The sequence below is a fragment of the Ranitomeya imitator genome, chromosome 7, assembly GCF_032444005.1.
Source record: "Ranitomeya imitator isolate aRanImi1 chromosome 7, aRanImi1.pri, whole genome shotgun sequence".
Classification (NCBI taxonomy): domain Eukaryota; kingdom Metazoa; phylum Chordata; class Amphibia; order Anura; family Dendrobatidae; genus Ranitomeya; species Ranitomeya imitator.
Window position 1 is genome coordinate 154,532,507 of NC_091288.1, and position 144,179 is coordinate 154,676,685.

Genomic DNA, 144,179 nt, shown 5'->3' on the forward strand with positions numbered 1-144,179 from the left:
TACACAAAACCCTAAAGAAAACCACGCAAAGGGGGCAAAAAGACCCTCCGTACCGAACTAACGGCACGGAGGTACACCCTTTGCGTCCCAGAGCTTCCAGCAACAAATTAGACAAGCTGGACAGAAAAAATAGCAAACAAATAGCAAGAAGAACTTAGCTATGCAGAGCAGCAGGCCACAGGAATGATCCAGGGAAAAACAAGTCCAACACTGGAACATTGACAGGAAGCCAGGATCAAAGCATTAGGTGGAGTTAAGTAGAGAAGCACCTAACGACCTCACCAGATCACCTGAGGGAGGAAACTCAGAAGCCGCAGTACCACTTTCCTCCACAAACGGAAGCTCCCAGAGAGAATCAGCCGAAGTACCACTTGTGACCACAGGAGGGAGCTCTGCCACAGAATTCACAACAGTGTATATGTATATGTTTGTATTTTGGCCACATAGTGTTACTGTGTTCCTGTGTATCCATTTAATACTAAATGCATGCAGGTCCTATTGTTTTTATTTCTTAAATAGTGCCCACTCTAATATATATATAGTTTTTCCTTTATTATGTATAGCATCTTCTTCTATTCATACTGCATAATACTTTATTATGTATAACATTGTCATTTATTATATAATATCCACTCTTGTGCATAGTGTCATCCTATATTAAATATATAGCATCCTCCCTTATTATGTATAGTGTCACCCTTTGTTACATACAGCATCCTCCTTTATTATGTATAGCATCTTTTATTGCATACAATATCATACTTTATTATGTGTAACATTGTCTTTTATTATATAATATCCACTCTTGTACATAGTGTCATCCTATATTACAAATAGAATCCTGTTATTATGTATAGTGCTGTTCTTTGTTATATACAGCATCCTCCTTTATCCTATATTACATATAGCATCCTCCCTTATTATGTATAGTGTCATCCTTTGTTAGATACAGCATCTTCCTTTATTATATATAGCGTTGTCCTTTGTTATATACAGCAGTTTCCCTTATAATAATATATAGTGACTGAGTGTACATACTACTCTACCTGTGAGTGTGTGTTTGTTTGGGTGTCTAGAGTGTGGAAAATTTGTTTTGGGGTGTTAACAACGGGGGTGCTATTGGTGAGGTAAATTTCTTAGAAAAGGCAGTGCATAATGAAACTTTGCACAAGAAAGTAGAAAAATGCAGCACTCACCCAGGCTGCGAAGTGAATATCTTTAATCTGTCTTTAATCCATGTACAGACTTTGCATAAAAGACAAGCGGAGACGACAAGGGTGCGGGGAGAGTGAGCTGGACGACGGCCGTTTCGCACAATTAGTGCTTCCACAAGTCCATGCGAGCTAAAACCTAAGTCACTTCCTTATAAAGGGAACAGACTTAACCTCAATTGCTAACATGATTGTTACATTTGGCAAAAAAAAAACACAAATTACAAGTTAGCAAAAAAACACTTAAGATAACTGCATATTTCGAGAACACTATAAAAATATTGCCATATCTAATTTATCATTTAGACCAGGGGTGGGCAATTAATCTTGCCATGGGGCCGCATGAGAAATTTGGATGGTTTTAGAGGGCCGGACTAATATAATTAACTCATTTTTACCCAATACTGTAGTATACATATGCTATATTTTCATAAACAAACAGTATGTTAAACAATGCAGAGATTTACAATACATAATGTCCAGATCTCATTTGTGCCCCCATAATGTCCGGATTTAATTTGTGCCCCTATAATGTCCAGATTTCATTCATTTGTGCCCCCATAATGTCCAGATTTCATTAGTGCCCCCATAATGTCCAGATTTCATTTATGCCCCCATAATGTCCAGATTTCATTTGTGCCCCCATAATGTCCAGATTTCATTCATTTGTGCCCCCATAATGTCCAGATTTCATTTGTGCCCCCATAATGTCCAGATTTCATTCATTTGTGCCCCCATAATGTCCAGATTTCATTCATTAGTGCCCCCATAATGTCCAGATTTCATTTGTGCCCCCATAATGTCCAGATTTTATTAGTGCCCCGATAATGTCCAGATTTCATTAGTGCCCCCATAATGTCCAGATTTCATTCATTTGTGCCCCCATAATGTCCAGATTTCATTCATTAGTGCCCCCATAATGTCCAGATTTCATTCATTAGTGCCCCCATAATGTCCAGATTTCATTTGTGCCCCCATAATGTCCAGATTTTATTAGTGCCCCGATAATGTCCAGATTTCATTAGTGCCCCCATAATGTCCAGATTTCATTCGTGCCCCCATAATGTCCAGATTTCATTTGTGCCCCCATAATGTCCAGATTTCATTCATTTGTGCCCCCATAATGTCCAGATTTCATTCATTTGTGCCCCCATAATGTCCAGATTTCATTTGTGCCCCCATAATGTCCAGATTTCATTCAATTGTGCTCCCATAATGTTCAGATTTCATTAGTGCCCCCCATAATGTCCAGATTTTATTAGTGCCCCCATAATGTCCAGATTTCATTTATGCCCCCATAATGTCCAGATTTCATTTGTGCCCCCATAATGTCCAGATTTCATTCATTTGTGCCCCCATAATGTCCAGATTTCATTTGTGCCCCCATACTGTCCTGATTTGTCACTTGTGCCCCCATAGTGACAAATCAGGACAGTATGGGGGCACAAGTGACAAATCAGGACAGTATGGGGGCACAAGTGACAAATCAGGACAGTATGGGGGCACAAATGACAAATCAGGACAGTATGGGGGCACAAGTGACAAATCAGGACAGTATGGGGCCCATACTGTCCTGATTTGTCACTTGTGTCCCCATCATACTGTCCTGACTCCTGATAATTGTGCCCCACAGCCCCATAATGTCCTGTTTGTGCTGCCCCCATCCGCATTCCCCCCAGGGCTGGCCACTGCTCCCTCCTCCCCCATCATGCATGCAGGCAGGCGCCAGGCAGCTCCATCACCCGGTCCCCGCGGCATGGAGCACTTACCACCGACCACCGGCACCGTCCGACTCCACAAGTGACCTCAGTACAGCCGCATGCACAGAACACCGGCGCAACGGAGCAGAGCAGCGCAGCAGCCTGTGTCACGCTGAGTGACGTCACCTGCTGCTGGCGCTTCCCTGATGCGGAAGTGCCAGCGTCGGTCAGCGCCTCTCAGCGGACAGGGGTTTGAATGCAGGGCGCACAGGCGCAGCGTGGCTGAAGGGAAGGGGAACCAGCGGCGCGCAGCAGCTGCACTGTCTCTGGCGACTGGCCGAGCGGTGCCGGGGGCAGCGGGCCATTTACAATCGTCAGGCGGGCCGGATGCGGCCCGCGGACCGCATCTTGCCCAGGTCTGATTTAGAACAATCGGTCCTTGGGCACGGGCTTTTATTATCCATTTTGCTTCCTCTCTCAGGAGCAGCTTATCGTGATTACCTCTGTTGTGAATTCTGTGGCTAAATTCACTCCTGTGGTCACAAGTGGTATTGCAGCCTCTGGGCTTCCTCCCTCAGGTGTTTTGGTGAGCTCGTTGGCTGCCTTGCTATTTAACTCCACCTGAGTCTGTCTTCCTTGCTCCTTGTCAATGTTCCAGTGTTGGATCTGAGCTACTGCATCTTTCCTGTGGCCTGCTGCTCTGCTAGATAAGTGTTACTTTGTTTTTGTTTCCGTTTTTTCTGTCCAGCTGTGCTATTCTCTTTTGCTGGAAGCTCTGAGACGCAGAGGGTGCACCGCTGTGCCGTTAGTTCGGCACGGTGGGTCTTTTTGCCCCCCTTTGCGTGGTTCTGCTTTAGGGTTTTTTGTAGACTGCATAGTTCTCTTTGCTATCCTCGCTCTGTCTAGAATATCGGGCCTCACTTTGCTGAATCTATTTCATTCCTACGTTTTGTCTTTTCATCTTGCTAACAGTCATTATATGTGGGGGGCTGCCTATTCCTTTGGGGTATTTCTCTGAGGCAAGTCAGGCTTGTATTTCTATCTTCAGGCTAGTCAGCTCCTCAGGCAGTGCCGAGTTGCATAGGTAGTGTTAGGCGCAATCCACTGCTGCTTTTAGTTGTGTGAGGATAGGTTTAGGTATTGCAGTCTGCAGAGATTCCACGTCTCAGAGCTTGTTCTATTGTTTTTGGGTTATTGCCATATCACTGTATGTGAGCTGATTACTGCACACTGTGTTGCCTGATAGCACAGCATAACAGTACAAGGAGCCAAACCAATGATTCTCAATAGAGGGAAAAAAGAAGTCCTGACATCATTTTTTTTTTTTTTTCCTCAGCTCTGTCTTCAGTTTTTTTTTTTTTTTTCCCCTAGACATTAGAGTGCTTCAGGACACAGCTGTGGACATGGATATTCAGGCTCTGTGCTCCTCAATGGATAATCTTGTTATAAATGTACAAAAGATTCAAGATACAATTGATCAGAAATCTATGCTAGAACCAAGAATTCCTATTCCTGATTTGTTTTTTGGTGACAGAACTAAGTTCCTGAGCTTCAAAAATAATTGTAAGCTATTTTTGGCCTTGAAACCTCATTCTTCTGGTAATCCTATTCAACAGGTTTTGATTATTATTTCTTTTTTGCGCGGCGACCCACAGGACTGGGCGTTTTCTCTTGCGCCAGGAGACCCTGCATTGAGTAATGTTGATGCGTTTTTCCAGGCGCTTGGATTGCTTTACGATGAGCCTAATTCAGTGGATCAGGCTGAGAAAAATTTGCTGGCTTTATGCCAGGGTCAGGATGATGTAGAAGTATATTGTCAGAAATTTAGGAAGTGGTCAGTACTCACTCTGTGGAATGAATCTGCACTGGCGGCTTGGTTCAGAAAGGGTCTCTCTGAAGCTCTTAAGGATGTCATGGTGGGATTTCCTATGCCTGCTGGTTTGAATGAGTCTATGTCCTTGGCCATTCAGATCGGTCGTCGCTTGCGCGAGCGTAAATCTGTGCACCATCTGGCGGTATTGTCTGAGAGTAAACCTGAGCCTATGCAGTGCGACAGGACTATGACTAAAGTTGAACGGCAAGAACACAGACGTCTGAATGGGCTGTGTTTCTACTGTGGTGATTCCACTCATGCTATTTCTAATTGTCCTAAGCGCACTAGGCGGTTCGATAGCTCTGCCGTCATTGGTACTGTACAGTCCAAATTCCTTCTGTCCATTACCTTGATATGCTCTTTGTCATCGTATTCTGTCATGGCGTTTGTGGATTCAGGCGCTGCCCTGAATCTGATGGATTTGGATTATGCTAAACGTTGTGGATTTTTCTTGGAGCCTTTGCGGTGTCCTATTCCGTTGAGAGGAATTGATGCTACACCTTTGGCCAAGAATAAGCCTCAGTACTGGACCCAGCTGACCATGTGCATGGCTCCTGCACATCAGGAAGTTATTCGCTTTCTGGTGTTGCATAATCTGCATGATGTGGTCGTGTTGGGGTTGCCATGGCTACAAACCCATAATCCAGTATTGGATTGGAATTCCATGTCGGTAACCAGCTGGGGTTGTCAGGGAGTACATGGTGATGTTCCATTTTTGTCTATTTCGTCATCCATTCCTTCTGACATCCCAGAGTTCTTGTCTGACTTTCAGGATGTATTTGAAGAGCCCAAGTCTGATGCCCTACCTCCGCATAGGAATTGTGATTGTGCTATCAATTTGATTCCTGGTAGTAAATTCCCTAAAGGTCGTTTATTTAATTTGTCCGTGCCTGAACACACCGCTATGCGCAGTTATGTGAAAGAATCCCTGGAGAAGGGACATATTCGCCCATCGTCATCACCATTGGGAGCAGGGTTCTTTTTTGTAGCCAAAAAGGATGGTTCGCTAAGACCGTGTATTGATTACCGCCTTCTTAATAAGATCACTGTTAACTTTCAGTATCCCTTGCCATTGATATCTGACTTGTTTGCTCGGATTAAGGGGGCTAGTTGGTTTACTAAGATTGATCTTCGTGGTGCGTATAATCTGGTGAGAATCAGGCAGGGAGATGAATGGAAAACGGCATTTAATACGCCCGAGGGTCATTTTGAGTATCTGGTGATGCCGTTCGGACTTGCCAATGCTCCATCTGTTTTTCAGTCTTTTATGCATGACATTTTCCGTGAGTATCTGGATAAATTCCTGATTGTTTACTTGGATGACATTTTGATCTTCTCTGATGATTGGGAGTCTCATGTGAAGCAAGTCAGAATGGTTTTCCAGGTACTGCGTGCTAATTCCTTGTTCGTGAAGGGATCAAAGTGTCTCTTCGGTGTGCAGAAAGTTTCATTTTTGGGGTTCATCTTTTCCCCTTCTACTATCGAGATGGATCCGGTTAAGGTCCAGGCCATCCAGGATTGGACTCAGCCGACATCTCTGAAAAGTCTGCAGAAATTCCTGGGCTTTGCTAATTTTTATCGTCGCTTCATCTGTAATTTTTCTAGCATTGCCAGACCATTGACCGATTTGACCAAGAAGGGTGCTGATTTGGTTAATTGGTCTTCTGCTGCCGTGGAAGCTTTTCAGGAGTTGAAGCGTCGTTTTTGCTGTGCCCCTGTGTTGTGTCAACCAGATGTTTCTCTTCTGTTCCAGGTCGAGGTTGATGCTTCTGAGATTGGAGCAGGGGCGGTTTTGTCACAGAGAGGTTCTGGTTGCTCAGTGTTGAAACCATGTGCTTTCTTTTCCAGGAAATTTTCTGCTGCTGAGCGTAATTATGATGTGGGCAACCGAGAGTTGCTGGCCATGAAGTGGGCATTCGAGGAGTGGCGTCATTGGCTTGAGGGAGCTAAGCATCGCGTGGTGGTATTGACTGATCATAAGAATCTTACTTATCTCGAGTCTGCCAAGCGCTTGAATCCTAGACAGGCCCGTTGGTCGTTATTTTTTGCTCGTTTTGATTTTGTGATTTCGTACCTTCCGGGCTCTAAAAATGTGAAGGCGGATGCTCTGTCTAGGAGTTTTGTGCCCGACTCTCCGGGGTTATCTGAGCCGGCGAGTATCCTCAAGGAAGGAGTCATTGTGTCTGCCATCTCTCCTGATTTGCGGAGAGTGTTGCAGAAATTTCAGGCTAATAAACCTGATCGTTGTCCGGCCGAGAAACTGTTCGTCCCTGATAGGTGGACTAGTAAAGTTATCTCTGAACTTCATTGTTCGGTGCTGGCTGGTCATCCAGGAATCTTTGGTACCAGAGAGTTAGTGGCTAGATCCTTCTGGTGGCCATCTCTGTCACGGGATGTGCGTGCTTTTGTGCAGTCCTGTGGGATTTGTGCTAGGGCTAAGCCCTGCTGTTCACGTGCCAGTGGGTTGCTTTTGCCCTTGCCGGTCCCGAAGAGGCCTTGGACACATATTTCGATGGATTTCATTTCTGACCTTCCCGTTTCTCAAAAGATGTCGGTCATTTGGGTGGTCTGTGATCGCTTTTCTAAAATGGTCCATCTGGTGCCCTTGGTTAAATTGCCTTCCTCCTCTGATTTGGTGCCTTTGTTCTTCCAGCATGTGGTTCGTTTGCATGGCATTCCTGAGAATATTGTTTCTGACAGAGGTTCCCAGTTTGTCTCGAGGTTCTGGCGAGCCTTTTGTGGTAGGATGGGCATTGACCTATCTTTTTCCTCGGCCTTCCATCCTCAGACTAATGGCCAGACCGAACGAACCAATCAGACCTTGGAAACATATCTGAGATGTTTTGTTTCTGCTGACCAGGATGATTGGGTGTCATTTTTGCCGTTGGCTGAGTTCGCCCTTAATAATCGGGCCAGCTCGGCTACCTTGGTCTCTCCATTTTTCTGCAATTCTGGGTTCCATCCTCGTTTCTCTTCAGGACAGGTTGAGTCTTCGGACTGTCCTGGTGTGGATTCTGTGGTGGACAGGTTGCAGCAGATCTGGACTCAGGTAGTGGACAATTTGACCTTGTCCCAGGAGAAGGCTCAGCTTTTCGCTAATCGTAGACGCCGTGTGGGTCCCCGACTTCGTGTTGGGGATCTGGTTTGGTTATCTTCTCGTCATATTCCTATGAAGGTTTCCTCTCCTAAGTTTAAACCTCGTTTTATTGGTCCGTATAGGATTTCTGAGATTCTCAATCCGGTGTCTTTTCGTCTGACCCTCCCAGACTCCTTTTCCATACATAATGTATTCCATAGGTCGTTGTTGAGAAGATACGTGGCACCTATGGTTCCATCTGTGGAGCCTCCTGCCCCTGTTTTGGTGGAGGGGGAATTGGAGTATATTGTGGAGAAAATTTTGGATTCTCGTGTCTCTAGACGGAAACTCCAGTATCTGGTCAAATGGAAGGGTTATGCTCAGGAGGATAATTCCTGGGTTTTTGCCTCTGATGTCCATGCCCCAGATCTTGTTCGTGCCTTTCATGTGGCTCATCCTGGTCGGCCTGGGGGTTCTGGTGAGGGTTCAGTGACCCCTCCTCAAGGGGGGGGGTACTGTTGTGAATTCTGTGGCTAAATTCACTCCTGTGGTCACAAGTGGTATTGGAGCCTCTGGGCTTCCTCCCTCAGGTGTTTTGGTGAGCTCGTTGGCTGCCTTGCTATTTAACTCCACCTGAGTCTGTCTTCCTTGCTCCTTGTCAATGTTCCAGTGTTGGATCTGAGCTACTGCATCTTTCCTGTGGCCTGCTGCTCTGCTAGATAAGTGTTACTTTGTTTTTGTTTCCGTTTTTTCTGTCCAGCTGTGCTATTCTCTTTTGCTGGATGCTCTGAGACGCAGAGGGTGCACCGCCGTGCCGTTAGTTCGGCACGGTGGGTCTTTTTGCCCCCCTTTGCGTGGTTCTGCTTTAGGGTTTTTTGTAGACTGCATAGTTCTCTTTGCTATCCTCGCTCTGTCTAGAATATCGGGCCTCACTTTGCTGAATCTATTTCATTCCTACGTTTTGTCTTTTCATCTTGCTAACAGTCATTATATGTGGGGGGCTGCCTATTCCTTTGGGGTATTTCTCTGAGGCAAGTCAGGCTTGTATTTCTATCTTCAGGCTAGTCAGCTCCTCAGGCAGTGCCGAGTTGCATAGGTAGTGTTAGGCGCAATCCACTGCTGCTTTTAGTTGTGTGAGGATAGGTTTAGGTATTGCAGTCTGCAGAGATTCCACGTCTCAGAGCTTGTTCTATTGTTTTTGGGTTATTGCCATATCACTGTATGTGAGCTGATTACTGCACACTGTGTTGCCTGATAGCACAGCATAACATACCTCCCTGGGGAGGGAATTTAACGGTTTCAAGGCCAGCAAAACGCATCAGTTCAGGGTTTCTCTTATGCTTTTCTTGCATATGCTTTATCAAACGTACGGACCCTTTACCTGACGCTATCGAATTATAGTGTTCACGAAAGAGTCAGCAGGTTTAGTGCTGACTCTTTTTCCACCACTACATTGGTCTCTATGTTTTAGTTGACTTCACAGCTGCAACCAATCACTGAACTCAGAAGCTGTGCGGATATAGACAGATCAAGAAACCAAACTTAGTGATTGACTGCAGGGGAAATACTTGCTAAAGTGCCAGTGCCCAAATGCCATAGTTGCCTGATCTCTGTTCAGTGTCTCTTGAGCAGTATGTCTTTCTAAACCTCAAGGATCCCCAACTGATCATATCTTCAAGATATCCAAACACAGAAAACCATTAAGGTACCTTCACACTGAGCATCTTTACAACGAGAACGACAACGATCCGTGACGTTGCAGCGTCCTGGATAGCGATCTCGATGTGTTTGACACGCAGCAGCGATCAGGATCCCGCTGTGACATCGCTGGTCGTCGCTGAAAGTCCAGAACTTTATTTGGTCGTCAGGTCGGCGTGATTCGTCATGTTTGACATCAAAAGCAATGACGCCAGCAATGTTTTACATGGAGCTAACAACCGGCGAGAACGATAAGTACGTCACTGGATCGCTCATGCATCGTTCTGGAGTTGCTGTGTTTGACATCTCTACAGCGACCTAACAGCGACGCTCCAGCGATCTAGTTTAGGTCAGATCGTTGTCTATATCGCTGGAGCGTCGCTAAATGTGACGGTACCTTTAGTAATGTCTGATGCACTGACAAATTCCCGAAAACACACCAGAACTACTGTCACGATTAATGTGGAGATATCTTGTTCAGGATAGAGCTGTCACTTGGAAACTGGCAAGAGAGCACTGTTATGTTTCTGGGGATTTTTTATTATTGTATTTTTACATAAAATATTCTCAGATTGTGTAGCATAGATGAAGAGAACTATAAATACTGCAAAAATCTGACCTAGACATAGTGGCTGATGGGGAAGGATTTACTGGCAGACGGAAGGATATGATAGGCATAGTCGAGGTCTTTGATATCTGACACTTCGAAAACAGCAATTGACCTTGGTTCTACTGAAAATGTACATTGGGGAAAATAACTGATACAATGCCGTGTTTGCAAGTTTTCCACCTACAAAGAATGGAGGGTCTGTAATTTTTATCGTAGGTACACTTCAACTGTGAGACACAGAATTCCCCTAAAAAAAAATCCAAAAAAATCACATTGTATGATTTTTACATAATTAGCATTTTATTGCATGAAATAAGTATTTGATACAATACAAAAACAGAACTTAATATTTGGTACAGAAACCTTTGTTTGTAATTACAGAGGTCAAGCATTTCCTGTAGTTCTTGACCAAGTTTGTGCACACTGCAGCAGGAAATTTGGCCCACTCCTCCATACAGATCATCTCCAAATTTTTCAGGTTTCGGGTCTGTCGCTGGGCAAAATTGAGTTTCACCTTCCTCCAAAGACTTTCCATTGGGTTCAGGACTGCAGACTAGCTAGGCCACTGTCTTAGTTTCCCTGACAGTGTGTTTCGGGTCATTGTCATGCTGGAAGACCCAGTCACGACCCATCTTCAATGCTCTTACTGAAGGAAGTAGGTTGATGGCCAAAATCTCACGATACATGGCCCGATCCAACCTCCCTTCAATATGGTGCATACGTCCTGTCCTCTTTGTAGAAAGGCGCCCCCAAAGTATGATGTTTCCTCCACCATTCTTCATTGTTGAGACAGTGTTCTTTGTGTTGTACTTATCCTTCCTCCTCCAAACATGGCAAGTGGTGTTGATACCAAAAAGTTCTATTTTGGTCTCATATGACCACATGACCTTCTCCAATGCCTCCTTTGGATTATCCAAAGGGTCACTGGCGAATTTCAAACATGTGCTGGGGTGAGCAGGTGGACCTTGCGTGCCTTGCAGGATTTTAATCCATGATGGTGTAGTGTGTTACTAATAGTAATATTTGAGTCTGTGGCCCTCCTGTATAGTTCTGGGCCAATTCCTGACCTTTCTCAGAATAATTTTTTCTCACGAGGTGAGATCTTACATGGAGCACCAGACCAAGGAAGATTGACAGACATCTTGTGTTTCTTCCATCTACTAATAATTGTGCCAACAGTTGTTGATTTCTCACCAAGCTGCTTGCCTATTGTCCTGTAGCCCATTCCAGCCTTGTGCAGGTCTACATTATTGTCCCTGGTGTTCTTAGACAGCTCTTTGTTATTGGCCATTTGTTATTGGCCATGACCTGTAGCATTATCCGTTTGTGGTGCTGAGGCAGGTGGGGAGGTTGTTGGGGCGGCCATTTTGGGAATGTTACCGCTGGTGAGCAGTTCAGTAATTGTGAGGCTTACTGACTGTGCTTCGCCTCCCTTCTTCGGCATTGCCAGCGGTGGGGCTCCTGGGTGTGTGGGAGTCCCACGGAATCAAAACCGCCATGATTCGTGTGCTGGTTGGGGTTATTTATGGCTGTTCAGACAGCGGAGCTCAGCAAAGCATGTCTGCCGCCGTCGAGGTCCACCTTGTTTTTATTTTTAGATTCTGCCTCTCACACTTGGAAGTGTACCTACGATAAGAATTCTTCATAGGTGGAAAACTTGCAAAATCATCATTGTATCAACTACTTATTTCCTTCACTGTTTCTTATCTGAGTATGGAACAGCCTACTTCTTTTTAGTGCAACAGTGCCCCTCCCACAGCTTTTCTGTGTGCTCCTGACTCACTGACTAGTAAAAGTTTTGGCAAATTTACTATTATTGTGAACGGTTGAGCAAGTAGAAGATGAAATGATCTTTAAAAGGCCTAAAACTATAGATCACACATTTTTTGGTGTTTTAGGCAAATAATTTTTTTATATTATATTTTCATATTTTACATTAAAAAAAGTTTGAGCACCCTACATGGTTAGTAACTAGTATCATCTCCTTTTGAAAGTATCACAGCTTTTAAATGTGTTTTTATCCAGCCAAAAGTCTTTTAATTCTTGTTTGAGGGATTTTATCCATTCTTCCTTTGATAATTCTTCCAGTTCTGTGAGATTCCTGGGTCGGCTTGCATGCACTGCTATTTTGAGATATAGCCTCAAATTTTTCAATGATGTTCAGATGAGGGGACTGCTGTGAAGGCCATTGTAAAACCTTCAACTTGCGCCATTTGAGGTAGTCTATTGTGGATTTTTCTGTGTGTTTAGGATAATATCCATCTGTAGAAGCCATCCTCTTTTCAACTTCAGATTTTTTACAGATGGTGTTATGTTTGCATAATAATTTATTGAAATTGCAATGAATCCATTCTTCCATCTACCAGTGAAACGATCCCCCTTCCATTGGCTGCAACACAACCCCAAAGCATAATTGATCTACCCCCATGCTTAATGTTTGGCGAGATGTTCTTTTCCTGTAATTCTCTACACATAGCTTTTATCATTGTGGCGAAAGAGATCTATTTTAACCCCTTCATGACATGCGCTGTACATGCACAGCGCATGTCGTGTCCCTCCCTTTGATGTGGGCTCTGGCGGTGAGCCCACAACGTTCCCGGCACATGTCAGCTGTTTTGATTGAACAACTGACATGTACCCTTAACAGCCGCGGGTGGAATCACGATCCACCCGTGGTTATTAACCCATTAAATGTCACTGTCAATCACACAAGGAAGAATGGCAGAAAATCCCCAAATCCAGGTGTGAAAAACTTGTTGCATCATTCCCAAGAAGACTCATGGCTGTACTAGCTCAAAAGGGTGCTTCTACTCAATACTGAGAAAAGGGTCTGAATACTTAGGACCGTGTGATATTTCAGTTTTTCTTTTCTATTAAATTTGCTAAAATGTCTATATTTCAGTTTTTTTCAGTCAAGATAAGGTGCAGTGTACATTAATGAGAAAATAAATGCACTTTTTTGAATTTACCAAACGGCTGCAATGAATCAAAGAGTGAAAAATGTATAGGGATCTGAATACTTTCCGTACCCACTGTATATTTGTAGAGTGGAGGGGATTAGTTTGCGACATCACCGAATCCTGGGACAGACACTCGTAAAACACAGTTCACACAAGTTTGCTACTACTTGGCCGCAAACAGTTTTATTTGCACCATATGCAGTTCAGTAGGAATAAAATTAAAAACATAAAATCGTAGGCTGCCTGGCCGCTAATAAATGTGAATGCTAACTCAAGACATCTGAGTCTAATGCACAGCTTTCCAAACAAACAATAATTGATTTACTCACTGCGTTTTCCCAGGCGCACAGTGAGCCATCAGCTTTGCTATCTCTCTGCTCTTTTAACTCCTTAGTGACAGAGCTAATTTAACCAGTATCACTTTACACTGTGTTCCAAATTATTACGCAAATTGGATTTAAGTGTCATGAAGATTTAATTGTTTTGTTTGTCAAACTCGTGGATGATATTGTGTCTCAGGGCTCAATGGATGAATGAAATCAATCTTAAACACGTGATAATTAGTTTTCCAGGTGATTCTAATTAAAGGAAAACTACTTAAAAATGATGTTCCACATTATTAAGCAGGCCACAAGTTTCAAGCAATATGGGAACTAAAAAGGATCTCTCTGCTGCTGAAAAGCGTTAAATAGTGCAATGCCTTGGACAAGGTATGAAAACATTAGATATTTCACAAAAACTTAATAGTGATCATCATACTGTGAAGAGATTTGTGACTGAAACAGAGCACAGAGTTAATGCAGATAAAGGCATAATGAGGAAGGTTTCTGCCAGACAAATTCATTGGACTAAAGGTACCGTCACACTAAGCGACGCTGCAGCGATACCGACAACGATCCGGATCGCTGCAGCGTCGCTGTTTGGTCGCTGGAGAGCTGTCACACAGACAGCTCTCCAGCGACCAACGATCCCGAGGTCCCCGGTAACCAGGGTAAACATCGGGTAACTAAGCGCAGGGCCGCGCTTAGTAACCCGATGTTTACCCTGGTTACCATCGTTAAAGTAAAAAAAACAAACGCTACATACTTACCTACCGCTGTCTGTCCCCGGCGCTGTGCTTCTCTGTACTGGCTGTGAGCACAGCGGCCGGAAAGCAGAGCGGTGACGTCACCACTCTGCTTTCCGGCTGCTGTGCTCACAGCCAGAGCAGAGAAGCACAGCGCCGGGGACAGACAGCAGTAGGTAAGTATGTAGCGTTTGTTTTTTTTACTTTAACGATGGTAACCAGGGTAAACATCGGGTTACTAAGCGCGGCCCTGCGCTTAGTTACCCGATGTTTACCCTGGTTACCAGCGAAGACATCGCTGAATCGGTGTCACACACACCGATTTAGCTATGTCTGCGGGGAGTCCAGCGACGAAACAAAGTTCTGGACTTTCTTCCCCGACCAGCGACAGCACAGCAGGGGCCTGATCGCTGCTGCCTGTCACACTGGACGATATCGCTAGGAAGGACGCTGCAACGTCACGGATCGCTAGCGATATCGTCTAGTGTGACGGTACCTTAAGAGAGCAGCTGCCAAAATACCATTACAAAGCAGCAAAAAGTTATGTGAAGCTGCTGGTGCCTCTGGAGTCCCTCGAACCTCAAGGTACAGGATCCTTCAAAGGCTTGCTGTGGTGCATAAACCCACTATTCGGCCACCCCTAAGCAGTGTTCACAAACAGAAACAGTTGCAGTGGGCCCAGACATACATGAAGACTAATTTTCAAACAGTCTTGTTTACTGATGAGTGTTCAAGCAACCCTGGATGGTGAAGATGGATGGAGTAGTGGATGCTTGGTGGATGGCCACTATGTCCCAACAAGGCTGTGACGTCAGCAAGGAGGTGAAGGAGTCATGTTTTGGGCCGGAATCATGGGGAAACAGCTGGTAGGGCCCTTTAAGGTTCCTGAAGGTGTGAAAATAACCTCTGCAAGGTATATAGAGTTTCTGACAACTTTCTTCCATGGTCTAAAAGCAGAAATGTGCCTTCAGGAGCAAAATCATCTTCATGCATGACAATGCCCCATCTCATGCTGCAAAGAATACCTCTGAGTCATTGGCTGCTATGGGCATAAAAGGAGATAAACTCATGGTGTGGCCACCATCTTCTCCTGACCTCAACCGTACAGAGAACCTTTGTGGTATCATCAAACAAAAGATCTATGAGGGTGAGAGGCAGTTCACATCAAAACAGCAGCTCTGGGAGGCTATTCTGACTTCATGCAAAGAAATACAAGCAGAAACTCTCCAAAAACTCACAAGTTTAATGGATGCAAGAATTGTGAAGGTGATGTCAAAGAAAGGTTCCTATGTTAACATGTAACTTGGCTTGTTAGGATGTTTGGGAGTTAAATAGCTTTTTTGTTCAGTGAATGTGACCTCCTAATGCGGCAAATTCCACAAATGAGCATTTTCAGTTATTTAAAACATATCAAATGTTTAGAAATTTTACTGTGCCTAATAAACCACATTCAAGAAGTTTATTAACCCTTCAGGTGCTTCATAGGAATTAACGGAATGTGAAAGGAAAAAATTAACATTTAACTTTTTAACACCCCCCGTAGCAGAAACCCAGGGGGTTTTCCAACTCTGAGGGGCTCTATACCCTTATTCCCAACTGCCGTTTCAAAACGGCAATGAGGGAATAAGGCCCCTTAACGGCTGCCATTTTAATGCTCATCGGCAGTCGTTAAGGGGTTAATAAAGCGCTATGTAAGCACTAAGATGTATGAAAACGTAGTACTTAGTGCACAAATTGGCTAATTCATGTGTGCCAACCAGCCACGACAATACGACCCTTCTCTTTGAATTTGATAGGTGTGCTTAGCCATGCCCGTCTCCTTCCCCAACTTCACCCATTTTGGCAGAGTGGCCATAAAGGACTTTGTGTTGCGCAAAAAAATGCACCTTTTTATGCCAGAAAGATGGTGTAAACACTTTGCTGAATCGGCTCTTATATGCCTACCTTTAACTGCATTGATATATCAGAATGTCCTCATTCAGAGTACTGATGCTGGTGGTGAAGGATCAGCACTTGTCTCCTCCTCTGAGTGATCTTACCAGAACAGTCTCCCGCAGCAGGCAAATGGACTAGGGAAAAGCAAGAGTTTTGAAGCCCCTTACATACAATTTTATTTTAAGAATAAAGACAAACCCCGTAATAGAGTGATTTGCAGTTTCAAAACTTTCCATGACCAACAAAATTAAAAACAATTTTAGTAATTCTTTAAAATCCATTTTTCTGTTGCTACCTTGCTTTTGTTCATAAACTACATAAGTTAAAAACACAAAGCAAAAATTTAATATTGACAATCTTTTATTATACACAGAAGACATACAATATTCTTTAAAATCATCAGCATTACACAGAATGCAAAATACATTTTATTCTTGATACTTCAATCAGCTCTGATCTTTAAAGGGGTTATTCCCTTTCAAATATAAATGGTCTCTTGCTGCATTTTGTTTAAAGAAAAAAAAAAACACACTGTACTCATCTTTCCTGGGTCCACTGGCGACACTGCTACCGGTATTTGGCTTTGGTTTCAGCGCTGATGTCACATCAGCGAATCATCAAGATAAGCGGCTCAGAGCTACACCGGAATGCCCGCTGAGAACTACACCAGAATGCCCCGCTGGGAACTACACCGGAATGCCCCGCTGAGAACCACACCGGAATGCCCCGCTGGGAACTACACCGGAATGCCCCGCTGAGAACCACACCGGAATGCCCCGCTGAGAACCACACCGGAATGCCCCGCTGAGAACCACACCGGAATGCCCCGCTGAGAACCACACCGGAATGCCCCGCTGAGAACCACACCGGAATGCCCCGCTGAGAACCACACCGGAATGCCCCGCTGAGAACCACACCGGCATGCCCCGCTGAGAACTACACCAGAATGCCACGCTGAGAACTACACCAGAATGCACCGCTGAGAACTATACCAGAATGCCACGCTGAGAACTACACCAGAATGCACCGCTGAGAACTACACCAGAATGCACCACTGAGAACTACACCGGAATGGCCCGCTGAGAACTACACCGGAATGGCCCGCTGAGAACCACACCGGAATGGCCCGCTGAGAACCACACCGGAATGGCCCGCTCAGAGCTACACCGAAATGCCCCGCTCAGAGCTACACCCGGAATTTCCTGCTCAGAGCTACATCGGAATACCCCGCTCAGAACAGCTGAGCTCAGGAATCGACAGCTGCGCTACCAAGGTGATGTCATTGCCGTAGTCCATGCCACATACTGGGAACAGTTGCCCAGTCGCCGGTGTACCTGGGGAAGATGAGTACAGGACATATTGTTTTTTAAAACAAAATGCAGCAAAGAACAAATCATATTTTAAACACAACTCCTTTAAATAACCTCTCTCTGCTCAGTCATAGTTGCAGGTTACAAGTAATTATGAACTGTACCCTATAAAACAAAGTTACTAAAGGCTGTTTTGATCAGAGTGGAAAATGTGACATACAGTATTAAATCAAAGCAACATTAAACATTATCATCTTCAGATTATTTTCAGACCACAGTTTTATAGATTTCAAGTAAAGTGCAGCACCTTAAATTAATGTCTATTTAAATAAAATAATTTAGATTCAAAAGCTTTAATACAGAATAAAAGTGGATTGTATATTTCAATTTATTAGGTTATTAATAAGAAATCTTCTTAGATTTGCTTGTTCTATTGATTTATGCAGTGTCTTGACAGAATAGTGACTACTTAAATAAAAAGGTAATTAAACTAGAAACCTGTACCTGCCAAACTGCTCATTAACCTGGGAATAAATATCTTTAATGACACCTGAACCTAAACTATCAGGAATCATATGGTATTGAAGGCACTGCCAAGCATACATTGGATTTCTTTGTTGTGACTCAGCATAGCAGATAGTTATATCTCCAAGTCTAGATTGGATGCTAGGATTGTTATGGTGTCATGTAAATTTAATTTATTGCTTTTCCTTATTTTCTTGATATCTTAGACTGGTAATAGATTCTGGGTGAAGATACAAGGGATGATTAAGGGAGCTTAGTCTCCAGAAACGCGTTAAGATTCTTACCCATATGGTTTTTGCTTAAGTTTGTATCCTCCATGTTTAAGTTTGTGAATAAAGAAAACTTTTTTTCACGGATTCGGTGAAGCTGGACATTTTCTGCTCTTGGATTCTGCACGCTTGGACACAGCGGGTCCGTGCTCCCGAAACTCAGCTTATGCATCACGGCTGAGCTGGTTTATATTCCTTCTTTCAAAGTGATCATACAAACCCAAGAAAGTTGACCATTAGCGGTTCTCCTGCAGAATCTGGTGCTTGCTGAATTGAATATTAAACCGATTACACACAACAGAATAATTTGGGGCTTATTTATCTAGCTCGTTTTTTGTATTTTGTGTATATGCTTTGTACGTTTTTTTTCTATATATAATGGCCAACAATGTGCTTTATTCTAGAGCATTGTTTTTACACTGCCCTATAATAACAGCTACATAGGACTGAATAGTTGTGGATACCAAAGCAGAAGTTGGGCACCCACATAAGAAGGCAGAAACTAATAAGACCCAGTACAGACTTGACAGTTATCACATGTTAGGTCTGTGTTTTAGCCTGTAACTGGGAGTAGTATGGCAGTTTCAAGTATAGGGGAAAGTAGTAATAAGAAAAGTAAAAATAATAGTATTTGAAAAGAATAAATCAATGATTAAAAAATAAAATAATCATTTCACCAATCATAGATGAAGCTCTGCCTCTGACACATTCAGCATAACTAGGGCACGTCCTATACTAAAGTAACATTGCACAACGGCAGAAAAAATATATCTAAAAATGAAACGGCTATATCCCTAAAATAATAATGCCCTTTTGTCATGAAAAAAAGATGCAAATTTTGACCAGTGTAAGCAAAATCCCCTTCCCAAAATAACAATAAAAAAGTACTGTTATTAAGGGGTGCAAAGATACTATTCAGCGGGTGTTCTGAGCGAATTTTAATCCTCCCTGGAGATGCCGGCTTTCCGTCACCGAGGCGTGCCTGGAGCGATTACACTAGCAGCGGCAGTAACCACGTCCCGGCACTGTGATTGACAGCTCGTGGTGCAGAGCAAGCTGTCAATCACAGTGCCGGGGCGTGCTTACAGCCACAACTCACAATGCAGCGGCCGCGCCTGGGAAGAATAAGAACAGTTTTCAAAGGTGAATACTCACTTTAACAGTAAATTAAACTGTACAATAAATGAAATTGTACTTACATCAAAATTGTGCTACATTTGCACTTCACTTTTTAAACTTAATTTCATAATAATTTCATATTAGGAAAATAAAAATTTGTAAGCTCTTATTTTGCTTATAGTAAAATCATTAATATTTTCCCTTTCTCACGGGGAATTAGGATTCATGATTAGATGCACAATCTAGTTTTACAGTCAGTCAGCGTTAAAGGGTTTGTTGCATCCTCTTGTCTTCAGGAGCACACCGCTCTCCAGCCTCCAGACACCTTGTTTGCTAGGGAAGGGGGGACGGGGAGTTCCTTTAGATTGACAGACCTCGGCGCTCTCCCATTCTGTAAGCAAAGGCATTTTTGCCTTGGCAGCATCAGAGAAGCAGAACGATACTGCAGCTGGCCAGATCCAACCAGCTTCAGATCAGTGCTTTCAAGTCCATAGCAAAGAACTTGAAAGTGCGGGGTTCTTTGCCTCCACCTCATATAGACTGCAGTGGTCGGTAACTTGGGTAACTGTAAACTCTAGAATAAAAAATAAGAGATAAATTGCAAAGTTGCTTGTTTTTACAGGCACTTTACAATTTTACTCATTTAAGAAGATGAGACAACCCCATTAACACTGACTATCCAGCTGCTCATACATAGACGGACTATGAATCACTGGATACAACAACGTTGTGACATATTTTTGCAGGAAGTCATTAATCAGTAACAGAACTATCAGTATATGATTAGATTGTACTACCTGCAGAAAAACTTTGCAGAAAAACAGATGCAAGAACAACGTGTTGAAGTAAATGAGCGCAGCAAGCAGATGCATTGATATGACATACTTCATCTTAGTGTAGAGTCTCAGGCTGTAAATGCCTCATTAGAATCTGTCATTGAAATGTATAGCAGTTTGCAAGCTTTAGGGATTCCTTGCAAGGCTAAGGGATTTGTATCAAAAAATGACCCAATAGTTCTTAGTTTCTTTTTAGTTCTGGAAATTTTCCTTGCCTCTGATATTATAAAGGCATTATATTATCCTAATGACTTGGGGACTGGAGTCATACAGCAAAGTATATTATCCAGAGAACTGATCATGCTGGCTTCTCCATGCTAATGACTAGAGTATCTCATTCTAAAAAATTCCTCTCGTATGCTCTCAGTGTCGACCTCTTCAGTGCCAAACCAAATGACTTTCCCATTATTGATGTCTTCCTTTAATTTTCGCTTAGAAACCGTCAAAGTGCCGGGGTCCTCTGTAATGTTGGGGCCGGTCATCAATACGTAGCAAGCATGACGGCTGCGTTCAAACAGGGCAGCTAAGAAATAAAAATGAAAGATTGTTGGACATTGGAATAATATGTTTTCAATGCGCCAAGTGTACAAAGCTATGACCTGACATAGATAAACCAAGGGCGCCATCTATACAAAACCACAAAGGAGTAGAAAAATGCACGTGACACATCATTCTGGATAGCTCTCCCAGAAAGTCCAGGAGACTCCTAGAAGAAGGGGGATATTCCAGAATCCACAATGATCTAGACAACATCCTGAAACGGGGCATCATCAGAACATGGCCGGCTGTGATTCCTATGTGAGAAAGGTAGGACCCAAGAGGCTCAAGCCCGGTCCTAAGTCTGTAAATAGCGGTAGGGTCTGATAGGGCTAATAGATTAAGGTCTCACAGAATCAATAACCCCCTTCATGAGCATATAATGTAAACATGTGTCATATGGGCGCAGGGGAAATATGGACAGGCATCTGCCTGAAACATCAATGACAAGAACTAGCTGTGGTTGCTGTTGTTTAACCATGTAGATGCCGTAATCAATCACTGAAAGTGACATTTCAATGGCTTGGCTTCTGGGCCACTCATGCAACAGCTCTCATGATGCACCCCACCTTACACCCACCACCCGAGACCACAGCCGGTGGATTACCATACCATCACTGCTGGTGTATGAAGGACAACCATAAAATCAAAGGAAAAGACTATTTTTATAAGGAAATGTGGGTTTTTCCATGTGAAGAATATTGTGGCTGTCAAAATTTACATCCTAAAAAGAAAGACAAAGTAGTGATGACACTAATATAAAAGGCATGATATAAAAGACAGGATAATGCGCCAAACTAAAGGGTTATGTTATGTAATTAAATTCTCTTGTAATAATTGTATGTGAGCCATACAAACGCCCCCTATTCAATGGAGTTGGGAGCATTTCTATACTATAGGGCAAAAATGCACGATCCACCCATTGTCCCAGCCATTAGGTTGAAATACCTAATGGGAGAAGTGAATGCAGTGAATATATGAAATTGAAATATCTTGGATGAATTGGAAGCATTTTAGTGGAAATATATATCGCAATTTTTCAGACTATAAGACGCATTATTTTCCTTCCAAAATTTGGAGGAAAACGGAGGGGGTGCGTCTTATGTCCGGATGTACTTGCTGTGGATGGGGAGGAGGGGAAGCAGCAGCAGCGATGGAGCTGTGGGTCACAGGAGACAGGAGTCGGCTGTTGCGGCTAACCCCTGTGCCTGCTACTAAAGAGAAATGAATATTCACTGCTCCCCATATCATATAGATCTCACTTGCATATACACTCCTATATAATTATATACACTCATGTATACTCATATATCCACAGCTAATATATACACTATAATCAATTGCTTAAAATGGCTGACATAAACTGATATAAGCCAGACAGACTGTTCGGGGGATTTCCAGCCAAAAGCGGAACAGCACCAGATGTATTAAGTGATGATCACATGTCTCAACTTTCTCCTAGATGCAGACAGCTACACTTTAGTTGCTTAATCAGCATTCATTTGTGCATTAATCACAATATTTCATATATATTTAGATAACCAATAACAGAGGAGATTGACAATATGGTAATTAACTAACCACCCCTTTCTATATGCAATTATAAATCCATGTATGTACAATAAATCATCAGTATTGATGGAATGCTTTTCTGTCACCATAATGTACAGTCCATTCTTGATCAGTGCTCAAAATGCTCAGTCTAATTGGGAACAGCCGCATCACACACAGGGATAGATTTATCCAAACCAAATTTCCATAACACCCATAGTCCCTCCTACCTCCGTACACTGATGCCGGCGCCAAGAAGTGGGAGGTACTATGGACATGGAGAGCAGTGAATATTCATTATCTTTAATAGCGGGCAGTGTTAGCCATAGCTGTCGATTCCTGCGGCTGCTGGGCGATCATGTGTGCCTGCTATTAAAGAGAATGAATATTCACTGCTCCCTACGCCCATGGGAGTGGAGAGCAGTGAATATTAATTCCCTTTAGTAGCAGAAACACATAATCGCCCAGCCACTGCAGAAAGCTGGGGGCTCCGGCTACTGTGACTGCTTTTAAAGTAACATGAATACTCGCTGCTCTCCACTCCTATAGTCCCGGCATGGGGAGCAATGTGTATTCCGGCAGCTGTCCTCGGCTTGTAAGCAGCGCATGACAGTAGTGTCATGCGCTGCTTACAAGCTGAAATCAGCTGCTGGCATCAGAACAGGACGCTGCGAGGGAAGGTTTGTAAAATATTTTTCTGATGAGAGTCATGCATACCAGGATGGGGATGGGGTCCATGCATACCAGGATAGGGATGAGGGCGCCATGCATACCAGGATGGAGAGGAGGGGGCCATGCATACCAGGATAGGGATGAGAAGTCATGCATACCAGGATAGGGATGAAGGGTCCATGCATACCAGGATTGGGATGAAGGGTCCATGCATACCAGGATAGGGATGAGGAGCCATGCATACCAGGATGGAGAGGAGGGGGCCATGCATACCAGGATAGGGATGAGAAGTCATGCATACTAGGATAGGGATGAAGGGTCCATGCATACCAGGATTGGGATGAAGGGTCCATGCATACCAGGATAGGCATGAGGGCGCCATGCATACCAGGATGGAGATGAGGGGGCCATGCATACCAGGAGGGGGATGAGGGGTCCATGCATACTAGGATGGAGAGGAGGGGGCCATGCATACCAGGAGAGGGATGAGGGTGCCATGCATACAAGGATAGGGATGAGAAGTCATGCATACCAGGATAGGGATGAAGGGTCCATGCATACCAGGATAGGGATGAGGAGCCATGCATACCAGGATAGGGATGAGAAGTCATGCATACCAGGATAGGGATGAAGGGTCCATGCATACCAGGATTGGGATGAAGGGTCCATGCATACCAGGATAGGCATGAGGGCGCCATGCATACCAGGATGGAGATGAGGGGGCCATGCATACCAGGATAGGGATGAGGGCACCATGCATACCAGGATGGAGATGAGGGGGCCATGCATACCAGGAGGGGGATGAGGGGTCCATGCATATTAGGATGAAGAGGAGGGGGCCATGCATGCCAGGATAGGGATGAGAAGTCATGCATACCAGGATAGGGATGAAGGGTCCATGCATACCAGGATAGGGATGAGGAGCCATGCATAGCAGGATGGAGAGGAGGGGGCCATGCATACCAGGATGGAGGTGAGGGGGCCATGCATACCAGTATAGGGATGAGAGGACAATGTATACCAGGATGGGAATAGGGGCCATGCATACCAGGATGGTGAGGAGAGGGCTACATTTTTTACTTCAATTTTTTTCTATTTTCCTCCTCTAAAAACTAGGTGAGAAAAATACGGTATATTATACATGAACCAGTTACGTTTAATATAAGAACTAGGAGTAGACATTTTAATATGTAATATAAAGATATATATTATTACACATATGGGGACCCTATAATGAGAGTAATAACAGCAAATGAAAACAGTTGGAGCTTTGTGATCGTATGCGGTGATGGGATGTCGATCTTGGAAACACAACTGGATGGCTGTATGAAAAGGCAGGTGATGTCTCTGCACAGTGCTGGTTATGGCTTATTTGAACAATGGGGAGGTGCTACCGACAAGGGCGTTCTCTGTGGACATTCGGCTTTTGGCACAAACATATCTTAAGAGTATAAACTATAGTCTATAGAAGACTCAAATTGAGCCAGAAACTCCACGCAGAACACAGCAAAACACAACTTAATGCCAACTACAGATAGTTTCAGAATATGCTTCAGGGTGTTCTATCGATAGAGTAGATCAGAAGGAGTTGGCTGTAGTGTTTGCACACCAGCACAGGGGTGTAGTAATACACATGCAAGGTTGATTTTTATATTTTATAAAAACAATATAAGTTTGGTTTCATTGTAATTGATCTGAACTGGTTACCATCGTTAAAGTAAAAAAAAAAAAACGCTACATACTTACCTATCGCTGTCTGTCCTCGGCGCTCTGCTTCTCTGGTCTGGCTGTGAGCACCGGTCAGCCGGAAAGCAAAGCGGTGACGTCACCGCTCTGCTTTCCGGCCGCTGTGCTCACAGCCAGACCAGAGAAGCAGAGCACCGAGGACAGACAGCGATAGGCAAGTATGTAGCGTTTTTTTTTTTTTACTTTAACGATGGTAACCAGGGTAAACATCGGGTTACTAAGCGCGGCCCTGCGCTTAGTTACCCGATGTTTACCCTGGTTACCGGGGACCTCGGGATCGTTGGTCGCTGGAGAGCTGTCTGTGTGACAGCTCTCCAGCGACCAAACAGCGACGCTGCAGCGATCCGGATCGTTGTCGGTATCGCTGCAGCGTCGCTATGTGTGACGGGGCCTTTAGGCTTTCTGATCCTCAAATCTTAACACTATACCAAGTGAGATAGTGCTAACAATTAGCTGATACTTTCTAGAAATCATTTGGAGTAAACTTACCGCTAAACAGGATTATATTTTCAGTATGGTTGTTCAGCTGGAGAAGGGCATTCGGGTGTGATGGGTGAAACATGAAAAGGTTTTCTTCTGACTCCTACAGTGACACAATTAAGATTTTACTATATTTCTGCCTCTTTAAAACTTTTAAAGGGATATTACTGAAATAAATGTCACATGACCCAAAGGATATAGTATTATAAATAACAAATTGTGAAAAACGTAACAGTATTGCAATGCGTAATTTTTCCCAGAAATGTTCATAGAATGATCACCATTCTTTCCGATTGCTGTTTTGTGCAGATTATGAAAAAAAAAATGTCTTAATGCCATTTGGAAGCTGTCAGCAAGTGGGTTCTGATAATCCCAAATAGGAGTCTATTTAATGTATGTCTGTATAGTAATGTAACCCCACAGCCATGTTCACCAACAAAGGGGTAGCTAAGGCTACGTTCACATTTGCGTTGTGCGATGTTGCGTCGGAGACGCAACGCACAACGCAAACAAAAACGCAACAAAACGCACGCTTAAACGCAGCGTTTTGCAACGCATGCATCCTTTTTTGCCGAAATTTGGACACAAAACAAAATGCAACTTGGTGCGTTTTCTGCGCCCCACACTTGCGGCAAAAAAAACCGCATGCATCGCAAAACGCAGCACAACGCATGTCCATGCGCCCCCCATGTTAAATATAGGGGCGCATGACGCATGCGTCGCCGCAGCTGCGCCCGAAGCAACCGCGCAAAACGCTAATGTGAACGTAGCCTAATGAAGGAGTTCATCCGTTAATAAGGGTACAAAGATTTGTATGTGTTGTGCAGCTAAGCTGTTCTGGATATTAAAAAAAACCAAAACAAAAAAAAAAACAATATTAGAATATGGGGGTTTCCAATCTCTGCACACATACTAATCAGCTGTGTAAAGGGGCTCTACTGCTACAGTGTCCCCTGTTTCTCTGTCATTCTTTACCAGGCACAGCGCTACACATTTAGTAGTGGCCATGCATGGTACTGCAGGTTAGTCATATTCACTTTTGTATGAGAAAACTGTAAACATGGAATGAAAAATAATGGTTATTGCAGAGTTACAGTCCCTTCAAAAATCTGATCGGCAACACTAAAAGGGCATTTACACGGCAAGATATTCGTGAACAAGTGTTGTTAAAAACACTGGTTTTACAATTATCTTGCAGTGTAAACAGGTTGCCGATCACCCAAGCTAATATACAAAATAATTGCTCGTACAAAGACACGTACACTGATGTTGGATTCCAGGTAATTGACTCCCCAGAACAGAAATGTTGAGCGGTGGTCTCCTGTATTCAACACAGCAGGGTTCTGTCTCGCAAGTCCCAAATTCAGCTCAAACGCCCACTGCAAAGCTCCACTGTTACTGTCCACTATAACAACCTGGACACAAAGATTATTGGGGGACATAAGAGATCAATAACATCAAAGCAGAAAATATATGACTACATTTCACACATCCAACATAAAACATGATTAAGTCAAGGGTTTTTTCAAAATTATACAGTCACGGGGAGCTACCTGTTAGTAATGAATGTATAATAATAGGTCAGGACTTCAAGCTAATATCAATAGTTTTATGGCTGGGAGGAGGATGAAAAAAAGACGTTAAAACTGCAAATAACGAATGCCGATTGCATTGCATTGTGTGCACAATGATTAGGCGAGCACTTTGACCGTATCATTATTTTTATGCATATTTTCCACCTCTAAGCTGTAAGAACCTGAATGCTTATTGGATGAAGCAGATCAGGTGATGTGTATTTGTGTAATGAAAGATGGTATGACTTAAGGATATCAACATCCTTCATCACGGTGTGCAGAATTATTAGCCAGTTTGTTATTCTCAGGAAAAATGGGTGAAAAGATAAGATTTAATTGACTGAAAAAGTCAAAAATTGTTAACACACCCTATAGAAGGATGCGGCACTCTTGCAATTACTAAGATTCTCGGACATTATTACAGGATCATCAAAAGTTTTGTTGCAAATGGTCAACAGGGTCGCAGAAAATATGTAAAAAAAAAAAAAAGACGCACATTAATGGCCAAAGATTTGAGAAGAATGAAACGTGAAGCGACCGGGGATCAATTATTCTCCAATGTAGTTATATTGCAAAAATGCAACCAGTATACACTTAGTATGCAGGAAAATACATAGCAATAGAATACATATAAGTAAGAGACCCCTAGTCTAATCGTATTGGATACGCCCCCCTGACAAAGCTGCGGGGGAAACGCGTGTAGCGACCATTGGATCAGGCCACACACATCTTCCCTTCTTGGACACATCACCAGATGTAAGTACTGTCCGCCTCCATAGGCAGATCTAGGTCCTCTTTGAACAGTCTTGGCATATAGCCTTCAGACTAGGGGATCCTGAGCACTTTCTTGTTTATATCTATTACCCTAAATCACTATGTATTTCCCAGCATACTAAGTGTGTGCTGGTCCATATTTTAATACTACTTTGTTTTTTTGCACTTCATTAATTTGATCTTTGTGCCAATAACGATGTTTACTTTATGAGACTTTACTGCATTAATTTCCCCTGTGTTGGTAATGTGTACCTCTATGAACAGTGTCTGGTAGGCTGTCTTTGGTGCTGCCAACAAAGTTGATAGTCAGCAGATTAAGAAACTAAGACTCCATGGATGGAAGGCTTATTACAGTTATGGAAAAAGAAGGGCGGCTACATGGATCACTGATACTTTTTTGACATGTCAGAAACGTATTTCAGTACATTTTGAATTGTTTGGTTCTTATTCTCACTTTAGCAGATGATAATAAACAATTGAGATGAGAAAATATACATTTTTCATTTAATTGTATAATATTTCTGCCCACCAATAGTTGCTCAATAGTTATGCACACATAGATATTCTCCCAAGAAAGAAAAAAAAACCTCACTTCTTTTTTAGAAATTTAGGTTTCAAGTTTATTAACTTTTTGGATTGACCGATAACACTGTGGTTGTTCAATAATAAAATTTATCATGACAAATACAAATTGCCTAATAATTGTGCACAGTGTATTTATAAAACCTATGAATTCTTAACCATTTACAGTCTGTAAAATAACCAACCTTCTTTTTGTTCATTCCAATTTCCAGCTCCATCATTATAGATAAGACATCTCTCTTGAAAAAGCCCAGAGCTGGTTTACTAGAAAAATAAAAGACAAAATAGTTTCCAATAGTTCAGTATGTGTCAGCAGTGTGTGCACAGATGTATGATAATCAGAAAGAAAAAAAAAAGGCACCATGGAAAAAACGGATCGCCAGGCTGCAGTAACCGTGGGCTCAACCAAGGAAAAAAGAAGAAAATGGTGGCACTCACCAGTTCTGTATAAAAGCCCAAAGTTTTATTCACATTATTGATGGTACAGGAAAGAGTGGCACATGTACCTCTCTCCAATGCCAAAAGTTTAATAATTTGTATAATATATAGGTCTGTCTTGTACTCTTCTATAAATTACTATACCTTCAATGCACTATTAAAGGCTCTTGAAAATATAACAGTGTCACATGCTGACAAGACTGTTGGTAATGTAATCACTTCAAGAAAAAAGAAAACGCAGCACTCACCATTCCTTACAAAAACAAAGTCCTTTATTCCAATTTACTGGGACATACGTGCGGTAAGCAGGGGGAGGCAGGGAGAGCCGTGAGCTGTCCACAATTAAGGAATGGCGAGTGCCGCTTTTTCTTTTTTCTTGAAGTGATTGCGTGAACCACACACTTGAGCTAAGCACCACCGACATTCCTAGTAGTTACCGCAAATGCTCACAGAAGGGAAAGAAATGACCATGTGTAATGGCTGAATGGTGCCGCAGTTTCTTGCCTGTTGATACTGTGATTCTGTCGTAAAGGTACCGTCACACATAACGATTTCTTTAATGATATTGTTGCTTTTTGTGACGTAGCAACGATATCGTTAACGAAATCGTTATGTGTGACAGCGACCAACAATCAGGCCCCTGCTGGGAGATAGTTGGTCGCTGGGAATGATCAGGACCTTTTTTTTGGTCGCTGATCACCCGCTGTCATCGCTGAATCGGCGTGTGTGACACCGACCCAGCAATGTGTTCACTGGTAACCTGGGTAAATATCGGGTTACTAAGTGCAGGGCCGCGCTTAGTAACCCGATATTTACCCTGGTTACCATTGTAAAAAAAAAAAAAAACAAAAAAAAAAAAACACAGTACATACTCACATTCCGTTGTCTGTCACGTACCCCGGCGTCAGCTTCCAGCACTGACTGTGTCAGCGCCGGCCGGCCGTAAAGAAGAGCACAGCGGTGACGTCACCGCTCTGCTTTACGGCCGGCGCTTACACAGTGCAGGGAAGCTGACGCTGGGGGATGTGACAGGAATGTGAGTATGTACTGTTTTTTTTTTAACTTTTACAATGGTAACCAGGGTAATTATCGGGTTACTAAGCGCGGCCCTGCGCTTAGTAACCCGATATTTACCCTGGTTACCCAGGGACTTCGGCATCGTTGGTCGCTGGAGAGAGCTGTCTGTGTGACAGCTCCCCAGCGACCACACAACGACTTACCAACAATCACGGCCAGGTCGCATCGCTGGTCGTGATCGTTGGTAAGTCGTTTAGTGTAACGGTACCTTTAGGTTTTTGCCACATATTTTGATTCTAGCCATGCGTCATTTACTGGGTTGCTTGCTGTAGTTGTGATAAGATCACTGTTTTATCAGCACTAAATTATCACTAGAGAACCAGTAAACCTGCTGCCAACACAGTCCTCCATATTCATAATCTCTGTATAAGCCACCAATCAATGATTGCTATCTTTCTGCCTATGCACAGTGTACACAGAAAGCCGTCAATCAGTGATGTGAGCAGGGTACTACAGAGCTCAGCATTCAGAGAACTAGTAGATTTTCAGCAGAGAAAAGTGATTCTATCAACACTCCAGCAGGCAGCCCAGTAAGGCCACGTTCACTCATTCAGTATTCGGTCAGTATTTTACATCAGTATTTGTAAGCAAAACCAGGAGTGGGTGATATACAGAAGTGGTGCACATGTTTCTATTATACTTTTCCTCTGATTGTTCCTCTCCTGGTTTTGGCTTACAAATACTGATGTAAAATACTGACCAAATTCTTAATGTGTGAACGTGACCTAAGTGACACACTACTGGAATCAGTATCTCTGGCCCTACATCATGCTGCTCTCAGATGAGGTAGTAAAAACCTAGTGACCGATTCTTTTTAAGTATTACATTGATAGTATGGTTAAAAAAGCCATACTGTCCATCACATTTTTAATAAAAGAGTGTGTGAAAATGAAAGGTTATCTTGAACAAGAAACTCTACCCTCGATGTTTGATCGTTAGGACAAGCTTCACCCTTTGTGTCATTGAAAGTGATGAGCTACAGTTCCAGACTCAGCTGCCCATATTGGCAGGCTGCTCCTTCACTCATTGTGCTGACAGCTAGGAATATTACAGGGTGAATCCAAAAAATACAGCTGGCCTACTGTGCAGATAGGCCATAATTGTTTCAAGTATCACAGAAGCGCTATAGTTACTCATCTTCTTAAAGCCTCACTCACACGTCTGTATTTCAACATGTAGGTGGAAATATGGGGCAACTGCATGGAGTGTAGCTTGTGGCATAAAATATATTGGTTGCACAAGTCATAAAATAAAAAACATAAAATAATAACAGAACATTAATAAAAAAAAAACGGCATATTCAGGTGCTGTGAAGCACTTTGTGGGCAGCCATAATGGAGATATAAAAAATAATTTTACATTTTTTGGCATTTAAAAAGTGGCATTGCCAGATGGAGGTGGAAACTGATAAAAAAAAACTTTTTATGAGGTGACGTCCCAACCTTCAGTATTAGGTTAGTATTTGACATCAGTATTTGTAAGCCAAAACCAGGAGTGGGTGATAAATGCAGAAGTGGTGACCTGTTTCTTCTATACTTTCCTGGTTTTGGCTTATAAATACTGATGTAAAACACTGACCAAATACTGAACGTGTGAACATGGCCTAAGGAAAGCTTTCTGGATTACAAAGCTAGATACCAAACAACCAAAACGCATGAATTACAGGAATGACACAACGTTACTTTATTTAGTTATTTATTGTATAATAGGTCTAATAAGGATTTACTGTATATACTCAAGTATAAGCCGGACCGAGTACAAGCCGGGGCACATAATTTTGCCACAGAAAACTGGGTAAGCTTATTGACTTGAGTATAAGCCGGGTATGTATTGTCCCCTCATCCCTTTCCCGGTATACGTGGTTCCCCCCGTCCTGTCCTGCGTGGCTGCCCCTGTTGTATGCATGGCTCCCCTCGTTGTATGCATGGCTCCCCCGTCCCATCCTTGTTTGCTCGGCTCCATCCTTATATGCATGGCTCCCCCGGTCCCATCCTTGCATGCATGGCTCCCCCGGTCCCATCCTTGCATGCATGGCTCCCCCGGTCCCATCCTTGTAAGCATGGCTCCCCCGGTCCCATCCTTGTAAGCATGGCTCCCCCGATCCCATCCTTGTAAGCATGGCTCCCCCGGTCCCATCCTAGTAAGCATGGCTCCCCCGGTCCCATCCTTGTAAGCATGGCTCCCCCGGTCCCATCCTTGTAAGCATGGCTCCCCCGGTCCCATCCTTGTAAGCATGGCTCCCCCGGTCCCATCCTTGTAAGCATGGCTCCCCCGGTCCCATCCTTGTAAGCATGGCTCCCCCGGTCCCATCCTTGTAAGCATGGCTCCCCCGGTCCCATCCTTGTATGCATGGCTCCCCCGGTCCCATCCTTGTTTGCTCGGCTCCATCCTTATATGCATGGCTCCCCTGGTCCCATCCTTGCATGCATGGCTCCCCCGGTCCCATCCTTGTATGCATGGCTCCCCCGGTCCCATCCTTGTAAGCATGGCTCCCCCGGTCCCATCCTTGTAAGCATGGCTCCCCCGGTCCCATCCTTGTAAGCATGGCTCCCCCGGTCCCATCCTTGTAAGCATGGCTCCCCCGGTCCCATCCTTGTAAGCATGGCTCCCCCGGTCCCATCCTTGTAAGCATGGCTCCCCCGGTCCCATCCTTGTAAGCATGGCTCCCCCGGTCCCATCCTTATATGCATGGCTCCCCCGGTCCCATCCTTGCATGCATGGCTCCCCCGGTCCCATCCTTGTAAGCATGGCTCCCCCGGTCCCATCCTTGTAAGCATGGCTCCCCCGGTCCCATCCTTGTAAGCATGGCTCCCCCGGTCCCATCCTTGTAAGCATGGCTCCCCCGGTCCCATCCTTGTAAGCATGGCTCCCCCGGTCCCATCCTTGTAAGCATGGCTCCCCCGGTCCCATCCTTGTATGCATGGCTCCCCCGTTCTCCTCACCCTCCTCGCGCCATCGCTGAACATCCCTGCATCTCCATTGTCCCTGTGCGGCAGCTTCTTCCTGTGATGAGCGGTCACGTGGTACTGCTCATTAAGGTAATGAATATGCGCTCCACACCTATTGGAGTGGAGTTGTGTACATATTCATTACCTTAATGAGCGGCAGCACCTGACCGCTGAACACCGGAACAGGAAAGAGCTGCCGGCGCCAGGTCAGAGATGCAGGGATGGAGATGCAGCGACAGAGGGTGAGTATTCATATCTTCTGGAAGCCGGTGGCTGTAGCTGTCACTGTGCTACAGCCGCTGGCTCCCCACTCCCCCGCCGGCTTTCTGGACCATGATTTGTGTATAAGCCGAGGCGAGCGTTTTCAGCACACAAAAAATGTGCTGAAAATCTCGGCTTATACACAAGTATATACGGCAAATTATCTTTTGGACGGCAGCAGATCACGTTTGCTGCATACACATTTGCCTAATTGTAATTATCGTCTCCAGATGATTGAGGGAGGTTTGTTTTTAGGTACCATATGTTTCCACAATGTTTTTGAATTCTCTATGACGAAGAAAAAACACTCCTACGCTCTGTGTGCCCTATCATGTGGATTTTAACTGTTTGACATATATGGAATAAAATTTTAAGATATCTATTTTTTTGGGATGTGCCAATCATCTTTATTTTTCTTGTGAAAAAATAGTACTTGTGTCATCAGTGTTTTGGATCAGTGTGTGGTCCGTGTGTCCGTTTTACCATCAGTGTGTCATTAGTGTTTTTGACAGACTCACACTGACCCTCTTCATCCGAGGTGCCAGAAAAAAAATCGACATATGAACAACACTATAGCTTATACTAGGTACATGGTCTATCTGTGAAAAAAAAAAACGCATACAGCATGTATGTACAACAAAAATTACAATGTACGTGTGTGTGTGTGTGTGTGTGTGTGTGTGTGTGTGTGTGTGTGTGTGTGTGTGTGTGTGTGTGTGTATATATATATATATATATATCTCAAGAGAATGCCAAGAGTGTGCAAAGCAGTCAAAGCAAAAGGTGGCTACTTTGAAGAACCTAGAATATAAGACATATTTTCAGTTGCTTCACACTTTTTTGTTAAGTATATAATTCCACATGTGTTAATTCACAGTTTTGATGCCTTCAGTGTGAATTTACAATTTTCATAGTCATGAAAATACAGAAAAATCTTTAAATGAGAAGGTGTGTCCAAACTTTTGGTCTGTACTGTATATATATATATATATATATATATATATATATATATATATATATATATATATATATATATATATATATATATATATATATATAACACACACACACACAGTATATACCGTATAAATAAAAAAAAAAAATCAGGCAATTTACAGTGGCTTGCAAAAGTATTCACACACCAGCATCACCACTTGGTATTTTTAGTCTTTTACTACATCACAACCTTAAATTTTACTGATTTTTTTTAGGGTTTGCATCAGTTCATGTAAAGAAAATGAAATGCCTACAACTGTGAAGATTTGTTTTTCTTTTTTATTGTGAAGCAAACAACAAATAGGACAAAATACCTGAAAACCTCAGTGTGCACAACTATTCAACCCCCTAACGTCAGTACTGTAGAGCCTCCTTTGGTGTCAATTACAGCTGCAAGTTGCTTTGGATAAGTCTATGAGCTTTCCACATCTGGCCACTGGGATTTTTGCTCATCCCTCAAGGCAAAACTGCTCCAGCTCCTTCAAGTTAGATGGTTTCCTCTGGAGAACAGCAATCTCCAAGTCTGACCACAGATTATCAATTGGATTAAAGTATGGGCTTTGACTAGACCACTCCAGAACATTTAAACGTTTCCCCTTAAAGCACTCTAGTGTTGCATTAGCAGTGTGCTTTGGGTTATTGTCTTGTTGGAAGGTGAACCTCCGCCCCTGTTCCAAACCACTGACAGATAAACAGGTTTTGCTCAAGAATATCCCTGTATTTTGCTCCATCCTTCTTCTCCTCAACTCAAAACATTTTCCCTGTCCCTACTGCCGAAAAACATCCGCACAGCATGATGATGCCACAGCCATGTTTAATTGTGGGGATGGTGTTTTTGGTGTGATGAGCTGTGTTGGTTTGGTGCCAGACACAGCGTACCTCTTGCTGGACAAAATGTTCAATTTTGGTCTCACCTGACCCACAGCACCTTCCTCCATACATTTGGGGAGTCTAACACACGTCTTTTGGCAAACTGAAAACGAGCCTTACAATTTTTGTGTGTAAGTAAAGGCTTTATTTCTGCCCATTATTCCATAAAGGCCACCTCTATGGAGTGTACGGCTTATTGCGGTCATATGGACAGATACTCCATTCTCTGCTTGGGAACTCTGCAGCTCCTTCAGGGTTACCTTTGGTCTCTGTGCTGCCTTTCTGATTAATGCCCTCCTTATCTGGGCTGGGAGTGTTGGTGGGCGGCTGTCTCTTGGCAGGTTTGTTGTATTACCATGTTATTTCCATTTGATGATAATGGATTTGATGGTGCTTCGGGGGATCATCAGAAATTGCGATATTTTTTATAATCCAACCCTGACTTGTATTTCTGAACAACTCTGACCCTGACTGGTTTGGAGATCTCCTTGGTCTTCATGGTGTTGGTTAGTTACTGCTGTCACTTGTTAATGGTGTTGCAGCCTCTGTGGACTAGCAGAAAAGGTGTGTGTATATACTGATAGGCCATGTGACACTTTGAATGCACACAGGTGGACTTCCTTTCACTAGGCATGTGACTTATGAAGGTAATTGCTTGCATCAGAATATTTTAGCTGCTTCATAGCAAAAGGGATGAATAGATATGCACATGCCAATTTTTAGTAATTTGATCCCATAAATTTAATTTATGTCTGTATTCTATACCATGAGTAAGTTCTGCACTACGCTGTAGATCTGCATTTATCTTTCACTGACACATGCTGACTTATAACTGTTGTCTCTGATACTGCTCTGTTTTTTTCTTTTGATTTGTTTATTGCATCTGTGCACATCTATGATACTGAGACAACATATACTTACCTATTAAGGCTTCTTTTACACTTACCAGGTTTTTTGCAGCCCATTATTGTGGGCCATATCGCCGCAATTTTCAAGGTCTGACGTAATATCAGACAGCAAAAAACTTGCGGATCGCCGTTTTCCAGGTTCCCAATACTATAGCAAAAGTATTGGGAAAAAAAATGGCGGTCTGCAAAACTGGAAGTGACGACGCACCGCAAAAACAACACTTCTGTTGTTTTTGCGGCCCCACTGATTTTCAATGGGGGCCGTGCCCGTATGTCCGTAAGCCGTGAAATATATCGAGCAAGCTCTATATTTTTTCACGGCCGTAAATACGGCCCTCACGGCGTTCTTACGAATTTTTGCTGCCCCATAGTAATGCATTGGGGCCGCAAAAACGGGCTGAAAAAACACAGCAAGTGTAAAACCAGCCTAACGTTGTCACTCTTGTTTGTGCAATTGTTCATATGTTGCCTGCCATATGATGTTTGTACTCCCATGGATGACACTTTATATGGATGGGCCCCCCTTTCTTGTTCCCTCTATTAATTGTTACGTAACTGTTTTTCATGTTCTAATAAAATCATGGCTTTTATTCCATTTGGTGATTAATGGCTACTCCATCCCTTGTTTTGTGTTTGCATGTATTCCTCCCTTCCAAACATTGTTTGTATTTTTTTGTGGTGGAAATGCTCTATTCCTATAGTACCTAATCACATTTATCTATGATGTGCTATTTGAATAATAAAATAGGTAAAAAGCCAATTGGGGGTGCTGAATACTTTTGCAAGCCACTGTTGCTATATAGAAAACACAAAACAAAACCTCTCCCTTGTTAACCCCCTTAGTGACCACCGATAGGCATTAAAATGGCGGCAGCAAAGGGTACTTATTTCCTTATTACGGTCCGGATTTTCCGGTGTCTTATCACGTACGTGATCGCCATTATTCTGTTAACAACAGCGATCACAAAAAAAAGTGCGTCGGCTGTTTCAGTGATTTCTCTCTCTTCTGACATGATATACATGTCAGAGCAGGGGTGTCAAACTGCATTCCTCTAGGGCTGCAAACAGGTAATGTTTTCAGGATTTCCTTGTACTGCACAGGTGATAATTTAATCACCTACACAAATAATGAGTTGGTGATTAAATTATCACCTGTGCAGTACAAGGAAATCCTGAAAACATGACCTGTTTGCAGCCCTCGAAGAATGCAGTTTGACACCCCTGTGTCAGAGGAAAGAGAAATGATAACAGACCCCCCTGGTACCTCCACATCCCCCTGGAAAGCAAATGGCATGCGCAGTGTGCCTGCCAACATTTGCAGATCTGCAGAACAGTACCTGGCAACAATAGGAAATTTTTCCTATTGGTTCTTTTTGATCACTGTGATAGGGTCTATCACAGTGATCAAAATTAAAAAAAATAGTAAATCAAACCCCCCTTTGTCATCCACTTAAATAAAAATGATAAAATTATTTACTTTTTTTTCCATTTTTTGCAGTTGCGCTTAGGGTTAGGGTTGGGGTTAGGTGGTGGGTTAGGGTTAGGGCTAGAATTGTTTTTTTTTTTTTCAAAATTAAAAAAAAAAAAATTATGACAGCCAGTGTTGAGCACTAGTGCTCGCTACTTGAGTTTGCACTGGGTGGTCGGGTATGCACAGAGAATTGTGGATCCCCTGCATTTTTTTTAGTGTCTAGCAGCCATGAAACATGCAGGGCAGGGACTTGAGCATGTCACTTGAGCACCCGCGATATTTGGTGCATACCCGAGCACCTGATGCAAACTGGAGTAGCGAGCATTTGCGCTCAACACTAATGACAACATATTCAATATGACGACCTAATGTTATCAAATTCTGTGTCGTACCTGTGGGTTTAAAATGCTCACTATACCCCTGGATAAAATCCTTGAGAGGTGTGGTTTCAAAAATGGGGTCACGTATGGGGGGGGGGGGGGGTTCCACTGTTTAGGCACATCGGGGATCTCCAAACAGAATATAGGGTCCCGCTAATTATTCCAGCATTTTGTTTTTTCAAAAACTCAAATCCATCCCCTCCTGACCCCTTCCGTGCGCCCAAACAGTGGTTTTCCCCCACATATGGGGTATCGGCATGCTCAAGAGAAATTGCACAACAAATTTGGGGGTTGATTTTATGCCCGTTACCCTTGTGAAAATAAAAAATTAGTCTAAAGATATTTTTTGTGACAAAAAAAGTTAAAATGTTCATTTTTTTCCCACATTCCAAAAATTCCTGTGAAGCAACTGAAGGGTTAATAAACTTCTTGAATGTGCTTTGGAGCACCTTGAGGGGTGCAATTATGGTGTCACTTTGGGGTATTTTCTGTCATATAGCCCCCTCAAACTCACTTCAAACGTGAGGTGGTCCCTACAAAATGGTTTTGCAAATTTTGTTGGAAAAAATGAGAAATCGCTGGTCAACAAACAAAACACAAATGATGTTTCCAAAATTGTGCTGATGTAAAGTAGACATGTGGGAAATGTTATTTATTAACTATTTTTGTGTGACTTATCTCTCTGATTTAAGGGCACAAGAATTCAAAGCTTGAAAATTGCAAAAAAAAAAATATTCAAATTTTCACCAAATTTCCGTGTTTTTTTTTTTCACAAATAAACGCAAGTTATATTGAAGACATTTTACACTATCATGGAGTACAATATGTCACGAAAAAGAAAAATCATATCAGTGGGATACGTTAAAAGCGTTCCAGAGTTATAACCTCATAAAATGACAGTGGTCAGAATTGTAAAATTTGGCTTGCACATTAAGGTCAAAATTGGCTCAATCATTGAGGGGTTAAAAAGGGAGGGATTCTTAATTTTTTTACTGCTAATTAGCAGTAGTGGGCGACCATGTGCAGTGATTACAAGCTCTTCACAATAGATTTTTTTTAAGCACTGCTCTGAAGTCGGCCGGGATCTGTGGAGTGTACCGTTCGCTGCCAATCTTGAACAGTATCCATGCTATCATTTTCCTCTGAAGCTGCAGAGGAAAACATGAATAACATAGCAACGTCAGAGAGTGCACAATTTGGGTCAGAGGTGCATTAATGCTGCTGGTCCGATCTGTCAAACAAGCAAGAGTGCACCAACTCCCAGCAAGCAGAAAACAGAGAACCTGGGCAGCGGTGTGCTCCTGAGCAGTAATCATGAGAACAACCCTTTGTTTTATGCAGCATTAGCGCTGAAAAATTGCACACGTCTGTCATGTATAAATAAAAGGAACACCTGTCACACAAATCCGATGTGACATCAGATTTTCAAGTGAAGCTCTGGTGCAATCAGACATTGCGGGTGCATTGAATAATGCATTTTGGGCAGCATGGTGGCCTAGTGATGTGATCTAATGATCTGCAGTGCTGGGGTCCTCCGTTCAAATTCAACCAAGGGCAAGATCTGCATCGAGTTTGGATGTTCTCTTTATATTTGGGTAGGTTTCTTCCAGGTACCCTCGTTTTCTATCAACCCCCAAAATACAAACTAATAGGGATCAGTGGTGGAATATGTTGGTACTATATAAGCACAATAAATTGTATGACTCAATGCATTCCAGTGGATAGTGGGACTTGTGTGAATGATTAGAAGCTTCAACCTTTTTTTATGAAAGAAAAAACATTTAACATAAATAAATAATTCATATAATGTTATGCATAACTGTTCAGACCAAAGCCAACATCATAACTATATAAATTATATTGCAAATATACAGTGAGACGTATACTGACTTCATTGATTGTGAATGTTTTTGTACATTTTCAAAATAAACTTTGAAAAAAAAAAACATGAAAAAAGCTAAACCAAAAACTAATCGTTTTACCTTAAAATGTTGGTTGTGTTCACAGACCACAATGTTTGAAACTTTTGACCATCCAGCAATTCTGAAACTTCAGATTTTACAACCAAAATGTTGTTGTAGTATCTCCCAGGCACATTTAATAGATAGAGAATTGTACCAGAGCTAAAATAAAAACACACACAAAAAAAACAAGGGAAAAATAAAATCTAATGAGAAAATTTACATAAGTTACGCAGTGCAAAAACAAATGTAGTACATTTGGTAAACTGGGAGCAATATACAGTCATGGACAAAAATTTTGAGAATGAGACAAATATTAATTTTTCCAAAGTCTACTGCTTCATTTTTTCTAATGGCAATTTGCATATACTCCTGAATGTCAGAGTGATCAGCTTAACAGCAATTACTGTACTTGCAAAGTCAATATTTTCCCAGCAAATGAACGTTAACCCCCGAAACACATTTCAACATCATTGCAGTCCTGCCTTAAAAGGAGCAGCTAACATCGTTTTAGTGATTGATCCATTAACACAGGTGTGGGTGTTGATGAGGACAGGGCTGGCGATCAATCAGTCATGATTAAGTAAGAATGACATCACTGGACACTTTAAAAGGAGGCTGGTGCTTGGTATCATTGTTTCTCTTCAGTTAACCATGGTTATCTCTAAAGAAACACGTGCAGCCATCATTGCACTGCACAAAAATGGCCTAACAGGGAAGAGTATCGCAGCTACAAAGATTGCACCTCAGTCAACAATCTATCGCATCATCAAGAACTTCAAGGAGAGAGCTTCCATTGTTGTCAAAAAGGCTCCAGGGCGCCCAAGAAAGACCAGCAAGCGCCAGGACCGTATCTTAAAACTGTTTCAGCTGCGGGATCGGACTACCAGCAGTGCCGAGCTTGCTCAGGAATGGCAGCAGGCTGGTGTGAGGGCTTCTGCACGCACTGTGAGGTGGAGACTCTTTGAGCAAGGCCTGGTTTCAAGGAGGGCAGCAAAGAAGCCACTTCTCTCCAGAAAAAAACATCAGGGACCGACTGATATTCTGAAAAAGGTACAGGGAGTGGACTGCTGAGGACTGGGGCAAAGTCATTTTCTCTGATGAATCCCCTTTTCGATTGTTTGGGACATCTGGAAAACAGCCTATTTGGAGAAGAAGAGGTGAGCGCTACCACCAGTCTTGTCTCATGCCAGCTGTAAAGCATCCCGAAACCATTCAAGTGTGGGGTTGCTTCTCAGCCAAGGGAATCGGCTCACTCACAGTCTTGCCTAAAAACACAGCCATGAATAAAGAATGGTACCAGAATGTCCTCCAAGAGCAACTTCTCCCAACCGTCCAAGAGCAGTTTGGCGCCCAACAATGCCTTTTCCAGCATGATGGAGCACCTTGCCATAAAGCAAAGGTGATAACTAAATGGCTCATGGAGCAAAACAGAGATTTTGGGTCCATGGCCTGGAAACTCCCCAGATCTTAATCCCATTGAGAACTTGTGGTCAATCATCAAGAGACGGGTGGACAAACAAAAACCAACAAATTCTGGCAAAATGCAAGCATTGATTATGCAAGAATGGTCTGCTATCAGTCAGGATTTGGTCCAGAAGTTGATTGAGAGCATGCCAGGGAGAATTGCAGAGCTCTTGAAGAAGAAGGGTCAACACTGCAAATATTGACTTGCTGCATTAACTCATTTTAACTGTCAATATAACCTATTGGTACTCATAATATGATTGCAATTATATTTCTGTATGTGATATAAACATCAGACAAACACTAATAAAAACCAGAGGGCAGTAGATCATGTGAAAATATAATTTTGGTGTTATTCTCAAAACTTTTGGCCATGACTGTATACCAGCCATAGTTATGCATGCTAACTATAACTGTAAGATCCCTTATAGTAGAGGTAATGTAAACTTTTGTTTTATTACCCTTCAGGTTTTGAGCCATTCTAGTTTCTACTTTGAGATTGGGGAGGTGAAGGAAACAAGTGTTGTATATAATGAGACTGGTGAGGTGGAAGGAAACAAGTGCTGTATATAATGAGACTGGGGAGGTGGAAGGAAACAAGTGCTGTATATAACGAGACTGGTGAGGTGGAAGGAAACAAGTGCTGTATATAATGAGACTGGTGAGGGGGGAAAAAACAAGTGCTGTATATAATGAGACTGGTGAGGTGGAAGGAAACAAGTGCTGTATATAATGAGACTGGTGAGGGGGGAAAAAACAAGTGCTGTATATAATGAGACTGGGGAGGCGGAAGGAAACAAGTGCTATATATAATAAGACTGGGGAGGTGAAAGGAAACAAGTGCTGTATATAATGAGACTGGGGAGGTGGAAGGAAACAAGTGCTATACATAATGAGACTGGGGAGGTGGAAGGAAACAAGTGCTGTATATAATGAGACTGGTGAGGTGGAAGGAAACAAGTGCTTTATATAATGAGACTGGGGAGGTGGAAGGAAACAAGTGCTGTATATAATGAGACTGGTGAGGTGGAAGGAAACAAGTGCTGTATATAATGAGACTGGGGAGGTGGAAGGAAACAAGTGCTGTATATAATGAGACTGAGGAGGTGGAGGTAAACAAATGCTTTATAGTGAGATTGGAGAGGTTGTTAAGTAATACTTAGAGCTCATTGAGCCTTCAGGGTTTTTTTTTCGTATGAGTCCTATCTGTTTATTTTGACAGATTGCATTTGTAGCTAGTAGCGAGTAGTACGCACATCATCATAGAGATTTGTCCGATTTTGATGCTAGTCTCGGATTAAACTAGCCAATGCAAGTCCATGGCCCCTTGAAAAAAAAAAAAATCAGCCAGTACTTGGACGTCATCTGTGTGCTGTACATTGTTCATCGTCTGATAGGAGAAGCTGGAGAAACCTCTATCATTTTCTCTTTTTCATCTGAGAAAATATTATGAAACCTTGATAAACTCTGAAGGTAAACTCACCAAATCTTGATAAAACAATAATCAAAAACACTGATGAAAATTGAACTGTTTTTTTTTTTTGGAATATGAAAAAAAAAAATCACTGATGTCTGAATTCGGTATTACTATTATGCATCTTTTCTCACACCTACATAACACAGGTTTTAAAAGTGTATGCTTCTACATATAGTGCATTCACAGCTGATTCTCCTCCTCTTCTCCGTCTTACCTTCCAAAAAATTGCACTGACAAAATCGTGATGGGGTCAATTTGCCCCAAGGAGGCCACATCTTTGTGGCGATATGCGTTTGGCTTCCCACCTATCCTGTATCACACAGATTTTTCCATAAGGCCTTCTTGACTCATTGTCTTTAGCTCTATTGTGGGCTTGTCTAGTAAGATGCATACAGCCTATTGGCTATTTTAATTGTTTTGATATATTTGTGGTTTGGTTTTCAATAAATATGAATTATTCATATTCGTTGGTTTCCAAAAGAGAAGTCATCAATATGTAGAAATACTAGTTTCACTATGCATTACAAACATGTATTTTGTTATTCCATTAGCATTAGCACAAAGACAGAATGCAGACTGCCATAAAAAAAGCCATGCTATTGGATGCGCCAGAGCTGTATCTAATACTCTGACCACTCTTTAAGTCCTGCAGGTAAAAGACATTTCCACTAATATTCTAATAATGTAATCTAGAAAAAAATAATGCAACTCAATCCCTCACCCCCCTAGAAAAATAGGGATTTCTGTGTGTACTCACTGTAAAATCCTTTTCTCCGAGCCACTCATTGGGGGACACAGGACCATGGGTGTTATGCTGCTGTCACTAGGAGGCTAACACTAAGCTGAGACAAAAAAAGGTTAGCTCCTTCCCTGCAGTATACACCCTCATGCTGGCTTCCAGAGACCCAGTTCAGTGCAAAAGCAGTAGGAGAATAACAACAAAATATCATGTAACATTAGAGTATAACATGTCAAAAACAGTCAAAAACCGAAAAAGGTAACGAGCCGAACAGGCTAACAGGGTGGGTGCTGTGTCCCCCAATGAGTGGCTCGGAGAAAAGGATTTTACGGTGAGTACACACAAAAATCCCTATTTCTCCTTCGTCACATTGGGGGACACAGGACCATGGGACGTCCCAAAGCAGTCCCTGGGAGGGAAACAATACAACCAAATAACTCCGTGTACCATCTGACTACAAATGCGCAACGGCCGCTTGCAGAATACGTCTGCCAAGGGCCGCGTCCACAGAGGAGTGAATGTGGACATTGTAGTGCTTTGTGAAAGTATGCAGGCTGGACCACGTTGCGGCCTTGCAAACCTGCTCCGCTGTTGCCTGGTGCCGGATGGCCCAGGAAGCACCCATCAACCGAGTGGAGTGTGCTCTAATCCCCGCCGGGATAGGACTGCCCCTGAGCCGATTGGATTCCTGGATAGCAGATCGAATCCATCTGGCTATCGTGGATTTAGACGCAGCCAAACCCTTTCTGTGACCCTCTTTGAGCACGAAAAGGGCGTCCGATTTTCTGAAATGAGCCGTTCTGGAAATGTACCTCCAAAGAGCCCGTACCACGTCCAGGGTATGAAGGGCTTTTTCAACCCGGTGTTTGGCTGCGGGCAAAAATAGGTAAGAATGATGTCCTCGTTAAGGTGAAAAGATGAGACCACCTTAGGGAGAAAGGCCGGAGAAGGGCGTAGGACTACCTTGTCCTGATGGAAGGCAAGAAAAAAAGCCCGGCAGGATAAAGCGGCCAATTCTGAGACCCGTCTGATAGACGTCACGGCTACAAGGAAGGCAACCTTCCAGGAGAGGACAGAAAGCGGAACGTCCTGAAGGGGTTCAAACGGAGGTTCCTGAAGAACCCCCAGGACCAAGTTGAGATCCCAGGTCTCCAACGGCATTCTGTAGGGGGGTACCACATGGGAGACCCCCTGAATGAAAGTCTTGACTTGAAGGTTGGCAGCGATCCTGCGTTGGAACACCACGGATAACGCTGAGATCTGACCTTTGAGGGAACTCAGTGCCAAGCCGGAATCCAAACCGGACTTAACGAAATCCAAGATGCAAGGGATAGAGAAAACGAGCGGAGGGCGACCTCGGAGCCTGCACCACGAGCAGAAGGTTTTCCAGGTGCGGTGGTAGATGGAAGCGGAAGACGCCTTGCGAGCGCTTATCATGGTGGGAATGACCTGCTGAGAGAAACCAGGTCGAGTCAGAATCCAGGTTTCAACAGCCACGCCGTTAAACGTAGGGCCCCTGAGCTCTGGTGGCAGATCGGCCCTTGGCGAAGCTGGTCTGGGCGGTCTGGTAACCGCCAGGGGACGTCGGCTACGAGATGAACGAGCTCCGCGTACCAAGCGCGACGTGGCCAATCTGGAGCGACCAGAATGACCGGAACCCCCTCCATCTTGATCTTCCGGATCACCTTCGGCAGTAAGGGAAGTGGAGGAAACACGTATGGGAGTTGGAACTAATGCCACGGGGATATCAGCGCGTCCACTCCGATAGCCTGGGGATCCCGAGAACGTGCAATGAAGTTGTGAACCTTGGCGTTCAATCTGGATGCCATCAGATCCACGTCCGGGGTCCCCCAGCGAAGGCAGATCTGCCGAAAAACCTCTGGATGGAGTTCCCACTCCCCCGAGGCAAGGCCCTGACGGCTCAGAAAGTCTGCCGCCCAGTTTTCGACGCCCGGAATGTGCACAGCGGAAATGGTGGAGTGGTTGGCTTCGGCCCAATGAAGAATGTGGGAGACTTCCTGCATCGCCGCCCTGCTGCGGGTACCCCCTTGGTGGTTTATGTATGCCACCGCTGTGACGTTGACGGATTGGGTGACCCGCGAGCAGGGGTTGAAAGCGTCTCAGGGCAAGTCTGATCGCACGAATCTCCAGGATGTTTATAGGGAGCCTCGACTCCCGAACTGTCCAACGACCCTGGGCAGAGTGGTGAAGAAACACCGCACCCCAGCCGAGGAGACTGGCGTTGGTAGTTACCACTAACCAGCGGATCGGGAGAAAGGACTTCCCCTGGAGGAGAGATGGACCCAGGGTCCACCATACAAGAAATTGTCTGATCCGCGGAGACAAAGGGCAAGGATGATCGAGGGATAAGGGACTCCTGTCCCAGTTGTCCAGCCGAGCCTGTTGCAAGGGGCGGAGATGGAGTTGAGCGAAAGGAACCGCTTCGATTGCTGCTACCATTTTGCCCAGGATCTTCATGGCGAACCGAATGGGTCGCGGGCGAGGATGGCAGAGCGTCCGGGCTCCTTGCTGAAGCTCTTGGGCCTTGGACCGAGGAAGCAAGACCAGTCCCCTTGAAGTGTCCAGGATCATTCCCAGAAAGGAGATCCGTCGGGCAGGAACGGGGGAGGACTTGTCCAAGTTGATCAACCAGCCCAGGCGCGAAAGAGAATCCAAGGTAATGTGGACGCTTGCCTCGCAGGCCTGATAAGACAGACCCTTTTTGAGGAGATCGTCTAAGTAAGGCAACACGACCACTGCTCGCAAATGAAGAATGGCCATGACGGCCGCCATGACCTTCGTGAATACCCTGGGTGCCGTGGCAAGACCGAAGGGTAAGGCCGTGAATTGGAAATGGTCCTCTAGGATGGCAAAGCGGAGGAACCTTTGATGTGGCGGGAATATTGGAATGTGAAGATAGGCATCCTTGATGTCTATCGATGCCAGGTATTCCCCTCTCTCCATCGAGGAGATGACCGACCGGAGCGATTCAATCCTGAAGTGCTGTACCTTTACGCACTTGTTCAGGAGCTTCAGATCCAAAATGGGGCGCACTTTCCCGTCCTTTTTTGGCACGACAAAGAGGTTTGAGTAAACCTCTGAACCTCTCGTGTTCCGGAACCGGAACAATAACCCCGCTCTGGCGGAGGGAGTGAATGGCACAAAGAAGGGCGCGAAACTGAGCTCCCGAACTGGGGAGACGAGAGGGGAAAAAAACGAGTTGGAGGGGAGGCAGAGAACTCTATTTTGTAGCCAGACGACACCAGATCCCTGACCCATTCATCGTGGATGACGGAGAGCCAGGCTTGCTGAAAAAGTAGACGTCCGCCTACTTTGGTGGTATCGACTCGAGCCATTCCCGAGTCATTGTGAAGGGAATCTGGCAGGCCTGGAGCCTCTGGTTCTGGGTTGCCTAGGCTTTCCTCGCCAGGACTGATTCGGCCTGAAAGAGGGACGAACGTCTCTGTCTGAGCGAGCGGATCGGTCCGATCTGGAAGAGGCAGCAGGATTGGACCAGACTGGACTGCTACGAAAGGGCCGAAAACGAAAATATGGCTGGCGCTGGAAGGCCGCCTTGGGCCTCTGTTGGGGAAGGAACTTGCTCTTTCCCCCTGTAGCGTCGGAAATAAGCTGGTCTAGCTTTTCTCCAAAAAGACGCCCGCTCTGAAAAGGGAGAGAAATCAGAGATTTTTTAGAGGAGGAATCTGCGCGCCACTCTCTGAGCCAAATAGCTCTTCTGATAGTGATGGCGTTTGAAGCCGCCGTTGCTGCGCAATTCGCTGCATCGAGAGATGCGTACATCACGTAATCACCCGCCATGGCAATCTGTTTAGCAAAGTCCGCCACTTCAGACGGGAGATCCTGTTCTTGAACGGATTTCGCTAGAGCATCTGCCCAGGAAACCATTGCCTTGGCCAAGCAAGCCGCGGCGAAGGAGGGAAATAGGGAAGAACCTGAGGCTTCGTACACTGAGCGAGCTAGGGAATCTAGCTGGCGTTCAGTGGGATTCCTAATCGAAGCGCCATCCGGAACGGATAAGAGCGTTTTGGAAGCAAGGCGCGAAACCGGAGGATCTACTAGTGGGGATTCCGTCCAGTCTTTCACGAGATCTGCTGAAAAAGGGTACTTCGATTCCAGGGCCTTTTTGCCCGTGAAACGCTTATCTGGACGCTCCCTGTGTCGCCTGACTATATCCAGGAAATACCGGATTACGTACCGGTAATGCTCTTTTATAGAGCCCACGACAGCACCCACTAGAGAGAGGGGATCCGCCCCTAGGAACAGGAAACCTACAGAGAGATAAAAGGGGCGGCCCCCCCTCGCTCCTCAGTTGTTTTACAGAGAATAGGAGGAACCGCCGCCAAGTTTTAGTTAACAGGTCCAAGTATATACATATATATACACATATTTACAACTTCATGCTACATCTTTCTAATATTTACATCTCACCAAACAAGCACCATGTGCAACTATATACAGAAAAGGGAGGGATGTGAACGGGTGCTGTCGTGGGCTCTATAAAAGAGCATTACCGGTACGTAATCCGGTATTTTCTATTCGCCACGACAGCACCCACTAGAGAGAATTGCAGAGACTATAGACTGGGTGGGTTTACTGAGTCAAGGACCGATACACCAAAAGTTAGATCAGAAGCAGAGGATAGATCTAATCTATAATGCTTATAGAAGGTATTTGGTGAAGACCAAGTTGCAGCCTTACATATAAGGTCTATTGGCACATTCGCCCTTTCTGCCCAGGAAGTCGACAAGGCTCTTGTAGAGTGCGCTCCCACATGCATTGGAGGATCTTTCCCTCCAGCTTTATACGCCAAGATTATGGCCTCTCTGATCCAGCGAGATAATGTGTTCTTTGTGACTCCGGCACCCTTGGTTTTACCCTGGAAAGACACAAAGAGAGCCCTACTCTTCCTCCAGTCCCTAGTTCTCTCTAAATAGGCTAGGACAGACCTTTTTACATCTAGGGTGTGAAGTCTTTCTTCTTCTGGAGTTGAGTGGTTCTCATAAAAGATAGGTAACAAGATCTCCTGGGATCTATGAAAGGTAGAAGCCACCTTAGGGAGATAACAAGGATCTGTTTTTAAAAGTATCCTATCTGATGTTACCGTTAAAAAGGGAGGATCTATAGATAATGCATGGAGATCGCTCACTCTTCTGGCAGAGACTAACGCCACTAGCAAAACCGTCTTCAAAGAAATATTCTTTAGTGAGGCTGTATGGAGAGGCTCAAAAGGTGGTTGTGTTAATGCATTTAAAACTATCGAAAGATCCCACTGAGGAACCCGAGGAATGTTAATTGGTTTTGATCTTTCACAAGCGGATATAAACCGGGATATCCATTTATTTCCTGCAATGTTATTATTAAAAAGAGCTCCTAATGTTGAAACCTGCACCTTCAGAGTGCTCACGGAGAGCCCTAATTCCAGCCCTTTTTGTAGAAATTCTAACATTGCAAATATAGGAATCTCAGAGGAAAATTGTGTAGTATGAAATTGAAGGAATTTCCTCCAAATTCTAACATAAATCCTGGTAGTTGAAGGTTTTCTGCTCTTCATAAGAGTATCGATTAACCCATTAGAAAACCCCCTGAGATTTAGTAACCGCCTCTCAAACTCCAGGCAGTTAAGTTCATGCCCTTTGCCTGAGGATGGAGGAATGGACCCTGAGAGAGCAGGTCCTTGGACTGAGGCAGAATCCATGGATCTGACACTGACATCGCCCTCAGCCATGAGAACCATGGCCTCTTGGGCCAGAATGGGGCTATCAACAGAACTTTTGCGCCCTCCTCCCTTATTTTTCTTATTACTATAGGTAATAGATTCCATGGAGGGAAAGCATAGGCCAGATCGAATGTCCATGGCGTCTGGAGGGCATCGAGTATGTCTGGCTTGTCCTCCCTGTTTAGAGAGGCAAACATCTTGACCTGACGGTTGGCTCTTGTGGCAAACAAGTCTATTTGAGGAACACCCCATCGAGCTGTTATTAATTTGAAAATCTTCCTGCTCAGCATCCATTCCCCTTGATGAAGAGTATGACGGCTCAGGAAATCGGCACGAAAGTTGTCTGTGCCTCTGATGTGTACTGCCGATAGTGATAGTAGATGACCTTCGGCTAACTCCATGATGTCTGATGCCACCTCCCTGAGTTTGTCCGACCTTGTACCTCCCTGATGGTTCAGATAAGCCACCGCAGTGGTGTTGTCGGAGAATACTCTTGTATGAGAGCCGCTGAGCTGGGGAAGAAAGTGGAGAAGGGAATAATATACCGCCCTCAACTCCTTGACATTCGAGGAATTATTAAGATCTGAGCTGGACCAAAGATCCTGAACCCATTGATCCTGAAAATGTGCCCCCCAGCCTTCAGGACTAGCATCTGTGGTCACAACACTAGAAGGAGTGATTACCCATAGAACCCCCTTTGAAAGGTTTTTCTGATCCAACCACCACCTAAGGGAGTGTAATACTTTCGATGTTAGGAAAACTGTTCTATCCAGACATCCTCTATTCTTAATGTCCTCCTCCAATACAAATTTTTGTAGCTGCCTAGTATGGAACTGTGCCCACTGTACCGCAGGAATGCACGATGTTAGAGAGCCTAGCAACGACATGACCTGTCTTAGGGTACCGTCACACTATAACATTTCGATCGCTACGACGGTACGATTCGTGACGTTCCAGCGATATCGTTACGATATCGCTGTGTCTGACACGCAGCAGCGATCAGGGATCCTGCTGAGAATCGTACGTCGTAGCAGATCGTTTAGAACTTTCTTTCATCGCTGGATCTCCCGCTGTCATCGCTAGATCGGTGTGTGTGACACCGATCTAGCGATCTAGCGATGCGTTCGCTTGTAACCAGGGTAAACATCGGGTAACTAAGCGCAGGACCGCGCTTAGTTACCCGATGTTTACCCTGGTTACAAGCGTTAAACTAAAAAAAAACAAACAGCACATACTTACATTCTGGTGTCCGTCAGGTCCCTTGCCGTCTCTGCTTCCCGCACTGTGACTGCCGGCCGTAAAGTGAAAGCAGAGCACAGCGGCTGTGCTTTCACTTTCACTTTACGGCCGGCAGTCAGTGAATGCGGGAAGGGACCTGACGGACACCAGAATGTAAGTATGTGCTGTTTGTTTTTTTTTAGTTTAACGCTTGTAACCAGGGTAAACATCGGGTAACTAAGCGCGGTCCTGCGCTTAGTTACCCGATGTTTACCCTGGTTACCCAGGGACCTCGGCATAGTTGGTCGCTGGAGAGCTGTCTGTGTGACAGCTCCCCAGCGACCACACTACGATTTACCTACGATCACGGCCAGGTCATATCGCTGGTCGTGATCGTAGGTAAATCGTATAGTGTGACGGTACCCTTAGTGACATACTACGTCTTTTTATTGCTGAGGACACCTTATCAACTATGGAAATTTTCTTATCCTCAGGCAGTTTACAAATCTGGTCAACCGAATCCAGAAAGAGCCCAAGGAATTTCTGACACGTTACAGGCTGAAGTCTAGATTTTTCCCAATTAACTAGCCAACCCAGGGATTGTAAGGATAACACTACTTCCCGTAATCTCTGCTCACACTGTAGGGGGCTCTTTCCTACAATCAATAGGTCATCTAGATATGGGATGACCAAAGTATCCTTTACCCGTAAAAAAGACATTACTTCTGATAGTAACTTAGTAAAAATCCTTGGGGCCATAGATAACCCGAAGGGCATTGCTCTATATTGTAGATGACGAATTTGCCCCTCTATACACACTGCTACCCGAAGAAATTGTGCATCCTCCACTGGTAAGGAGAAATGGCGAGATGTAGACGCAACTGCTGCATCGACTTTTGGTATCTTGGCCCAGGTATTCAAATCTTCATCATCAAAGGGGTAGCGTCTCTTACAGGATATTGGGACCAACCCCTTTTGACCTCTACTCCATTCTTTTTTAATGAGATCTTTTATGGCCTGATTTATTGGAAATACGTGGCCTTTCTTCTGAGAAAGACCAGCGAACATAACTTCTTGTGGTGTCTGGGGTTCTTTTGATTCAGATACCCCCATCGTATTTCTCACTGATTTAACTAGGTTGTTTATGCCCTCAGTTGGAAAACAGACGAAGTCCTCTTCCTCTGAGGAATTAGATTGCTGAGAAATATCAGAGTCGACCTCCCCACTCTCCGCTGATGTGTCAGCTCTAGGAGAGTATATTTTTCTCCTTCGTTTCTCCATATTTACTGAAGAAGTAGAACCACCTCCCAACGACTGAAGTTCTTCCCGAATTATGAGCCGTATCTCATTCATTTTAACCGATTCCTCCTGCCGTAAGGTGTTGTCTATACATGCCTGACACAGATTTTTAAGATAGGAGTCAGGCAGGGGTTCGGTACATATGGCACATTGTTTGTGCTTACTCTTCCCCGTCCTCTTTGCCTAGAAATAATATAAGCAAAGGAATCAATATAAGCTTCAGTGAAGCTATATACGCACTCACCCAGCGTAATATTTATACCGGCTGCGGAGATGCCTTAGCTTGGGGTGTGGAACGGGAGGATTTTCTTCCTGATTTATCAGTGGAGTCACTTATATTAGAGTGTCCCATATTCCTTTTCCTGGCTTCACCACTAGGGACTAATGGCTCTTCCATAGGGTGCACCCTGACCTCCTCTTGGGACGACATAATGGCACACTGACTGCACTTACTGACTACACTTTATAGTGCAGTAATGTACACACCCCTTGTTTTGTCTTTTTTTTTTTTTTTACTTACAAATCCGGCGTTTAGGGTAATGGCACCGCATGGGGGAATCCAATATGGCGGTTCCCCCGGAAATGATCTCCAACCCCATGCCCCGGAAGTTCATCTCCATTTCCGGGACGCCGACGCTACTGCGCATGCGCCCGCGTCCTGTATACCGGGAGATGCCGCTGCCTGCTGCATCCCACCATGTCACCTCTTACCTTGGAGGGACAGGAGGGCCTCGGATCGCGGAACCGTCACACCGCTGCTCAGATCGCACACCGGAGGACGTCCTCTATCTCCGGCCGAACCAGGTACCCGCACTGTCGGCGTCTCACACAACGGTGTCCCAGCAGGGAGACCGTTGGATATCTTCAGGCTGCCTGTCAGCCGCACCAGATGAGGGGGGAGCCCGCAGGATCCTTCCCCCGACTCTGTCTACCTGCTCTGGAACCCCTGTCGCTCAGCAGAGTCGTACAGGCGGTAGTCCAGGCAGGTCTTCCTCTTCCTAAATCCATAGAGTCTTCCCTGTGGGTCTCCATCTAGGAACAGGAAACCAACTGAGGAGCGAGGGGGGACCGCCCCTTTTGTCTCTCTGTAGGTTTCCTGTTCCTAGGGGCGGATCCCCTCTCTCTAGTGGGTGCTGTCGTGGCGAATAGAAAATCTGGGTGAGAGGCGAAAGTCATATGAGGACGCTTGGTTCTAGTAAAGGAGATTGAGTGGTCCGGAGCAGAATTAGGGTCGTCGTCCACTTTAAGTGCGTGATTGACTGCCTCAATGAGCGAGTCGACAGTGGATCTAAACTCCGGAGCATCCGGGTCTAAGGATACATCAGACCCATATTAAGAGTCGTGAACGCTACGAGCCCCCAAAGAGGGTGAGCGAGAGGTGGAGCTGCCAGAAGCTGACTGGCATGGTGAGCACTCAGGAGAGGTAGTGCGGATCCGTTTTCTGGATGACCGTGCCTCTTTCCGGAGAGAGCGACCCCTGCTGGCCGACGATTCCCCTGTTACGGAGGGATCTCTTAACACGTGCAAAGGATTACCCCGCTCCCCAGGGGGGTTCTGAATGGATTTGATGGCATTGGCTAAAAAATCCACGGACTGCGAAAGTGAAGCGACCCACGCGGGGGGACTAGGTACGCCGGGGTCGGTGGCGGGCTCCTGGGCACATGGGGCATCGCAGGCTGAGCAGAGGGGGGAACTTTGAGGCCGAGGAAGTGGAGCCTGGCAGGTGGTACACGCAGAAAAAAAGGTCGTATGCACCTTAGAGGATTTTTTAGTCTTTGACTGGGACATGGTGTACACTAATGCAAGATAGACCTCAGGGTCTATAAACTAAGGAAGCGAGGGCGACGCTGCCGGGGAGAAGCTGACGTGGTCTCCTTACCCGTGGTCCTGTGTCCCGCAGAGGAAGAGGGAGACGGGTAGGCGACGGCCGGCGTGCACAGCGCTGCACATGGGGGAAGCTGCAGCTGGGAGAGCTGGAGTTGCGGTGTGCAGTGAAGAATCCAAGATGGCCGCCGAGATCAGGGGGAGAGATCTCGCAGACAGCGAGAAGCGCCAGGACCGGGGGCGGCACCGCAGGATGACGCGAAAAAGGGGGCGGAGCCTATCGGGATGCAGCCTGCAGCTAGGCCGAAGCCGGGGACCAAATTTGCGGCTTCGGCCCGGCACGCAGCCACTGAGTACCGGAAGCTATGGGGCCCAGAGAAAAAAAGTGCCGCTGCTAAGAGGGAGCCCTCCGGACCGCCAAACGGTTAATTTCCAAAATTGCATAATTTTTCACAAAGCACAGTAAATGCTTATGTATTGTTGCGATACAGACTGAGCTTGACATAGCATTTCCTTCTTGTACCTGTGTCCCTTTTCATCTACTTCAAAGAGCTGAATGGGCATCCTATTCTTATCTGCTAAAGGTACTTTTCTCAGCAGTACCCTGCTACATCTATTCCACTCTATCTGCTATACTCTCGCAACAGGAGTATCTTGGGGCCAACCTGCTTGTAACTGTTCTCTGAAATAATAATAAATACATTTTAACACCAGAAAGATGAACAGGATGAAGGCGCATGCTTGACCATTCCCACAGGATCTACTGGAGGACAGTTCCAATGGACACGAAAGGTAAATAGAATAAAAGGGGACACCTTTGGTGAGGTAATATGTAAAAAAAACTAGATAGATTTGAAAATTATTATTAAGAGGATTATTATGAGCTAACAGCACATTTTAAAAGGTGATGCCCACTGTTCGTGAAACTTTCCTCACAAGACCATCATTTATTTTTCAACAGGACAGTGACCCCAAACACACCTCCAGGCTGTGTAAGGGCTATTTGACCAAGAAGGAGAGTGATGGGGTGCTACGCCAGATGACCTGGCCTCCACAGTCACCAGACCTGAACCCAATCGAGATGGTTTGGGGTGAGCTGGACCGCAGAGTGAAGGCAAAAGGGCCAACAAGTGCTAGGCATCTCCTTCAAGATTGTTGGAAGACCATTTCCGATGACTACCTCTTGAAGCTCATCAAGAGAATGCCAAGAGTGTGCAAAGCAGTCATCAAAGCAAAAAGGTGGCTACTTTGAAGAACCTAGAATATAAGACATAATTTCAGTTGTTTCACACTTTTCTGTTAACTATATAATTCCACATGTGTTAATTCAGAGTTTTGATGCCTTAAGTGTGAATGTACAATTTTCATAGTCATAAAAATACAGAAAAATCTTTAAATGAGAAGGTGTGTCCAAACTTTTGGTCTGTACTGTATATATTATATACACACACACACACACACACACACATATACATATATATCTACTATATAATTGTCTAAAGGTCACTTCCGCCTGTCCTCCTTTCTGTCACGGATATTCATTGGTCGCGGCCTCTGTCTGTCATGGAAATTCAAGTCGCTGATACGTCGTGGCAAAACAGCCACAACCAATCAGCGACGGGCACAGTCCGTCGGAAAATGGCCGCTCCTTCCTCCCCGCAAACATCACGGAAAAAGGTAAGGCCGCACCCTATAATTACATCGTCTCTAAGGACATCAGGGCGCACGTCCTCACCAGGGGGTCCATCCCAGATAAAAGGTCCAGATCCAAATTGAAGAAAGGGACAGCGCCACACCAGGAAGTGAACTTCCTGGTGTGGCGCTGTCCCTTTCTTCAATTTGGATCTGGATCTTCCTCCCCGCAGTTAGTGCCCGCTCCATAATCCCCTCCAGTCAGCCCTCACACAGGGTTAATGCCAGCGTTAATGGACCGCGGTGTAACGCACTTTATTAATGCAGCTATTAACCCTGTGTGACCAACTTTTTACTATTGATGCTGCATATGCAGCATCAATAGTAAAAAGATCTAACGTTACAAATAATAATAAAAAAAAACCACGTTATTTTCACCCTCCGACATGGCGCTTTCCTCGGCAGTGCAAGCGGCAGGTTCCGGTGCTAAGGATGCTATGTGAGAAGGACCTGCTATGAAGTCGAGGTCACATGACCGCGATGTCATCACAGGTCCTGCGCTCATACCAACCCTGGGACCGGAAGCTGCCGCGTGCAATGCACACAGGCGCCAGGACTACAAGAGGCCTTCAGAAGGAGAGTATATGTTTATTTTTTATTTTAAGTCTTTTTTAACCTGTTACATACGTGGCTGGGCAATATACTACGTGGCTGGGCAATATACTACGTGGCTGGGCAACATACTACGTGTCTGTGCTGTATACTATACAATATACTACATGGCTGGGCAATATACTACGTCGCTGGGCAATATAGTCCTTGACTGGGCAATATACTACGTGGTTGGGCAACATATTACGTGGACATGCATATTCTACAGCCACGTAGTGTATAGCACAGCCATGTAGTATATAGCACAGCCATGTAGTATATAGCACAGCCCACGGAGTATACAGCACAGCCCACAAAGTATATAGCACAGCCAACGCAGTATAGCACAGCCCACGGAGTATATTGCACAGCCCGCGTAGTACATTGCAGAGCCCGCGCAGCAAGACTGTGGAGTCGGAGTCGTGGAGTCGGAGTTAGTTTTGGTTGGAGTCGGAAGAAATGTACCGACTCCGACTCCAGCTTTAAAAAAAAAAAATGTATTAATATTTCATAATTGAACTTTCATATGAATTTTATAAATGTTACTCAAATATATATGTTCTATCAAACTATGAACAACAGTGATAAGCAGTTCTGCTAGAGATAGAGACATTTCTTAAGGTACCTTCACACTGAGCGACTTTAGAACGATAACGATCCGTGACGTTGCAGCGTCCTGGATAGCGATATCGTTGTGTTTGACATGCAGCAGCGATCAGGATCCTGCTGTGAGATCGCTGGTCGGAGCTAGAAGGCCAGCACTTTATTTCGTCGCTGGATCACCCGCTGACATTGCTGAAACGGCGTGTGACGCCGATCCAGCGATGTCTTCACTTGTGACCAGGGTAAACATCGGGTTACTAAGCACAGGGCCGCGCTTAGTAACCCGATATTTACCCTGGTTACCATTGTAAATGTAAAAAAAAACAAACAAAAAAAACCACTACATACTTACATTCTGGTGTCTGTCGCGTCCCCCGGCCTCCGCTTCCCTGCACTCCTCCTGCATCAAGCAGAGGACTTAACTCCAGGTATTTTCTTAAAGGAGTGGAAGAACCTGATGTTTCGCCTGTCCCAAAGAGGAGGGTTAATTGCAAGTGGCATTGCTACATCAATGAAACGGAGAGAGGAGCTACTATTACAAAATAACATTCTTGTGGCAGCTGTTTATGTAGACCCGATGCATCGGATTCTTCTAGATGATCAACAGCTAACAAAAGTAAAAGAAGCTCTGTTTGAAATAGCAGTAAGGATGAAAGGGTTGCAGAACAGTCAGGAGGAACAAGAAGAATTTGGTCGTCCTGCCACATCTTCACCCATCAACTGATGAAGAATTTAATTTCGAAAAATATTTGGATCACAAGGACCGTGCAAAGCGTTCCCGCATAGCAGAGTCATCCCCATCAAAGAACACAGCCAGTACATTTCAGCAGAATTTTTCATGTGCACTAAAAGAAATTGAGAAATTTGACCGTTCATCAAAAATAACAGTGCAACAAGTGATTCCTCTGTATCCTGACATTGTCAGAGATGTTGCCCGAGTGGTTACTGCTTTGCCACCAACCCAAGTTAGTGTAGAGAGGTTGTTCTCTGCTCTCAAAACAATTAGATCAGATTTGAGGGCATCCATGAAGGAGGATCTGACAGAGGCAATACTTTTTCTGAGGACAAATTTATAGATTTCTTCTTATTAACTGCATAAGTGTTTATTGTATATTTACTTACAAGAGTTTATACAAGTTTATAAAAGTTATTTGCTATATTCTAATTGTATTCTAATAAATATAGTTTTTGCTCTAAGTGGTCTGATTACTTATATGATGGTGAGAAACTGAATAAGCACGATGTTAATATTTGACAACAGTAAAGTTATTGTTACGAATTGGCCATTTTTGAAGGAGTCGGAACCTGGTAAAATCCAGGAGTCGGAGTCGCAACTGTGGCTTACCGACTCCACAGCCCTGCCGCGCAGTACATTGCACAGCCCGCGCAGTACATTGCACAGCCCGCGCAGTACATTGCACAGCCCGCGCAGTACATTGCACAGCCCGCGCAGTACATTGCACAGCCCGTGCAGTACATTGCACAGCCCACGTAGTATATAGCAGTGTGGGCACCATATCCCTGTTAAAAAAAAAAGAATTAAATTAAAAAATAGTTATATACTCACCCTCCGCTGGCCACCGGATCGAAGCGGTTACCGAGGCTCCTCGCGCGCTCCGGTCTGAAGAGTGCATTGCGGTCTCGCAAGACCGCTACGTCATCATCTCGCGAGACCGCAATGCATGGAGCGGTCACCGGGGCGTCGCGAGGAGCGAGAAAAGCCTGTTCCTGATCCGGAGGGCCGACGGACGGTGAATATATAACTATTTTTTTCATTATTTTTAACATTAGATCTTTTTACTATTGATGCTGCATAGGCAGCATGAATAGTAAATGTCACGAAGCGACTGTCCTGGTGTAACACGACCTGACGGGTCGGTCACAAAACGACGGAACACACACGGGTACACCGGGAACACTTTAACAACGGTGGGCCCTGACGGTAGGGAACGGGGAATGGGCACCTCCTGTACTCACCTGAGGTTATGCCCTGATCTTACTACCGTACCTATACGGGTTCTTTCAACCCGTCGCCGACCAGGATACCTTGTCCCTCACTTGCCCTGCTCTAATCTCTAAGTAGGGAACTGGCAGGTGAGAGCACTGGTCCCACCGCTGCACTAATACAACACAAGGAGAGTTACACAACAAAGGGAAAAAGAAACAATAACAGCACACTTAGCTTTCTCTGCTGCAATGCACCGCACAGCAGAGTAAGGCACCAGGAATGAGGATTCAGCTGCAGAACCAAAGTACTTAGCAAGCAGCAATTCCAGAAAGGTTGGTATCCAAAGGACCTGTATAACCAACAGTCAGCTGATGCACCAGGTGACCTTTTAAAGGAAGGTGGGAGTGGTAACATATATCAGCTGACCGAGCAGCAATGCAATGCAATATCACCAGCGGCCACCGGGGGGAAAAAACTGCATTAACCCCCAATGACCAGAAAGGAAAAAAACATTTTAATCTGAAGGAAACCAGATCTGCCACAGATCCAAACAAAGATTGTGACAGTAAAAAGGTGGTCACACAGGGTTAATAGCAGCGTTAACCGAGTGCGTTACACCGCGGTCAACGCTGCCATTAACCCTGTGTGAGCGCTGACTGGAGGGGATTATGGAGCGGGCACTGACTGCGGGGAGGAAGGAGCGGCCATTTTGCCACCGGACTGTGCCAGTCGCTGATTGGTCGTGGCTGTTTTGCCATGACCAATCAGCGACTTGGATTTCCATGACAGACAGAGGCCGCGACCAATGATTATCCGTGACAGACAGACAGAAAGACAGCCAGCCAGACGGAAGTGACCCGTAGACAATTATATAGTAGAGATAGATAGAGAGATATATATATATATATGTATATATATATATATATATATATATATATATATATATATATATATATATATATATATATATATATATATATATATATATATATATATATATGAAAAAAAAGGAAAACAGCACACAAAAAAAAAAAAAAAAAGTGGGCTTTAATGCCTGGACGGCGTGGCAACGTTTCGGATTTCCAATCCTTTTTCAAGGCTTGAAAAAGGATTGGAAATCCGAAACGTTGCCACGCCGTCCAGGCATTAAAGCCCACTTTTTTTCTATTTTTTTGTGTGCTGTTTTCCTTTTTTCTCTTATATTTTGGAACCATTTGAATATTGGTTTGGAAAGCTTTGCACCGCAAGTTTGGTAATATGATGCTGTTCTAATTTTTTCTATATATATATATATATATAAAGGGAACACTAAAATCCCACATCCTAGATATTACTGAATGAAATATTCCAGTTGTAAATCTTTATTCATTACATAGTGGAATGTGTTGAGAGCAGTAAAGCCTAAAAATTATCAACGTAAATCACAACTAATATCCCACGGAGGTCTGGAGTTGGAATGACACTCAAAATCAAAGTGGAAAATTAAGTTACAGGTGATTCAACTTCAGTGGAAATGCCTCAAGACAAGGTAATGATGCTCAGTAGTGTATGTGGCCTTCACGTGCCTGTATGACCTCCCTAGAACGCCTGGGCATGCTCCTGATGAGGCAACGGATGGTCTCCTGAGGGATCTCCTCCCAGACCTGGACTAAAGCATCCGCCAACTCCTGTACATTCTGTGGTGCAACGTGACGTTGGTGGATGGTGCGAGACATGATGTCCTAGATGTGTTCAATTGGATTCAGGTCTGGGGAACGGGCGAGCCAGTCCATAGCTTCAATGCCTTCATCTTGCAGGAACTGCTGACACACTCCAGCCACATGAGGTCTGGCATTGTCCTGCATTAGGAGGAACCCATGGCCAACCGCACCAGCATATGGTCTCACAAGGGGTCTGATGATCTCATCTCGGTACCTAATGGCAGTCAGGCTACCTCTTGCAAGCACATGAAGGGCTGTGTGGCCCTCCAAAGAAATGCCACCCCACACCATTAATGACCCACTGCCAAATCGGTCATGCTGAAGGATGTTGCAGGCACTAGATCGCTCTCCAAGGCGTCTCCAGACTCTGTCTCGTCTGTCACATGTGCTCAGTCTGAACCTGCTTTCAACTGTGAAGAGCACAGGGCGCCAGTGGCGAATTTGCCAATCCTGGTGTTCTGTGTCAAATGCCAAGCATCCTGCACAGTGTTGGGCTGTGAGCACAATCCCTATCTGTGGACGTCGGGAACTCAGATCATCCCCATGGAGTCGATTTCTAACCGTTTGTGCAGACACATGAACATTTGTGGCCTGCTTTAGGTCATTTTGCAGGGCTCTGGCAGTGCTCCTCCTGTTCCTCCTTGCACAAAAGGTTGAGGTAGCGATCCTGCTGCTGGCTTGTTGCCCTCCTACGTTCCCCTCCATATCTCCTGGCCTGTCTCCTGGTAGCGCCTCCAGCCTCTAGACACTACGCTGACAGACACAGCAAACCTTCTTGCCACAGCTTGCATTGCTGTGCCAGCCTGGATGAGCTGCACTACTTGAGTCACTTGTGTGGGTTGTAGAGTCCGTCTCATGCTGCCACGAGTGTGAAAGCACAACCAACATTCAAAAGTGACCAAAACATCAGCCAGAAAGCATTGGTACGGAGATGAGGGAGTGGGCCCCACCGCATAACCACTCCTTTATTGAGTGTGTCTTGATAATTGCCAATAGTTTCCATCCGTTGTCTGTTCCATTTGCACAACAGCATGTGAAATTGATTGTCAAACAGTGTTGCTTCCTAAGTGGACAGTTTGATTTCACAGTAGCTTGATTTACTTGGACTTATATTCTGTTGTTTAAGTGTTCCTTTTATTTTTTGAGCAGTGTATATATATACACACACACACACACACACCATATGGGTCGTATTTCTCGGACTATGAGATGCATCATGTTATAAGACACATTTCCTACTAACTGTTTGGAGGACGAAGAAGGATGAGTACGACCCCAAGAATACCGTCCCAACCGAGAAGAATGGTGGGTGAAACATCATCCATTGAAGGTGCTTTTCTGCAAAGGGTTCAGGACGACTGCATCATATTGAAGGGAGGATGGATGAGGTCATGTATCATGAGATTTTGGCAACAACCTCCTTCCCTCAGTAACAGCATTGAAGATGGATCATGGCTGGGTCTTCTAACATGACAATGGCCCAAACCACACAGAAAGGGGAACTAAGGAGTGGCTCAGTAAGAATTATTTCAAGGTCATGAAGTGGCCTAATAGAAAATCTTTGGAAGAAGCTGAAACTCAATGTTGCACAGCGACAGCCCCGATACCTGAAAGTTTTTTTTTACATTCCGTCTAACAGTTGAAGTGTACCGATGATAAAAAACAGACTTCTCCATTCTTTGTATGTGGAAAAACTTGCAAAATCGGCAGTCTATTAAATACTATTTTCCCCACTGTAGCTCACCTACAACAAATCAGCTCAGCTAGATCAATACATTCACTATACCTGGAAGAAGTTATTATGGGAATGAACCCTGCAGAAATATTCCTTTGTGCCTCCCAGTCAGAATCCTGTACAGTGGCTAACTGTTTTGCTTCTGGTCCTGCAGTGTGAGAACACAGGGTACTGACAGAATATGCAGCAATGGAGCTACCTGTTGGAGGATAGCAAAGTTTGTTATCTTTTCAGTCCCACAACTCAGAGCCATCACAGAAAATATATACACTAATATACATATAGACACATGCATAGACAGGCGTTAAAAAAAGCTGCAAAGTAATAATGGTTTAAAAAAAATGGGAGTGCTAATAGTAGATTTTATCAACACAATGCAAACGAATGAACAAGAGAGAAGTGTAAATCAGATCAATATTTTTGTGACCACTGTATTTCTCAGCTGTGCACATGTGTAGAAGAATTGATGCTGTTTTGAATGCAGATACCTATCAATCATGAAACACAATCAGATCTTCTGATTGTCTTCAAATTTATTCTGCAGCAGGTCAACAAGTCCAAACATACAGTAAACATGATATAGAACTATCTTCAAAGTAAAGAATAAGGCTACTTTCTTGCCCATCGCAGTGCGTCGGGCCGAGGTTCCGACGCTAGCAGTGAATGCGCCGCACAACGGAGGCAGCGGATGCATTTTTCCTGCGCATCCGCTGCCCCATTGTAAGGTGCGGGGAGGTGGGGGCGGAGTTCCGGCTGCGCATGCGCGGTTGGAAAAAGCGATCCGTCGGCAGCAAAAAACGTTACATTTTTTGCTCCCGGCGGTCCGCCACAACTCGGTGCAACCGTCGCACGACGGTTGTGACGTGTGTCAATGCGTCGCTAATGTTAATCTATGGGGCAAAAACGCATCCTGCAAACAACTTTGCAGGATGCGTTTTTTCCCATAAACGACCCATTGCAAAAAACGCTAGTGTGAAAGTAGCCTAACAAGGGGTCCTGGAAGTGATGATATGGCCCCCACAGTACCCTGATCTCTACATCACTCAGTCTATCTGGGATTACAAGAGACAGAAGGGTTTGCGCAAGCATACATGCACAGAAGATCAGTGGTTAGTCCTACAAGATGTTTGGAAAAACCTCAGTGCCGAAATACTTAAAAACCTGTGTTCAAGTTTAAGTAGAGGAATTAATCATTTGTTGAAGGCAAAGGAGTTACCGAATATTAATATGATTTGGATTGCTCTATTGTTCAGTCACTTTGCTAATTGATAAGAAAAATTTATACACACACACACTCTACTCCACAAAGGTGAATACACCCCTCACATTTTTGTAAATCTTTTATTATATCTTTTCATGGGACAACACTGAAGCTATGACATATTGGTACAATGTAAAGTAGTCAGTGTACAGCTTAAATAACAGTGTACATTTGTGCCCTCTAAATAACTCAACCCACAGCCATTAAGTGTCTAAACTGCTGACAACAAAAATGAGTACACACCTAGTGACAAATGGCGAAATTGTGCCCAAAGTGACAATATTTTGTGTGGCCACCATTATTTTCAAGCACTGCCACAGCTCGCTTGGGCATTGAGTTCACTTGAGCGTTAGATTGCCACTGGAATCCTATTCCACTCCTCCATGACAACATCAAGGGGCTGGTGGATGTTAACTTTGCACTCTTCCACCTTCTTTTTGAGGATGCCCCACAGATGCTCAATAGGCATGGAGACGTGACGTCAGGAGACGTGCTTGGCTAGTCTAGCATATTTACCCTCAGTTTCTTTAGCAAGGCAGTGGTCATTTTGGAAGTGTGTTTTGGGGTCACTATCATGTTGGAATACTGCTTAGCAGCCCAGTTTCCAAAAAGAGGAAATCATGCTCTGCTTCATTGTCACAGTATAAGTAGGTATTCATGGTTCCCTCAGTAAACTGTAACTCCCCACAGCACTCATGCAGCCCCAAACCATGACACTCCCACCACCATGCTTGACTTTAGGCAAGACACACTTGTCTTTGTACTCCTCACCTGGGTGCTGCCACACACACTTGAAACCATCTGAACCAAATACATTTATTTTGGTCTCATCAGACCACAGGGCATGGTACCAGTAATCCATGTCCTTAGTCTGCTCGTCTCCAACAAACTGTGCATCATTTTTTAGAAGAGGCTTCCTTCTGGGACAACAGCCATGCAGGGCAATTTGATGCAGTGTGCGGCCTATGGTCTGAGCACTGACAGGCTGACCCCCTACTTTAACCTCTGCAGCAATGCTGGCAACACTCATATGTCTATTTTCAAAACCCAAACTCTGGATAGGACACGGAGCATGTGCGCTCAACTTCAGTCTTGTTAAACTGCTGTATGGTCTTGGCCAGATCAGTTTCAGGATGTTGGCAATCTTCTTATAGCCTAGAGTCCCAGTGTGTCCAGCAATCTGCCCCATGGTCTCATGTATTGCCCCAGTGTGTCCAGCAATCTGCCCCATGGTCTCCAGTATTGCCCCAGTGTGTCCAGCATTGCCCACAGACAGTCAGACATAAAGAAAAAAAAAAAAAAAGTAAAATCCTCACCTCTCCCGTTCCTAGCGTAGGTCCGGTGCAGTCAGCGTCTCTCCGGCTCTGCGACGCTCAGGACAGAGAGGCTGAGCGGCGCACACAGGAGTCACGTCATCGCGCCCTCTGCTCTGAGACGTCGCAGAGTCAGAGGACGCTGCAGCTGCCGGCGCCGCAGGAACCAATAGAGGTGAGTATTAGAGCGGGGGCGGGGCCCGGGGGTGGGGGGAGCTGGTCATGGCGGCGGACGGCGCCGCCCGAAGATTTAAAGGGGCGTCTTTTTTTTTTTTTTCTCCCCGCTTCCTACTTGCCGGCCCCCTGTCTGCGAGCCAGATACGGCCATCAAAAGAGCCATATCTGGCTCGCGAGCCATAGGTTCCCGACCCCTGGCCTAGACCATCTTCATGTACAGCAACAATTCTTTTTTTCAGATCCCCAGGGCAGTCTTTACCATGAGGAGCCATGTTGAACTTTCAGTGACCAGTATGAGAGCGATATCACCAAATTTACCACACCTACTCCTCATTCACACCGAAGACCTTGTAACACTAATGAGTCACATGACATCGGGAAGAAAAATGGCTAATTGGGCACAATTTGGTCTTTTTCAGTTTAGACACTAATGGCTGTGGGTCGAGTTATTTAGAGGGCACAACAAATTTACACTGTTATATAAGCTGCACACTGACTACTTTACATTGCATCAAAGTGTTAAATCATCAGTGTTGTCCCATGAAAAGATAGAATATTTACAAAAATGTGAGGGGTTTATTCACTTTTGTGAGATACTGTATAAAGTGTATATTTCTCCTATCTATATACATATAGACACGTGCTTATTTATGATAATATGATACACGTGTCACCTATGTTGAATGTTATTTCAAATACTTTAACCCCTTCCCGACCTTTGACGCCACGTAGGCGTCATGAAAGTCGGTGCCAATCCGACCCATGACGCCTATGTGGCGTCATGGAAAGATCGCGTCCCTGCAGGCCGGGTGAAAGGGTTAACTCCCATTTCACCCGATCTGCAGGGACAGGGGGAGTGGTAGTTTAGCCCAGGGGGGGCTTCACCCCCCCGTGGCTACGATCGCTCTGATTGGCTGTTGAAAGTGAAACTGCCAATCAGAGCGATTTGTAATATTTCACCTATTATAACGGGTGAAATATTACAATCCAGCCATGGCCGATGCTGCAATATCATCGGCCATGGCTGGAAATACTAATGTGCCCCCACCCCATCGATCGCCCCCCCAGCCCCCAGATCTGGCCGGTACACTGCTCCGGCTCCCATCCGTCCAGTGCTCCGCTCCCCCCCGTGCTCTTGTCCGCTCCCCCCGTGCTCCAATCACCCCCCCGTGCTCCAATCACACCCCCTGCACTCCGATGCACCCCCCCCCCGGTGCTCCGTTCCACCCCCCCGTGCTCAGTTCCACGCCCCCCGTTCTCCGTTCCACCCCTCCCGCGCTCCGATTCCCCCCCCCCCCCGCGCTCCGATTCCCCCCCCCCCCCGTGCTCCGATTCCCCCCCCCACCCCATCATACTTACCGATCCAGCCGGGGTCCCGTCCGTCTTCTCCCTGGGCGCCGCCATCTTCCAAAATGGCAGGCGCATGCGCAGTGCGCCCGCCGAATCTGCCGGCCGGCAGATTCGTTCCAAAGTGCATTTTGATCACTGAGATAGATTATATCTCAGTGATCAAAATAAAAAAAATAATAAATGACCCCCCCCCCTTTGTCACCCCCATAGGTAGGGACAATAAAAAAATAAAGAAATTTTTTTTTTCCACTAATGTTAGAATAGGGTTAGGGTTAGGGGTAGGGGTAGGGTTAGGGGTAGGGTTAGGGGTAGGGTTGGGGCTAGGGTTAGGGCTAGGGGTAGGGTTAGGGGTAGGGTTAGGGCTAGGGTTAGGGGTAGGGTTAGGGGTAGGGCTAGGGTTAGGGTTTCGGTATGTGCACACGTATTCTGGTCCTCTGCGGATTTTTCCACTGCGGATTTGATAAATCCGCAGTGCTAAACCGCTGCGGATTTATGGCGGATTTACCGCGTTTTTTTCTGCGCATTTCACTGCGGTTTTACAACTGCGATTTTCTATTGGAGCAGTTGTAAAACCGCTGCGGAATCCACACAAAGAAGTGACATGCTGCGGAATGTAAACCGCTGCGTTTCCGTGCAGTTTTTCCGCAGCATGTGTACAGCGATTTTTGTTTCCCGTAGGTTTACATTGAACTGTAAACTCATGGGAAACTGCTGCGGATCCGCAGCGTTTTCCGCAGCGTGTGCACATACCTTTAGAATTAGGCTATGTGCACACTGTGCGGATTTGGCTGCGGATTGGCCGCTGCGGATTCGCAGCAGTGTTCCATCAGGTTTACAGTACCATGTAAACATATGAAAAACCAAATCCGCTGTGCCCATGGTGCGGAAAATACCGCGCGGAAACGCTGCGTTGTATTTTCCGCAGCATGTCAATTCCTTGTGCGGATTCCGCAGCGTTTTACACCTGTTCCTCAATAGGAATCCGCAGGTGAAATCCGCACAAAAAACACTGGAAATCCGCAGAAAATCCGCAGGTAAAACGCAGTGCCTTTTACCCGCGGATTTTTCAAAAATGGTGCGGAAATATCTCACACGAATCCGCAACGTGGGCACATAGCCTTAGGGTTAGGGTTGGAATTAGGGTTGTGGTTAGGGTTGTGATTAGGGTTATGGCTACAGTTGGGATTAGGGTTAGGGGTGTGGGGGGGTTAGTGTTGGAGGTAGAATTGAGGGGTTACCACTGTTTAGGCACATCAGGGGTCTCCAAACGCAACATGTCGCCACCATTGATTCCAGCCAATCTCGTATTCAAAAAGTCAAATGGTGCTCCCTCACTTCCGAGCCCTGACGTGTGGCCAAACATTGGTTTACCCCCACATATGGGGTATCAGCATACTCAGGACAAACTGCGCAACAATTACTGGGGTCCAATTTCTCCTGTTACCCTTGTGAATCTAAAAAAATGCTTGCTAAAACATAATTTTTGAGGAAAGAAAAATGATTTTTTATTTTCACGGCTCTGCGTTGTAAACGTCTGTGAAGCACTTGGGGGTTCAAAGTGCTCACCACATATCTAGATAAGTTCCTTGGGGGGGTCTAGTTTCTACAATGGGGTCACTTGTGGGGGTTTCTACTGTTTAGGCACACCAGGGGCTCTGCAAACGCAACGTGACACCCGCAGACCATTCCATCAAAGTCTGCATTTCAAAAGTCACTACTTCCCTTCTGAGCCCCGACGTGTGCCCAAACAGTGGTTTACACTCATGGGGTATCAGCGTACTCAGGAGAAACTGGACAACAACTTTTGGGGTCCAATTTCTCCTGTAACCCTTGGGAAAATAAAAAATTCTGGGCTAAATAATTATTTTTGAGGAAAGAAAACGTATTTTTTATTTTCACGGCTCTGCGTTGTAAACGTCTGTGAAGCACTTGGGGGTTCAAAGTGCTCACCACACATCTAGATAAGTTCCTTTCGGGGTCTAGTTTCCAAAATGGGGTCACTTGTGGGGGTTTCTACTGTTTAGGCACATCAGGGGCTCTGCAAATGCAACGTGATGCCCGCAGAGCATTCCATCAAAGTCTGCATTTCAAAACGTCACTACTTCAATTCCAAGCCCCGGCATGTGCCCAAACAGTAGTTTACCCCCACATATGGGGTATCACCGTACTCAGGAGAAACTGGACAACAAATATTGGGGTCCAATTTCTTCTGTAACCCTTGGGAAAATAAAAAATTGCAGGCTAAAAGATCATTTTTGAGAAAATAATTTTTTTTTTTTATTTTCATGGCTCTGCGTTATAAACTTCTGTGAAGCACTTGGGGCTTCAAAGTCCTCACCACACATCTAGATTAGTTTCTTTGGGGGTCTAGTTTCCAAAATGGTGTCATTTCTGGGGGATCTCCAATGTTTAGGCACACAGGGGCTCTCCAAACGTGACATGGTGTCCGCTAATGATTGGAGCTAATTTTCCATTTAAAAAGCCAAATGGCGTGCCATCCCTTCCGAGCCCTGCCGTGCGCCCAAACAGTGGTTTACCCCCACATATGGGGTATCAGCGTACTCAGGACAAACTGGACAACAATATTTGGGGTCCAATTTCTCCTATTATCCTTGGCAAAATAGGAAATTCCAGGCTAAAAAATCATTTTTGAGGAAAGAAAAATTATTTTTTATTTTCATGGCTCTGCGTTATAAACTTCTGTGAAGCACCTGGGGGTTTAAAGTGCTCAATATGCATTTAGATAAGTTCCTTGGGGGGTCTAGTTTCCAAAATGGGGTCACTTGTGGGGGAGCTCCAATGTTTAGGCACACAGGGGCTCTCCAAACGCGACATGGTGTCCGCTAACAATTGGAGCTAATTTTCCATTCAAAAAGTCAAATGGCGCGCCTTCCCTTCCGAGCCCTGCCGAGTGCCCAAACAGTGGTTTACCCCCACATATGAGGTATTGGTGTACTCAGGAGAAATTGCCCAACATATTTTAGGATCCATTTTATCCATTTTATCCTGTTGCCCATGTGAAAATGAAAAAATTGAGGCGAAAAGAATTTTTTTGTGAAAAAAAAAAGTACTTTTTCATTTTTACGGATCAATTTGTTAAGCACCTGGGGGTTCAAAGTGCTCACTATGCATCTAGATAAGTTCCTTGGGGCGTCTAGTTTCCAAAATGGGGTCACTTGTGGGGGAGCTCCAATTTTTAGGCACACGGGGGCTCTCCAAACGTGACATGGTGTCCGCAATTTTTGATTCAAAAAGTCAAATGGCGCTCCTTCCCTTCCAAGCCCTGCCGTGCGCCCAAACAGTGGTTTACCCCCACATATGAGGTATCAGCGTACTCAGGACAAATTGGACAACAACTTTCGTGGTTCAGTTTCTCCTTTTACCATTGGGAAAATAAAAAAATTGTTGCTAAAAGATAATTTTTGTGACTAAAAAGTTAAATGTTCATTTTTTCCTTCCATGTTGCTTCTGCTGCTGTGAAGCACCTGAAGGGTTAATAAACTTCTTGAATGTGGTTTTGAGTACCTTGAGGGGTGCAGTTTTTAGAATGGTGTCACTTTTGGGTATTTTCAGCCATATAGACCCCTCAAACTGACTTCAAATGTGAGGTGGTCCCTAAAAAAAATGGTTTTGTAAATTTCGTTGTAAAAATGACAAATCGCTGGTCAAATTTTAACCCTTATAACTTCCTAACAAAAAAAAATTTTGTTTCCAAAATTGTGCTGATGTAAAGTAAACATGTGGGAAATGTTATTTATTAACTATTTTGTGTCACATATCTCTCTGGTTTAACAGAATAAAAATTCAAAATGTGAAAATTGCGAAATTTTCAAAATTTTCGCCAAATTTCCGTTTTTATCACAAATAAACGCAGAATTTATTGACCTAAATTTACCACTAACATGAAGCCCAATATGTCACGAAAAAACAATCTCAGAACCGCTAGGATCCGTTGAAGCGTTCCTGAGTTATTACCTCATAAAGGGACACTGGTCAGAATTGCAAAAAACGGCAAGGTCTTTAAGGTCAAAATAGGCTGGGTCATGAAGGGGTTAAAAGTATTGGTCAGAATGATCAACATCCTTTAAAGTGTATCATTCTCTTCTATGTACAGGGCTAAATATAAAATATGTTTATGGTTATTTCTTTGAAGTATTTCACCTTTATAGAACAGGACATATTGTGCCTTTGAGTTTGTTACGTGTGTGTAATAACCACTTGGTTGGTCAGTACCAATTCTCCACTTTTGTCCAATGCCGTTTCCACTTTTTCCTGAAAATGTAGCACTCTGCAGCTATAAAAAAAAAGAAAAGACTACTAATATAGCAAATGAAGAGAAATCATAATAATAAACACGTTCTGTCACAATTCAGTTGGCTGATTTTAGGTTACATGACATTTTGTAAGAGATAGTCATCTGCGCTCCCACCAAGAATTGCTCTTTAGTAATAATAATTTTAACAGAATTCGGGATTTTGTTCAAACATGAAAGAAAAAATCTTATGAGTTGTGGTAGTTCAGCTCACTCAGCGGTACATGGAGGTAGAAAAACGGAACACTGTCTCTTTAAATCTTCTGTTGGTTTATTAGACAGACGGCATAGACCAACATGAAGGGAAAAATAAATGCAGCCCTTTGAGGCAAAACAGGAAAACAAACAAAAAAAAATGCTGCCACACAGTCCCATTCAATTGCGGGGAGCTGCCCGCTCTGGAGCAACACAGGTTCAGTCTTTCCTCCTCAATACACAAACCACTAGAGATCCTCTCTTCAGCCCTGCTGAACAGAGACTGCATCTGGAGTCCAACTATTTAAACCCTAGACCACACCCTGGGGTGGAGATAAGGTGGACATCCTCCCACCCACTCTATGGGTGTCCACATAAAAGCCAGCCCTTTATACAAATTAGTTAACCCCTCACCATACATAGTGTGCTGGAGGAAAAAACTATGGGTTTCACATCACTGAAGCCATTAAGTGTAGTGAAATATATCTCCCTTATAGTACTTTACCAGTGACTTTGTCACAGAGAATATGATCAGTTATAGTCAAATAAATCAAAGTAACTTATTATTTTAAAAATTAAAATGTAAATGTCATAGTTACATAATTGATAAGGTTGAAAACAGACAAAGGTCCAGCAGTTTAACCTAAAACCATACCATGAATACCCAAATGAAGGCAATGTATATGTGAGGCAGATTCTATCAGGGGAAAAAATCATTCCAAACTCAATGTACCGTATGTAAACCAGAACACATCCCAGTAACAAAGTCCTATCTCCAGAGATTATGAACCATTTAAATTGTAATATTATAGTTTTTAAGAAGGCATCTAGGTTTTTCTTGAATTTCAATGAATCAACTAAATTCGCATATGTGCAAAAAGACAATTAGAACTATCTCTGTACTGTCCATTAATATGTATTTATACATCGTGATTACATTTTTCCAGATGTGACTGGAACATAAATCATTAATATCATGGGTTGCTTCGGCCATCACCGACGCCTACTCTTAAAAGCCACATTCACACGATCAGTATTTGGTCAGTATTTGACATCAGAATGTGTAAGCTAAAACCAGGAGTGGGTGATAAATCCAGAAGTGGTGCATATGTTTCTATTATACTTTTCCTCCATTTGTTCCTCTCCTGGTTTTGGCTTTCAAATACTGAGGTAAATTACTGAACGTTTGAACGTGGCCTAACAGTTTTTCTCTGTGATTAACAGAGTATAAAGGTCCTTTTACACACATTGATAATTGATAAACAATTGTTCGCTGGCTGATTGCATCTTTTATGAAGTTTAAAATGAATAATTGTAAGTAGCACATTGATAACAATATGCAGTTTTCTATCAAAGATTGTTTATCACTATACATAATTAAATGGGATGTCCAGTTTTATTCAAGAAATAAAATGGCCCATAAGATGTAACTGATAAGAAAACAGGCTGGACTTACCTACCTCCTGCCAGACTGATGTCAGGTCTGCCAACACATCAACCACACGTAATGCCAATCATCTAGCCTCAGTGGTATTGTGCCGGCCCATCAGCATGACCACTGAGCCCAGTGGGTGGTTTTAAGATGAACCAGTATAATGGCAGCCTTTGGTAAATGTCATCTATTTGCTTTACGTTACCACTATAGTACAGTAATACTTTATTATATCAAACTTATTTTTTACCTCATTTTCCACAAAGATAAAAACCATAAGATCTTCTACACCATCGTTATCTACATCTGGAATTTTCAGCAATGGTTTTATAACAGTGGACTCAGGTGCAAATCTAGTTGGCTTTTCCCACAAGGGATGTCCTGCAAAACAAGAGCTCGTGTATAACAGTCAAATATCAGGATTCTACGGTGAATGAGAGGGAAAGGGTTAAGAGACTTCTCCAAGTCTATCTGAAGAAGACGTAGAGTGGAGCACAAGATATACTAAAATACTATATGTGCAAGTTTGGTCTCCAAGCTCCAGTTACAGGGATTGTGGGACCTGGTGCGGCCATTTTCATATTCATTACTAAAGGCAGACATCATTTTCCCTAATACCGTATATACTCGAGTATAAGCCGATATTTTCAGCCCACTTTTTTGGGCTGAAAGTCCCCCTATCGGCTTATACTTGAGTCATACCCAGGGGTTGGTAGGGGAGGGGGAGCGGGGGCTGTCTAATTATACTTACCTACTCCTGGAACGGTCCCTGGCTTCCCCGGCGCCGGCAGCTTCTTCCTGTACTGAGCGGTCACATGGTACCGCTCATTACAGTAATGAATATGCGGCTCCACCTCCCTTGGAGGTGGAGCCGCATATTCATTACTGTAATGAGCGGTAACGGTAACCGCTCAGTACAGGATGAAGCTGCGGCGTTGGGGAAGCAGGGACTGCACAGCGCCAGGAGCAGGTGAGTATAACGGGGAGGGGAGTGGAGCACTGCGTGATACTCACCTGCTCCTCGTTCCGGGCGCCGCTCTGTCTTCTGCAGTGACGCTCAGGTCAGAGGGCGCGGTGACGTGGTTAGCGCGCACCCCCTGCCTGAACGTCAGTACTGAAGATGGAGTGGCAGCCAGAACAAGGAGCAGGTGACTACTGAAAGTGCCGGGGGCCTGAGCGACAGAGAGGTGAGTATGTGATTTGTTTTTTTTTATCGCAGCAACAGCAAATGGGGCAAGTGTCAGTATGGAGCATCTGTGGGGCCATAACGTTTGTGCAGCACTATATGGGGCCATAACGTTTGTGCAGCACTATATGGGGCCATAAAGTATATATATAATTTTTGGTGCGGATACTGCATCTCTTGGCAGAAAACGCACGTGCTGATTTGACATGCTTTTTGTGCAGATTTACTGCGTTTTTTTACCCTTGCGGATTTCTATAATGGAATGGGTACAAAAACGCTGCAGCATTTTTTTTCCCTATTGATTTACATTGTTCTGTAAGGCTGTGTGCACACGTTGCGGTTTTTTCGCGTTTTTTCCCAATAAAAACGCTATAAAACCGCAAAAAAAAAAACCGCATACAATAAGCATCCCATGAATTCCGCATGTTTTGTGCACATGATGCTGGTCTCTCCGCGAAAAAAACCGCATCGCGGTAAAAACCGCAGCATGTTCATTAATTTTGCATTTTTTTTGCGGATTTTCCACTACAAAATGCATTGGGAAGTGTCTGGAAAAAAAACGCGTCAAAACCGCGGCGAAATCGCGGCAAAAACGCATACGGGTTTTCTTGCGGATTTCTTGCAGAAAATGTCCGTTTTTTCTCAGGAATTTTCTGCGAGAAATCCTGAACGTGTGCACATAGCCTAAATCACTTGCGGATCTGCAGCGTTTCTGCAAGGCAAAAAATGCTGCGGATCCGCAGAGAATCCGCAACGTGTGCACATACCCTAAATTGTGTTTGGGGTAACAGACTCCCTTTAAAGAAACTCTAAACTTAGAATTAAGTGATATATAGGTGATAAACTCTGTTGGTCTTTCTGCATCTTGGACAACCTTCTGAATGTTCCTGATGTAGACTTGTAGAAATCATGCAGAAAACATGGGTTATTCTTTTGAGGCTGTGGAGATTAGCCAGGAGGTCAGAGATTAACAAGCTAGTTGTCCTACTGATGACAAGGTGGAGGGGGGAGGTTCCTGCTGCAGCTAAAGGTACCTTCACACTCAGCAACGCTGCAGCAATACCGACAACGATGTCGATCGCTGCAGCGTCGCTGTTTGGTCGCTGGAGAGCTGTCACACAGGCAGCTCTCCAGCGACCAACGATCCCGAAGTCCCCTGGTAACCAGGGTAAACATCGGGTTACTAAGCGCAGGGCCGCGCTTAGTAACCCGATGTTTACCCTGGTTACCAGCGTAAACGTAAAAAAAAAAAATTACATACTTACCTTCTGCTGTCTGTCCCCGGCGCTGTGCTTTCCTGCACTGACTGTGAGCACAGCGTCCGGAAAGCAGAGCGGTGACGTCACCGCTGTGCTTTCCGGCTGGCCGGCGCTCACAGCCAGAGCAGAGAAGCACAGCGCCGGGGACAGACAGCAGAAGGTAAGTATGTAGTGTTTGTTTTTTTTACGTTTTTGCTGGTAACCAGGGTAAACATCGGGTTACTAAGCGCGGCCCTGCGCTTAGTAACCCGATGTTTACCCTGGTTACCAGTGAAGACCTCGCTGAATCGGCGTCACACACGCCGATTCAGCGATGTCAGCAGGAAGTCCAGCGACGAAATAAAGTTCTGGACTTTCTGCAGCGACCAACGACATCACAGCAGGATCCTGATCGCTGCTGCGTGTCAAACTGAACGATATCGCTAGCCAGGACGCTGCAACGTCACGGATCGCTAGCGATATCGTTCAGTGTGAAGGTACCTTAACTTACATACCACCAGAGGTTGGACAGTAAATAGGAACTGCAGATTAACCACTTACTTAGATGCTACAGTCCAGTTAATAGCAACCCCGCCATCTAAACTGTTAGGGAAGAGTCTAGATAAGTACCTAGGGAAGAGTCAGATAGCAGTATCACTTGGACGAGGATCGTAACACAATGCTCGGACTGGCTGGCAACTCTCTCAACCTGAGAAGCAGGGCTGTGAAGTCAGAGTCGAGGAGTTGGAGCCCATTTTGGTGGAGTCAAAGTTGATGTCATGGAAATTTTGGAGTTGGAGTCAGAGGTTTGGCTTACCGACTCCACAGCCCTGCTGAGCAGGACAGAATGTATTTCTGTGCAGCTGTCAAGCTCGGGTCGGGAAAGCTGATTGCCAGTCCGGACATTGCACTGTGATCCTCAGAGTTATACAGTCGTCTGACTCTTCCCTTAGACAGACCGAGTCTTCCAAATTCTGAAATAAAAAATTATCATGAAGTTTGTTATTCCCCAAAACTGTACCAACTAAAAAAAAGGCTTTTACAGAGCTCAGTTAACAGAAAAATAAAAATGTCTCAAAATGTGATGAAACAAAAGTAAACTATTCACTTATTTTTGTCATGGTTAGGACATGGTTAATGTCCTGTTATCTCAGGGTTAATTTTGCTGGCCTCTCTTTCGATCTGGGAGGGGTATTTATACTCACTCCAGACTAGGATTCGCTGTCAGCTATACTTTCTGCTTTAGTCTGTGTGCCTGACCCCTGGAGTGTGTGCCCGGTTTGCATTGTTTTCCTTGCTCTCCGTGCATTACTTTGCTTGTTTGTTCTTCTGGATTTCTAACCTCTGGCTTCACTTTTGACAATCCTGTCTCACCCCTTTGGTACCTCATGATTTCCTGGCTCCGATCTTAGCTTGTTAGGTAACTCTCTTGTGTTTATCCCTTCTCTGCACCCCGGCGTCTGGCTCCGCCCCGACCACCTCCTACTCTGTCACATGATTCAGGTCCTGGTTTTTACCTGGTTAGTAACCCGGCGCTTTGCCCAGCTCCCTTGCTGCTGTGTGCAGCGTTTCCCACAGCAGTAATACTCGGGAGTCGTGACATTTTTTTTATTATTGCACACAATCAATAAATCAAAAATAGCTATAAATATGGTACTGTCACATTTTTAAAATGTATTCAGTGTATTACATGTACCGTATTTTACGGACTATAAGACGCACCGGACCATAAGACGCACCCCAAATTTGGGGTGAAAATTGCAGAAAAAAAGATTTTTTTATAAGATGGGGGTCCGTCTTATTGTCCGAATTTACAGTATCTTACCTGAGGGCTGGCGGTGGCAGAGCAGTGTCACAGGAGCCATGGTGTCGGCAGAGGTGCAGTGTTGCGGTGGGCGATATGGCGTGCACCTGAGCAGGGTCCCTTCCTGTTTAGGTGGGCGATGCCACGGCCTGAGGCGCAATGAGCGGTATGGCGTGAGCAGGGTCACTTCCAAAGGGACGCCGAGTTCGCAGATTTAGATCTCGGCTTCAGGAAAATGGCCGCTGCGATCTCCATCTGCGCACGCGCGGCCTCCCGAGGCCATTTTCCTGAAGTCCTGGGAAGCAGAGCACTCCATCTGCGCATGCGCGGCCTCAGGAAGATGGCCGCCACCACCAATAAAGCCATGATTCACCTGGCTCTGCTGCTTACTGGGCCGCTGTGTCACCTCACCTGTGGAAGGGACCCCGCTCACGCCATACCGCTCACTGCGCCTCATCATCCCCGCACCTCTGCTGCCGCCACACCGCTGCCGGAAAGCCTGCATCCGAACTATAAGACGCACCCCCCCCATTTTCCACCCTTTTTTTGGGGGGGAAAAAGTGCGTCTTGTAGTCCAAAAAATACGGTACATTAAAATTATGCCATTAAAGACTCAACTCATTATGCGAAAAAAAAAACCTTAATATGTCTATATTGATAAAAACATGACAAAAGAAAAATAAAAAACAAATCAAAGTGAAGAAAGCGAAAAAAAGATAAGAAAAAAGCAACAATACTCTTTGTTCACTTTATTTCAGTGGTTTGATGCTTTGTTTATAATTTCCAAAACTGATGCAGATCTTTTCCTACTACATAGCTTTACGATATGTGAACTAAGACACTAGACATAAATTATTCCTGTGCTGCACTTTAAATAAATTCTAGGTCTTGGAGACCAAAATTTTTTTCCCCCAAGAATGAGAATGAGTTGCTTTGCAGTGGATTCACCCTTACTCCCGATTCTGCTGCGTTCTCAAGGTTTAAGTTTATGCCGAGGTCATCAGCATTAGTTTAGGTATCTTTTAGTTAAAAGCCGAAAGGACAGCAATTGAAACCGCATTGAAGTGACCCCTCTACCACTTGGAAGAGATCCCGTATAAACCTCCACAATGCACATTCGTTACAAAGTATATTATAACTAGATAATTGCCTAAAAGTTTTGTAATAATATTTTCAGTTTTTAGGGGATCAGAATTATGGGCTAATCATATACAAAGTGATGTTTATGGTGATTTTTCTATTGGTCTCTGTGAAGAATATGGGGGATATCATTTCATGCCAATCGATTGTATCATATCCGTGTGAAGCAGAGACAGGACACCTGGTTTAGCAGGTGGTCCAGCTTCAACAGCTCCAAGTGAAAAAGCTCATGCTCCCAGCAGCTTAGCTTGCACCAAGGCCTTCGTGGCAGGATAAACTCCTGCCAGGAGTCCAAACTGCTTAACTGCTTCAAACAAATCACCTAGACAAAGGGGAGCCATAATTTCATAAGAAGTTATGGAGTTATTGTATGTCCTAGCAATATACCGGAAACATTTTCGAGATCTCAGGAACAGGCTGAATGCCAGCCAGGGTATCCACCCGTTCTAGGACCCCGGGACAGGTATAGACGTAGAAAGGCTAGTAGGAGCCAGGTAGCGAAGCAGTGTTTGGTCTTCAAGTGTTACAGTGGCTTGGCCGGATCCGGTGGCAACAACACCGCCTTCCTATGACCTTCTGTTGAGAAGCTATAATCCATCATAGGTTTTGAAGTTTCAGCTAACAAAGTCAAGGGGAGAGAGTCTCAGGCCATCCTAGGAGTGGAAAAGGGAGTGACCGACCGAGGGGTTAATTGCTCATGCGAGGCTTGGCCCTGGGTTCTCTTCTGAGGGACGTCATGCCATGAATCATGTTAGAATAAACTGGAAACAACTGGCACCCTCACACCTCCCATGTGGCTGCCAGCATTAAGGCTCCCAGCAAGCCAGTAACTGACTTGTGTATCAGCTGCTTATACTTATTTACTACCACCTGTATTTGCCTATCTGACCATTGTATATGTATATCCATTGTGTATATAGTGTTTTGTCTAGTATGCCCTAAAGGCAATTAAATATCCAATTTAACCTTGGGATGCTCTTTTTTTCTTGATCCACGACATCACACATCTGTGTTCTCTGTTTAATTTTACATGCTCCCAGGGCTGGTTTCTGGCCTTATATCCCATTATGGCCCTTTATCAAAGGAGGAACTAGTGGCAGTCGTACCAGGCTGGCAAGGCTCTGTTTCACTGGTGCTAGTGAAAGTGGTCTCTCAGCCAGTCAGTGGTGTAAGAGAGTGTTGTGCCAGGCCAGCGGTCATGGGCCACCCTCTCTCACTCCTTGTGCCTGTGTGGACAAGGGGTGTCTGCATAAAACTGTCAAGCTGACATGAAGTATCTTCAGAGAGTGACAGCGTGACATTGGTGAAAGTGGGGAGACGGTACCTCATTACACCCTCACATATTAGTGGCTTCAAGGATGACTGAGAGATGCAGTTCTTCAGTGTCACTTCTAATAAAAATTTGTCTTATACAATTGTAGTAAAGCTTAGTATCCCTGGAATCGAAATTTGATTTTTATACTTGTAAATATTATTTACATGACTGCTAAATTGTACAGAATGAAAACGTACCTGTTGTAGAATCAATTGCTAATATAAACCCAGATTTTCTGATAACTAGACAAGCAACATCGTCCACACCACCAAGATAATGGATTCCACACTCCACTAACAGCACATCATCATCAGAAACAGGTCTGACCCATAGTGTACTTCCATTTGTCCCAGACAGGGCAGATAAGAAGAAGCATGGTTGCTGAAAGCCTGCAAAAATAGTTTATAAAAGATTACTGTTTATACTGATGTATCACTTATCTGGTGCTGCTGGGGAAAGCTGGTGGTTGGTCCTCATTTCTCTTTCAGGAGAGTGGATAAGAGAGGAGAATGAGGAGAGTGGATAAGAGAGGAGAATGAGGAGAGTGGATAAGAGAGGAGAATGAGGAGAGTGGATAAGAGAGGAGAATGAGGAGAGTGGATAAGAGAGGAGAATGAGGAGAGTGGATAAGAGAGGAGAATGAGGAGAGTGGATAAGAGAGGAGAATGAGGAGAGTGGATAAGAGAGGAGAATGAGGAGAGAGGAGAATGGAGGAGAATGAGGAGAGTGGATAAGAGAGGAGAATGAGGAGAGTGGATAAGAGAGGAGAATGAGGAGAATGGAGGAGAGAGGAGGAGAGAGGAGAGTGGATAAGAGAGGAGAATGAGGAGAATGGAGGAGAGAGGAGAATGGAGGAGAATGAGGAGAGTGGATAAGAGAGGAGAATGAGGAGAGTGGATAAGAGAGGAGAATGAGGAGAGTGGATAAGAGAGGAGAATGAGGAGAGTGGATAAGAGAGGAGAATGAGGAGAGTGGATAAGAGAGGAGAATGAGGAGAGTGGATAAGAGAGGAGAATGAGGAGAGAGGAGAATGGAGGAGAATGAGGAGAGTGGATAAGAGAGGAGAATGAGGAGAGTGGATAAGAGAGGAGAATGAGGAGAGTGGATAAGAGAGGAGAATGAGGAGAGTGGATAAGAGAGGAGAATGAGGAGAGTGGATAAGAGAGGAGAATGAGGAGAGTGGATAAGAGAGGAGAATGAGGAGAATGGAGGAGAGAGGAGGAGAGAGGAGAGTGGATAAGAGAGGAGAATGAGGAGAATGGAGGAGAGAGGAGAGTGGATAAGAGAGGAGAACGAGGAGGGAGGAGAATGGAGGAGAGAGGAGAATGGAGGAGGAGGAGGAGGGAGGAGGAGCAAGGAGGGAGAAGGAGGGAGGAGGAGGGAGGAGGCCCACGCAGTATATAGCAGCCACGTAGTATATAGCAGCCACATAGTATATAACACTGCCCACGCAGTATATAGCACAGCCCACAGAGTATATCACACAGCCCACATAGGATATAACACTGCCTATGTAGTATATAGCAGCCACGCGGTATCTAACACAGCCCACGTAGTATACAGCAGTGTGGGCACCATATCCCTGTTAAAAAAATAATTAAAATAAAAAATAGTTATATACTCACACTCTGGGATCCAGTGTAGCTCCGGCGATACGCGCACGGCTGCCGCCATCTTCCGTTCCCAGGATGCATTGTGAAAATACCCAGATGACTTAGCGGTCTCGCGAGACTGCTAAGTCTTCTGGGTAATTTCGCAATACATCGCCGGGAACGGAAGATGGTGGCAGGCGCGAGCGGCTCGGCGGACAACGGAGGGTGAGTATAGCAGGTTTTTTTTAATTATTTTTAACATTACATTTTTTTTACTATTGATGCCGCATAGGCAGCATCAATAGTAAAAAGTTGGGGACACACAGGGTTAATAGCAGCGGTAACGTTACCCGCGGCATAACGCAGTCCATTACCGCCGGCATTAACCCTGTGTGAGCGGTGACTGGAGGGGAGTATGTGGGTGCCGGGCACTGACTGCGGGGAGTAAGGAGCGGCCATTTTCTTCTGTACTGTGCCCGTCGCGGATTGGTCGTGGCTGTTTTGCCACGACCGATCAGCGACTTGGATTTCCATGACAGACAGAGGCTGCGACCAATGAATATCCGTGACAGAAAGAAGGACAGACAGATGGAAGTGACCCTTAACAATTATATAGTAGATATACATATATGTGCTCACAGAAATAATCACTGCAGAAATATTAAAATTCTGATTTTTTTCATACAGCTTTCCATATCCGCTGCATACAGAGACTTAAAAATACCATGCTGAACATCTGCAATCACCTTAAAGAAGAGCGGGCACTTACTGCATTCAGTGCTATCAATGCTCCCTACTGCGGCGGCATATATAAGAAAGCTATTCTTACAAGGCTTTGCTAGCGCCGCCAGTTTTTGGTTACAGGATGTGGCTGCTATCTAGCTGCTTCCTCATCATTCTTCACACTTTGCACTACTGAGGTGTAAGCATTCTCAAAACTAGCAGCTTTTCATCACAAGTCGGATACTTTACCTTCATCCACACAGGAGACATTTGACTTGCTGGCATTGTCGGTTTTAAAAATGAAAATAACATCTTGCACTTTATCTTGGTTCACATCTTGAGTAGCCAGAAAAGGGTAACCAACTGTTCCCCAAAGAAAAAAAGCCTATTACTACATGATTATCAACACACAGTACAAATATTGGTGCATTACATCAGTGTTAATGTTTGTAGAATAAACATGAGCAAAAGCAAATTGGGTTTTCGGGATTTTAAAATTAAGGTATAACAAATAAAATAATTTAGATAAATGTACATTCCATACCTGTTTTGTACCCAATACTGGTCTTTTCAAGCTCCTGGGTACACAGAGATGCCACTTTTTGTGGCCATGTTGGCATATCAGATTTCTCAAAACAACCGGCCAATACAAGCAGTAGGGAATATTGACTTCATGGGTTTTCCTGAATTTGCAATTTATTTCCTATCCTATGGAAAGGAGATGGCTTGCTGATCGTGCGACTGCTAGGACCCCCAGTGATCCAAAAAACAGAGCCTTGTTTTGTCTTGAATGGAAAGGAGGTGCACATGCCTAGCTTCGCTACATTCATTGTCTATGAAACTGCCGGAGAAAGCGGAGTACAAAGCTTAGCTCTTTCTGGCAATCCCACGGAGGCTGAGCATGTGAACCACCTATCCAATAAAGCCTTACAGAGCCTTGTTCTGGGGATCGCCGGAGGTCTTAGTTCTCAGACCCCCAGTGGTTAACAAGTTTTCCTTTATCCTGTTAATAGGGGATAGCTTTTGATTTGGGGTACACCCCTTTAATACAGACAGGAATAGGTCCCATTCAAATCCTCATCCATTAACAAAAACTGAGATTATGCTACAAAAAATGTGGACCACGAAAACTTAATTGATGTTAATGTGTAACCTCAATTTATTCAGAAGTGTAGGGAAAACAGACCCCATCTGCAGGGTCACAGACTTCAGCAAGATATCCTGTACTCAGCTGGGAATCATTCTGACAACTCTTTATATTCTTCGGCAGTCACATTAAATTTGGGGAACACATCAAACAGGTCTTTTTATGCTACAAATAATTCATAATAATTTCTTCATATTAGCAAACTTACCAGCCTTGTCGTACTGTATGCTCCAAGTTCTCTGAGATATAGGTCTCACTGGGCAAGGAATTATAAATGAAAAGGCAAACACTACTGCAAGACAAAGAAACAGTGCACCAAAAAAGGAGGCAGTGCGAATCTTCGACAAGCGCGAAAGCCCACTCTGCTTTTTTATGCACGCATCCTTTTCTCCACTTGCGTCATTGTTCTCTATAGTCTTTCCTTCATTATTTTTTAAAGGATGGTCTTCACCCTCAGTTTCCCTGTTGTCCATGGTAGAGGCAGACAATACAACTGCCTTCTGCAAAGGAAACGGAGACTTATGAAATCTGGAGTACGGGTGGGACGGCTGCACTCTCTGGGGCACATGTAGGATGGCTATGGGGTCTCTGGGGCACGCTGCATATCAATTCCTCTTTTCTCCACTCCATTCTAGCCGACTCCTAACTGACCAGGCTATGGCGGAGTTGTTAGGAGTGCTCTCTCTGCAGTCAGTAATTGGTATCACAGTTTCCCTGTTTAGGATTTATTAAAATCTATATTGACCAGTCCATAGGACTGACTCCAGAGGGAGGACTCCTTATAACTGGAGATAAGAAAATCGGTGTGGAATTCCGAACATGACCTTCTGGAAGTCTGTTTTACAGTTTGGGGAGAGGAAGAGAAAGAGGGAGAGATTTTCCATCTCCAAAGTTTGGGTCCCAATTGATTTCAGTGGGGGCTAGGTTCAAATTTGGGTACAGTTCTGGTACCCGAACTTCTACGGGTCCACTCATTCATACTTATAATCAGGGCCGGCATCACCACCCAGCCCACCCAGGCAAGTGCCGGGGCCCTGGGCAAGCAGGGGGTACTACTCGCAGTCAGGGACCCTGGCACACTATGGGGCCTGTGAGTTGTGGAGGCACTCTCCCCCCATGCTTTAAACCAGGGGTCCCCAACTCCAGTCCTCAAGGCACACCAACAGGTCATGTTTTCAGGATTTCCTTTGCATTGCACAGGTGATGCAATTATTACCTGGGCAAGACTAAGGAAATCCTGAAAACATGACATGTTGGTGGGCCTTGAGGACTGGAGTTGGGGACCCCTGCTTTAAACTGTTTGAAATACTGGCCGCAGGTCTGGTCTCTTTTGTGTCTTCTGACTCTCTGACGTCTCAGGGCATAGAGTGCGATGACGTCACTACAGTACACCTTCTATGCTGAGCAGTGCACAGTCAGAAGATGCTGAGATCGGAGCTGCAGCAAGTGAGGAACGAGGAGAGGGGAGTACTTCATTATTTATGTTTAATCTATGGAGCGCTATATGGGGCCCATTTTTCTGTATGAAGCAATATATGAGGACCAATATTCTGTATGGAGCTATATATGGAGCAATATATGGGGCTCATTATTCTGTATGGAGCATTATATGGGGCCCATTATTCTGTATGGAGCAATATATGGGGCTCATTATTCTACAAGGAGCTATATATGGGGCTCATTATTCTGCATGGGGCAGTATATGGGGTCCAATATTCTGTATGGAGCTATATATGGGGCTAATTATTCTGTATGGAGCAATATATGAGTACCAATATTCTGTATGGAGCATTATAAGAGGACCAATATTCTGTATGGCGCAATATATGGGGCTCATTATTTTGTATGGAGCATTATATGAGGTCCACTATTCTGTATGGAGCAATATATGGGATCCATTATCCTATATGAAGCAATATATAGGGCCCATTATACTGTATGGAGCAATATATGGGGCCCATTATTCTGAATGGAGCAATATGTGGGATCCATTATTCTGTATGGAGCAATATGTGGGATCCATTATTCTGTATGGAGCATTATATGGGGTCCATTATTTTGTATGGAGAAATATATGAGATCCACTATTCTGTATGGAGCAATATATGGGATCCATTATCCTATATGAAGCAATATATAGGGCCCATTATACTGTATGGAGCAATATATGGGGTCCATTATTCTGTATGGAGCAATATGTGGGATCCATTATTCTGTATGGAGCATTATGAGGTCAATTATTTTGTATGGAGCAATATATGGGGCCCATTATTCTGTATGGAGCGCTACATGGGGCCCATTATTCTGTATGGAGGACTATGTGGTGTCCACAATACTGAATGGAGGAATATATTGTCTGTTCTGAAATGAAAACTTTTGAATCCCCACCTGGCATGCACGGTGCGCTGCGAGGATATCCGGTTTCTGATCTATTGTAGCATTTACAATAGATATCATGTAATGTAAAAAGTAAGTGAAATCTTTGACATTGTACCATACTTCTATTTATCTGTGCATCATGAATGTTAAAGGGGCCCACTGGGACTGCTTTGCCTGGGGTCCACGAAAACCTGGAGCCAGCCCAGCTTATAACAACTCCAATGTAGGGTGTTCAGTGCAGAGTCGGCGTCTTCCCAGACTGCAGCATGTCTATGTATCTTGTGGAGATGCTCATACTCTGGAAGAGAAATGCCGCCCGTACAATGTATTGGACGCGGTGACTCTGCACGGTTCAGTGAACAAATGTGGAATCACCTGCGTTCAATAGACGGCAGCGCTTAAAACGGAGCGGACGTACACTGCATCCAAAGTGATGCCAGTTACTGCCAGGTCAACTTTTAGGGTATGTGCACACGTTGCGGATTCTCTGCGGATCCGCAGCGTTTTTTGCAGTGCAGAAACGCTGCAGATTCACAATTGATTTACAGTACAATGTAAATCAATGAGGAAAAAAAAAATGCTGTGCATACTTTGCGGAAAATCTGCTGCGGTTTAAAAGAAGGCTGTGTGCACACGTTGCAAATTTTTCACGATAAAAACGCTATAAAACCGCAAAAAACAGCATACAGTATGCATCCCATCATTTTGAATGAATTCTGCATGTTTTGTGCACATTATGCGCTTTTTTCCACGAAAAAAACGCATCACAGTAAAAAATGCAGCATGTTCATTAATTTTGCGTTTTTATCGCAGATTTCCCACTATAAAATGCATTGGGAAATGTCTGGGAAATGGAAAAAAACGCATCAAAAACGTGGCATAAGGCTATGTGCACACGTTGCAGATTCTCTGCAGATTCGCAGCGTTTTTTGCAGTGCAGAAATGCTGCAGATCTGCAATTGATTAAGGCTGTGTGCACACATAGCAGATTTTTCGCGTTTTTTTCGCTATAAAACCGTGAAAAAAACGCTCACATTAAGCATCCCATTTAATACAATGCAATCCGCATTTTTTGTGCACATGCTGCATTTTTTCCTGAGCGGAGTCGCATTCCAGAAAAAACGCAGCATGTTCATTAAATTTGCGGAATCGCGGGGATTCCGCACACCTAGGAATGCATTGATCTGCTTACTTCCTGCATGAGGCTATGCCCACCATGCGGGAATTAAGCAGATCATGTGCGGTTGGTACCCAGGGTGGAGGAGAGGAGACTCTCCTCCACGGACTGGGCACCATATAATTGTTAAAAAAAAAGAATTAAAATAAAAAAAATCGTGATATACTCACCCTCTGATGGCCCCGGAGTCTTCCTGCCCCTCAGCATTAATTTCGCCGTGCAACGCTGTCCGTTTAACGCGGTCCCATAACGCAATGGGAACCCAGCCTAAAAAGTTGGTCACACTTGTCAAACATTATGTTTGACAAGTGTGACCAACCTGTCAGTCAGTTTTCCAAGCGATGCTACAGATCGCTTGGAAAACGCTAGCATTCTGCAAGCTAATTATGCTTGCAAAACACCAGTTTTCTGCGGGAATATGCATGTCAATTCCGCATGCGATATACCCGCGGAAGGAGGCGCAGAATTTCTGCGGCAATTCTGCAACATGTGCACTTAGCCTTACAGTACAATGTAAATCCATGAGAAAAAAAAATGCTGTGCACACTTTGCGGAAACGCTGCGATTTAAAAGAAGTAGCCTGTCACTTCTTTTTTGTTTATCTGCAGCGTTTTTGTACCCATTCCATTATAGAAAACCGCAGGGGTAAAAAAATGCAGCAAAACGCACAAAAAACGCGACAAATCTGCAGGTGCGTTTTCTGCCAGGAGAGGCAGAATCTGCACCAGAAACTCCTAAGCCTAATCCGCATCGTGTGCACATAGCCTATTTTACAGATGTTGATAAAACCTGAGGGGTGACTTCTCTACATCGTGGATTCAATAACCACAGCGGGCGCATTGTAGGCGGCTCCGCCCTGAGCAGACTGGAGCTGCCCCTACAATGTTACTTGTGGCCGCCATCCTAATCCCAGGTGACACTGTCTCTATAATCATAGTGTGTGCGAGGCAGGAGAAGCTCGGCCGCCCTGAGGTGCCCCCCGGCCTCGCACACTTCCCGCCACTCTCTATCCGGCGGCGTCACTTCCAGGCCTGCCCTCAGTGCCCTGAACCACGAATTCATAAAAGTGTCGCTTTCAAGCTGTGTAAGACTATAACTCCCAGCATGCCCTGCCCGCCCAAGCCTCTAAGTATCGGGGGTGTCGCTCGCGAGACTGAGGCTCAGGTGCACTACATGACCCAGCATGCCCTGAGGCCGTAAAGCAGCTTGTGTGCAGGCGCAGCTCCCCTACAGCTCATCCCCGCCGGGTTTTCCTCGCTCTGTTCCGCCGTGTTCACTGCACTCACTCACCCTCCTTGTAGAAACTTCACCAGGCTCCCCTCACACGGACAGCTGCAGGGCGGAACTAAACTTCTGGCAAGTGTTTGCTGCACGGAGCCAGATGAGAGTGGAATTCCTACTTCCGGTCTCTCCATTTTCCCACAATCCTCTGCTGAGGGTCGTCTGACTGGGTTGTAGGAGGATAGTCGTCAGCGGGAGGCTAGAGAAGTGTGCCCGGGCAGGCAGACGCCGCTCTGAAGCAATCATGTCGGCTCAGGCCCAAATGAGAGCCCTGCTGGACCAGCTAATGGGCACGGCACGGGATGGTGAGTGCGTCCGGGCGGCACACCGGTGGGGGTGGGGATTTTAGGATTCGTGGTGGTGAGGCCTACACACGGCCCTCGGCTCTGCGGGCGGGATAATAGTCACATAAGGAGCCTGTGTCCGGGGGATGAAGGCTCGTACGGTGCGGGCTGGTTTGTACAGCGCCACCTGGCGGCCTGTGATTTACTACACGTGGAGCTGCCAGCTGTTCCATTGTATGTGTGGATTGTCACGCAGCACCGGGTACCTGTTATTTTAAGGGATTTTCCATTTTCTTTATTATAAAGGTCATTAACTCTCAGTGATAGTGATATTAGTGAGCCATTATTGTCTGCTGCTCCTGTGATCTCGTGTCCGTGGTCACGTCCAGAGGTTGTGCATCCAGCGGTAATGGACGACATGTCGTAACTTAATCTACCGTCTGTTTCACCTCTTACACAATCCGCTTACTGGGCATGTGCCAGGTTGCTTGCTGGTGACTTGGTGGAACATTGTTGGATAGTATTTCTAAAAAGAGCTGTTACTGGTACACCAATGGTCCTTACTGGGACACTGCTGATGTTGGGGGTTGTAGTGTGTCCAATGATATATGCATGCAGAAGGATCTGTGGGCATCATTATATTGCAGATTGCAGCTGCTGTCTCCTTTTTGAGGTTGTTCTCTTCCATATGGCAGTTCCTATCCTCTGTGCTTAAGACTAGATCCTGGCACTATATACAGGACAGGCCAAATACTGAGGTCTGTAGGTCCCTGGTACAATCCAGCTGCACTAACCATCATAAATAAAACCGCACGGTCCTATGTGCACTGGTGCAGCCCTCTACTGACACACTAGAGCCTGGCACTGCATACAGGAGAGGCCCAATACTGAGGTCTGTAGGTCCCTGGTACAATCCAGCTGCACTAACCATCATAAAACCGCACGGTCCTATGTGCAGTGGTGCAGCCCTCTACTGACAGACTAGACCCTGGCAATGCATACAGGACAGGCCCAATACTGAGGTCTGTAGGTGTCAGGTACAATCCAGCTGCACTAACCATCATAAATAATACCGCACGGTCCTATGTGCAGTGGTGCAGCCCCCTACTGACAGACTAGATCCTGGCACTATATACAGGACAGGCCCAATACTGAGGTCTGTAGGTCCCTGGTACAATCCAGCTGCACTAACCATCATAAATAAAACTGTACGGTCCTATGTGCACTGGTGCAGCCCTCTACTGACACACTAGAGCCTGGCACTGCATACAGGAGAGGCCCAATACTGAGGTCTGTAGGTGCCAGGTTCAATCCAGCTGCACTAACCGTCATAAAACCGCACGGTCCTATGTGCAGTGGTGCAGTCCTCTACTGACAGACTAGATCCTGGCACTATATACAGGACAGGCCAAATACTGAGGTCTGTAGGTCCCTGGTACAATCCAGCTGCACTAACCATCATAAATAAAACTGTACGGTCCTATGTGCACTGGTGCAGCCCTCTACTGACAGACTAGACCCTGGCACTACATACAGGACAGGCCCAATACTGAGGTCTGTAGGTGTCAGGTACAATCCAGCTGCACTAACCATCATAAAACCGCACGGTCCTATGTGCAGTGGTGCAGCCCTCTACTGACAGACTAGACCCTGGCACTGCATACAGGACAAGCCCAATACTGAGGTCTGTAGGTGCCAGGTACAATCCAGCTGCACTAACCATCATAAATATAACCGCACGGTCCTATGTGCACTGGTGCAGCCCTCTACTGACACACTAGAGCCTGGCACTGCATACAGGAGAGGCCCAATACTGAGGTCTGTAGGTGCCAGGTACAATCCAGCTGCACTAACCGTCATAAAACCGCACGGTCCTATGTGCACTGGTGCAGCCCTCTACTGACAGACTAGACCCTGGTGCAGCCCTCTACTGACAGACTAGACCCTGGCACTACATACAGGACAGGCCCAGTACTGAGGTCTGTAGGTACCTGGTTCAATCCAGCTGCACTAACCGTCATAAATAAAACCGCACGGTCCTATGTGCAGTGGTGCAGCCCTCTACTGACAGACTAGACCCTGGCAATGCATACAGGACAGGCCCAATACTGAGCTCTGTAGGTGCCAGGTACAATCCAGCTGCACTAGCCATCATAAATAAAACTGTACGGTCCTATGTGCACTGGTGCAGCCCCCTACTGACAGACTAGATCCTGGCACTATATACAGGACAGGCCCAATACTGAGGTCTGTAGGTCCCTGGTACAATCCAGCTGCACTAACCATCATAAATAAAACTGTACGGTCCTATGTGCACTGGTGCAGCCCTCTACTGACACACTAGAGCCTGGCACTGCATACAGGAGAGGCCCAATACTGAGGTCTGTAGGTGCCAGGTTCAATCCAGCTGCACTAACCGTCATAAAACCGCACGGTCCTATGTGCAGTGGTGCAGTCCTCTACTGACAGACTAGATCCTGGCACTATATACAGGACAGGCCAAATACTGAGGTCTGTAGGTCCCTGGTACAATCCAGCTGCACTAACCATCATAAATAAAACTGTACGGTCCTATGTGCACTGGTGCAGCCCTCTACTGACAGACTAGACCCTGGCACTACATACAGGACAGGCCCAATACTGAGGTCTGTAGGTGTCAGGTACAATCCAGCTGCACTAACCATCATAAAACCGCATGGTCCTATGTGCAGTGGTGCAGCCCTCTACTGACAGACTAGACCCTGGCACTACATACAGGACAGGCCCAATACTGAGGTCTGTAGGTGTCAGGTACAATCCAGCTGCACTAACCATCATAAATATAACCGCACGGTCCTATGTGCACTGGTGCAGCCCTCTACTGACACACTAGAGCCTGGCACTGCATACAGGAGAGGCCCAATACTGAGGTCTGTAGGTGCCAGGTACAATCCAGCTGCACTAACCGTCATAAAACCGCACGGTCCTATGTGCACTGGTGCAGCCCTCTACTGACAGACTAGACCCTGGTGCAGCCCTCTACTGACAGACTAGACCCTGGCACTACATACAGGACAGGCCCAGTACTGAGGTCTGTAGGTACCTGGTTCAATCCAGCTGCACTAACCGTCATAAATAAAACCGCACGGTCCTATGTGCAGTGGTGCAGCCCTCTACTGACAGACTAGACCCTGGCAATGCATACAGGACAGGCCCAATACTGAGGTCTGTAGGTGCCAGGTACAATCCAGCTGCACTAGCCATCATAAATAATACCGCACGGTCCTATGTGCACTGGTGCAGCCCTCTACTGACAGACTAGATTCTGGCACTACATGCAGGACAGGCCCAATACTGAGGTCTGTAGGTACCAGGTACAATCCAGCTGCACTAACATCATAAATATAACCGCACGGTCCTATGTGCACTGGTGCAGCCCCCTACTGACAGACTAGATCCTGGCACTACATACAGGACAGGCCCAGTACTGAGGTCTGTAGGTACCAGGTACAATCCAGCTGCACTAACCGTCATAAATATAACCGCACGGTCCTATGTGCACTGGTGCAGTCCTCTACTGACAGACTAGATCCTGGCACTACATACAGGACAGGCCCAATACTGAGGTCTGTAGGTGCCTGGTACAATCCAGCTGCACTAACATCATAAATAAAACCGCACGGTCCTATGTGCACTGGTGCAGCCGTCAATTGACAGCTCTATTCAGATTACATTACTCAGTAGGTCAAACTTTAGTTTTTTTCACTAGAAAATATCATAAAGAATGGAAACTAGCTGCAACTCTAAAGGCCGGCCTGCTTTTCACACTGGGCTTCATAAATCCAGTGTTAACACCGTGCATTTCAGTATATTTCTGTCAGTCAGCTTATGTGTATACATTGCTAGATCTGTCCATTGTCTTACTATGGAAGCCGCCTCACACTCTTATTAATGGGAATTCGGCATTGCTGTTCATATGGATGTAGATTTCTTGGCCTCGTTTTGACAAGTAATTTCTTCGGTTCTGTCATAACTTGTGGATTGATAGAAAGTTAAGTGTTAAGTTGCTGATCACTGGGACCCCAGTCTGTCCCGATAATGGGGATATGTCGATATGTCAACTGCCTCTTTACGTATATAGCAGAGTTCTGCAGCAGGTAAACGGCAGCACTAATCTGGGCAGAGGGTCTGCTTTTCGCTTTGCACTAGTTTCTCTCACATTTATCTTCCCTTCTTTATAAAAGGTACAGGTGAAGACATTTGCGTAAATTTGTCTTGCAGGTGATGAGACCCGGCAGCGAGTAAAGTTTACGGATGAACGAGTCTGCAAAAGTCATCTCCTGGACTGCTGTCCTCATGACATTCTTGCTGGAACGGTGATTATCTTTGCTTTTAGTAGTGCTAGAATCCATTACTGTGGTGTTCTGTGCTCCACATTCTCATCAGGTTGTCCCAGGATTAAAAATTAATTGCGGTACTGTTTAAATCAGGCAAAACAGAACCATCTTTTAGTTTTAATCACTTGCTAAACTGCTGGTGTGTCTAGATCGTGGTGTTATATACCGTAATTGTTACGGGTCTGATTTCTTATCAGAAATCTTGCCGATTGTGTTCCGCACTGCTGAGTAGAAGTCTTTTTTTAGTGCCCTGATTCCTTGGACTTGTTCACAGTGTCATGTTACTGTGTCAGCAAAATAAATGAGACTTCTAAAATCTCACTCACACTGTCCTTTTTCCGCCTTTGTCTTGCTTAAAAAAAAAAGTCATTTCAGTTTTTTTTGCTTTTCTTTATCCATTTAATAGAATGCATAAAAACATGAAAAATGCAGTAAAACACATGTAATGTAAGGAGCATTTTTCCTGACAAAAATATGCAATATAGGTGATCATACCTATATTGCCAGGTTTTGCCTTAATGCCTATTCTCACGAGGATCTGGACGGTATGAGTGACCACCAGCATTGAAGCATTTTTTAACATATTCTAAAGTTACTTTACTTAATGTAGCAGTAATTAGTACGGTCAGGTAATATATAATCATGGAACAAGTTTAAGTTTTGTGAATAGATTCCCAGGACCTGTCAATCAGCCACATCAGTCATTTGTGGCCACTATTTGGGAGCCCTCAGAACCGCCTCTTGCCGAACGACATCTCCAGCTCCTCTTTTGATTAGCTGGCCTGGCATCATGTCACACTGCAACGACGATGTTGCACCAGGCCGACTAATCAAGAGGAGATAAGCATGTCATTTGGTCAGAGAGCTCTCAGAGCTTCCATACAGTGTTACTGACAAGGACCGAATCCATGGCATAAATCCAGATATTCATATTCCGTGAGACTGCCTGAACAATGTTGTCACGCCATGTTTAAAGTCTGTCCCTATTTTAAAAAAGTGAATGTTTGAAAAAGTTCAGTGTGGCTGTTTATGTTCAATTTACATTCAATAATCATCCAATATGGTAAAATCTGCCTCCTCTTTCTGCTGAAATTTTTATTTTGTGTATATTGCCAGCTTTGGCGTTGTCAGTTTATAGAACTTTAAAGGAGATCTGTCACCAGATATTTGCTACGCTATCTGAGAGCAGCATGATGTTGGGGCAGAGACAGACTCCAGCGATGTCACTTACTGGGCTACGTGGTGTGTGTGTATGTATATATATATATATATATATATATATATCTATCCCGATTCTAACGCATCAGGTATTCTATAATATGTATGTAGTTTATTTATGAAGATTTTAGAATAATACATTGAATACACAGGATTCGGCCGGCCGCGACCAATTAGCGAAGCGTGGCTCAAATCCCGCACCAATTCGCGGCCAGACTACGCCTCTCGCTGATTGTTTGCGGCCGGCCACGTAGTATATAGCACAGCCCACGTAGTAAATAGCACAGCCCACGTAGTAAATAGCACAGCCCACGTAGTAAATAGCACAGCCCACGTAGTAAATAGCACAGCCCACGTAGTAAATAGCACAGCCCACGTAGTAAATGGCACAGCCCGCGTAGTAAATAGCACAGCCCGCGTAGTAAATAGCACAGCCCACGGAGTATAGAGCACAGCCCGCGGAGTATATAGCAATGTGGGCACCATATCCCTGTTAAGAAAAAGAATTAAAATAAAAAATAGTTATATACTCACCCTCCGTTGGCTATGTCATCATCTCGCGAGACCGCAATGCATGGAGCGGTCAGCGGGGCGTCGCGAGGAGCGGGAAAGGCCGGTTCCTGATCCAGGGGGGCCGACGGACGGTGAGTATATAACTATTTTTTTTATTATTTTTAACATTAAATCTTTTCACTATTGATGCTGCATAGGCAGCACGAATAGTAAAAAGTTGGTCACACAGGGTTAATAGCAGCATTAACCGAGTGCGTTACACCGCGGTCACGCTGCCATTAACCCTGTGTGAGCACTGACTGGAGGGGATTATGGAGCGGGCGCCGGGCACTACACTGAACGGAAGTAGGGAGGGACCAATTCTCGGCCGGACTGTGCCCATCGCTGATTGGTCGTGGCCTAGACGATTATATATATATATATTTGTTTTATTTGGTGCAGAGCTACCATTTCTCTGAATTCTGAGCGGTGTCTAACCCAATCCACTCTATTTGGAATCGTGGTCTCTGCACATACATCATGCTGCTCTCAGATTGCATAGTGGAAACCTTGTGACAGTCTCCCTTTTAAGAAGCACAGAAATGCACATAAAGCTCCCTGCCCAATGGGAGTAGTAGTGTAAATGTGTGACCACCACTCATCTGTGGCGTTCTGACAGGCCCGCAGAAGTTGACTTAGAGACCCACTTCATATGATTGGTGGCATTCTAGTGGTAATCCATTTATCACCTATCCTGCAGAGAGGTGGTGCAGATGGGTGATTCTGTGATGTATTTTGTAAGGCCTCTTTCACATTTCCGTTGGGCTGCCGTACCGACGGACATTGTGAATTCTCTGCACGACATGGGCAGTGGATTGACGCATCCGCTGCCCATTCTGCAGTCCGGGGAGGAGGGGGCGGAGTTTCGGCCGCGCATGCGCGGTTGAAGATGGCAGACCCATCGCACAAAAAAAGTTGCATTGAACATTTTTTGTGACGACGGTCCGCCAATTACCGACGCATCCAGTGCACGACGTATGGAACGTGTGTCCATACGTCCCGTTTGTGTCTGTAATACAAGTCTATGTGCAAAAAACGCATCCTGCGGGCAACTTTCCAGGATGCGTTTTTTGCACAGAACGACGCATTGCAACGTCTTCAAAAAGACGGAAGTGTGAAAGAGGCCTAAGAAGACTCCTTTCCGTAGAATGTCAGAGAAATTGCAATGCTTTTTGGTTGCTCAGCTTTTCTGTCTTTAACCCAAAGCCTGAAACCTTTGTCCCATTGTTTTCTTCCTTTCTCTTCACCAGCGGATGGATTTGGGTGAGTGCACCAAGATTCATGACTTGGCACTGAGGGCCGATTATGAAATTGCAAGTAAAGAAAAAGATCTGTTCTTTGAGCTTGATGTAAGTTGTTTTTGTTTCTTTCTATGTGTTAAACTGAACTGTGTGGATGCCTGTAAAATCACTGATATAAAGAAGTGACTAAATGCCTGTCTTCATGTTGATTTCATTTTCACGTAAGTTCCTCTGGGTGAACGGGGGGTTGTAAACTGGAAGGAGACTTGTACATAACTGCAGAAATTCTACCATTACTTTTTTATTCATGTGTGTGACTTGGTGAATATTATGGTACTGCTTATTATGTTGCTAACAGCTATGTAGCCTTCACAAAACTAGGCAAAAGATATCCACTTTCAGGACATGTAATCCTCCTCTGGGAGGGGGTGTCCAGAGCAGAAAATAAACAGTCTGAATTTTTAAAGAGAATGTCAGCAGGGTTTTGCTTATGTAATCTGATAACAGCATAACATAACGCACAAACCCCTGATTCCAGGGATGTGTCACTCACTGGGCTGCATGGTGTAGTTTTCATGGAAAACCTGTTTTGTCTGATGTAGCAGAGCTAAGTCTTCTGCTTTGTGTATAACTCCGCCCACACCCCTCATTGGCAGATTCCTGTGTACACTGCATTGTGACCATGCTGCCAATCAGTGGTGGGGGCGGGGTTACACGGATTAGCTGGACTGCTCTGCACTTGTGATGTAGTCCTGGCAGTGTTAATGTCCTGATGGCAACACACTGTTTGCATTGAAACTAGTTCACACAGCCTAGTAAGTGACACATCCCTGAAATCGAGGTATACTACTTTCAGATTAGATAGAGGGAATCTGCCATCAGTTTTTTTTTTTTTTTTTTTTTTTACTAAGGCCTTTTTCACACTTCTGTCTTTTTCCTCCCGTTGAAATCCGTAGAGTTTTTAAAAAAAAATAGGATCCTGCAAATTTTTCTGCAGGATCCTGTTTTTTCCCATAGACTTGTATTAGCGACGGATTGTGATGGATGTCCATCCGTTTCATTTGTCGTGCACTGGATCCGTCAGAAAATAGCGGTCCGTCGTGCATAGAAAACGTTCAGAGGAATGTTTTTTCTGCACGTTGGAAAATCGCTCAGCGACGCATCCTGCTTTGCCTGTCGTTGGCTATAATGGAAGCCTATGGACACAGGAATCCAGCGACATATCCCGTTCTTTCATTCTGAGCATGCCCGGACGGATTTTCAAGTCAGGGAAAAATCTTTCTCGTTTTCCACTATTTTCACAACATCCGTCGATACGTCGCTTCACTGCATTATAACGCACCACGACCGAGGGAAGTGTGAAAGAGGCCTAAGTTTCACTGCTACAGTTTCAATTCAGTTCTGTATTCATTCTGATTGGATTCATGGCTTCCAGTCATTATCTGACTAGTAAGGCCTCTTTCACACTTCCGTCGGTCAGAGAGAGAGAGAATATTTTCCCTGACTAGAAAATCCTTCTGGGCATGCTCAGAATAGAAAAACGCAATACGTCACTGGATTCCTGCTTTTCACAGGCCACGCAGCATCATGCGCCACCGACGTATGACGCAGGATGCGTCGTTGCACGTTTTTCCGACGCTGACAAAAAAAGTTTCATTTAACGCTTTTTTCAGACGACGTGCCGTCAAATTGCGCAGGATCTAGTGCACGACGGACGAAATGTGTGGCCATGCGTCTTGATATGTCGCTAATACAAGTCTATGCAATAAAAAGCATCCTCTAGGCAAATTTGCCGGATGCGTTTTTTTTTCACAAAACGACGCATTGTGACGGGGAATGCAAGACAGAAGTGTGAAAGAGGCCCAAGCTGTAAGTGATGGGATAGAGCTACCTATTAAGCAGGTTAGCCCAGATTTTTATTGCTTGGATTATGATAATGTTTCATTTTCCCATTCCAGCAAATATTTGTAAATGCAGGGATCATATGTTGTCAAACTTGGACTCACTGAGGATATCACCAATGTAATGTAAAAAGGATAGAAAGGTGTAGAGAAAAATAAGCTTCATTTTCCAAATCAGGTTTTTAAAATAACCTAATACTTTGCCGTTTTCACACTGGCCACTAATATTACACAGATGCTTTCTGTGCTGTTCAGATTAGTATTCATCGGACATCTTGTGATCAGCACATTCAGAATTACCTTTAACAATATCGCCTATATCCCAGAGAATTGCACTATTCACAATCCGTGATGATCACAGCTCCCCTCCCATCACAATGACCTCTAAAAAGATGAAAAGCGTCCCTAGTAACCCCCCATTGAATTCTGTGAACATCTCCTGACTATTGCAGTGTTCTGGTCCTTGACGCTGCTGTAAAGTCTATCTCTGAATGCTGCAATCAGCAGCTCAGGCAAGATGGGTGTTATAATAAAAATCTAATAGAAATATTGAAACCGCTACAGTCAGGTCATAAAAATACATGAGCAAAAATAATGTAGGCTATAGATTGCCTTAAAATAATAAGTTTTACTGCAATTTCTAGAGCTGATGTAAATGCTGCTGTTGGCCCCATTCTGAGCTGATGGTCATCAGCAAATAGCCCTTATAAAGGTAGTGCTCAGAAAGGCCTGCATGGAGAACTGCTTTCAATTTATTTTTTTTTGCTGCAAATTAATTTTAACCTGCTAGTGATTTAGTGTTTCTTAGACATCATTTCAGCATTTTTGTTATTTCTGTTCATTTTACCGTAACTAGTAGGTCTGTTCAGGCAGGTTCCTTCCTGTTGTGCCATGCTTGTGAAAATGTATATTCATGTTATTGTTATAACCCCTTTTTGTATCATTTTGTACAGTGCTGCAGAAGATGTAATCTGAGCCGTGTGCAGTGTATCCAGCAGCAGGCTGGTTAAGTGTATTTGTCGGGGATAAAGTGTTGGGGCGGCTTAGATGATAGGAAGACAGGCTATATCGTTTACTACATACCTCTTATTTAAAGCAGTTATTTTTTTACGCTACCATACTTTATGTCCTGAGTTCTAGTTCTGTGCACCTTTATATATTTCTTTTGATTGCATGGACTTTTCCTATGACGCTGCACATAAGCAGCGGTACTCCTCTTAGCCCACCATGTGGAGTACATGTAGAAAGATGATAGACCATACAAACAGGATGTCAGTAATGTGAATTCCTGGCAGTCACAGTTCTGCTGTTTGTCTTTTATCTCACTTGTTAAACACACATTTATTTGTTAACTTACTGGTGTACAATTTGCTATTTTAGGCTATGGATCATCTGGAGACCTTCATTGCGGAGTGCGATAGAAGAACTGAGCTTGCAAAGAAACGTCTCGCTGAAACTCAGGAGGAAATTAGTGCTGAAGTCGCTGTTAAGGTATTTCCGTGTAAATTATTGAAGACTTATGTATACCTAGATGGCAATCTTTACTGGATGTGACTGTCTGGTGAATATCATCAGTTTAATTTAAAGCAATTTTCTTGCATAAAACACAAAATATTCCACTTCTAGGAAAGCCTCCCACCAACACACCTCACATACAAATGTCTCCCAAGTCTCACATGTCCTAAAAATACAATTTGTCCACAATAGGAGGATGCACTGGCTAAGAAATAAAGCCATTGTACGAGGTATGGAGAGCCTGAGGATCTTTAGTAAAAAGAGTGTTTTATCATACAGTCACTGTGTCTTTGTGGAAAATATTGCAGCATACATCATCGGACTCGCTTTCCCGGTCAAAAATTGAATTACATTCTGCTGAATTACATTTGCAAACAGTGTTTCTGAGGTTTGTGATCTAACATGAATGTCAGGGTTAGTGTATTCTGGTATTTGGCCTGGTGACTTGGTGGCCCTTGTGTTCCCACATTAATCGGATTTCTATTCATAGGTGTAATATTAACCCCTTAAGGATAGTATTGTAATATTAACCACCTGTAGTAGAGAACTACTAAAACCTGCAATCAGCAAGTACAGTTACTTCAAAGAAAACTGTAAATAATGCCCGGTAATATCCTCCATGGCCTGCATACATGCACACCACGTAAGACTCCATTGCTAAACAAAAAGCATGTTCAAGCACACTTACAGTTTGCTCAACAACCTTTAGACAAGTATATGGGAGATATAGTCTGGTCAGATGAGTCCAAAATTGAACCTTTTGGATGTCATAAAACACACAAAGTTTGAAGGCCTAAAGGCACTGCAAACTCAGTCTAAACAGCCAAGACACATTTCATCAGTGAAGTTTGGGTGTGGGAACATCATAGTGTAGAGCTATTTTTCAGCAGGTGGCACTGAAAACTTCATGTCATTGAAGGAAGGATGAATGGACTAATGTACCGAGACATTCTTGATAAAAAATATGCTGCCATCTACCAGGATGATGAAGATGAAACGAAGGTGGACATTTTGGCAAGACAATGATCTCAAACACACAGCCAAGGAAACTGTCAATTGGTCTCACAGAAAATAAAGCTGCTAGAATGGCTGAGCCAATCACCGGCCTCAAATCCAATGGAAAATTTATGGAAGGAACTAAGCTCAGAGTTCACAGGACCTTTTAGGATTTGAAGTGTGTTTGAGTGGAAGAATGGGCCCAAATCACACCTGAGCAATGCATGAAAATAGTGTCAGGGTCCAGACCGGGTTTTGGGTCTTGTCTGTCCTTTCCCTGTCCGGTCATGTCAGGAGTTAACTTTCTCTTCCTCGTTCCGGTGTCTGGTCTGCTATTTCTCTGCGCTGCATCCTGCAGGCAGTGCTAGTTATATTTCCTGCCTACGGCGTGTGTAGCTGGCTCTGGTGAGACCCTGATTTGTCCTGCTGGCTTTAGCTTTCCTTGCCCGTGTCTGTTCATTCCTCTTTTCCCACCCCGACTCTGTGTGTCCCTGTGTTTGGATTCCCCAGTACTTGACTCTTTGTCTCTTCCCTCTGGTACTTCTGCTACGGACCGTTACTGACCTTTCGACGCCCCTCTGACTCTGTGTTTGGAATTCCCCTTGGTACTACGCTACTCTCTGGTATTGACCCGGCTTGTCTGACTATTCTGCTGCCACCTGGTGGTAGCTTCGCTGCAGTTCTGCTGGTCTGCCCTGAGCAGATTTTCAGCCCTCTCTCCACTCTGCTGCCATCTAGTGGAGTTTGCATTTACCTGCAGTGCTGCAGCGTGACAACTAGTTTCTCCATACAGGAGGCGTCTTGAAGCGGTCATCACCAGCAAAGGCTTTTGTACGAAGTAATAAATGCATTTCAGTAAGCGTGTGCCACACTTTTTCCCTTTGTCATTTCTCATTATTAACGGAAGGGAGAAACTGGGAAAGAAAACAAGCACAATAGGTTCTTATCCAGTTACAATGGGGTGGCAGAAAAATAAAAGAATTTTATTGTACCGACAATTCGCCGTCAGCATCGCATGAGTGATACCTCCGTTTTCATCTCTGTTTTTCTTGACTGGTATCTGCAGCAGCTGTTATATGCCCATTACGTGTTGCCATTCAGCAAGCTAACAAGGTGAGTATCTCCCCTTTAAAACAGGTTTAAGTCAACACGTTGCGAGGTCACTCAGGACCTTTTCATCAGGACGAAACCTGTTTATTTTACTGACTATTGGCCATCAGTAGAGCATGAGGGATACCTCCATTTTCATCTCTAGTTCTCATTATTACAGATAATTTATGGACATCTGTGATTTTATTTCTTTGCCTGTGTGGATTAGATAGGGTGATACCAACATCTGGTGAATTTCATGTCAATAGCACCTTTAAAAATGTTTACTTAGAAAATTGGTGACACAAATTTACATTATTTTTCGATGTAGCTGTGCAAGAGGTTGTTAATGAATCTATTTAACTAAGGCATATTTAATAAATTTGCAGCGCTAATTAATTTGGTACATTGACGATAACCTAGGACAAGTGATTAGTTAATTGCTCTGGGTTCCAACTACTGGGACCGCACTGATCCTGAGATCAGAGCTCTGAAATACCATGTTAGAATGGAGCCGTGGCTACCCAAGTGTGCCACTGCGGTACTCATAATCTATGGGACTGATGAAGACACCAGTATGACTTTATTAAATTGTTTTTATAGCAAATTGATATGTATTAGACCATCTTGCAGTGTGTTCTTTCAGGATCATTATTAATAAGATTGTGAATACAGTGTATTTATAATAATCTTTACACACCAGTCTTAATGAATTAATGGTGGAAAAGGATGTGCCAAATTTATTAAGAAGCATACTACACTTAAAGGGGTTCTCCATGAATAGAAAAAAACCTAAAGCAAATGTTATAAATTCCTAAATGTTTTTAACATCAAATCAGAATAGTTTTATCTAGTGAGCTATTTACTGTAGAATTAAAATGGATGCTGCATTGTTATCCTTATAGAAGCCTGAACTAGAATGTGACGGCAGGAGCCTCTGAGCATGTGCAGTACTGTCCTTTAGGTGGACAGCCGGTGTGAGCAGCCTCTTCTTACCTCAGCACCCCTGCTATCCCCAGTATTGAATCAAATACAGGTGCTTCTCATAAAATTAGAATATCATCAAAAAGTTAATTTACTTCAGTTCTTCAATACAAAAAGTGAAACTCGTATATTATATAGTCATTACAGAGTGATCTATTTCAAGTAATTATTTATATAGCACAATTGATTCCATGGTGCTGTACATGAGAAAGGGTTACATACAGAGTTACAGATATCACTTACAGTAAGCAATCTAGACTGATACAGAGGGGTGAGGACCCTGCCTTTGCGGGTTTACATTCTACAGGATGGTGGGGAAGGAGACTGTAGGTTGGGGGGTTGCAGCAGCTCCCGGTGTTGGCGAGTGGTGAGGAGGCAGCGGGGTCATTGCCGGCTGTAAAATATCCTGAAGAGGTGGGTTTTCAGGTTCCTTCTGAAGGATCCGAACGTAGTTGATAGTCGAACGTGTTGGGGCACAGAATTCCAGAGAATGGGGGATATTCGGGAGAAGTCTTGGAGGAGATTAGGTGAGGGTTGAAAAAGTGTGGAGGAGAGAAGGAGGTCTTGGGAGGACCAGAGATTACGTGAGGGAAGATATTGGGACATTAGTTCAGAGATACCGTATTTTTCGGATTTTAAGACGGCACCCCAAATTTTGAGGAGAAAAATAAGAAAATATTTTTTATTGGTGGTGCTTTTTATAATCCTTGTATCTTATTGCTTACCGGGGGTGGTGGCTGCAGTGAAGCAGGGTCCCAAGGTCGCTGCTGGAGGAGGCAGGAGTGGGGTGATGCTCCAGGCAGCAGGCAAGGATGAGTGGGGGCTCCGATGTGTGGCGCGCTGCTGCGGGGTTCTTGTGCTGCTGCCACGGGTGTCTCCAGATGCCCGGCGGTTGCTGCGGGTGTGTCCGGTGCCCAGCGGTGCTGTGTGGGTGTCCGGCGCTGCCCGGGGCTCTGCCGACATTTTGCGACAGGCCAGAGCCCCAGCACTTCCAGGGTTCCACTTACGCTGGTCTCCGGGAATATGGCCGCCGCCGGGGGCGGCGCATGTGCTGATGGTGATCTCAGGATGGTTTCACCGCCCATCAGAAGTGGTGCCTGTCGCACTGGCGTGCACATGACAGCATGGCAAACACTGTATTATCGGGCCCCCCATTCGGTTTGAGTCCGCTGCTCAGTGTCTCTGCTGGATGGCAGGCTGTATGGACGCATCATGCAGCCTTCCTTGTAGAGGTAGCAGAGCTGACTGTGAGGTCACATCCGGCTGTCCTTGACTTTTCTGCAGCAAATGGGCTGTAAATGTCAACCTGCGTATATGCAAAATAAAAATTTTCACCATCCGTTCAAGAAAGAAGTGACATGCTCTGTCAAAAAATGCTGCAAAGCAAAAATCCTGATGACCAAAAAAAAACAAACATGTGCGCATGAGATTTCTTAAATCTCGTGGGCTTTGCTGGTACTTTAAAACACAGCTGAAAAATGTCATAAAAAAGCAGCAAAAAATGCCCAGTGTGAACATACCCTAAATGCTAAAACTGACCTGCCGTTAAGATTCTCCAGGCCATTACGAGTTCGCAGATACCAAACATGTCTATGTTCTTTTTTTTTTTTTTTTTTTTTAACCCTCCGTCACATACAATATTCGGACTAACGAGTTCACATACTATGTGCCTGTCAGGCGCCTGCTGGAAAAATACCTATAATATCTAATGTTTGCAATTTCAGTGCTCTAAAAGTGATCAGTGACCTTCATAGGGATGTAATAAAAGAGACTACACATAATCAGTTGCAAAAAAAACCATTTACTTAACATAAAACTAATAACTATGAAATACAAACTTTTCAAAACTCCCGCCAAATAGTCCCCAGTTCGACTCTCTCAAAAAAATGTACAAAGAAAATTTTTGAACACGAACTTAATTTTAAGGTACCTTAAGTACTATTAAAAACATATTCAATCAGAAGTAGATGCTGAGGTTTCCCCAGAAAAGTCACACTTGCAGAGCAAATAGCAAGAATTACACACCATTTTTGCATGTGTCAGGCAAATTGCTTTATGACATTTGAGACATTCATAATTTGAAAGCCTTCTGGTTCCGCTTTCCGTTTGGCAGGTGGTGCATCTCCTTCTTTTGTGAGGTGGTGCAGATGGTGACTTTTCACCATCATCTTCTGGGAGGAACCTTTTGAGCTGAACTTGAAGGCGAGAGGGGATACCGATTGTTTTCACGCTTCTCCTGCGTAGCTCTCCAAGTACTAGTTCATGGGCCAATTTTTTCAGATACAATCGTCTACGGAGTGGTTCAAGCTTGTTTTCAAGATAAATTACTTGTGAATTTATACCACCCAAATTCAACATAGCAAAAAATATGACCATTGTTCCATTTAGTATTTTTATCTTTTCCAATATAATATGATCCAACTTCTTCATCCTCACCACTGTCACCATCTTGCTCTGTTTCAGAATCCAGGACACATTCTTCCACCTCATCATGAGAATCAATCTCACTTTCCTCTCCTAAATCCTCATTCAGTGTGAGGTCTCTATCATCTAACAGCATGTTTGTTACTTCCTCAACATCAAGTTGTTTGGATAAATTGTACATTTTCCTCTCCATTTCAGCAGATAATCTGAAGCAAGAGAAGGAATATGTTAGGGAACTACTGTATATGCCTGATCAGCACACTTTCTTTTATAAAATCTCCCTTATTTCTATGAAATATCCTCACATTTTGTGCTATACATTCATAAAACAAGCTAAATAAACTATTGTGATGAATAAAAACATAAAATACCAACCTTACTGAATGTGACGTATTCACATACAATGAGCCTGAGAGATCTGTGCAGCTATATCCTCTCCCCTGAAGCTCTGAAATCCAACTGTGATATCAGGTTTCACAGACCTTCAAGAGACAGGAGACTACCTGGAGGGAGGGGGTTTCCTCACAATCTGGTGAGGAAGGAGAAATGAAAGTAAAAGAGAAGCGCCTGTCAGATCAGTTGTATGTGACGGAGGGTTAAGCTGTGAAAAAAATCCAAAGTTTGTTACACAAAAAAAATGGCCCCATTTTCCAAGACCCGTAGCGTCTCCGTTTTTCGGTATCTGGAGCTTTGTGAAGGCTTATTGTTTTGCATGCCGAGCTGACGTTTTTATTGCTATCATTTTGGGGTAGAGAAGATGTTTTGATCGCCTATTATTGCATTTTATTTCAATGTTGAGGCAATCCAAAAAACTTTAATTCTGGCGTTTTTGATTTCTTTTTGCACTGTTTACCGATCAGATTAAAGGGAAGGTGCCATCAAAAAATTTCAGAAATTGTAAAAATGTAAAGAATTAATGATTACATTTTCTTAAAAAATATTATCATTTGTTTATAATTTAGTAAAATATGAAAAATAATTTGAAAAGTTTTGGAATTTCCACTTTTAAACACTAGGGGGAGCAGCTGCTGAAATTTCATAAAAACCTAGTGTACAAATAGCTCACATTACTGCACTGCTGTAATTATGGGCGGAGTGTGCTGACCTGTGTGATGTCTCCTCTCCTCCCCTTATGGGTGTTTGCTAAGGGATTAGAGAGGATGATATTCAGGAACCCAGTGAGCAGCCATTTTGTTGGTGACTGCAGAGTATGGCTGCCGTCACACTATCAGTATTTGGTCAGTATTTTACCTCAGTATTTGTAAGCAAAAACCAGGAGTGGAACAAATAGAGGAAAAGTATCATAGAAACATATGCACCACTTCTGCATTTATCACCCACTCCTGGTTTTGGCTTACAAATACTGAGGTAAAATACTGACCAAATACTGCTAGTGTGACGGCAGCCTTATACTGACAAGTAGACAGTCACCAAGGATGGCAAGCAGCAAGGATTCTGGGAGATATGTGGTGGAGGGAGCAGGGTGACAGCAGCACAGAGTATTTCAGGAGAGCAGTGTGCTGGTCTATAGGGGCCCCCTGTTCAGTGCGCGGAGCAGCCAGGGATTGTACATAGGGCGCTGTCTTTTATACACATGGATGGACCGTCTGCTCCACAGAAATCCAGGAAACATTTCTGCGGATTGATGGCCTGGTCTGATCCAGACTTTGCATGCAGACCCCATTCCCCTCCTCAGATCCTGTCTTCTCCATCCTGTCCTGGCAATATGTAAAAGCGAGGCGACAGGCGCAGTCTGGGGTGACGCTGGGAAGGAAATGTAGCCATATAGTAACGATAAAAATGAGACCCCTCTCTTCAGCTGCCTCACCAGCCTTCCCCTGACTACACCTAACTGGAGGTCACGCTGTCCCCTCTATTACCCCAGACCCGCGTGCAGGTGCTCAGCCAGAACCACCATAGAATGGGTCCGCTTTCTGAAGATAATACTGCCATAGTGTTCTCACATAATACCGCCATATAGATCACACACAATACTATCAAATAGATCACACAATACTGTCATACAGTTCTCACATAATACCACCATATAGATCACACATAATACCGCCAGTGTTCTCACATAATACCGCCATATAGATCACACATAATACCGCCAGTGTTCTCACATAATACCGCCATATAGATCACACACAATACTATCAAATAGATCACACAATACTGTCATACAGTTCTCACATAATACCACCATATAGATCACACATAATACCGCCAGTGTTCTCACATAATACCGCCATATAGATCACACATAATACCGCCAGTGTTCTCACATACCACCATATAGATCACACATAATACCGCCAGTGTTCTCACATACCACCATATGCTTCTCACATAATACCGCCATATAGATCACCCATAATGCCGCCACATAGATCTCACATGTATTGTAAATAAAGACTCGGCCAGAATAAAGTCCTTTATTAATCTTTTTTTATACCATACCGAACGCATAATCCTCGACTCCCTCATTTCCCACAACAAAAATAATAAACCACAATGGGGAAAGACACGCAGGGGGGAGAGGAGTGCATAGGAGAGGATTAGATACTGACTGCTGAGCCGTGTATCTAATCCTGTCCTGTGTGATACTGTGCTGCGCCGTGTATCTAATCCTATCTTGTGTGATACTGTACACAGGACAGGATTAGCTACACAGGACTAGATTAGCTACACAGGACAGAGGTAGCAGTGGTAGATGGTATATAGAGGCAGGCAGCAGTGGTAGATGGTATATAGGGGCAGGTAGCAGTGGTATATAGGAGCAGGTAGCAGTGGTATATAGAAGCAGGTAGCAGTGGTATATAGGGGCAGGTAGCAGTGGTATATAGGGGCAGGTAGCAGTGGTATATAGGAGCAGGTAGCAGTGGTATATAGGAGCAGGTAGCAGTGGTATATAGGGGCAGGTAGCAGTGGTATATAGGAGCAGGTAGCAGTGGTATATAGGGGCAGGTAGCAGTGGTATATAAGGGCTGGTAGCAGTGGTATATAGGGACAGGTAGCAGTGGTATATAGGAGCAGGTAGCAGTGGTATATAGGGGCAGGTAGCAGTGGTATATAAGGGCTGGTAGCAGTGGTACAGTGGTATATAGGGACAGGTAGCAGTGGTATATAGGAGCAGGTAGCAGTGGTATATAGGGGCAAGTAGCAGTGGTATATAGGAGCAGGTAGCAGTGGTATATAGGGACAGGTAGCAGTGGTAGATGCATAAGAAAATAAAAACTCTGTACTTACCTTCAGTCCTCTCCCAGGAAGTGCTGAATCATGTTCAGGGCAGAGCAGTGTGACATCTCCCTGCTCTGAACGGCAGTGAGCAGTGATTGCAGCCTGTGCTGTAATAATAAGTACAGGCTGCAATCACAGCTCCTGGCTGCAGATACTCACCCTGAACCTCGCTCCCAGCAGCAGCTTCTCCCTGGCAGCTCCTGCTATGATCGCAGACACTGAGCTGTGTGTGCGATGACAGAGGAAAAAAACAAAATGGCCGCGATCTCCTCTCACAGCTGGGACGTAGCAGCCCAGGGGGCGTGCCCAAGTCACAGCTGAGAGGCAGGAGAAGCGGTCGGAGCCCGACTGTTGGCTCCTATGCCCATGGCTGCCGTAAGTGAGGTGTGCAAGTGTCGTGCCCAGACACTACACCCACACTAATGAAAATGGCGGCCTCCAGTGGCAAAAGTAAAAATGAATAAATAAAAAAGTATTAAAGTAGTACATTTACTTTTGTATTAAAAATAATTGATTATATAATCAATAATTATTAATACAAAAACTAAAATCACGGCACCCTCCCTTTAAGTGTTTTTATATTTTGGTAGGGCGTTTCTGAACGCAGCGATACCAAATATGTGTATGTATTTTTTGTATTTTGAATGAGGGAAAAAGGGTCAATTTGAACGTCATATCTTAAGTTTTTTTAAAATATTTTTTAAAAACTTTTTTCCGACTTTTTGCTTGCTTCAATAGTCCACTTACGGGACTTGAAGCTGTGATTATCTGATCACTTGTGCTGCACATAACAGTGCTTCAGCCCTGCTATGTGTAGCAGAAATTATCATGCGGCAAGAGTTCATAGGAGATGTACGGTAACAAGCACGAGGGTCTTCTGCAGACTATGGGCCGGACACTGATCTGCCCACAGAGATTATTTAAAAAGAAAAGTGTGAGTCATGTAACTAAAATAGAAAGGTAGAACTGAACATCTTACAAACAAGTTGGGCTGGGTGCCCACAATCCGGAACTATCATCTCTTTGGACGCAGCGTATGTTTGCTGCCTCCAAAATGCTGCCTTCTATTGAACGCAGGTAAATCTGCATGTTGACTGAACTATACGAATTTGTCACATTCAAAACATTCTATTGATGTAATTTCCCTTGCTGAGACTAGCTTCTACGCAAGAGAAATTGACATGCTGCTGTCTTGATAGACGCGCTGCATGTCAGTGTCCGCGGGTGATCTGCAGGCGACTGCACGCATAGTGGATATGGGATTTCAAGAAATTCCATCCACTCTGCTGTCGCTGCAGGTTTGATGCTGCATAAATACGCAGTATCAAAACCATAGCAGTTTTTGATCATGGGCACATACCGTTGTCGGCTGTAGCAATAGAGATGCAACAATATTGCAGCCCTGTCTGCTTGTGAGATGGAGGCTGGAGCTGAGAAGAACATGCAGATGTGTCAGGTATAATCACACACAGCTCTGCAGTGAGGTCGGGAGAGCAGAGGGGGTGCACATAATACATCACACTAGTAATGCCTCCATGTAAAATAATCTCGGGAGGCAGATTCTCATGCAGATCAGTGTTCGGACCATAATCCTGAGCAGCTCATTTACATATAATAAAAACTTGGATTTCTCTGGAATTGGACATCTGATCACAGATCTCAAGGTATTATTTTATTCAGAAAGAGGAAAAATAAGCCAGCTCACCCGTGATGCATAAACCAATCTTCGGGAGCACGGACCCGCTGTGTCCAGGCGTATAAAGTAAAAAAAAGAAGGAATGTCCAGCTTCACCGAATCCGTAAAAAAGAATTTTCTTTATTCACAAACTTTAAACATGGAGGATACAGACTTCAGCACGAACCATATGGGTAAGAATCTCAACGCGTTTCTGGAGACTAAGCTCCCCTAATCATGACAAGTCAGAAAAAGAAAATTCTTTTTTACGGATTCGGTAAAGCTGGACATTCCTTATTATGTTATTCAGCTTCCTGTGACCTACATGCCCATATAGACGGCTTAGGAGGGTTCATCTTACTGACAAATTTTCTTTAACGTCACTGATCAGTTACTTTTATTTAATTTTTTTTTATTGCATTTTTGAAATTCAACTTAAGAGAGGTTGTAGGTTTACCCAAATGTCTGCTTATAAAAATCATTTGCTTAGAGTTTTTCTTTCTTAGTTGTTGACGTTCATGTAATTTTTTTTTTTAGGCTGAAAAAGTTCATGAATTGAATGAGGAGATTGGAAAATTGTTGGCCAAAGCTGAACAACTGGGAGCCGAAGGGAATGTTGATGAATCACAAAGAATCCTGATGGAGATGGAGAGGGTGAAGGCCAGGAAACGAGAGGCTGAGGTGGGTAATTTATTACATATGACTCTTTGTGCATATTGGCTGTTTCAATTACACTTACTGTAAGTTTTGTATTGAATGGTAAAATAATGCCATAAGTATTGTGGCTGTATATGGTGCTGATATATGAAGGAAATGTTGTGTAAGGCTATGTACCCACGATCCAGAACTGGCAGCGCTTTGAACGCAACGCATGTTCGCTGCGTCCAAAGCGCTGCCGTCTACTGAACGCAGGTAAATCCGCATGTGTTCACTGAATCTTGTGGATTCACAGCGTCCAATACATCGTATGGGCGAAATTCCTCTTGTGGAGACGTGTTGTAGTCTGGGAAGACGCGCCACATGTCTGTCCCCACGGGTGCGCCGCGGGCCTCTCTGGACGCATAGTGGACATGGGATTTCTTGAAATCCCATCCACTATGCTGTAACATCTGGATTCTGCGGGTTGGACACTGCACAAGTACACCACATCCAACCCGCAGCGTTTACTGATCGTCTGCACATACCCTAACACTTTTGTTGAATACGTTGTTACCATTGCCTCTTGCATTGCTCATTATTTGATACTTGTGCCATTTTCATCCATGTAAACTTCCAGCAGAGCTTTTTTTGTGATGATCCTCTGTAAAATATTTTCAGGTATATTTTGGAGGTTTTCTTGTGAAATACTAGAAAGGCCTAACTTTATATGTAAGTTGCACTGGTAAGTGTGTGCGAATGAAAATTTAGTGTAATATATTGTACAAAGTTCATGCTCCTTGTGAAAGTTTACAGTATGAACGCAAATTAACCCCCTCACGGCATGTGCCGTACTAATACGACGCATGTCGTGTCCCTCCCTTTGATGTGGGCTCCGGCGCTGAGCCCTCCTCTTTTCTGGCACATGTCGGCTGTTTTAATCAGCTGACACGTGCCCCTAACAGCCGTGGGTGGAATCGTGATCCACCCGCAGCAGTGAACCTGTTAAATGCCGCTGTCAATTGCTGACAGTGGCATTTAATATGATCGCGCTGGAAGCGCGTCAGTAATCCTGCCCATTGGTGACCTTGTCACATGATAGCAGGTCCCTGATGGGTCGGCATGACAACCAGAGGTCTCCAGTATACCTCTATGGTTGTCATTTCCGGATTGTTATGAGTGCCGCCTGGTGGTTGGCGCTCAATTCAAGTTAGCATTTCTGCTACATACAGGCGATCTGATCAATGCCTGTGTGTAGTAGAGGTGACCGGGTTATTACAGCTTCTAGTCTCCCATGGAGACTATTGAAGCATGCAAAAAGTTAAAAAAAAAAAAAAAAAAAGTGTATATATAATTTCAAATCACCCCCTCCATTCGCTCCATTCAAAATTAAACAATAAAAAAAGAAATCAAACCTACACATATTTGGTGTCGCCGCTCTCAGAACCGCCCAATCTATTAAGCTATAAAAAGAATTAATCTGATCAGTAAATGGTGTAGTGTAAAAAAAGTCAAAACTTATGTTTTTTGGTCGCTGGAACCTTGCATTAAAATGCAATAATGAGTGATCAAAAGATCGTATCCACAACAAAATGGTATAATTAAAAACGTCAGGTCAGCACACAAAAAAATAAGCCCCCACCCATCTACAAATCACGAAAAATAGACACACTATGGGTCTCGGAAAATTCCGCAATTTTGTTTTGTTTTCGTTTTTCTAGCAAATTTTGGATTTTATTTTTTCACTATTTAAATACTAACTTGTAATGACCTGTAGAATCATAATGGTAGGTCCGTTTTAGCATTCGGTGAACATAGTAAAAAAAAAAAAAAATCCCCAAAACAGTTAACAGCACTTAAAAAAATGTTTTCCCGTTTTCGAGTACACGACATGATAAAACCAATGGTGTCGTTCAAATGTACAGCTCGTCCCCCCAAAAACAAGCCTTCACATGGCCATTTTGATTGAAAAATAAAAAGTTATGGCACTGTGAAGAAGGGGAGCGAAAAACAGAAATGCAAAAGCAAAAACGGGCTGCAGCGTGAAGGGGTTAAAGAATCTTCTGTGGCAAGATTTCTTTAAAACTTATAGAAAGAAAGTTATAATATTTTTACATGGAGAGAACACAATGAAAGCTTGCCCCCGTAGTCCAGGCCATGAACACTTTTTTATATCTTGGGGTTGCTGCGGATCCTTCCATGTGTTAGGCAAAACACGGACCCTTGATACATTTTCTAAAACACGTTGTCCCTATGGCTAGCTGTTGATTTTCTGTCTTAGCACCAGCTTCGTTTTCTCCATCTGACTGCTGGGGCTTTCAGAAGCCACATCCATGTTCTGATTGATTTTTCTGCTGCTGACAGAGCTAATCAGTAATTTTATAATTGAGAAACTTCTGTATTCTAGTTTCCATGCATTATCTTGTAAATTGTCCTCTGCTTCCACATTATTCTCAGGATGAATATCGTAATTCGATGCCTGCGTCCAGTTTTCAGCAGCAGAAGCTGCGTGTTTGTGAGGTGTGTTCTGCATACCTTGGATTACATGACAATGATCGGCGACTTGCTGATCACTTTGGAGGGAAGTTGCATCTAGGCTTTATTCTCATCCGAGAGAAGCTTGAGCAAATGAGAGTAAGTATTAATGTCATAAATGCATCTATTTGTATTACCTTACACTTGTGGTATGTATGTACAGTAGGAAACCTCATAACGTGGTTTGACATTTTACAAATATATTAAATTCAAGTTTTTGTTTAAGGAAATGTGTACAGCACCTTGGGCTATAGGTATTAAAATACTATTTATAGACCCATGTGTTCACAAGATTAGATTTCTTGATACAGAGTTACAATGGATGTAAATGTCTTGGCGCCACTGGTTAAAATTACTACTAACTGCGAACAGTTAAGCAAGTTGAAGATTAAATGGTCTCTAAAACGCCTAAAGTTAAAGATGACATGTCTTCTTTGTATTTTAGGCGGAAAAAAAATAAAAATAAATATATATAGATAGATATATATACACACACATATATAGATATAGATATATCTATCTAGGTGGAGATGTACAGTTACATACATGCATATGCATATATATATATATATATGCATATATATATATATATATATATATATATATATATATATATATATATATATATATATATATATATATATATATATATATATATATATTTTGGACAGAGACAACATTTTTTCTAATTTTTGTTATAGACATTACCACAATGAATTTTAAACAAAACAATTCAGGGTGGCACATGTTAAGGAGCTGAAACTCCTAAACCCTTCATCCAATTTTAATGTGGATACCCTCAAATGAAAGCTGAAAGTCTGAACTTCAACTGCATCTGAATTGTTTTGTTTAAAGGGCCTCTGTCACCCCCTCCAGCCGTTAGAAACTAAAAGAGCCACCTTGTGCAGCAGTAATGCTGCATTCTGACAAGGTGGCTCTTTTAGTTATTGGTGCAGTCAAAGCAGAAATAAAGCGTTTTATAATTTCGCAAAAATACCTTTCTTTAGTCGTGGAGGCAGATCTTAACCCCCCTGCTGCACACGCCACACTTACGTCACTCAAAGCTTCTTCAGCGCCGGGCGCCGCCCCCTCCGCACTGTTTTCCAATCAAATCCGGCGCCCGCGCTGTTTAGTTCTGCCAGGGGCAGGCGCAGTGAGCGCTGCCCGTCTGACCTCAGATGCAGTCTCGCAGACTGCGCCTGTGCGGTTACCCAGCTTGTGAATCCCAGCCCCGCAGTGTGTTATGCTTTATTCACAGTGCACAAGGTGGCTTTATTACTGCTGCTCAAGGTGGCTTTTAGTTTCTAACGGCTGGAGGGGGTGGCAGAGTCCCTTTAAAATTCATTGTGGTAATGTCTATAACCAAAATTAGAAAAATGTTGTCTCTGTCCAAATATATATTGACCTAACTGTATATATTTTCATCTTCTACATTTTAACCCCTTTCCTTCCCAATACGTCCCTGTGACCAGGGCCTTGAATGCACAGATGGCGGGTGTCAGCTGACTCTGACAGCTGACACCTGGTACTCCATGCCAGGAGCAGTCCCACACCACTCCCGGCACCCGCAATCGATCGCAGCGTTTCGGGAGCAGACAGAGAGAAGACAGCCCCTCTGCCCTTGAATCCGGAGGCCCTGTAACGTCCTTGCGGGGTCCCGATCGTTGCCTGGTGATCCGATGTCATCATGACGACATCCTGGTCAGCAGAGCTAGCAAAATTGCTCGCTCATGCTCCGAGCATGATCAGCAAGTTTGCCTGTCAATGCCACGCTAACAGTTTGCATTGCCTAAGGATGCTCCTGGATTTCTATGCTATACAAGCAATCGGCCTGCAAAAAATGAAAGTCCAATAGTGGGACAAAGTAAAAAAGTTTAAAAAAAAAAAAAATGTTGTACCCGTAAATAAATATTATGAAAAAAATATATATAAACAATAAAAGTACACATATTTGGTAACGCTGTGTCTGGAACGACCCAATTTATAAAACTGTACAACTAGTTAACCCCATACCCCAACCCAGTTTAGTGAACACCATAAAAACTAAAAAAAAGGGCAAAAAACAATTCTTTATCATCATTTCCCCAATCAAAAATTGGAATAAAGCACAATAAAAAAAATATAAATAAACATGTTACTGTTGAAAACATAATCTTGTCCCGCAAAAAAACAAGCCACCATACAGCTCCATCAACAGAAAAATAAGTTATAGCTCTCAGAATAAACCGATGCAAAAATATTTTTTCTATAAAAGTTTTTATTATGTAACAGCGACAAAACACAAAAAAAATAAAATGAATGAGGTATCACTGTAATCATACTGACTCATCTTTAACTTTAGGCCTTTTGGAGATCATTACGTCTTCAATTGCTAAACTGTTCACAATAACAGTAATTATGATCAGGGGTGCCCAAACTTTTACTTACCACTGTAGATATGCCTAATCTGATTATGGCTAAACTGAAATGGTAACAGTTTGAGACTTTTGCTATAACATGCATTTATGGCTTGTCCATGGCTGTAGATTGTCTATTCATCTTTGTGAATGGGGTGTGTGGCAATACACAAGAAAAGCACCCTAATTCATTAGGAGTACCAGAGGTCAAACTCCTACTGATCAGTCATTTATAGCATATTGCCCAAGTTCATGTTTTGTATTTACCCTTCAATTTAGAAAACAGTTGCAAGCAAGCAGGAGAAACGAAACCAGGAACGCTTGCGGAGACGCGAGGAACGAGACCGCGATGAGAGGCCAGGGAAGCGGTAGGTGTTAAAAACAAGTTTCTGGACCATTGGAGTTTACCATACACCTAATTCCCAAAAGGAAACCAGCTAAAATAAAATATACATATTTGCATATAGCGTATACAGTTTTAAGGATTTTTTTTTTCCCTCTGAAATGTGGTTGTTTTTAATTGCAGTTCCCGGTCCAGAGAGAAAAGGAGACGAAGATCGCGATCAGCTTCTCGTGACAAGAGAAGATCCAGGTCAAGGGAGCGGCATAGGCATCATCGTAGCCGCTCAGGAAGTCGTAACAAAAGCCACCATGGCAGTTCACGTGATAGGGAACGTTCAAGAAAATAACTACTATAGAGCAGCTGAAATAGGTACTGCCACTGGTATAGTGGAATATTGATTTAGTGTTTTGTTGTTTTTGTTTTTTGTTTTTTTAGTCTGACTCAAAAATTGTTAAAGGGAACCTAGTACTTGATTCATGTTGCCAAATCACCGGTAGCATAAATCAAAGCTTGGCTGCACGACTGCATCCAGGTATATCTTTCTCTGAATTGGTCCAGTGTTTCAGAGAGCATGTAGTTTGGAGATTCAACAGAAATGAGACTATAGTAGATTCTTCCCACACTGCTTTCCTTGATTGGCTGGCAATCACCTAGAGAGGTTTTCTCTGAAACTCAATTAAGCAGGTAAAAGGTCTATAGCTGATTCCAGGTGTGCATGTAGTCAAAGGGGCTCTCAGTGGAAGCAAAACAGACCATGATTAGGCTATAAAAAATCCACCAGAGAGAGAGCAGAGATGTCTGGAGTGGCTAAATGAACAGTTTGGAACATTCCGTAAAAAAAAAAAGTACTGGTAATTTTGGAAACTCAAAAAGGCATGGATGTCCTCAGAAGATAACACTCGTAGTTTATCACCGAATCCTTTCCATAGTCAAGTAAAACCCCATCATAACATCCACCCAGTTGATGGACGCTCTCCAGGAATTTCCATATTTTTTGGATTATAAGACGCACCCCAAATTTTGAGGAGAAAAATAAGAAAAAATTTTTTTTTAATAAATTGGTGGTTATTCTTATAATCTGTGCTTCTTATTATCCTTGCATCTTATTGCTTACCGGCGTGGTGGCTGCAGTAAAGTGGGGTCCCAGAGTCGCTGCTAGAGGAGGCAGGAGTGGGCTGATGCTCCAGGCCGCAGGCAGGGATGAGTGATGGCTCTGATGTGTGGCGCGCTGCTGTGGGGATCTTGTGCTGCTGCGGGGTTCTTGTGCTGCTGCCAGGTGCCCAGCGGTGCTGTGTGGGTGTCCGGCGCTGCCCGGGGCTCTGGTCTGTCGCAAAATGTCGGCAGACCCCCGGCACTTCCAGGGTTCCACGTGCACTGGTCTCTGGGAATATGGCCGCCACCGGGGGCGGCGCATGCGCTGATGGTGATCTCGAGAGATGAGATTTCAGCGCTAAAATAATCACAACTACCAGATTATTATTTTGTGTCTCCCACAAAGCTCAATCAATCTATTTTACAAGGGAAAATATAGAATATAAGAAGGTGTTGTCCTAGTAGTAGAAAACCCCTTTAATTTCTTCATGGAGGTATGCAGCATAGTTATTACCTTGATCATTGCTTCCTGTTTTACTTTAAGCTACATTGAACTTTTTTTTTTTTTCTTTGTATTTTAGATCTGCTGGAATCACACAACTACCGTGTTTCAGTCATGAAGTCTGATTTTGCATATTGGGAACTTGCAGTACTTCAAATAACATTCTTTGTGTTGTATTTTTAAGTAATCGAGCATTGTTCTACAAATGATAATAAAGCTTTTTTTTCTTACGGAAAACTCACCTTTGATAAACTTAATTTTCTTTTTTTTGTTTTTTCAAAATAGCAAATGTTACTCAACTCGATTCTGCTTGCCCTCAGTTTTTTGAAAAATAGTTGGAGGATAATTAAAATATTAAGTGTACAGAGTTTGTTCATCGTGCTTGTGTGTTTTATTTTAGGAGAGGTAGATGGGAGTATAAGATACCAAAAAAGCTCTGTGTGAAGAGAAACTGAATATCTTGCCACATCCAAGTTATATATGGTCATCAATTCATCCTTGTCAATTTTTTTTCTTGTATAATAGATGTAAAGATACCAGGTTTGTGTGTTAGTATAATCTATTAGAAAGCTCAGAAATTTGGCTAAAAAAATAAACCCTATCCACTAGATGTTAGTGTTAGAATTTTACCTTGCAGATATAAGAATGGATTCATGGAGATTTGTAGGATGTCGCATCTTTTTACTCACTTTTCTCACCTTTTGTTTACACTTTCTAAGTAGTAATAAAATAGATGGTGTTCGCTGAAGCTACATAATACAGATCAAAACTGTTTGTATACTCTGTGGTTAAAGCTATGTAGACTCAAATGTTGGCTTGGCAAATAAAAAAAAAAAAAGAAAAATGCTTTTTATTTTATACAAATCTTTGAGTGCCATTCTTATTTAGGTCTATTATATTTTTGTGCACACACCATTGAAGCCCATGTGGTGCATAAAAGAGATTTGTCATCAGGCAGAAGTGTTTTTAGGACACTGATAATTTGTGCTGCAAAAAGAAAAAGAATACTTTTACAGAGACTCGCCCACCTCTGATCTGCTAGTTTTGAATTGGGGGGGGGGGGGGAGGGGAATGGGTTTTCCTTCTAGTGGATGAAAGGACTCATCCAAAATTGAATGAATATTTGCAGTGGAACATTCCCACATCCAGCCCTCATCTGTTTTGTAGTGGCACTATCTTCTAATTAGATGGTACATATTGGGTGTCGTCAGCATAGAGATGGTGCGAAAATCCAAATCTGCTGATGGCTTGTTTAGAAGGGGAGAGAACCTGTAAATGAACCCTGACGGCAAAAGAAAAATGTAGTAGGTCCAAACAATGATGCACTGAACAAATGGAGAGATGAGTGGAACCAAAAGGTAGCGGAATACTTAAAGGGGATGTTTTCCTATCGCCACAACAGCACCCCTACGAGAGAGGGGATCCGCCCACCTTCCGGACAGGAACCTACAGGATTTAAAGGGGCGGTCCCCCTCATCACTCCAGTTTGGGTTCCTGTCCGGTCGGCGGGAGCCTGCAGAAAAATCAGCAGTCTTACCTGGGCCTCCATGCCTCTGCGCGGTATCTTTAAGAACGGCAGAATCGGGGGCTCGGAAGCAGCGTCGGGGGTGTCCTGCGTGCAGAGCCCCCCCTCGTCTGGCAATGCGGAGCGCGTCCCAGGAGTCGGGCAGTGCCGTCCTGGTCCGCAGTTGAGCACGGTGTGCAGCGTTCACTCCGGCGCTGGTGAACCCGGAAGTAGTTCGTACACTTCCGGGGTAAGCCGGGGGAGGAGCGCTGCAGCGCTGTAAAAGAGCGGCGCCTATGGAATGATGCGTGCAGCAATGTCCTCAGTAGGGGACGCCGAGCACCCTCATGGAGAGGGAACGGAGCAGCGCAGTAAGAGCGGTAGCGGCCGCTCAAGGAGAAGCAGCAGCAGCGTGCGAGCGCCCCAGCGTCACATTTGGATCTTACTCCTCCAGAACCGGTATTTACAGAGTCAGCGTTATGGTGAGTGTTAAACAAGACACCTGGTGCTGATATGGTCTGTTATTTGTGCTTTGTTTTAGGGGGAAAAAACAGCTAAATCTAAGCACAAGCAATGTGCTCCATGCATGACTCCAATGCCTGACAGTTATACCAAAAGGCTTTGTCAGGCTTGCATCTGTCAGACCTTAGAAGAGGAAGCTCCCCTTCGGTCATCAGACCTTAGAGCGGTCATCAGGGAGGAAACAAGTTATTCCCTTAGAGGCAGCCGCCAGGAAAGGTCGGGCAGGGACATATCTCCAGGATCTAGTCTGTCCCTGCAAGAAGGTGAATGTTCCCGCTCCTCATCTCCATCCTCCTCAGATGAAGAGGAAAGGCCTTGTTTCTCGGTGGATAACATGGACATGTTAGTTAAAGGAGTCCGAGCTACCATGGGTGTTGCAGAGAGCAAGGAACCAAGGTCCCCACAGGACATAATGTTTGCGGGCTTGTGCCAGAGGAGTCGTAAGGCATTCCCGGTTGTGCATACAGTTAAGACCCTTATAAAACGGAAATGGGATAAGCAGGATAAAGGTTTCTCTATCGCCTTTCATTGGGGGACACAGGAACCATGGGTGTATGCTGCTGCCACTAGGAGGCTGACACTATGCAAATAAAAAAGTTAGCTCCTCCTCTGCAGTGTACACCCTACTGACAGGAAGTAGGATATTCAGTTTAGCTTAGTGTCAGTAGGAGGTGGACACGGGTCTTTCATTAGACCCTTATCTACCTCAATGTGCGTCGTTTCTTTTCAGATTTTCGGGAGGGATACAGGGTGAACAGTCACACCTGTAGTCCCACAATACGGACTATGAGTACGGCGTGTACTGCCACCCCGTATCCTCATAGATCCCACAGCAGGACCAAGATCCTAGCACACAAGCGTGCTCAGAAGTCCGGTCCTGGCTCCACCCCCACCCACTCGCCCACCAGAGCCTGTCGGTTGGAGGAGACGAGGAAGTCCATCAGCTCCCTGGACGTCTGATATTTTCCCACAGAATGAGGTTAGTAAGGACGGCGTGGGATTTTTTAGGTGAGTATTCCAAAGTACCTCTGGGTCCTTCCTCAGTTCCAGGGTAGTCATTTGGGGGTCCCTTGGGATTTTTTCCAGGCTGCGTTGACCTGGTTGACATTTTCTCATGGGGCGGGGGTCGTCGCCCCATTAGCGTGGCAGCCACGCTGTTCTTGGCCTTACAGGCGGCTGCGCTGCCTTTTTTCCCCGCACTGTGCTCTGTCCCGATGCGGCGGCCTCTGCCTTTTTTCCCCCTGCGGCTGCACTGTTTCTGTCCTGGTGCGGCGGCCTTATGGTAGCCGTGCCGATTTCCTTACGGCCGCACTATTCTTTTCTGACACGGCGTGGCCGCCTCGCTGGCAGCCGCGCCGCTTTCTCCTGCGGCTGCACCGCTTTCTTCTGGTGCGGCGGCTTTGCAGGCACCGCCGCCGCTTCCTCCTACGGCCGCACTGTGCCCTTTTACCACGGCACGGCGGCCTTGCAGGAAACCGCGCCGCTTCACCCACCGCCGCGGCCGCCGGCCTTAAATTTAGGCCCCGGCTTCTTCCGGGGCCTACTTCCGGCGCTGCGTCTCCTCCCACTTCCTTTCCCTCGGGCGGGCTTTTCTCCCGCCCGACTATTATCGGCAAGCTCCGCCCACCGCCGCCATCTTGGTGCTCCTGGCCTGGCGGTTAAGCCCCGCCCACCACTCCCAGGCAGCCACAGATGCTTATTTCAGTGCCAGGAACGTTTTTCTTTGCACATCCTAAGAGTGCAAATTCCTGGCATCCTCGCATCTCCCCGCTGCTGTTCTTCAGACCTGCAGCAAGTTTCGGACAAGAGTGCCCCAGATGTGTCTGCCTGTTCTCCTAGGGGCTATCGTTCCTGAGGAGCATCTTCAAGGCCGTGCAACCTTCCATCTGGATCCCGCAGTGTCTGCCGTGAGTACTTTTGCACCGCAGTTTGTCTCAATCCCCGGTCCCCTAGTCTTCTGACATTTACCTCAGGGGCCCGTTCGGTCTAATTTTAAGGAAGGTCACTCCCGACCTCCTACTTTTTCCTGTGCCTGTGCCTTAGTGAAACACTTTCAGGGTGCGTCTTGTAACCGCAAGCTTCCCTCAGACAGGCCTGCAGCAACCCACATTATGTTCACCACCCAAGACCCCCCCTGCTGCTCCGCCTCAGAGCGAAGTCCCCACCCCAGGCTGGGCCTCCCCTCTGTCTCTATCAATAGCGGATCTCACACGGGTGTCCCAGACCCTTGTGTCCGTGCTCGATCGGTTGCCCCTGCAGACTTCCGCAGTAGCCAGCGGGTCGCAAGAAGCTCCGTCCGAGTCTTCCAATACAGGCCGTGAAAGATCCAGACAGGAACGCTGGTCTGAGTTCTCTCCTCGGTCCATCTCGCCCCACGGTCCTTCTCTGTGGTCGACTTCCCCCTGATCCTCCCCCCCGGAGTCAGGCGAGGTTTTCTCTGATGCGCCTTCGGAGGATAATTTGGGGCCAGAGTCTAACCAAATCATAACATGAGGGATATGGTTCAAGGCCTCATTGGAGCGTCCAATCTGACCTGTGGCATCAAAGATTCCTCGACGGAACCCGCAGATCAGGCGGTTTCGTTTAGACGGTCTAAATTACCTCCCAAGGGATTCGCTCCTCATCTTGAATCGAGGCGCTTCTGGCCAGAGAAAGAGCGAATTCGACCAGACGTTCTCACAGAGACAAGCGTCTTGGAGTCTCATATCTCTTTCCTCCGGACCTCATCGCCAACCGGAATGAGAGGCGTTAGAGAACGACCTCTCCCTCTGTGGATCCGCCGCTGCTAGACTTGCCACCAACACAGTCTTCACGCTGTCCGGTGGGGAGACTGACAGATTCCATCGATCATGGAATCCTTCGTGAATTCGACTTTCGAAGCTGCCGCATCATCTCTATGCCCGGCTTTCGCTTCCACTTGGGTTTCGAAGTCTGTATCCGAAGGGGCTAAACAACTCCGTTGGGGCATTCAGACCGGAGCTCCACCAGACTGGATGGCGGAAGTTTCCACCCAGATTACTCACGCCGGGGAATAATTTGTTCCCTGGACGTCGCGTCTTCAGTACAGTAATGTTGTTGCCAGCCGTCACTCTGTTTGGCTCGAGTCATCAAAGAAGTCCCTTACGGGCCTGCCTTTTTCAAGGATCACGTCTTTTCGGTTCCAAGCTGGACCAAATTACTTAGGAAGCCACTGGCGGCACCAGTTCTCTTCCTAGGCGGCAACTTCGGTCCTTTCGGCTTTTCTCGTCGCTTTGCAGCATCAGATTCCTTTTTCGCAACAGCAGAGGCCTCAGGCACGTTAAGAGAAGGTATTCTTCGACTCACTCCTTCCTGGCGTTCCCTCTACTTCTAAGGTGGATTCTCCAGGTCCAGGACTGGAAGTTCCACCTAGGCATGACCCACGACTAGACTCCAGCCCATTTCCCAGGCTGGGCAGCCGTCTCCTGTTCCTCAGGGACGTCTGGGTCTCCTCAGTAGAGGACGCATGGGCCAGGGAACTTGTATCCTCTGGATACAAAATAGATTCATTTCACGGCCCTGGAATCGTTTTCTTTGAATCCCAACCTCCAAGAGACCCCGCTCTAGTCCCGGGTTTCTTTACAGCCATTGTTTCCCTCCTTAAATCCGGGGTAATCGTTCCCGTCCCAGAACAGGAACGGTTCAAATCTCTTTGTACTGAAAGAGGACTACACGGTTCGTCCCAGTCCGGATCTCAAATTGCTTAACAGGAAGTCTCGTCTTGAAACACTTCAGGATGATATTCCCTCATTCAGTAATCGCTTCCATGGAGGCTCAGGAATTTCGGTTTCAGGCTCCCGAAAGTCTATCAATCTTCCCCGACGCTCTAGCCGTTGCGGGTGGCTCGTCAATAGGAAGAAGTTCCGTCTTGTTCGGCGCCTCGTATCTCTGGGCATGTTCTTCGTCACTTGTCTGACCAGAGTCTTTCTTCCCGAAAACACGATTTCCCTCCTTTGTCGGGAAGTTTGCTTGCTCCAGGGTTCTCGGCTCCCCTCCTTTCCGATGGGCCATAAAGGTCCTAAGGAGGTTGGTTGCAACATCGGAAGCAATTTTCCCTTCGCCCGTTTCATTCAAGACTTCTTCAGCAGGCTATTCTATCACAGGGGGACACGTCTGTCTTCTCCCTGCATCGTCCGATCCGGCTTTCTCCCGGGTCAAATGGTTCCTCGACTGGTGGCCGAGGTCACTTCTCTTATCCCAGAGCAGATCCTTCACAGCATATCCTTTCTTCCAGTTCCCTGGCAGGTGGTGACGACGGACGCCAGCCTGCTCGGCGGAGGCGTGGGGCTTTGTCACCTGTTCTTTTCAGGGTTGTTGGTCGGCGCAGGAGTCCTCTCTACCGATCAATGTCCTCGAGTTCCGGATCATCTTTCTGTCTTTCACTGGATAAGGATTCTCAGCAGCCTGCCAATTCGAATCCAGACAGACAATGACACAGCAGTGGCATATGTCAACCTCCAGGGGTGGACTCTGAGTTCTCTGGCCTCTGCCGAGATCCCAGGATCCTCCTCTGGACTAAGGCTACGGTCCTGGTGAGATCCGCAGCGCATGTCCCCGGCGTGGACTATTAGGCCGCCGACTTCCTCGGCTGCGAGGGCCTCGCGGCAGGGGAATGGTCCTTACTTCAGGAGGTCTCCTACCTGATTGCTCTTCGATGGGGGACTCCAGAGGTGGACCTCACGGCGTCCCGATTGAACAGGAATGTCCCTCGGGTCGTCCCAAGGTCCCGCGATTATCTCACAGTGGTGTTTACTCTTTGGCCATTCCTTGGTCGCAGTTCGTGCTCCCCTATCGGTTCCCACCCCTTCCCTTGCTTTCCAAGCTGTCGAAAAAGAAGGGGTGCCGGGCATTCTGATCGTCCCGGATTGGCCCAGGAGGTCTTGGTTTGCGGACATCGTCAATCTTCTCGCGGACGCCCCTGGTGCCTTCCAGACAGACCCGATCTGCTGTCCCACGGTCCGATCTGCCACCCGAATTATCAGTCGCTCAGTTTAACGGCGTGGTTGTGGACACCACAGTTCTAAGAGTGTCCGGCCTTTCGGCCCGGATGAGTCACACTATAATCCAGGCTAGGAAGCCTTTGTCTTCCAGGATCTACTATCGTACCTGGAAGGCTTACTTTCGTTGGTGCAAGTCCAACCGCTTTTCACCTATGTCTATTTCCCTGCCTTCCATTTGGTTTTCCTTCAGGCAGGACTGGATTCGGGCTTCACTCTTAGTTCCCTAAAGGACCAGGTTCCTGCGCTCTTCTTCCCTTTGAGAAGATGTTATCTTCTCAGCCGCAGGTTAAGACCTTCCTTCAAGGAGTAGCCCATTCTGTCTCTCCGTACAGGGCCTCTGTGGATTCATGGGATCTAAAGGTTGTGCTGGTCGTTCTTGGGGGTTCCCCCCTCTGAGCCTCTCAGGGAGTTTTCCATGTCAGTTCTATCTGGGAAGGTGGCTTTTCTCAGGTCCATCACTTCGATCCGCCGCATTTTCAAATTGGCGGCCATTTCTTGCCGATCTCCTTTCTTGATTTTCCACCAGGACAAGGTGGTCCCAGGCCTCCGCCTTCCTTCCTTCACAAGGTGGTTTTCACCTTTCCACCTCAACGAGGACACCGTTCTACCTTCCTTTTGTCCAGTTCCGATTCATCCTCTGGAGCAATCGTTGAACAGGCTGGACCTCGTCAGGGCAGTGAGGATCTCCCTTGCTAGCACGGCTGCTTTCCGAAAGCTGGATTCTCTTTTCGCCATCCCTGATGGTGCGTGTGAACGCCTGCCGGATTCCAAGGCGACTATTGCTTGCTGGATCAGGATTCCAAGGCGACTATTGCTTGCTGGATCAGAACGGCAATTTTGGAAGCTTACCGGGTCAAGAACAGAGTGCCCCTCCAGAGAGAAAGGCTCACTCTACCCGGGCAGTCGGCGCTTCCTGTGCGGTACGTCACAGGGCTTTCACCGACGGCTTCGCAAAGCGGCAACCTGGTCTTCCATCCACACGTTTCGCTGAACTTTACAAGGTCCATACCTATGCTTCGGCGGACGCCAGCCTGGGCAGAAGGATCCTGCAGGCGGCAGTGGTGAGTCCTCGGACCTGATGAATGTCTGTTTTTCCCACCCCAGGGACTGCTTTGGGACGTCCCATGGTTCCTGTGTCCCCCAATGAAAGGCGATAGAGAAAACAGGATTTTTGGTTGCTTACCGTAAAATCTGTTTCTCGGAGCCTTCATTGGGGGACACAGCTCCCTCCCAAGTTGAACAGCTTTGTTTACTGTTTACGTTTGAGTTCTTTGAACACTCTTTGAGTGTTTGAAACTGTTAATCTGTGGAGCGCCATGGAATTTGTTGGCGCTATATATAAAGTTTATTATTATTATTGTTATATTATTTTTTCTCCTTTACACGTTGCTTCTCCTACTGCTTTCTCACTAACTGAATATCCTACTTCCTGTCGGTAGGGTGTACACTGCAGAGGAGGAGCTAACTTTTTTATTTGCATAGTGTCAGCCTCCTAGTGGTAGCAGCATACACCCATGGTTCCTGTGTCCCCCAATGAAGGCTCCGAGAAACAGATTTTACGGTAAGCAACCAAAAATCCTGTTTTCCTGCCGTCATCAGCCAAAAGAAGATATCCCTTTGACGACAATGATCTGGCAGAATGGATGAAAGTCCCAAAAGTGGATGCAGCGGTGGCTTCTACGTCTAAAGCCAGTGCTTTGCCGCTGGAGGACGTGGGCCTTCTGAAAGATCCGTCAGATAGGAAGGCGGACATGTTTTTGAAAAAAGTATGGGAATCATCTGCAGGGGCGTTCAAACCTGCTATCTCTAGCACGTGTACGGCTAGATCCGTCATGGTGTGGATATCCCAGCTGGAGGAACAGCTGAAATCCAAGGTGCCCAGAGACAAGATGCTGAACTCCCTTTCGCAAATACGGGAAGGGGTGGCGTATTTAGCGGATGCATCGGTGGATTCTTTAAAATTAGCGGCAAGATTAGCAGGTCTCTCAAACGCTGCTCGCCGAGCCTTATGGCTTAAGACCTGGAAAGGAGATGCCCAGGCGAGAGCTAAACTGTGTACAATACCGTGTAGGGGTGAGTACCTGTTTGGCCCGGTATTGGATGATATCCTAGCTAAATCTGAGGATAGGAAGAAAGGTTTTCCTAAAGCTTTCAATCCTACCTTTAGGAATACCTTCAGGAGACGCTTCCAATACTGAAGACCTTACCACAACCGAGACTGGGAACCAACAGACCCGAAAAAGAAAGGTTCAGACTTTAATGCCTCATCATCTTCCTCAAGAAGAAGAAATTATCGGTAATAAAGATCTTCCAGTAGGGGGCAGGTTAAAATATTTCTATGCGCAGTGTGCTAAAATAACTGCGAGCAATTGGGTTTTAGGTATAATTGATTCAGGGTTAAAACTAGAGTTCCGGGAAAAACCTTCTGATTTTTATATCTTGACTGCCCCTGATTCCTTAGACCAACAAAAGGCCCTTGAAAAAGAGGTCCAAATGTTAAGATGGAAGGAAGTTATAGTGGAGGTTCCAAAACAGCAGCAGGGGAAAGGGTTCTATTCCCCTTTATTTTTAATCTCCAAGCCAGATGGATCCTTTCGAACCATCATAAATTTACGGAGATTGTACAAACATCTAAATTACCATGCCTTTAAAATGGAATCTATTAAAACGGCAACTAAACTTCTTTTTCCCAGATGTTATATGACAGTCCTGGATTTAAAAGATGCGTATTACCATCTGCCCATTCACCAGGATCATCAACAATTCCTCAGAATGGCGGTGCGCTTAAACGACCAGGTCAGACACTTTCAGTTTGCTGCAATGCCCTTTGGTCTATCTATGGCACCGAGGGTGTTTACTAAAGTCATGGCGGAAGTAATGGCCTATGTCAGAGAACATGATACATTAATTATACCCTACTTGGATGACTTCCTGGTAGTGGGAAATTCGTTTTTTCAGTGTAGTACTCGCCTAAATCATGTAATATCTTCCTAACAGGACTTGGGTTGGATAGTCAATAATGGAAAAATCAAGATTGGAACCATCAACAACTCAGACCTTCCTGGGTATTCTGCTAGATTCGGAAGAGCAACAATGTTTCCTCCCGGAAGAGAAAAAGCAGAGGATTGTGCACAAAGTCAGTACGGTAACAAGAAGGCCAGATCTGACTTTGAGAGACGCTATGTCCCTTCTGGGATCCCTAACGTCTTGCATACCAGCAGTTCAGTGGGCTCAATTCCACACTCGGGTGTTGCAGGCCCAAGTCTTGGATGCAGAGAGGAGTCTTCAAGGGCAATTAGGCAGAAGACTCAGGCCGTCCGCCGCCATTCTACACAGTCTGAGATGGTGGTTAAACAGGGGACATTTAGGAAAAGGAGTACGCTGGAGTATAGTACCAGACAACACGGTCACAACCGATGCCAGTCCGATAGGTTGGGGAGCTCATATAGGAGATGTGTGGACTCAAGGGCAATGGTCTCTCTTAGAGGCTCAAGAGTCCTCGAATTGGAAAGAGCTCATGGCAGTAAAGAAGGCCCTACTCAGGTTGCTACCATCTCTGCAGGATTCACATGTAAGAGTCCAGTCAGACAACACAACAGTAGTGGCGTATCTCAACCATCAAGGGGGTACAAGGTCAAGATCTCTAATGAACACCGCCACAGACATACTCAAAGTAGCCGAAGCCCACTTTCGCTCTCTATCAGCCGTTCACATTCGGGGAGAGCTCAACACAGAGGCAATTACCTCAGCCGTCATTCTCTACGTCAGGGAGAATGGGTTCTGAATCGACGGGTGTTCAAACAGATAGTAGACCTATGGGGGTTGCCCGTTATCGATCTATTTGCAACGAGAGAGAACAGACAGACCAGGAAGTTCGCTTCTCTTCGGGTGGCGGACAAGCCCTGTATAATACAATATAAAGTGACTAGCACACTCCAGGGTGTTGTGATGCAAAAAAGTGGGGATTTATTACATACAGTAAATCACAAACGTTTCGGTCGATACTGGACCTTCATCAGTGTGCTACAAAAAAGGAATTATATACAGAACAAAAAACAATAAATGTGTTGTACATATGAAAGACAAAAACAAAACAGAAACAAAAGTATATACATCACGGAGACACAGGTCATAAAATGAGGAGAGAGAACAATGACCCTGGAGGACATTCAACTTGCGTGGATACAGGTGTATATATATATATATATATACACATACATAATTCTTTAAATCATAGGCTGCAAGTTCTAACATGGAAAAGCCGTTGGTACGCTGAGGACATAGGTCCAAGAGGGAGTGTGAGAGGACTACTTTGTGGAACACGAGCGGTGAAGTGATATGCCGAGGGGAGAGTTGGTGTACAGTGAACACATACCTAGGTATAATTGTATACTTGTATGGCCCCAAAAACAATAGACTACTCGGATTTGCATCTAGAGATGAGAAAACGGGGTTACGGTCACAGACACTAATGGTGCCGAGTGTGTGTGGAGCTAAATAAGGCTACCTACCAATCAGACATGCTGGAAAAAAAGCAACAAGCCGGGAAGAAACAGAACCAGGCTGGTCTGTGGAGTAATGGCGAAATAATAATGGAAATGTAAGACAAGATGCTATTATGTGTACATGGAGAGTAATAAGGAGGGGTACATACCAACTGACGGTGAGTCAGAATAATGGGTGGCGCTGAGGCTCAAAAGAGCTGTCTGTAGGAGGAGGGTAAAAATCTATTGTTAATGTACTACTACAGAGACCATGTAAATTGTACCGCCATAAGTTGCAGAGTGACGCTGAGAGACTTACCAGTACGCCAGGACACTAGGGATAAATGCGGTATCCACCGCTAATAGAGTGTGTGCAGGGATTGCCGGCATGGCCCTTTATATAGTGGGGCAGAGCACATAGTGTGCTGTGTGAGCTGGCAAGACACAGGAAGGGGTGGGGCGGTGATGACATGGGAGTCAGCTGACTAATGGGGGCGGTGATCTGAGCGCTCCACTGACAAAAAAAAAAAAAAAATATTAGAGGTGTATTCCAGCTGCTGGGATAAGGTGTTAGCTGACCGCAGAGGGCGGTGATGTGAGCGTTCCACAAATGGAGGTGCATTCCAGTTGAGAGGAGCAGTGAATAGCCGTGCATTAGTGGTGGCCGAAAGGTGTCACAAAACGGCAGTGGAGAAGTGAAGTCAGAGTGGGCGATTCTGTGAAAAAGAGCAAAGATAATTACTATGCTATATTGAACACATTAAGCAGCAGACATGATAACTACATTGGAATATACCAAACGTGCAATATTGATACCGATATAGATGCAAACCAAGGGGTTATACAGGTAAAAAAACTGGGTTATATTACAGACCTGGAGAATAGGAATAACAATAATTATTGTTAGCAAAAAACTCACAGTGAGTTGCGGGGGTGAAAAGGACAACCCCTTAATTATGGGATATACAAGACCCAAAGATACTATACCATAGCATAATGGTTGCATTATAAAAAAAGGTGCACTTAGGTATGAACCTGATGAAAGAAACCATATGGGGCCACTAAAGATAGAGGTACTCCTGTCAAGGAAACAGAACTGCAGGTTATAAATAATATGATAACAAAATGTAGAATCATAAGGCAACAATAGCACATTGATGTTACAGATGATCAGAAATTGGATTTTTAATTTCAAATGAAGGACATTAGTTCGTAATCCCTGTTGAGACCTTTGGGACTTAAGGTGTTAAGCTCGTGTATCCAATAAGCCTCCCTACGCTTCAGTATAGTAACTCTGTCTCCCCCGCGACGAGGTGGTGTGACCTGTTCGATTATTTGAAATCTGAGTTGGGACAGGTTGTGGCCTTTCTCTATAAAATGAGACGGTAATGGGAGCATGAGATTTTTGCACCGAATGGTGGACTTATGTTTAGATATACGTGATTTTACTGACTGAGTGGTCTCGCCCACATATAAAAGACCACAGGGGCATTTGATCAAATAGACTGCGTAATTAGTATCACAGGTAAAAAAGTTGTTGATTGGGTATCTTTCCTGTGTGTGGGTGATGTATGGTATTGCCCCGCAGTACGTTGTTGCACTGATTGCAACTCAGGCACGGGAAGGTACCCGTTTTGGGGTTGGCTAGAAAACGCTGAGTTGGGCCAGAGTGTGTGGGGCCAATGTCTGCACGGACTAGGTTATCCTTGATATTACGCGGTCTTTTAAAGCATGGGAGAAAAGGATGTTGAAATTCTTGGATCGTGGGGTATGCTTCTTGAAGAATATGCCAATGTTGGCGAATGGTTCTGTGTAGTTTATAAGCTGCAGGATGGTACTGGTGTACAAATGGGATCCGTGACGTAGCGGATATCCTGTCTCTGGTAGTACTGTTGGCCTGGGCGGTATCAAGGATACGTGGTGGATAACCCCTTTCACGGAATTTTGACCTCATCTCAGTTGTTCTAAGGTCTTTGGTGGCAGGGTCTGAGACTATTTTTGATACCCTGTTTAGTTGTGATTTGGGAATAGATTTTATCATGTTTTTGGGGTGGAAACTACTGTAATGCAACAGACTGTTGCGGTCCGTAGGTTTTGAGTATAAATCTGTTGACAAATTCCCATTATCATCTTTGATGACCAATGTATCGAGGAAACTGATTTGGTGAGTGTCATACGTCATCGTGAAATCCAATCCGGGCCACGAGGTCCTAAGAACTTGAAAAAAGGCTTGTAGGGTTCTAAGATCACCCCCCCAGACACAGAAGACATCATCTATATAGCGCTTCCATGTCAATGCATGGCTACGAAAGAGATCTTGAGTGTATATAGATGTGTCTTCGTAATGGGCCATGTAGGCATTGGCATATGGAGGTGCCACGTTCGAGCCCATGGCCGAGCCCTTTATTTGGAGATAGTAGGTGTCTTCGAACAAGAAAAAGTTATTATTCAGAACGATAGACAGGAGCTCACAACACAGGTCAGAAAGATCGGGGTTCATGTGATTAGTGGTGAGTAGCCAGCGGACAGATTGTATGCCATTTGTATGGGGTATGGACGTGTACAAGTCCTTCACGTCAAAGGATACTAGATAGGCGTCAGGAGGGACAGGGGATATGTTCCTAACAGTTTCCAGAAAGGCACCCGTGTCAAGAAGGAAGGAAGTGGTGTTCCTAATGAGGGGTGTCAAGATCTTTTCTAAGTAGATAGAAATGGGAGCCAAGATCGAATCAGTAGATGCCACAATGGGTCTACCAGGTGGATTATGTAAACACTTGTGGATCTTGGGTAGGATGTAAATTACTGGTGTAATCGGATGTTTCTTAGTCAAAAAGGCCCGATGCATTGACATGGAAGCGCTATATAGATGATGTCTTCTGTGTCTGGGGGGGTGATCTTAGAACCCTACAAGCCTTTTTTCAAGTTCTTAGGACCTCGTGGCCCGGATTGGATTTCACGATGACGTATGACACTCACCAAATCAGTTTCCTCGATACATTGGTCATCAAAGATGATAATGGGAATTTGTCAACAGATTTATACTCAAAACCTACGGACCGCAACAGTCTGTTGCATTACAGTAGTTTCCACCCCAAAAACATGATAAAATCTATTCCCAAATCACAACTAAACAGGGTATCAAAAATAGTCTCAGACCCTGCCACCAAAGACCTTAGAACAACTGAGATGAGGTCAAAATTCCGTGAAAGGGGTTATCCACCACGTATCCTTGATACCGCCCAGGCCAACAGTACTACCAGAGACAGGATATCCGCTACGTCACGGATCCCATTTGTACACCAGTACCATCCTGCAGCTTATAAACTACACAGAACCATTCGCCAACATTGGCATATTCTTCAAGAAGCATACCCCACGATCCAAGAATTTCAACATCCTTTTCTCCCATGCTTTAAAAGACCGCGTAATATCAAGGATAACCTAGTCCGTGCAGACATTGGCCCCACACACTCTGGCCCAACTCAGCGTTTTCTAGCCAACCCCAAAACGGGTACCTTCCCGTGCCTGAGTTGCAATCAGTGCAACAACGTACTGCGGGGCAATACCATACATCACCCACACACAGGAAAGAGATACCCAATCAACAACTTTTTTACCTGTGATACTAATTACGCAGTCTATTTGATCAAATGCCCCTGTGGTCTTTTATATGTGGGCGAGACCACTCAGTCAGTAAAATCACGTATATCTAAACATAAGTCCACCATTCGGTGCAAAAATCTCATGCTCCCATTACCGTCTCATTTTATAGAGAAAGGCCACAACCTGTCCCAACTCAGATTTTAAAAAATCGAACAGGTCACACCACCTCGCCGCGGGGGAGACAGAGTTACTATACTGAAGCGTAGGGAGGCTTATTGGATACACGAGCTTAACACCTTAAGTCCCAGAGGTCTCAACAGGGATTACGAACTAATGTCCTTCATTTGAAATTAAAAATCCAATTTCTGATCATCTGTAACATCAATGTGCTATTGTTGCCTTATGATTCTACATTTTGTTATCATATTATTTATAACCTGCAGTTCTGTTTCCTTGACAGGAGTACCTCTATCTTTAGTGGCCCCATATGGTTTCTTTCATCAGGTTTATACCTAAGTGCACCTTTTTTTATCATGCAACCATTATGCTATGGTATAGTATCTTTGGGTCTTGTATATCCCATAATTAAGGGGTTGTCCTTTTCACCCCCGCAACTCACTGTGAGTTTTTTGCTAACAATAATTATTGTTATTCCTATTCTCCAGGTCTGTAATATAACCCAGTTTTTTTACCTGTATAACCCCTTGGTTTGCATCTATATCGGTATCAATATTGCACGTTTGGTATATTCCAATGTAGTTATCATGTCTGCTGCTTAATGTGTTCAATATAGCATAGTAATTATCTTTGCTCTTTTTCACAGAATCGCCCACTCTGACTTCACTTCTCCACTGCCGTTTTGTGACACCTTTCGGCCACCACTAATGCACGGCTATTCACTGCTCCTCTCAACTGGAATGCACCTCCATTTGTGGAACGCTCACATCACCGCCCTCTGCGGTCAGCTAACACCTCATCCCAGCAGCTGGAATACACCTCTAATATTTTTTTTTTTTTTTTTGTCAGTGGAGCGCTCAGATCACCGCCCCCATTAGTCAGCTGACTCCCATGTCATCACCGCCCCACCCCTTCCTGTGTCTTGCCAGCTCACACAGCACACTATGTGCTCTGCCCCACTATATAAAGGGCCATGCCGGCAATCCCTGCACACACTCTATTAGCGGTGGATACCGCATTTATCCCTAGTGTCCTGGCGTACTGGTAAGTCTCTCAGCGTCACTCTGCAACTTATGGCGGTACAATTTACATGGTCTCTGTAGTAGTACATTAACAATAGATTTTTACCCTCCTCCTACAGACAGCTCTTTTGAGCCTCAGCGCCACCCATTATTCTGACTCACCGTCAGTTGGTATGTACCCCTCCTTATTACTCTCCATGTACACATAATAGCATCTTGTCTTACATTTCCATTATTATTTCGCCATTTCTTCCCGGCTTGTTGCTTTTTTTCCAGCATGTCTGATTGGTAGGTAGCCTTATTTAGCTCCACACACACTCGGCACCATTAGTGTCTGTGACCGTAACCCCGTTTTCTCATCTCTAGATGCAAATCCGAGTAGTCTATTGTTTTTGGGGCCATACAAGTATACAATTATACCTAGGTATGTGTTCACTGTACACCAACTCTCCCCTCGGCATATCACTTCACCGCTCGTGTTCCACAAAGTAGTCCTCTCACACTCCCTCTTGGACCTATGTCCTCAGCGTACCAACGGCTTTTCCATGTTAGAACTTGCAGCCTATGATATAAAGAATTATGTATGTATATATATATATATACACCTGTATCCACGCAAGTTGAATGTCCTCCAGGGTCATTGTTCTCTCTCCTCATTTTATGACCTGTGTCTCCGTGATGTATATACTTTTGTTTCTGTTTTGTTTTTGTCTTTCATATGTACAACACATTTATTGTTTTTTGTTCTGTATATAATTCCTTTTTTGTAGCACACTGATGAAGGTCCAGTATCGACCGAAACGTTTGTGATTTACTGTATGTAATAAATCCCCACTTTTTTGCATCACAACACCCTGGAGTGTGCTAGTCACTTTATATTGTATACGTTCAGGTTTGGGCACCTATGACTGTGCACCTCCCCTATTTAGGCTGTGCTTAGCATCTTCTATATCAAAGCCCTGTATAATAGACTCCCTTCAAATACACTGGGATTTCCCTCTGGCTTATGCGTTCCCCCCAATGTGTCTGATCCCTATAGTACTCAGGAAGATCAGGGAGGAGAGGGCGAGAGTGATCCTGATTGCCCCCTTTTGGCTCAGGAGGGCATGGTTCTCGTTACTCAGGGCAATGTCTGTGTCTGACCCCTGGGTACTGCCGACCAGTCCGGAGCTTCTTTCTCAGGGTCCATTCCGTTACCCCAATGTGGAATCCATGCATCTGACGGCGTGGAATTTGAGAGGGAGTTATTGAGGAGAAGAGGGTTTTCAGAGGCTCTCATATCTACCCTTTTAAATAGCCGAAAAGAGGTTACTACCAAGATCTATGCTAAAACTTGGAAAAAGTTCCTTGCCTTCTACCAAAATCCCTTTTCAGGCAAGGTTCCAATTCCGGCTATTCTGGAGTTTTTACAGAAGGGCCGAGAATTGGGCTTGGCGGTAAATACCCTTAGAGTCCAATTATCAGCTTTGGGGGCGTTATATAACAGCGATGTGGCGGGAAATAGATGGGTTTCCCGATTTATTAGGGCCACTGAACGTAGTAAACCAGTGTATATCCCTAGATTACCACCATGGGATTTAAATTTGGTTTTAGACGCCTTAACAGAACCCCCCTTTGAGCCATTAGATTCTGTCTCCATAAAAAATTTAACTTTAAAAACAGCCTTCCTAGTAGCCCTGACCTTTGCTAAGAGAGTGAGTGATTTACAAGCATTGTCGATAGATCCTCCTTATTTAATGGTCTTTCAAGATAGGGTAGTATTAAAACCAGACCCAGCATACCTATCAAAGGTAGTTTCCAAATTTCATAGGAGTCAAGAAATAATTTTACCATCTTTCTGTGACAATCCGAATTCAGCTGACGAGCAGAAATATCACATGTTAGATGTTAGAAGAGCTCTATTAGAATATCTACACAAGACAGAACCATGGAGGCAGAGTAGAACTCTGTTTCCTTTCAGAATCCAAGGAAAGGGGCGAGTGTAACAAAAGCGTCTATCGCCAGATGGATAAGAGATGCCATATATCTTGCTTATACTGCTAAAGGCCAGACACCACCAGATGGCATCAGGGCCCACTCCACTCGAGCCATGGCCTCATCCTGGGCGGAAAGAGCGGACGTCTCCATCGACGTAATATGTAAGGCGGCAACGTGGTCATCTTCCACCTTTTATAGACATTACCGTCTTGATTTATCTTCAGAAGCCAATTTAGTTTTTGGCCGTACAGTACTTAGTGCTGTAGTCCCTCCCAGGTGATTGATCTTTGAAAATCTCTCGTAGGGGTGCTGTCGTGGCGATAGGAAAACCGGTTTTTACGTACCAGTAATAGGATTTTACGTAGCCACGACAGCACCAGCACATTCACCCCCGTAGTTAATCACTGGTTTCTGCACCGTTTGGAAAGTGTGCTTGTTAAAAAATCACTCTTTAGAAGGTGATGGTATTTAGTAATGTTTAAGTATATATGTTTATGTACTAACTCAATGGCGGCGTCCCTTATGCTCTGAAACAAACTGGAGTGATGAGGGGGACCGCCCCTTTAAATCCTGTAGGTTCCTGTCCGGAAGGTGGGCGGATCCCCTCTCTCGTAGGGGTGCTGTCGTGGCTCCGCAAAATCCTATTACCGGTACGTAAAAAACGGTTTCATTCAATTTCTGGAGCACACTCAATCCCAGCTTCCTGCTTGCTGGGGAAGTTGGGTTTTCTTGAATCATTTAACCCCTTCCCGACCTTTGACGCATACGCTGCGTCATGAAAGTCGGTGCCATTCCGACCCATGACGCAGCATATGCGTCATGGAAAGATCGCGTCCCTGCAGGCCGGGTGAAAGGGTTAACTCCCATTTCACCCGATCTGCAGGGACAGGGGGAGTGGTAGTTTAGCCCAGGGGGGGTGGCTTCACCCCCTCGTGGCTACGATCGCTCTGATTGGCTGTTGAAAGTGAAACTGCCAATCAGAGCGATTTGTAATATTTCACCTAAAAAACTGGTGAAATATTACAATCCAGCCATGGCCGATGCTGCAATATCATCGGCCATGGCTGGAAACACTTATGTGCACCCACCCCACCCCTCCGATCGCCCCCCCACCCCCCCGATCTGTGGTCCGCTCCCCTCCGTCCTGTGCTCCGCTCCCCCGTCCTCCTGTCCGCTTCCCCGTGCACCAATCACACCCCCTGTGCTGCAATCAAACCCCCCCGCACTCCGATCCCCCCCCCGCACACAGCGACCCCCCCCCCGTGCTCCGATCCACCCCCCCCGCACAGCGATCCCTCACCCCGTGCTCCAATCCTTCCCCGTGCTCCAATCCTCCCTCCCGTGTTCCGATCCACCCCCCCCCATGATCCGATCCACCCCCCCGTGCTCCGACGCCCCCCCGTGCCCTGATCTCCCCCCCTTATACTTACCTGGCCGCCCGAGGTCCGTCCGTCTTCTTTCCTGGGCGCCGCCATCTTCCAAAATGGCGGGCGCATGTGCAGTGCGCCCGCCGAATCTGCCGGCCGGCAGATTCGTTCCAGAGTGAATTTTGATCACTGAGATATATCCTATCTCAGTGATCAAAATAAAAAAAATAGTAAATGACCCCCCCCTTTGTCACCCCCATAGATAGGGACAATAAAAAAAATAAAGAATTTTTTTTTTTTTCACTAAGGTTGGGGTAAGAACTAGGGTTAGGGTTAGGGGTAGGGTTAGGGGTAGGGTTAGGGGTAGGGTTAGGGTTAGGGGTAGGGGTAGGGTTAGGGCTAGGGGTAGGGGTAGGGTTAGGGCTAGGGTTAGGGTTAGGGTAGGGTTAGGGCTAGGGTTAGGGTTTCGGTATGTGCACACGTATTCTGGTCCTATGCGGATTTTTCCGCAGCGGATTTGAAAAATCCACAGTGCTAAACCGCTGCCGATTTATCGTGGATTTACCGCGGTTTTTCTGCGCATTTCACTGCGGTTTTACAACTGCGATTTTCTATTGGAGCAGTTCTAAAACCGCTGCGGAATCCGCAGAAAGAAGTGACATGCTGCGGAATGTAAACCGCTGCGTTTCCGTGCAGTTTTTCCGCAGCATGTGTACAGCGATTTTTGGTTCCCATAGGTTCACATTGAACTGTACACTCATGGGAAACTGCTGCGGATCCGCAGCGTTTTCCGCAGCGTGTGCACATACCTTTAGAATTAGGCCATGTGCACACGGTGCGGATTGGCCGCTGCGGATTCGCAGCAGTGTTCCATCAGGTTTACAGTACCATGTAAACATATGGAAAACCAAATCCGCTGTGCCCATGGTGCAGAAAATACCGCGCGGGAACGCTGCGTTGTATTTTCCGCAGCATGCCAATTCTTTGTGCGGATTCCGCAGCGTTTTACACCTGTTCCTCAATAGGAATCCACAGGTGAAATCCGCACAAAAAACACTGGAAATCCACGGTAAATCCACAGGTAAAACGCAGTGCCTTTTACCCGCGGATTTTTCAAAAATGATGCTGAAAAATCTCATACGAATCCGCAACGTTGGCACATAGCCTTAGAGTTGGGTTGGAATTAGGGTTGTGGTTAGGGTTAGGGGTGTGTTGGGGTTAGGGTTGTGGTTAGGGGTGTGTTGGGGTTAGGGTTGTGATTAGGGTTACGGCTACAGTTGGGATAAGGGTTAGGGGTGTGTTGGAGGTAGAATTGAGGGGTTTCCACTGTTTAGGCACTTCAGGGGGTCTCCAAACGCAACATGGCGCCACCATTGATTCCAGCCAATCTTGTATTCAAAAATTCAAATGGTGCTCCCTCACTTCCGAACCCCGACGTGTGCCCAAACAGTGGTTTACCCCCACATATGGGGTACCAGCATACTCAGGACAAACTGCGCAACAATTACTGGGGTCCAACTTCTCCTGTTACCCTTGAGAAAATAAAAAATTGCTTGCTAAAACATCATTTTTGAGGAAAGAAAAATGATTTTTTATTTTCACGGCTCTGCGTTGTAAACGTCTGTGAAGCACTTGGGGGTTCAAAGTGCTCACCACATATCTAGATAAGTTCCTTGGGGGGTCTAGTTTCCAAAATGGGGTCACTTGTGGGGGGTTTCTACTGTTTAGGCACACCAGGGGCTCTGCAAACGCAACATGACGCCCGCAGACCATTCCATCAAAGTCTGCATTTCAAAAGTCACTACTTCCCTTCTGAGCCCCCACGTGTGCCCAAACAGTGGTTTACCCCCACACATGGGGCATCAGCGTACTCAGGAGAAACTGGACAACAACTTTTGTGGTCCAATTTCTCCTGTAACCCTTAGGAAAATAAAAAATTCTGGGCTAAAAAATTATTTTTGAGGAAAGAAAACGTATTTATTATTTTCACGGCTCTGCGTTATAAACTTCTGTAAAGCACTTGGGGGTTGAAAGTGCTCACCACACATCTAGATAAGTTCCTTTGGGGGTCTAGTTTCCAAAATGGGGTCACTTGTGGGGGGTTTCTACTGTTTAGGCACACCAGGGGCTCTGCAAACGCAATGTGACGCCCGCAGACCATTCCATCAAAGTCTGCATTTCAAAAGTCACTACTTCCCTTCTGAGCCCCCACGTGTGCCCAAACAGTGGTTTACCCCCACACATGGGGTATCAGCGTACTCAGGAGAAACTGGACAACAACTTTTGTGGTCCAATTTCTCCTGTAACCCTTGGGAAAATAAAAAATTCTGGGCTAAAAAATTATTTTTGAGGAAAGAAAACGTATTTATTATTTTCACTGCTCTGTGTTATGAACTTCTGTGAAGCACTTGGGGGTTCAAAGTGCTCACCTCACATCTAGATAAGTTCCTTTCGGGGTCTAGTTTCCAAAATGGGGTCACTTGTGGGGGGTTTCTACTGTTTAGCCACATCAGGGGCTCTGCAAACGCAACGTGACGCCCGCAGAGCATTCCATCAAAGTCTGCATTTCAAAACGTCACTACTTCACTTCCGAGCCCCAGCATGTGCCTAAACAGTGGTTTACCCCCACATATGGGGTATCAGCGTACTCAGGAGAAACTGGACAACAACTTTTGGGGTCAAATTTCTCCTGTTACCCTTGGGAAAATAAAAAATTGCGGGCTAAAATTCATTTTTGAGAAAATAATTTTTTTTTTTTATTTTCATGGCTCTGCGTTATAAACTTCTGTGAAGCACTTGAGGGTTCAAAGTGCTCACTACACATCTAGATTAGTTCCTTTGGGGGTCTAGTTTCCAAAATGGGGTAATTTGTGGGGGATCTCCAATGTTTAGGCACACAGGGGCTCTCCAAACGCGACATGGTGTCCGCTAATGATTGGAGCTAATTTTCCATTTAAAAAGCCAAATGGCGTGCCTTCCCTTCTGAGCCCTGCCGTGCGCCCAAACAGTGGTTTACCCCCACATATGGGGTATCTGCATACTCAGGACAAACTGGACAACAACATTTGTGGTCCAATTTCTCCTATTACCATTGGCAAAATAGGAAATTCCAGGCTAAAAAATCATTTTTGAGAAAAGAAAAATTATTTTTTATTTTCATGGCTCTGCATTATAAACTTCTGTGAAGCACCTGGGGGTTTAAAGTGCTCAGTATGCATCTAGATAAGTTCCTTGGGGGGTCTAGTTTCCAAAATGGGGTCACTTGTGGGGGAGCTCCATTGCATAGGCACACAGGGGCTCTCCAAATGCGACATGGTGTCCGCTAACAATTGGAGCTAATTTTCCATTCAAAAAGTTAAAAGGCGCGCCTTCCCTTCCGAGCCCTGCCGTGTGCCCAAACAGTGGTTTACCCCCACATATGAGGTATCGGCGTACTCGGGAGAAATTGCTCAACAAATTTTAGGATCCATTTTATCCTATTGCCCATGTGAAAATGAAAAAATTGAGGCGAAAATAAATTTTTTGTGAAAAAAAAGTACTTTTTCATTTTTACGGATCAATTTGTGAAGCACCTGAGGGTTTAAAGTGCTCACTAGGCATCTAGATAAGTTCCTTGGGGGGTCCAGTTTCCAAAATGGGGTCACTTGTGGGGGAGCTCCAATGTTTAAGCACACAGGGTCTCTCCAAACGCGACATGGTGTCCGCTATCGATGGAGATAATTTTTCATTCAAAAAGTCAAATGGCGCTCCTTCCCTTCCGAGCCTTACCATGTGCCCAAACAGTGGTTTACCCCCACATGTGAAGTATCGGTGTACTCAGGAGAAATTGCCAAACAAATTTTAGGATCCATTTTATCCTGTTGTCCATGTGAAAATGAAAAAATTGAGGCTAAAAGAATTTTTTTGTGAAAAAAAAGTACTTTTTCATTTTTACGGATCAATTTGTGAAGCACCTGGGGGTTTAAAGGGCTCACTATGCATCTAGATAAGTTCCTTGGGGCGTCTAGTTTCCAAAATGGGGTCACTTGTGGGGGAGCTCCAATTTTTAGGCACACGGGGGCTCTCCAAATGTGACATGGTGTCCGCTAAAGAGTGCAGCCAATTTTTCATTCAAAAAGTCAAATGGCGCTCCTTCCCTTCCAAGCCCTGCCGTGCGCCCGAACAGTGGTTTACCCCCACATATGAGGTATCGGCGTACTCAGGACAAATTGGACAACAACGTACGTGGTTCAGTTTCTCCTTTTACCATTGGGAAAATAAAAAAATTGTTGCTGAAAAATCATTTTTGTGACTAAAAAGTTAAATGTTCATTTTTTCCTTCCATGTTGCTTCTGCTGCTGTGAAGCACCTGAAGGGTTAATAAACTTCTTGAATGTGGTTTTGTGCACCTTGAGGGGTGCAGTTTTTAGAATGGTGTCACTTTTGGGTATTTTCAGCCATATAGACCCCTCAAACTGACTTCAAATGTGAGGTGGTCCCTAAAAAAAATGGTTTTGTAAATTTCGTTGTAAAAATGAGAAATCGCTGGTCAAATTTTAACCCTTATAACTTCCTAGCAAAAAAAAATTTTGTTTCCAAAATTGTGCTGATGTAAAGTAGACGTGTGGGAAATGTTATTTATTAACTATTTTGTGTCACATAACTCTCTGGTTTAACAGAATAAAAATTCAAAATGTGAAAATTGCGAAATTTTCAAAATTTTCGCCAAATTTCCGTTTTTATCACAAATAAACACAGAATTTATTGACCTAAATTTACCACTAACATGAAGCCCAATATGTCACGAAAAAACAATCTCAGAACCGCTAGGATCCATTGAAGCGTTCCTGAGTTATTACCTCATGAAGGGACACTGGTCAGAATTGCAAAAAACGGCAAGGTCTTTAAGGTCAAAATAGGCTGGGTCATGAAGGGGTTAAAGCTTAGACCAGCAGCATCTTTGCACCTCTGGCTCAAACTATGTGCTCTCCAGTACAGCCAGCTTTGCCTTCTTGAGAGCGGTCGCGTCCAGCTATCCGGCCAGCTTGAAATCAGCACTTACATGTTCCGTTTAATGTGGATTGTAAGCACTGCATTCCTTGATTAGCAAACCAGTCACCACTAGGCAACAAACAATAAACTAGAATTAAAAATCCGAAAACACTTGAGAATGGAGAGGATTTTCAATAACTAGTAAATTGCAAAGTTTTACTTGACAACCACTGTCCACTTTGCTACCAATTTAATTAGAACAACCCTTTAACCCCTTCATGACCTTGGAATTTTGTGTTCATTTTTTGCTCCTCTTCCCAGAGCCATAACTTTTTTTTATTACCATGCTGGGGGAAACCCAACTTCCTTAATGCTAAAACTGCCTTTATGATTCTCCAGGTCATTGCATGTTTGCAGGTACCAAACGTATAGGTTCTTTCTCCTTTGCCTCATTGGGGTACACAGACAGTGGGTTTATGCTGCTTGCCACTAGGAGGCTGACACTAAGTTAACACAAAAAAATTATCTCCTCCTCTGCAGTATGCACCCTCGTGCCGGCTCCCAGAGAATCAGTTCTTGCTAAGTGTCCGTAGGAGGCGCACAGGTCTGATCTTCAGACCAAAAACTCTTCATTATTTTAGTTTTACATTTTTTTTTTTTTTTTATAAAATAGATTTTTATTGAAAGCGAATATGAACAATACAATTTATGCATTTTCCAGTATATTACAAAATTTTACATTTTCCAAACCCCCAACAATCCCAACAAAACCCAAACCTCCCCCTCCCCTGACAGCTCATACCCAGTTATACTTTGTTACCAGTATTGATGGCTCTTTGAGCCATTTGAATCACTTATGTCCGCTTGTTCTTTAGCACTCTCTTCCTTTCAGAGGCCCTCATCCTCCCATTACCCATACCTACTATCCCAGCTCGAGCCACGGAGACCACATTTTATCAAACGTTTCTATTTTCCCACGTCTTTTGTATACCCCCTTTTCCAAATTGAGACCATGTTTAACATATTTCAGGAATTCACCCCTTGTAGGCGGCTCATCCTTGATCCAGTTCCTTGCTATTACCTTCCTTGCCATATATAATAGCCTAGCTATTGCTATCTTCCAGGTGTTATCCACTCTAATTTCCTCTACATGTCCCAGTATACACACTATCGGATCTCTCGGCACTCTGCATTTATACGCCCCTTCCACACGGCTCATTACCACCAACCAGAAAGCAACCAGTCTTGGACATGTCCACATCATGTGATATATTCCTGCATTCTCAGTCCTACATCTCGGGCATTCAGAGTCAGCACGCAACCCCGCTCTGTGCAACACTTCCGGTGATTTATAGACTCTGTGCAAGATGTACAGCTGCGATAGTCTATACGGCTCGCTCAGTGACACTCGTGGAACCCACTCCAACACCGACTCCCAGGTTTCATCCTCCATTGGGCCTAAATCTCTTTCCCATTTCGCTCTCGCTTTTAGAGGGAAGTCTAGTAAATATGCATGTAGAAGGTCCTTATAAAGGGTGGTAATGACTCCCCTTGTGGACCCTTCCCCACATACGTATTCCAGAACTATGTCCTCCTGGATCTCAATACCACCGCCCTTGTTTTGCGCTTTAAAGGCATGTTTCATCTGAGCATATTGATACTCCCCAGTCGGTCTCAATCCAAACTCCCCCTGCAGCTGCGAAAAGGACTTTAATCCTTGTTGTTGAATTATCTGAGCCACCAAGTGGATTCCTTTGGCCTGCCACTCCGCCAGCACTCCAAGAGCCGCAAACTCAACCAAATTATTATTAAGCCATATCGGTGTAAATTTAGTCAGCCCCGTAACCCCCCGAATATGTCGCAGTCTGGTCCATAATTTATGTATCAAAAACATAGTTGGGTATAATTTCCCCAATACTCCCAAGGAGCCATCCTCCAGACACTGCGCCACCGGTCTTCGGTTTGTCACCCTCTCCATCAAGTGTTGTACCGCACTGGTAGACGCTCCCCGCGCCCAGCCCTTCAAATGCTGGCTCTGGGCTGCAAGAAAATATAACTCAGGATTGGGTAAAGCCAATCCTCCATCTTCCTTGGGTCGCTGAAGCGTCTCCAGGCGAATACGTGGGTACCGCCTCCCCCATATCAGGCTTCTAAAAAGAGCATTAATCTGCCGGAATTTCCCACGTGGAATCCAAACTGGCGCATTATGTAGGACGTAAAGTAATTTGGGCATCAGAACCATTTTAATGAGATTAACCCTACCCACCACCGATAGGTGTAATTTATTCCACGCATCCACTTTTGCTTTAAGGGCGCCCATGAGAGGAGTCAAATTCCTATACAAAAACTCTGTAACTGGGATCGAGATCCATATTCCCAGGTATTTGAAAAGGGATGCCACCTTAAGCCGCCCCTCTCCCAATGGCTCACTTCTGCTCTCCTCCACCCCATCCACCTCGAAGAGGACCGATTTATCCCAATTTATCCTCAATCCCGACAAGGCTCCAAATTTCCCAATGATCTCGATAGCCCCATTCAAGGCTTCATCCGGGTCCGCCAGGAACAGTAAGATGTCATCTGCATATAACGCGATCTTCTCCTCAACACTCCCATATCTGAACCCAGGAACCTCATCCGATTGTCGGATCTTAGCGGCCAGTGGCTCCACAGCTAAGGCAAACAGAAGGGGCGACAGTGGGCAACCCTGCCTCGTACCTCTGGCCAACTTTATAGGCTGAGAAAGTTCCCCATTCACTCTAATTCTAGCTGTTGGTAGTGAATATAACAGTTGAGTCCATGCCACAAATTGCGGACCAATACCCATACACTTCAACACCCGCCAGAGATATCCCCACTCCACACTGTCAAACGCCTTATGGGCATCCAAGGATGCAATAACCCTTCGGCCACAGTTGTCAGACTTCAGCTGTAGGTTCATATGCAGCCTCCGCAGATTAACCGCTGTAGACCTGTCAGGCATAAAACCAGACTGATCCGGATGTACAAGGCTAGCAATGACGCTGGACAAACGGGTAGCTAACACCTTGGCCAAGAGCTTGATATCGATGGTTAACAGAGAGATTGGTCGATATGACTCAGGCTTCCCCAGATCCTTATCCTCCTTCGGAATAACCACTATAATAGCCTCCCTCATAGATGCTGGGAGATACCCTTGGCATCCAGCCTCCTCCAGTACTAACTTTAATCTGGGAATCAGCACTTCCTCCAAACTTTTATAGATTTCGGCTGGTAACCCATCAACCCCAGGTGCCTTCCCATTAGCCATAGACTTCAGCGCCCGACTCAGTTCCTCCTCGGTGATAGGGGCATCGAGGCTCACCCTATCCTCCTCCCTCAATTTCGGAAGACCCAGACTCTCAAGGAAAGTCTCCGTATCTCCGGCTGACTCATTGACCCTGGAGGAATATAAGTCCGCGTAAAAGTCCGCAAAGACCTTTATAATTTCAGGTGTTTCAGATACCCTGCTCCCCCCATCTGAAACCAACGAATGTACATACGAGGTACCACGCTGAGCCGCGGCTACCACCGATAGCATGTGTCCCACTGTTTCTCCCTCCTGAAAATAAACCACCCTCTGAAACTCCCGCTTCCTTTCAGCTTTTCCCAGCAGAATCTTTTCCATACAATTTTGCGCTGTTCTCAACCTTTTCTCTGCCTCAGAAGTCCCCAGCACTACCATCTCGTCCTCTGCGGCTTTCAGCTCCTCCATCGCCACTCTCTCCGCCTCCCTTGTCCTCCTCTTACACCTACTAATGTCTCTAAATAGTAACCCTCTCAGGTACGCTTTCATTGCATCCCAAACAGTTAGAGCATCTGTACTCCCATCATTTAAAGCAAAGAATTCCGTCACCTCCTTCCCTATACCGTCCAAATCAATACTCTGTAGCCAGTTAGGATGGATCTTCCATTCTCTCCCACTTGCGGTCCGTGTCCCCAACAACCTAACCTCCACCTCAATTGGACTGTGATCCGAAAAGGCCCTCGGCAGATAACGCACCTCTCCCACCATTGTGTCCAACAGGCGGTTACCCAACGCCATATCAAT

General features: G+C 44.8%; 2 protein-coding genes across 3 annotated transcripts; one reads left to right on the forward strand and one right to left on the reverse strand.

The window, feature by feature from the left end:
• Positions 1 to 16,471: 16,471 nt before the first annotated feature.
• FAM234A (family with sequence similarity 234 member A) lies at positions 16,472 to 86,552 on the reverse strand. Of its 2 annotated transcripts, none has more exons than XM_069733929.1 (12): positions 86,476 to 86,552; positions 81,838 to 82,129; positions 80,732 to 80,845; positions 78,365 to 78,556; positions 71,735 to 71,865; positions 69,707 to 69,839; positions 61,496 to 61,643; positions 39,436 to 39,576; positions 28,290 to 28,368; positions 26,437 to 26,589; positions 25,184 to 25,277; positions 16,472 to 20,711 (listed from the first exon to the last, which is right to left on the reverse strand). In XM_069733929.1, the coding sequence occupies exons 2-12, from the start codon at positions 82,100 to 82,102 to the stop codon at positions 20,506 to 20,508; spliced, it is 1,656 nt and encodes a 551-aa protein (XP_069590030.1). In that variant the 5' UTR covers positions 82,103 to 82,129; positions 86,476 to 86,552; the 3' UTR covers positions 16,472 to 20,505. The 2 variants fall into 2 exon arrangements, with proteins under 2 accessions (XP_069590030.1, XP_069590029.1); XM_069733928.1 differs by lacking the exon at positions 86,476 to 86,552 and adding an exon at positions 84,018 to 84,101.
• LUC7L (LUC7 like) lies at positions 86,376 to 115,836 on the forward strand. The gene is made up of 9 exons (XM_069733930.1): positions 86,376 to 86,771; positions 91,011 to 91,105; positions 94,147 to 94,245; positions 97,419 to 97,529; positions 108,502 to 108,645; positions 111,058 to 111,234; positions 113,811 to 113,899; positions 114,058 to 114,243; positions 115,548 to 115,836. The coding sequence occupies exons 1-8, from the start codon at positions 86,711 to 86,713 to the stop codon at positions 114,218 to 114,220; spliced, it is 939 nt and encodes a 312-aa protein (XP_069590031.1). The 5' UTR covers positions 86,376 to 86,710; the 3' UTR covers positions 114,221 to 114,243; positions 115,548 to 115,836.
• The last annotated feature ends 28,343 nt before the right edge of the window (positions 115,837 to 144,179 follow it).

Bases quoted from the DNA above. Each gene is read 5' to 3' on its own strand.
- FAM234A (XM_069733928.1), bottom strand. From the start codon at position 84,086: ATGATATCTATTGTAAATGCTACAATAGATCAGAAACCGGATATCCTC. The intron at 80,846-81,837 runs GTAAGTTTGCTA...TTTGGGGAACAG, and splicing joins CATACAGTACGACAAGGCTG to TTGGTTACCCTTTTCTGGCT. The intron at 25,278-26,436 runs GTACGTGTCTTT...GTGTCACTGTAG, and splicing joins ACCTGGAATCCAACATCAGT to GAGTCAGAAGAAAACCTTTT.
- LUC7L (XM_069733930.1), top strand. From the start codon at position 86,711: ATGTCGGCTCAGGCCCAAATGAGAGCCCTGCTGGACCAGCTAATGGGC. The intron at 91,106-94,146 runs GTGATTATCTTT...TCTCTTCACCAG, and splicing joins ATGACATTCTTGCTGGAACG to CGGATGGATTTGGGTGAGTG. The intron at 94,246-97,418 runs GTAAGTTGTTTT...TTGCTATTTTAG, and splicing joins ATCTGTTCTTTGAGCTTGAT to GCTATGGATCATCTGGAGAC.